The sequence below is a fragment of the Stenella coeruleoalba genome (genome assembly GCF_951394435.1).
Source record: "Stenella coeruleoalba genome assembly, chromosome: 13".
Classification (NCBI taxonomy): Eukaryota; Metazoa; Chordata; class Mammalia; order Artiodactyla; family Delphinidae; genus Stenella; species Stenella coeruleoalba.
In genome coordinates this window covers 13,562,992-13,707,170 of record NC_137159.1, presented here as the reverse complement: position 1 = coordinate 13,707,170, position 144,179 = coordinate 13,562,992, and the positions used below count along the sequence as shown (strand labels likewise).

The 144,179-nt window shown below is 44.6% G+C and overlaps 3 protein-coding genes across 4 annotated transcripts; 1 reads left to right on the top strand and 2 right to left on the bottom strand.

Annotated features, from left to right (window-relative positions):
* Positions 1-24,966: 24,966 nt before the first annotated feature.
* CD8B (CD8 subunit beta) lies at positions 24,967-40,699 on the bottom strand. Its single transcript, XM_079941320.1, has 6 exons — positions 40,365-40,699; positions 36,629-36,988; positions 33,469-33,558; positions 28,886-28,975; positions 27,315-27,351; positions 24,967-25,690 (listed from the first exon to the last, which is right to left on the bottom strand). The coding sequence occupies exons 1-6, from the start codon at positions 40,405-40,407 to the stop codon at positions 25,678-25,680; spliced, it is 633 nt and encodes a 210-aa protein (XP_079797446.1). The 5' UTR covers positions 40,408-40,699; the 3' UTR covers positions 24,967-25,677.
* Positions 40,700-66,063: 25,364 nt separating this feature from the next.
* On the bottom strand, positions 66,064-86,312 carry KRCC1 (lysine rich coiled-coil 1). Of its 2 annotated transcripts, XM_079940476.1 has the most exons (4): positions 86,151-86,307; positions 76,745-76,851; positions 76,209-76,381; positions 66,067-68,213 (listed from the first exon to the last, which is right to left on the bottom strand). In XM_079940476.1, the coding sequence occupies exon 4, from the start codon at positions 68,192-68,194 to the stop codon at positions 67,421-67,423; it is 774 nt and encodes a 257-aa protein (XP_079796602.1). In that variant the 5' UTR covers positions 68,195-68,213; positions 76,209-76,381; positions 76,745-76,851; positions 86,151-86,307; the 3' UTR covers positions 66,067-67,420. The 2 variants fall into 2 exon arrangements, with proteins under 2 accessions (XP_079796601.1, XP_079796602.1); XM_079940475.1 differs by lacking the exon at positions 76,209-76,381 and having other exon boundaries at positions 66,064-68,213; positions 86,151-86,312.
* Positions 86,313-86,566: 254 nt separating this feature from the next.
* On the top strand, positions 86,567-131,888 carry SMYD1 (SET and MYND domain containing 1). Its single transcript, XM_079940743.1, has 11 exons — positions 86,567-87,069; positions 94,335-94,489; positions 95,385-95,595; positions 109,393-109,569; positions 112,062-112,275; positions 114,881-115,011; positions 120,088-120,277; positions 126,894-126,986; positions 129,031-129,194; positions 130,326-130,494; positions 131,725-131,888. The coding sequence occupies exons 3-11, from the start codon at positions 95,459-95,461 to the stop codon at positions 131,881-131,883; spliced, it is 1,434 nt and encodes a 477-aa protein (XP_079796869.1). The 5' UTR covers positions 86,567-87,069; positions 94,335-94,489; positions 95,385-95,458; the 3' UTR covers positions 131,884-131,888.
* The last annotated feature ends 12,291 nt before the right edge of the window (positions 131,889-144,179 follow it).

Sequence of the window (144,179 nt, the reverse complement as noted above, 5' to 3'; positions counted from 1 at the left end):
GTGAGCCATTTACTAGAGTAACTCAGGAGGCCAGAACGGAGCCGGGACCAAGTGCCACGGGACGCTCCTTCCCGCTCCCGAGCGCTGCCTGCCTTGAATAAAATCTAATGCCCCGCTCAGTCCAGCAAGGGGCGATGTTGCTCTAGTTTGGGCCTGGTTGGGCGCGGGGCGGGGCGGGAGGAATCGTGAATTCAGTCCGCGCGTGCCCCCAAGCAAAACTGAAGCCGGTTTACGCTCCCTCCCAGCCCGCCGGTGCCCAGCCCTCTTTAACGACCCCACCTAGCAGTTCCCGGGCTGTGGCTTTGGCCTCGCTCTTCTCAGGATCTCCACCCCGACTCCCAAGAGTCCTATTACAGGCCCCTAGAGTTCTACTTTTCTTCGGCAACCGAGGGTACATTGGGGGACGGAATGGCGTGGGGTGGAGGGCAGGAATTGCATTTGACTGGGGATCAAAAGACTGGTTGAAGACGGAATTTCTGGCCCAAGATAGGGCGGGGAGATATCTCGGGTAGACTCCTAACCTCCCCCAATCCCTCAGTATCTACCAATGAATGCTAAACCATCTGTGCGATGCATCGTCCGTAGAAATAAAATGTCAAGGCTTTAATGGTGGAGAGGAGTCCCCAATTTGAGAACCTCTCTTCTTTGTGCCAGGCTGTGAGTTCTCCCAACTCTCCTTCCCTCCGTTGTCAAAAATGAAAAGGGACCGGACTGGAGATCCTGGGCCGTCGCAAGTTCCGGGAGCCCCGTCCGGGGCTGACCCAGCAGCTGTCTGCTGGTCCCTGGCGCGAACGGCGGGACCCAGGCGCGGAGGGGAGGCGGACAGTTTCCTTCAGCTTGCTCATCCAGACCAGCAGCCCCGAGGGAGGGCAGGAGGGGTGCACCAGGCAGGAAGCGGACGGGGTCGGGGGGCTTGGGATGCCCTGGGGTCAGATGGAGCGGCTAGCCCCTGGTTTCTCTCGAGCAGGGCGCGGTGGTCACTGTGCAGGGTAAGGTCCAGGCGGCGGGTCGGGTCTCGCCCGCACTGGGAGCGGGCGGATCTGGGAGAAGGGAAAGCCTAGGAGCACTAGGTGAGAGGTTACAGGGGCCAGGGCCTCTCTGAGGTTCCTTGGCCTATTCACCGATTTTGTTCCGCTCTTGGTTTTAGTTTATGTGGAAGGCTCAGCCCCGCACTGGCCCAGGAGGTGCTAGGAACCAGAGCCCCTTGGTCAAAAATTTTGAAAAATAGAAAAGAAAAAATAATCGCTCATAGTGCCAGTATGGAACTATAATCTCTCAACATTTTGGTGTGTTTATTTTGTTTTTGTTTGTTTGTTGTTTTTTTGGGGGGGTTAAGCCTTTTTTGTTCGAATCCTATACTTATATATTACAATTTTTTTTCCGTTATTGTCATCATATCTCCTCTTCAGGTTTCCAGGCTGCTTTTTACAATTCTTGTATCGTACACAGTTCTCTTAACATATTCTTCGTGAGTCTCACCTGATATCTGCGTAATATTCTGTTTGTATTTTGACCAATTAGTCCCCCAGTTAGTTGGACGTTTAGGTTGTGTACTTTTTCATTATGATACAGTGGTTTCTAAATAGTATGTAATTTCAATTTTTGTGTTTTAATTAACCTAAGCGTTCTTTAAAAATGTTACAATTTTTAAAGTGGATAGATTTTTCCCCCATTTGTTTTTAATTTTATTGTCCTGTGGTCTGAGAATGTGGCTTGTACGTACGCTTTTGGAATTTATTGAGCTTTTGATAGACGGTCAATTTTTAAAATAACTTTAGGCATAGTTTTGAATGAATGAATAAAAAATTCTATATTTTAGATCAAGCTTAGTAAATATATATTATCCATATTTGCTATGTTCTTTATTTTAGTCTACTTGATGGGTTAATTTTTGAAAGAACTGTAATTTTTCAAAATATGTTGGTGGATTTGCCATTTCCTTTTTATATTTCTAACAGATTCTGCTTTACATATTTATTTATTTAAAAAATTTTGTTCAAGTTTTATTGAGATATGATTGACGTGTAACATTGTATAAGTTTAAGGTGCACAACGTGATGGTTTGATACACGTATACATTTCAAAATTATCACAATAAAGTTAATTAACACATTTATCACTTCATATAGTTACATTTTTTTTCTGTGTGTGTGAGTTGAGACCATTTAAGATCTACAGTCTTAGCCACTTTCAAAAATGCAATACAGTATTGTTAGCTATAGTCACCATGCTGTACATTACTTCCCCAGAACTTATTCATCTTACAGCTGGAAATTTGTACCCTTTGATGGTTTTATTTCTATATTTTAAAGTAACATTATAAGGTGTAAAAACCACGTGGCTGTCGAGATGATAAACAAATACACTCATTGGCATATATATCTTTTTATGCATTTTTGAATTATTTTCTTGACCTGGATTTTCAGAAGAAAATGGCCTTGAAAGCCAAATTGGCCTCTTAAGGATGTGACAAATGCACATTGTTGGCTGCCGCATGGTCAGCAAAAGGTATAAAAAGAACACAAACAAACAAGACGGTGAGAAATGGGGATACTTTAAAACTTTGATTATTATTGAGGTTGACCTTTTTTTTTTCTGTAGGTCTAATCAGTTGAATTTTCTTTTTTGTGTGTGTGGATAGTCTGTTAGTCTGTCCTCATCTTTCTGTGCTTCTGTTTTCTAACTTTTAATTTGTGGAGATTAATCTCTTCCAGCTCTTATATTCTAGGAATTATGTTGTTGTTTATTCTACCACAAAACACCTTATTGAAAAAGAAAAAATCCATCCGTTCAAACCAGACACCTTGAATTCACCCTGACTGCCTCTCTCCCTGCTACCTGAGCAGATCTTTCAATGTAGCACACAAAGCAGATAGGGGTCCTGTGGGACCTAAAGATTATACAGTTGGGGGGAGGGGCTTCTTTAGCTCTTTTTTTTTTTTTTTTTTTTTTTTTTGCGGTACGCGGGCCTCTCACTGTTGTGGCCTCTCCCGTTGCAGAGCACAGGCTCCGGACGCGCAGGCTCAGCGGCCATGGCTCACAGGCCCAGCCGCTCCGCGGCATGTGGGATCTTCCCAAACCGGGGCACGAACCCGTGTCCCCTGCATCGGCAGGCAGACTCTCAACCACTGAGCCACCAGGGAAGCCTCCAGCTCTTTTTTTTTATAGTGGTGAGATTTTTAGGGTAACTGGGCTGAAATATGGGGAAAAGTGACGTCTAATGAGATTACATGATTTTCCCGGGATCGAAAGTTTCCTGTTCCAGTGTCCCTCAGATAAAGGGGGTGTGGTAAGAGGGAGGGTAGGGTAAGGTGTGGGGAACTGGAGTCCTTTGCTTTTTTTTTCAGCATGAGCTTGTCATACACAAGGAGCTCTATCCATTTACAGTATTCCTTCAGTATATCTTCAATGTCCACACTATCAGTAGATATGACCCTACTTTCATTTCTCTATTAGTAATTTGTGTTTGCTTTCTTTTTTTCTTGGTTGGCCTGGCTAGAGATTTGTCAATTTTATTGATCTTTTCTTAGAACCAACTTTTAGTTTCATTGATTTTTCTCTATTGTTTCCCTGTTTCCAATTTCACTGATTTCTGCTCTAATTTTTATTTCTTTTCTTCTACTTGCTTTAGGCTTAAATTGTTCTTCTTTCTATCATTTCCCAAGGCGAAAGCTTAGGTTATTCATTTTAGACCTTCCTTACTTTTTAATATGTGCATTTAATGTTATAAATTTATGTGCAGTGCCTCTAAGCACTGCCTTTGTTGTATCCCACAAATTTTTTTTTGCAGTACGCGGGCCTCTCACTGTTGTGGCCTCTCGCGTTGCGGAGCACAGGCTCAGCAGCCATGGCTCACGGGCCCAGCCGCTCCGCGGCATGTGGGATCCTCCCGGACCGGGGCACGAACCCGTGTCCCCTGCACCAGCAGGCGGACTCTCAACCACTGCGCCACCAGGGAAGCCCCCATCCCACAAATTTTGATAAGTTGTGTTTTCATTTTCATTTGGTTCAAAATATTCTTAAATTTCTACTGAGACTTATTCTGTGGCCCATGTGTTTTTAGAAGTATGCTGTTTAATCTCCAAATATTTGGGGATTGTCCAGATATCTTTCTGTTGTCTGATTGCTAGTTTAATTTCACTGTGTTCTTAGAACATACTTTGTATGGTTTTTATTTTTTAAATATTGTTAAGATGTGAGTTATGGCCCAGAATCTGGTCTATTTTGGTGAATGTCCCATGTGAGCTTGGGCAGGATGTATATTTTGCTGTAGTTTGACGGAGTATTCTGTAAATGTCAATTAAATCAAGTTATTCGATAGTGTTGTTCAGGTCAATTAACTCACTACTATTTTCTGCCTGCTGGCTCTATCGATTACTTATAGAAGGGCATTGAAATATCCAACTGTAACAGTGGATTTGTCTATTTCTCCTTGTAGCCTCAGTTTTTGTTTCATATATTTTGATGCTCTCTTTTTAGGTGCATCCACTTTAAGGATTGTTAAGTCTTGGAGAATTGATCCCTTTAACATTACGTAATGCCCCTTTTCAACCCTGGTAATTTTCTTTGTTCTGAAGTCTGTTCTGTCTGATTATTCCAGCTTTCTTTTGATTAGTGTTAGCATGATATAGCTTTCTCCATCCCTTTACAACTTACCTGAGTCTTTACATTTAAAGTAGGTTTCTTATAGACAGCATAGGGTTGGGTCCTGGATTTTTATACTCTGACAATCTCTGGGCAGTAGCGGAGGAAGGAATGAGGGTGAAGTAAGTATGAACATTTATTTCTTGAAATAAAAAACTGAAGCAAACTGGAAAAATGTTAAAGTTTCTAAATCGGACAAGGGTCTCTGGGCATTTATGATATGAATTTCAGTGCTTTTATTTGACATATTATGCAATTTATTTATTTTTTAATTTTTTTACATCTTTATTGGAGTATAATTGCTTTACAATGGTGTGTTAGTTTCTGCTTTATAACAAAGTGAATCAGTTATACATATACATATGTTCCCATATCTCTTCCCTCTTGCATCTCCCTCCCTCCCACCCTCCCTATCCCACCCCTCTAGGTGGTCACAAACCACCGAGCTGATCTCCCTGTGCTATGCGGCTGCTTCCCACTAGCTATCTATTTTACGTTTGGTAGTGTATATATGTCCATGCCACTCTCTCACTTTGTCACAGCTTACCCTTCCCCCTCCCCATATCCTCAAGTCCATTCTCTAGTAGGTCTGTGTCTTTATTCCCGTCTTACCCCTAGGTTCTTCATGATATTTTTTTTCTTAGATTCCATATATATGTGTTAGCATACAGTATTTGTTTTTCTCTTTCTGACTTATACCCTGAGCAAACCATAATTCAAAAAGAGTCATGTACCAATATGTTCATTGCAGCTCTATTTCCAATAGCCAGGACATGGAAGCAACCTACGTGTCCATCAACAGATGAATGGATAAAGGAGATGTGGCACATGTATACAATGGAATACTACTCAGCCATAAAAAGTAACGAAATTGAGTCATTTGTAGTGAGGTGGATGGACCTAGAGTCTGTCATACAGAGTGAAGTAAGTCAGAAAGAGAAAGACAAATACCATATGCTAACACATATATATGGAATCTAAGACATATTATGCAATTTAAAGCAAAAATTCAAAGACTCTGTCCTCTTTTGAAGTTTTTTATAGAATAATTACATATAACAAGTACCTGCTGTGTCCCAGGCACAGTCTGAAGTACTGGAATTTGCAAGGTTAATGAAACATCTGTTTCCTGGCCTTAAGTCGGGGTGGGATTTAGGCCGTTCAAAAATAGCCAGGGAAATCATGTATCTGAGAAGGGGTTAATATCCAAAATATATAAACAACTCATACAACTCAATAGCAAAAAATCGAACAATCCTATTAAAAAATAGGCTGAGGAACTGAACAGACACTTTTTCAAAGAAGACATACAAATGGCCAATTGGTACCTGAAAAGGTGCTCAGCATTACTATTCATCAGGGAAATGCACATCAAAACCACGATGAGGTACCACCTCACACCTGTTAGAATGGCTATTACCTAAAAGACAGGAGATGACAAATGTTGTGGAGGGTGTCTGGAGAAAAAGGAACCCTTGTGCACTGTTGGTGGGAATGTAAAGAATTAAAAATAGAATTAAAAATAGAGCTACCATATGATATGGCAATTCCACTTCTGAGTATTGCTCCAAAGGAAATGAAATCACTGTCTTGAAGAGAGATCGGCATCCCCATGTTCACTGCAGCAGTATCGACAATAGTCGGGATATGGAAACAAGTTAAATGTCCATAGATGAATGGATGGATAAAGAAAATGTGGTGAATATAAACAATGGAATATTGTTCAGCCACAGAGAACAAGGAAATCCTGCCATTTGCAACAGCATGGATGGACCTTGAGGGCATTAACTGAGTGCAATGAGTCAGACGGACAAAGATAAATGCTGTATGATCTCCTTTATATGTGGAATCTAAAAAAACTGAACACAGAGAAACAGAGAAAAGATGGGGGGGCGGGGTTGGGTGATGGGGATCAAAAGGTATAAACGTCCAGTTATAAATGAGTTCCAGGTGTGTAATGTACAGCATGGTGACTGTAGTTGGCAACACTGTATTGTATATTTGAAAGTTGTTAAGAAAGTAGGTCTTAAAAGTCCTTATAATGCGAAAAAAAATTGTAACTATGTGAAATGAGGGACATTGACTAGTCTTAGTGTGGTAGACATTTCACAATATGTATATTCAAATCATTATATTGTACACTGTAAACTAATAAGGTATTTTGTCAATTATCTCTCAATAAAACTGGGGGGAAAATAACCAGGATCACTTGCCCAGGGTCACACAGCAGCCCAAGTCTGCCAGACGCCAGCCTCTGTCCCAACCACTGAGACATTCTGTCTGCCCCGAGAGCTCCGACCACCCCTCCTCCAGCCTCACCTCTTTTCCTGAACCACGCTGTATAGCTGGAGTTAGTTGATTTGAAAAGACCAACTTTATTCTCAAATAATCCAATAACTCAGACTTTTATCAGGTTACACAGGCTTCTCGCAAGTTTTTCTCCAAACTCACCTGCTTGCTGTCCCTGAAAGTCTTATGGAGCGGCTGGGCTATTTCTGGGATAAGTGGAGAGTGGGTAAGGCGTTGGAGCTAGGTGTTCCATCGTACTGCTCCAATTCATTAAATGCTGTGTGATTTCGATCATGCTGGGGAACCTCTCTGAGCCTCAGTCTCCTCACTAATACCTACTTTAAATAAGGCTGTTAGGAAAGTAAAGAAGAAAAGGAACGCACAGATCCCAGCATCGTGCTGGCGCCTGGGAGGCACTCAGCAGATGGGAGCTTTATTACTCTTCTTCATCTTGTGGTGAGGAAGCAGCTGGGGTCTAGTCCTTGCGCACTTGAGCTGAGCCACACTGGGGGTCCTTCATGCCCCGGCCCACGCTGAGATGCAGGGTGAGTTGGGGTCACTCCCGCAGGGCTTGGTAAACGAAAGCTGGAGGATTGTTTTTAAGCCAGTGTGGACCCCCAAGTGGAACATCTTCCTTCCCAGGGCAAACCCCTTCAGAACCCTTGGAAAATCCCAGTTTCACTTTTAGCAAGACCCTGCCGCAGCGGGGGAAAGCCCCACTGTAACCAACCTTCTCCAAAGGCAGAGTCCCCTTGTGGGGGGATGCGCTCATTCTATGCCCCTTGCTTCCTGCACCCTGCTCTTCCCACTGCTAATGCCTGAGCTCCATCCCATCTTGCCTTCTTTATCTTTTTGCCTTTTCCAGCTCTGCTTCTCTCTCATTTTGGACAGCTACTGCACTGCTTTCAGGTTCTGGATTGTCTATACGCCTCAATGAGGGGTCTCTGCCCAAGGACCTCAGTGAAGCCTCTCTTGCTGTCTCAACTCAACAACTTGTTGTTACACTCAACAACTCAGTGTAACCCTGTACTTACGTTACCGCTTCCAAATAATCCTGCCCTAACTTGCCTCCAGGCACAGGGTGGAGTAAACCAGGTACCCTCCCTAGGGCTTTGAGTTCCTGCAGTGTTTCTAGCGTAAGCCCTATGCTTTAGGTCCATAAACACAGCAGGAAGGTCTGTGTACTACAAGGGAAGCTGTTGCACTTGGGAAACACAGAGTTTTAAAATGTTGCATTTTTCTAGGTCACGATAAGATGGACTTCGTTAAAGTTAAAAACTTCAGCTCTGCTAAGACAATGTCAAGAGAGTGATAAGACAAGCCACAGACCGGAAGAACTATTTGCAAAAGATGCATCTGATAAAGGACTGTTATCCAAATTATACAAAGTACTTTTAAAACTCAACAATAAGAAAACAAACAACCTGATTAAAATAAGGGCCACGAGCTTAACAGACACCTCATCCAAGGGTATAGGAAAATGGCAATCTAGCATAAGAGAAGATGCGCCACATCATACGTTATTAGGGCAACGCGAATTAAAACAACGAGTTACCACCACACACCTATTCGAATGACCAAAATCCAAAACACTGGCAACATCACATGCTGGCGAGGACGCGCAGCAGCAGGAACTCTCACTCGTTGCTGGTGGGAACGCAAAACGGCGCAGCCACTTTGGAAAACAGTTTCCCAGTTTCTTTCAAAACTAAACATACTCTTATCGTATGATCCAGCAGTCATACTGCTGGTATTTACCCAAAGGAGTTGAAGACTCACGTCCACACAAAAAACTGCACAGAGATGTTTATAGCAGCTTTATTCACAATTGCCAAATTGGAAGCACTAAGATGTCCGCCGGTAGGTGAATGGATAAATAAAGTGTGGTACATGCAGACAAGGGAATCTATTGAGTGCTAAAAAGAAATGAGCTATCAAGCCATGGAAAGACACGGAGGAGACGTAAATGCATATTACTAAGTGAAAGAAGCCAGTGTGAGAAGATTCCATCTATATGACATCTGGAAAAGGCAGAGCTATAGACACAGCAGAAAGACTAGTGGTTGGCAGGGGTTAAGGGGAGGGAGAGATGGACAGGTGGAGCACAGAGGATTTTTAGGGCAGTGAAACTACTCTGCATGATGTTATAATGATGGATACGTGCCATTACATTTGTCCAAACCTATAGAATGTACAACACCAAGAGTGAACCTTGATGTAAACTATGGACTTTGGGTGATAATGATGTGTTCATCAATTGTAACAAATGTACCACTGATGGGGGATGTGGATAAGGGGAGAGGATATACATATCTGGGGGCAGGGAGTATATGGGAAGTCCCTGTACGCTTTCAATTTTGCCGTGAGCCTAAAATTGCTCTAAAAATACAAAGTCTTTGAAAAAATGTGGCAATCTCCTAATACAGAATCATACCAACACTGAAAAAGTATTTCCCACCTATAACCCAGCAGGGTGATAAAAAAGTGATACCTTTTTTATTGTGGGTGAAAGTGGTGTAGAACTGGTACTTGCTGATGGCCTGGAAAGCAATTTGAAACCAAGTGTTAAAAGCTACAAAAATATTTGTACCCGTATGTTCTGGAAAATTTCTCCAGTGGATGTAATCTTAGACTTGTCACAGTAGGGTATGAACAGAGATGTTAATGGTTGAAAGCAATTGAAATGTTCAGAAATAAAGGGTCATTTAAGTAAACTATGATAATCCACTCAATACAATGTTAAACATTAAAATCATGAATTGATGGGACCTCCCTGGTGGCACAGTGGATAAGAGTCTACGCTCCCAATGCAGCGGGCCCGGGTTCGATCCATGGTCAGGGAACTAGATCCCACATGCATGCCGCATGCCGTGCAACTAAGGAGCCCACCTGCCGTGTGAGAGCCGGTTCAACCAAATAAATCTTTTAAAAAAATTATGAATTGTTGTAATTATGAAAACTGTGTAAGAACAAGAAAAATGCTTATAGTATACTTAATAAAAATATACACTCAGCATGATTACAACTAAAAATGTTTAAAAACATTAGGTGAAAATACATCAAGATGCTTTTTCCTCACTCTTTTTTCTAGTTTCTAAGTTTCTGCGATGTGTATTACCACGATTCTATTACTTTTACAAATGGAAGACTTAAAAATAACTCACTTCCCTTGCCGGGGAGCAGTGCTCACTGCAGAGCCACACTCTGCCCGGAAACAGCCTTCAGAACTCGGCTTCTGTCTTTCTGGGGCTGAATCAAGTAGTGTGTGTGTGTGTGTGTGTGTGTGTGTGTGTGTGTGTGTGTGTGTTGCTTTCTGTTCCATATTGTTTGTGTTGTGTATTCCTATGTCGTCTCATAATTTTCCAGTTTAGTATGTTTATGTCTTTCCCACAACTATTAAAATTTTCAAAAACTGTGGCAAAATGTATATAACATAGAATTTGCCATTTGAATCAGTGTACAGTTCAGTGGCATCAGGTACATTCACATTGCAATATCAGTGGCATCCAACTCCAGAACTTTCTCACATTCCCATCAAAAACTAACTTTCTCACATTCCCATCAAAAACTAACTCTCCCCCCACCAACATTCTACGTTCTGTCTCCATGCATGTGACTACTCTAGGAACCTCTTCTATGTGGAATCATATAATATTTATCTTTTCCACCATCATTTTTAAAGCTCTCTAACGATAAGGACCAAGCCCCCGATTTATTTTCATTTTAAACGTAATGTGTATTTGCTCATTTATGCCAATATTACAGTGCTAGGCAGAGGGTTCAGCAACGCTCAAGAAACGCACGTGGTCAGTCTCCGGGGCAGTGACGCAGAGAGAACAAGGGAAAACAGAGAAAGAAGGACACAGCCTCAGAAGTACGCTGAGTGTGGTGACGGAGAACCGCAGGGGGCTTTCTGGAAAACCTAAGTGTTGTCGGATGAGTGGAGGAGGGGTCCTGGAGGGAGTCGAGGAGGAGCCCTGGGGGGTCCAGGCAGAGGGAGGGGAACACAGAGTATGAGGAGGAAGGGGTCTTTGCGCAGGGTGAGTGTGTGTGTGTGTGTGTGTGTGTGTGTGAGTGAGCGCGCGTGCAGGAGTCCTGAGGGAGATGGCAGGCCCGGGGGCTGAGGAGTGTATTTTAGGTGTGGCGGAAGGTGTGGAAGACCTGCTTCTCTCGCCCGGTTGAGAGGAAGAAGTGCCCGGGGCTTGGCCAAGTGCACAGCCAAGAGCAGGAACAAACGCCAGTATCTCGTGCGGGCTGCTGACTCTACCACACTCTGTACCCGCACGACCTCCCGGGCCAGGTGCCAGGGAGCCCTGTTTCCCAGACACCAAGGCCGAGGCACAGGTCAGTGCAGCCTCTCACCCAGCACTGCCCAAGCCCGGAACTGCCACTTTGCTCTGCATCTTGGTTTACGGCTGGGCGGCTGTGGGTACAGTGGCAGGCGATTGTTATCTCTAAATTTGTAGGAGTGAAAACAGGCATAGGGACCAGAAGCTGCCGCCCAAGGTCAAAGAGCAAGTGAGTGAAGACTGAATAAGTGATTGCATGAAAGAGCGAATGAAAAGAGAAAAAAAAAGAGTCCTATGCCCCCGCATCCTCTCCCTCATTCCCTCCCAGGGTCCTGGGGGAGGGAGGTTTCATCACTCCACTGGGCCTGGGGAAGACAGAGGGAGGCCTGTGGGGGGAGGAGGGGAGAGGAAGGGGGAGCAGGGCCCACCACAGAAGATGAAAAGAAGATTCTAGACTCTTCAGAGCACACTTAGGTGTGCTTTCTTCTGCTTCTTTCCTAAAGCCTCGTCTAGACCTTACTTACTGTAAATGCAACGTTATGTCCTGTTTTTCCATTTCTTATTTGCATAAACATTCTCTGAGCCTCTTACAAGATATTTGTCATTGTTGAGCGTTGAATAATTGTCTGCCAAGTAAATGGACCACAATTTATGAAAATTTCCTCTTACTGTCAATCATTTACATTGTTTCGATAATTTCTGAAGTCCACAAACAATGCTGTTAAACAATTCGAATAACACCAAGAGTAACCTTTCCTGAGACTGATCTCCAGACTGGGTTTCAAAGGTCTGAGCAGTTTCTTTGGGCCCTGTCGGTTTTGACCTCCCAAGGTACCTAAGGTGTCTGTGGGCCTTCCACAGAGGTCAGAACCGAGACACTGCATCTGTGCTTGTAAGGGAAATTGTTCCTCAGCCCAAACAGCTGCTGGAGGGGGGCCGCCCTATATAACGTCCCCACATAAAAGGGGCAGGTGTGCGGGTGGGATCCAGGGTGGCAGCAGCTCTGCCTGACTCCCCTTGCTCATGGGTGTCAATTGCCTGCCTCAGGTGTCCCCCCAACCCCTCCTTGGGCCATTCCCTTCAACTTCCCTTGGGAAAGAGTCCAGAGTACAGGAATTCTTGCACGTTTTAATCTGACCTCATCTGAAGGGCAGCCTCAGAGTCCCCAGCTGTTGCAGCAGACCCCAGGCACGCAAAGACAGAGGCCTGTGGCTGGCTTGCGGTTGCTGTGATCACGCTGAAGTCCGAACGGCAGCCCTGGCAGATACCACTCGGCACTTCTGCTAGTGGATGGTGCCCTGAGGCCCTGGGGGAGACCCTGCCCTGGGAGCCTGGGCTCCCGCCAGCTCAGCCTCCGACTGGCTGATGCCCATGGGCCAGACACCTCTGGCAAGAAACCAACAGAACATACAAGGGAGAAGAAAACTGCTGAGACCCGTTCTTGGTACCACCTCCAAGTCTGAGTACTCAACAGACCGTCACCAAGGCGTGGGAGCTTTCCAGAAAGGACCACCTCCTTCCTGGTCGGCTTATCTCCTGCCCATCCACGGTCACCCTTTACCGCCCTTACCTGACTGTATCAGGCCCAGTGACTCAGCAGGTGTCTGTCAGCCACCCCCAGAGATGCACCGAGGAGAGCAGCCGTGACCCTGTTCTCAGGGACGGGACACCATTTGGTCATGAAGGGGAGCACGTACCCGAATGTGTGGACATCGCCGGCTGGAGCTCTTGGAGGAGAACATCCAAGACAGTGCCCCCAAACTCTGATAGATCTGTAGACCCAGCAGACTGAGGCACCCGTGTTTTTAGGTGGTTTTTTAGAAAGTCTCATTTTTCTTGTATTGATATGCCCTTGAAACCCTGGGAGGAAGTGCGGTCTTGTGGGGAGCATTTGCTCTCGGAGGAGTCCATCTGGGCCAGGGGAGTGAAGGTCACACTGTCCCCTGCTTAACCAGCGACACCACCTGGCGGGGTGGCAGGGTGAGGGAGGTATAAAGCCAGTGCGCTCCTCCCAATAAACAAAACAAACAGCAACCCTAAAGTGGTGACTTTCTCGCAAACAATGGAATAGTCAGAGAATCTGTGATGTGTGGGTTTGTAAATGAAGAGGAAACAGGAACCACTGCTCAATTCATAGTGATACCATTGAAAGTTGCAGTGGTTCTGGGCAAGGGGAACACCAACAGATGTGCTGGGAAAGCGGATGAACCCAGGAAGGGTGGCGGTACATCTGGGGGCATCGCCTGAGCCCTGTCACATGGAAGGAACCCCAACTCACCCTCTTAACCTTCTCTGTATGGGTACCTTACTGTGTCACTGCTGGGTGTGAAGAGTGGCAATTAAAAATACCCACTTCCTGAAAACCAGGAGAGCTGGTTCAAGATTATTCCTGATATATAGTGTCAGCCATACATATACATGTATCCATTCTCCCCCAAACTCCCCTCCCTGTGAATTTTATGGCAGCAAAAAGGTCAACTTGGTGCATTCGTGATTCAGAACTGCCGTCAAGTATCAGTCATTGAGTAGACTTGCTTTTGAGCGGTTCTTGGAAGTTTGCAGGGACTTCCTTTGAGAAAAACATTTTCGAGTGGAATTAGTTAACTGCAAACTGGGTTGCCCAGAGAATGTGAGTTCCATGTCACAGGAGGTATTTAAATGCGGGGATGAGGGCCGAGCTCTTGGCAAGGTTGTAGTAAAGGGTGTTGAAGTCTTATTTTGGAAGCTGAATCAGATAGGCTTTAAGTTCCTTTCCCAACATAGAGCTCTATAACTCTAAAAGATAGGATTTTACCAATTGCAAAGGTTTTCGAATTTTAGTTGCAGTTTGCTCCAGCCACAGGAAGAGTAGGGAAAGAGCCCACGGGATGTGTTATATGCAGGGATCATGAACTGTGGGGTTTTGTATGGTGAGAAGACCAGGTAAGCTTGTGCAGGACCCAAGATTCAACTGGTCTTGCTCCAGTCCTCACGGGTTGGGGTGTGAAGAGGACATCTCACCAGGTATCACTGGGTGGTGGTATTCCTGTCTCTGCCTTTTGCTTTCCAACCCCGGGGACTTGTTGGAGCTTGGGCTTAGCATCCTGCTTATAAAATAGCAAGAATGCATATGTGCATGAGGGGTTAGTTGAGACAGTGCAGGTAAAACAGGACGGTACCAAGCCCATAATAAGTGCCTAATAAGTGGAGATGGTGGCTGGCCATTGAGGTTGAATCGAATGTCAGTAAACAGTGCGTGAAAGTGTGGGTCATCTGGTTACTTTAAACTTCTAGTGAGATTGGAGGCAGGCCACCCTTCTCTGAAAACAAGTAGAAATGTGTGTGCGTGTGTGGTCAGACCCATGGACAACTTTAAAAAATAGATGTATAAATTTGAGATTTCTTTTTATTGTTTGTTATGTGATGATGATTTTTTTCCTCTCGAGGAGATCTTGCAGCTGCAGGGAATGCTGTTGTGGAGCTCAGTTTGGAGGGTAAGATGCCTTTCTGACAGTCATGGACTCAGAGATGTGAAATCCTCAGGGTGGCTAGAGAGGGTGGATCTGTGATGTTCAGAGCCAACGTGTGAGTGTGAAGTTCTGTATGTTTAAAATAGTTATGTTTTAAATAGTTACAGCCTGAAAAACATTATTTTCAAAGTCATGTGTCTTTTTAGAGAAAATTTAGGATATAGCAAAGCAAAGAGAAGAGGCAAAGAAAACATTCATACAATTCTACCCCACAGATATAACTGGCAGCCTCTGTTAGGTCACCTTCCAGATTCTCTCTTTTAAAAGTGGAGCCGGGATTTCCCTGGTGGTTCAGTGGTTAAGAATCCACCTGCCAATGCAGGGGACACGGGTTTAAGCCCTGGTCCGGGAAGATCCCACATGCTGCGGAGCAGCTAAGCCCGTGCGCCACAACTACTGAGGCTGCACGCCACTACTACTGAAGCCCGTGCGCCTAGAGACCGTGCTCCGCGACAAGAGAAGCCACCGCAATGAGAAGCCCGCGCACCGAAACGAAGAGTAGACCCCACTCGCCGCAGCTAGAGAAAGCCCGCGCACAGCAACAAAGACTCAGCACAGCCAAAAATAAAATAAATAAGTTAAAAAAATACGCTGTGGGATGTTATGTGGCAGCCTGGATGGGAGGGGAGTTTGGGGGAGAATGCATACATGTATATGTATGGCTGAGTCCCCTTGCTGTGCACCTGAAACTATTACGACATTGTTAATCGGCTATACTCCAATATAAAATAAAGAGTTAAAAAAATAAATAAATAAAACTACATTGTGGGGACTTCCCTGGCGGTCCAGTGGTTAAGACTTCGCCTTCCAATGCAGGGGGTACAGGTTTGATCCCTGGTCGGGGAGCTAAGATCCCACATGCCTCACGGCCAAAAAACCAAAACATAAAACAGAAGCGATATTGTAACAAATTTAATAAAGACTTTAAAAATGGTCCACATCAAAAAAAAAATCTTAAAAAAAATACATTGTGTACATAGAAAACAAATTCATGGTTACCGAAGGGAAAAGGGGAGAGAGGGCTAAATTTGGAATTTGGGATTCACAGATACAGACTACTACGTATAAAATAGATAACAAGGACCTACTACTGTATAGCACAGGGAACTATATGCAATGTCTTATAATAACCTATAATGGCAAAGAATCTGAAAAATAATATATATATGTATAACTGAATCACTTTGCTGTACACCTGAAACATTGTAAATCAACTATACTTCAATAAAAAATAAAAATCAAAAAACAACAAATATATTGTGAATATCTTTCCAGTTACTAAGCATTCTTGCACAGCATCATTTTAGGGGCTCTCTTTACATTGTATTGTTGTATTTTTTTATTTCACTGGTGGATATTTAGGTTTTTAGCATGTTTTCAGTACGCTCGCATGTCTTTGCTGTTAATAATCCCTATGTGTAACCATAAGGATCTTTTCATGATAAATTCCCAGAAGTGGAATTGCTGGGTCAAAAAATATACACAACTTTATGGCTCTTGGTACATGTTACCAAATTGCCCTTCACGGTAGTGGCACCAGTCTGTACTCCGAGCCATGGAATACTCATGGGCTCATTTTTCAGCACTCTTATCTACCTGGAGTATTATTTTCTGGTGTAATCTGGTAAAATGCATTTTAAAAATGGATTCCTCTTTTGTTTATTTTTTGTTTGAACAACTCCAATCTGTATTAGAAACAAGTTTGTCTTTCATTTTTATTACAGTTTATTATTCATTAAAATACTGATCTTCTGGTTTCGGTCCTTCAGTATATATTTTTAAAACATTCACTTATTGAAACCACTTGGAATTTCTTTTGCTGCAAGATGTGAAAGGCTAAAACTTGCTTTTTCCCTAATAGTTACTAATTGTCCCAGCACCCTTTATTATAGAATCCAGGCTCTCCCCGTGTATGTGAATGCCGCTTGTAGCATATAATCTATATATTCTACGGGGTCTGTTCTTGAATCACTGTATTTTAATTACTGGGATCAGTAATTGTAAACTGACCAGTATGTGTCTAGTAGCTGCTAATCCCTTTGGGAGGGAGAGACTCTTACCTCTGAGAAAGAAAACTTTTCTGATTCTCAAAAGATGACTTAGTCACACATTCTTCCATCTCTGCAATTTTTTCCTCTGTTGGGACGTAAGGATGGGAAAAACAGGCCTTCATGGTGAGGAAGAAGGAATCCAGAATTCAGAATGTGGCCGACCAGTAACAAAAGCTCGTGTGAAAACTTAAGATCCCCCAGTCTCAGCGGGTAGGGGTGGTCACAGAAGAGGCTGAAGACCAGCCTCAGGGATTCTGACACTTTGAGAAGTCAGCCTGACTCTGAGACCCTGATAAGAAATTAAAAACTAAGAGTTTGGGGAGATGGGAGGAGTTTTGTTCTCAAGCTTTTAGAAAAAAATAAAGTTTTTAAAGGATCAAAGAACAACCTCTCAGTCAGTCAATAACTTCCTTGTACCTATATGCTCAAGATACATCTTTTTAAATGCAGGAACTATAATATGTTCAGCTACTGCAATAACAAATTCTACTTCTGTGGAAAAAAGTACAGATGAGTGGAAATTGTGCTCTCTCATCTCACCATGCTTCTGAGCGACCTGAGTGTTCATACCACGATCCCACAGCTGGAGCAGTACAGACTTTGGGGGGAGGTGAATTGTAATTTTAGATAAATTTAGAGGAGAAAATAAATTATCTGGAGTGATTGGAAAACTAAAAATGGAAAGTAAGAGGTGATATCATATCAGGTTGAAGGATATAGAAACATCAAGTTTTACGTGCACCAGATTAGCCAGCTTAGAGATGCTGAAGGCCGGTGGGTGTTGGGTCGCTGTGATGCCGCCTCGGCTCCGTCCCATTGCTGGTTTGTCCTTACTGCTCCCTTTGTGCATATAGCTTTGTCAGCTGCCCCAAATCCTTTCTGGAATTGGACAGTGCCAGAATAAATAAAAATATCTATTCTTAAGTGCTTTCTGATGTGTTGTGAAATTGAATTTTAACTAACAGTCAAGTTAATAAATATAAAAGGATTACTTTTGTTTTAATCTCTCATTACTTAAAAGACACTAGTTCCGTTTTCAGTGCTTTTTAGCACAGTGCCTCATGTTGGTAGTCAGTTAGGTGTCCTTCTACAGCGGCATATATTGATACCTCCTCATGCAGTCATATACGCTCAGTTATATATATATATATATATATATATATATATATATATATATATGTAGAGGGTTTTCTGCAGATGATTATTTGCTTTGCAGAATAGGATCATATTTTAAATACATTCTGTCTTTGTTCTCTGAGGGTCCCTGGCAATCTTGCCAAATCATTTTTTTAAGTCATTCCTTTGATGGCTGTATGATATTTTAAGGTGTGGATAGATCACAGTTTATTTAGTGATTCCCTACTCATTAACTTGGGGTTGTTGCCAGTGTTTATTTTACCCAAGTAAAGGAAATTGAAATAATCATCAGTTATTTGTATATTTATTTGTTGTATATTTATTTATATAAATAAATATATAATATTATTTATATTATATATTTGTATATTTATTCTTAGGTAGCGGTATATTTATTTTGTATATTTATTCTTAGGTAGCGGTGCTTTTCCTTTATAGGGGACATATTCCCAGGAGTGCTGAGTTAGAGGATGTGATTTATATTAGACGCTACTAGATACTGCCAAACTGTTTTCGAGGCGTTTGCAGTGTCTCACGATACCGTCGACAACCCCCATGAGGCTGTCCACATTCTCTCCAGCAGCGAGTGGTATCCTGCTTTTACATTTGCACCCAGTGACCATTTGTAGGCAAACGACGGGTTTCCATTTTCTGGAAAATGTCTTCTTAACCTTGACGAGTCGCAACTCATTCTATGAAGATGAAATTTTTCTGTAGAGGTTATGACGGGAGATTGAGAACATGTGAATATCTTCTTCTCATAAACACACAGATACACACAGAGGTCTTAATTTAGTTTGGATACTAAAAGCAGGGCAGGGAAGCCGTTGGGGAGATTTTGTTCTGTTCAGCAGAGTCTGAACAGGCTCAAGTATGGGACAGCTGTCCATTGAAAGGCCTCGTCTATCAAATCAGGCCTAGTTCACAAGGCAAACATCCTCTACGCCCCTCACACACAGCAGCACACTCACTCGGATATTACCTAGATAAAACCTCAGTAGCATCATTCCCTCTTCCACGGATCAGCTCCTTATGCACTGGCAGGGCTGGCAGAGTCCTGATAGAGGAAGATGCAAAAGCCCTTGGAGGTGCAAAGCCCTTGGAGGAAAGACTGGGTGCAGTCTGAGCCCCAGAGTGCTTTTCTTTGCGCCTCCACACGGCTGGGTGGGCCACCATAGATGGGGTTCTGGGTTTCTGGGGAGGTGGGCTTTGAGCGGGGTCCAGAGAAGGTCTTCCACAAAGGCCTGCTCCTCTTGTAGAAGTCAGCTTTCTTCCCACCCCCAAATCTCTCTGGGTCCCCCAAGCTTGGTTGAGGCCCGGAGTGTGGAGAAGGGGGAGAGACAGGAGTCACATCCTCCCTTTGGCCCCGCCTGGCCCTCCCCGGCCAGCAGGTCTAGCCAAGCCGCCAGCTTTCGGCCCACAGGATGCTGAGGGAATGCAGGGGGTGAAGGAGGGTCTTCCGCTTCCCGCCAACACTTCAAATCTTCCCCTCTTCACGTTGCCCGCACCCAACCACAGAGACCTCCACAAATCTGCTGTGAGAGGCTGCAAACCCTTCTGTCAGTGGGAACACAGCTTTTCTGTGAGGAAGCAATTCATGCCTTTGCCTGTGTTCCCATCAGCTGGGTATTTACCTGGTGGCTTGTTTGCCAACTGTTCAGGCCTGGTTCGAGGGTGGGGCGAGTGAGGTCTCCCAAGGGCACTCACTCTGGGCGTCACCCAGGTGCCAGCCCTGTGTCCATGTCCCCAAAGATGATGTAAGCCCAGGATTTGTGCCAGGGATACATTAGGTGCTCAATTAGCGTCTAATACATTGAGCTTCTGTTCTCCAGGGGGTTTGTCGACTGTACTTGGCAGAGTAAACATTCAGAAAGTGGAGAAGTTGAGTCCTCACCGCCTTGGGATGCCCAGCAAAGTTAGATGGGGTATCCAGGAGGAGAGGTGCTGACGGGCCGGAGAGGGAGGGCGGTGCTCCCGGCCCACTGCCATTGGAGCAACCTGCCTGTGGGCACACGAGGCCTCCTAGGCGAGCCTTCTCTCTTGTTTGTTTGTTTGTTTTTTAACATCTTTATTGGAGTATAATTGCTTTACAATGGTGTGTTAGTTTCTGCTTTATAACAAAGTGAATCAGTTATACATATACATATGTTCCCACATCTCTTCCCTCTTGCGTCTCCCTCCCTCCCACCCTCCCTATCCCACCCCTCTAGGTGGTCACAAACCACCGAGCTGATCTCCCGTGTTATGCGGCTGCTTACCACTAGCTATCTATTTTACATTTGGTAGTGTATATAGGTCCATGCCACTCTCACTTCGTCTCAGCTTACCCTTCCCCCTCCCTGTGTTCTCAAGTCCATTCTCTAGTAGGTCTGTGTCTTTATTCCCGTCTTACCCCTAGGTTCTTCACGACATTTTTCTTTTCTTAGATTCCATATATATGTGTTAGCATACGGTATTTGTTTTTCTCTTTCTGACTTATACCCTGAGCAAACCATAACTCAAAAAGAATCATGTACCAATATGTTCATTGCAGCTCTATTTACAATAGCCAGGACATGGAAGCCACCTACGTGTCCATCAACAGATGAATGGATAAAGAAGATGTGGCACATATATACAATGGAATATTACTCAGCCATAAAAAGAAACGAAATTGAGTCATTTGTAGTGAGGTGGATGGACCTAGAGTCTGTCATACAGAGTGAAGGAAGTCGCTTGTTTGTTTATTCACATAGACTCTGGCCTCAGGGCTTGGGAATGCTGACCACTTGTGCAGGTGGCAGGATGGGGCCAGAGGGTTCCCACAGGTCTTGGTCCTCTCACTCCAGGAAATGAGGGAATGGCTAGAAAGAAGGGAACTGCAGCCTAGAAGCCTCTTTGGTGGCAGATGTGAGTCTGGAGGGCTGTGCTCTGTCGTCCTGTCCACCTTCATCCCAGCACAGGGTGGGCTGGGCACACAGATGTTGCCCAAGTTAATATATTTGAAGTGGCAGCAAACAGCCTAAGGAAGAGGGTCACTAACTGCAGGGAGAGGGACAGGTAATTAGTTCACAGAAATGAGGGGCAGGATGGGAGATGGCCTGCCATCAATAATATATGAACCTAGAGACCGTCATACAGAGCGAAGTAAGTCAGAAAGAGAAAAACGAATAGCGTATATGAACGCATATATGTGGAATCTAGAAAAATGGTACAGATGAACTTATTTGCAAAGCAGAAATAGAGACACAGATATAGAGAATAAACATACGGATACCAAGGGGTAAGGGGGGTGGTGGGATGAACTGGGAGATTGGGATTGATTTATATACACTATTGATACGATGTATAAAGTAGCCAACTAATCAGAACCTACTGTAGAGCACAGGGAACTCTACTCAGTGCTCTGTGGTGATCTAAATGGGAAGGAAATCCAAAAAAGAGGGAATATATGTATACGTATAGCTGATTCACTTTGCTGTACAGCAGAAACTAACACAATGTTGTAAAGCAACTCTACGCCAATAAAAATTAATCAAAAATAATATATGAACAGAGAGGTAGGCAGTTTCCATTCAAACTTAGAAGCAGAAGTTAAGCTCTAACGATGAGGACGCGCATGTAAAATGCCGTCAATTAATGGAAAAAAACACGACCCCGGAGAACCAGTGATACTGTGCAGGAACAGGCGTGCCTTTTTCAGCACTTCTGCTTTCGGCTTGATTAGAATCACACGTGTCTGGCTTCCCTGATGGCGCAGTGGCTGAGAGTCCGCCTGCCGATGCAGGGGACACGGGTTCGTGCCCCGGTCCGGGAAGATCCCACATGCCGCGGAGCGGCTGGGACCGTGAGCCATGGCCGCTGAGCTTGCGCGTCCGGAGCCTGTGCTCCGCAACGGGAGAGGCCACAACAGTGAGAGGCCCGCGTACCGCTAAAAAAAAAAAAAAAAAAAAAAGAATCACACGTGTCTCGCATATTTCTGTGACTCTCAAACTGATCCAGTGCTGGGGACTATGGTTCCCTTCTGTTGGAGTTGATGCGCTGAGCTTTGCAGCAGGAGGACACCAGGAGCCAGTGACTCACAGCCACTGAGGAGTGTCAGTGACGCATCTGAGGAGGTTTCCCAAGAAGTGACAGAGAAAATCTCTTTTGTCCTCCACGCCTGGAAAGGCCTCTGAAGACAGGGCTCTTTCTCTCTTTCCCTTTGACTGGGTGGTAGATTCGATCAGCTTTGTAGCCCACACGGGGCCGGGGATGACTTTCTGAAAACAAGTTGCTCACTTCCCACAGGTAGAGAGTGAGCGGCTGGGGTGAGGGGGTGGGGCTGAGTAAGGATGAAAAGGAGGGGGATGTGGGAGCCCCCTTCTTCCTTTGAACTTGGCCCCGCTGGGGCTGGGCGGGCGCCACACCTGCAAGCTGGGGCCCAGAACCCTCCACCCTTGCTTCCCACTAAGAGGAAGGGAGGGGAGGAAACAAGCACTGCCCCAGACCCTCCTATCTGTGGTCATTCAAGGCCAACAGCAAGACCAAGGAGGAGATACTGCTGGAGCGCCCATTTCAAAGGAAAGAACAGGCTCACAGAAGTCAAGTAGCTCCCCCAATGTTGTACAGCTGGTAGAGTTAGGTCCTGTTGTCCAGCCGTATCAGCGTGCGTCACAGTGATTTCTGTTGTACAGATTTTTAAAAATCATGATTTATGAACAAATCCCTCACTGATGGATATTTAAACTGATTCCAATTTTTTAAGATTACAATCACCAGAGCCTCTTTTAAAAGAAGTTGTTTCTTTTTTCCAAACCTCCGTTTTTTCCCCAGTTATAAAAATAATAGATGATTATTGTAAAAATTCACAGACCACGGAAATGTACCATGCAGAAATGGAAATTCCCCAGAGGAAATGCCATCAACAGTTTGGAGCATATCCTTCCAGACCTTTTTCTATTCATATTGGAACAAATATGTCCAGCGGTCTTGATTAGAGAAAAAAAAAATCAAGCAATAAGATTCAATATTCTATGTTATATATCGTATATTATATTTTATAAGATTTCAATTTTCTGTTTAAAAAGTACATGCAGGAAAAATCTGGAAGAACAAGAAACTTTCAAATACCAATTTTACACATTTCTGAAATGTTCTGTACTTGGATTTTTAAAATATCTCTTTATAGAAGTCTAATGTATATCTATTTCCATAGCTATATATGAAAGTTGACATCTCATGACTGTACTGCTCTATTGACTTTTCACAAATTGAACACACCCCTATGACCAGCTCCCACATGGAGAAACAGGACATGCCCACCCCAAACCTCCTACTCCCTTCTCATGACCATCCCTGCACCAAGGGTACCCATATCCTGACTTCTAACTTATATATATTTGCCTGTTTTTATCTGTGCTTGAATTTTAACAGTGACAACGTATTACATGTAAAATGAGAATCATCAATACAGATGTTATAATAGATGCAGATGTAGCGGTCATCATTTGATGCCAGCGTATAGGCTTCTAGCTCATTCCTTCACAGCTGCGTGGAGTCCCTTGCGTCACAATTGATCTAACTGGTTCCTTTTGGGGGACATTTGGATTGGTTCCAATTTTTGGCTAATAAGCAACACTGCAAGGAACAAGTTGAGGCATATTTCTTTGCGCACATCACTTTGAGATGTGTTTCTTTAAGATACGTGCCGAAGAGTGAAATTGCTAGTCAAAAGACAGCTAAATGAAGAAAAAAATTTTTGATATTTTGCCATAATGGCCCTCCAGAAAGTAGCAAATGCTCAGTTCCTTCTTCAAAACAAAAGTCAGGTGCTGAGTGCAGACCTCCTCACCGCAGCCCCTGCCGCTGGCAGCCAAACCAGTGCCAGCTCCCCGGGCAGACGGAGCCCAGGCTGCCCCAGCAGGTGCCTGTTGCACAGAAAACAGAAAGGCACCCCCCCATCCTGAACCCCAAACCTCACCCCATGCAAACGCACAAACAACTAATCACAAAGACAGTAGCGGGGAGATGCAGCGAAATAGCAGAGCCCGTAGTGGGCTGGGGGGCCTTGAGATCTGTTCTTACTTCCTCTGCGGACAGGGTGTGAGCCTTCAGGGAGGGTAGGCTGCATGTCTGGGCCTTAGTCTATTATTAAACAGGGCATCTCGGAGCAAAGTGAACCCCGGAAGAGTCTGGTAAGCCTTGGGAGGCAGCCCGTTCTGTTGTCCTTACAGCTGATGGGCAGTAAGAGTCAGTTTCTCTTGAGCACCTCCTGCATCTACGCCCTTCTAACTCCCACCCACCACTGCTAGAGTCCTGCTGCGCCCCTGACTCCACAGAGAGCCTCTCAGATGCTGGGAGACGGTCTCATTGGCCCTTCGTCACATTCTGCGGCTGCCAGAGGCCTCTGAAGATGGCCTGGTTTGCCATTGCCCTGCTTAAATCCCACCTCCCAGCCCTGGGCTGGCCAGGAAAAGCAGGTGGGACTCTCTCCTCCTTTGACCTGGGCCATGTGCTTCTGTTAATGCAGCCAAAGTTTGGATTCTTCTTTGGCTCAATAGCTCTTAAGTTGCTCAAGCCCAGGCTGGGGAACTAAGATAAGCTCCAGGGGCTTTTATAACTCCTTCATCCCAGCTCAGCATTTTCTCCTTGCATCTTTCTTCGACTATTGAAGCTGAGAGACAGTAAAATATTAATGAACATGTGACAGAGACCCTGATGTGTCTCACCTTCTCTTTGGTGCAAGGTCGCCGGCCTCGTGGCCAGGAGTCCCTGGGGTCCCATGCTCGGTAGGAGTGAACAGGTGCTAGTGAAGGCAACTTGGGGGTGGGCTGGAGGGGTGGTGGCCCCTGGGGCACCTGCTACCTGGCTCTGGGTGCTGGGTGCTTCCAACCTGGCCAGGCTTTCTCTCTGCACCTACACTGTGGAGTACAGCATGTTTGGGGGCAAATGAAGAGCTTGACGCAAAATGAAGACATAGTCATTTTAACCTTCTCATCTCTTTTTAACTGAGCACCGACATCTTTGCCGCGTAGATGAGCTTTTGTGTGTTTACATCACAGGAGCCATGTGCATCATTGACTCAAGACTTTATTTTTACAACCAAGATATTATCATAACAAGAACAGAGAGTAAGAGAAGAAACATACAAGACATGGGAGGGCAGAGGTGAAAGCTGAATGACTTCCTGGTGGGAGATCAAGTGGCCTCATGTCCCCCAATCCACAAGTTCCAAGCCCCAAAGGAGGTCCTCAGAACCTGAAGTGACTGTGGGAGCCAGGTCAGTCCCTCTTGGGAGCCTCATTTCCAGTCTGGGTCTGCTCTCTGGGGCCTTCTGTGAGGAGGGTCAGCCCCAGCCTGGGAAGACCAAAGGGACCCATCCCAGCGCCACCCCACGAGAGACTCGGGTCTCAATGTCACTGCCTTACCTGGACAAAGCAAGGTGGTGGCTGGATGGCCGACACTGAAATTCCCAGCCCAACCCAGGATGAGTACAGAAGCCGGAAGTGGTGCGCTGGAGCTATTTTGTACTCAATCCTCCTTGCAAGTTGCCTTGCAAGTTTCAGAAAGTGCCCTGGGGTTCTGAAGCCTTCTCTCTAAGATCCCGATGACCGTGTAACAAGTTGCTCCCATGCACGAGGCCCACAGAAAGAACTTGCAGTAGTTAAAAGCAGGCAGCTTCAGCAGGTCAGTGACACTTCCATGGTTGAGGGTGTCCTTTCTCTCTCAGTTTTCCAGATCTCGCTCATCACCGACCAATGTATTTTGGTAGCAGGACACCAAAAACGTATCCTCCGCTCACTTATAAAACCTGAAAACAACAGCAAGCTGTGAAACCACTTATCAGGCAAATGCTACTGTATTTCCTGTAAGAGAGATAAATGGCACGTCAGGATGCAAGGCTCCACTCCAAGTAAGTAGCCTAGGGCCAAGAGTCTTGTGTTGGTATGTTTTTAGGGCCCAACTCAGTCATTAAGAAAAATTGAAATGCTCAAAAAAAGCAGCCCTAAGAACTCTAGCTTTGAATAGTGTTACTTCCTGCGGTACCTTCTAAGGTAAGGGATTCACCCATGCACACTAGGGGACCAGAGGAACGTGGCCTGCCGCTAGATGATTTTCTAAGGCCAGTTAGAGGCTGGGGAATGTCTGCCCCAAATTGCGACCTGAATTAGTAACAGCTGATCTTTGAGGCCCAGGGACTATTTCATCCACACCTGGATCATGATAGCAAAACCAGAGGTGGTTTTCAGACTTCTTTTTAGCCACAAACGCTTTTGTTCAACGACATCTTACAGGTAAGTGTAATTACAGGCAACGGATGAAAGCAGAGCTGTTCGGAATGAAAAGGGTGAGGGGGGCTAGGGTCCCACCCGGGGCCACCCCCAGCCCCTTCCTCGCCTGAGCTGATCCTCGGAACCCCTGGGGTTTGCCATAGCATGAGGTCCTGCAGCCGACTCCTCCCAAACTGGCATCAAATCACTGGGAAACAAGTTAAAACGAAGGGGGGAGGGGGAGGCACAACACAGGCAGCTCCTTGAGGGGGAGTCGTTCTCCACAACAGGTCACCACACGGAAGATTCTGAACAGAACATTCTGGAGGTCTAGAGTTCGACAAATACACTTAAGTTACTGTCTCTTAAGTACGGGGTCGTTTCTAAATCCAGCACGTAAAGTGAAAATTGCACACCATCGAAAATTGCCCATGAAATGCAGCAGGCATGTTTAAGCAACTATACAACACAATGTATACAAACACAATGTACTTTGCCAACTCCTGGGACCCAGGTGGGGTCAAGTCCAACACACACCACCAGGAGGGAAGGAATTTCACTGGTGGAGATGCTGGCCTTGGGGTGAACCGACTTGTCTTCGAGTTCGAGGCTGCTCTCTACTGTTCCAAGTGCTTTGAGCAAGTTTTCATCTGTAAAAGTAACCCTCCCGTGTCACGCAGGACCAAGTTGAATGAAATAACGGGTGGCAAAGAGTTTGGGATATCCTACTGGTTCTACCCATGCAGTAGTTGATTGTTTATTCAGTATCTTGTAATAACGTAAAACGGAAAAGAATCTGAAAAAGAATATATATAACTAACTCACTTTGCTGTACACCTGATGCTAACACAACATTGTAAATCAACTATACTTCAATAAAAATTAAAAAAAAAGAGTTCACTATTATTCTCAGGAGAGCTAAGAGCTAAATCTTACCATACTTGACATATACTTAGACGACTCATCGGTATTCTGTTTGCTTAGGTTCTCTCTTTGCCTGAACTCCATGAGCCCATCTATTGACACAGTGTGTGATTTTTTTGAAGGTGGTGTGTGTCTGGGGCTCTCGCAGTTGGAGGCTATGGGCAGCAGCAGGGGCTGAGGAAGCCGGGGCCACACCCAGGGCTGCGGCCCAGGCAATTTTCCAAGGCCCCAACCACTTACTGTTTCAGGAGGCGAAGCCGAGCTCTCCTCTGCAGGCCTGGAAGGAGAAAACAAGACCGCTGGTTGGCATGGGCTGTGAGCCACTGACACCGAGCCCCAGAGAGGGAGGAGGGCGATGAAGGGGCAGCTGACACCTCGGACCACTTCCTTGGTGCCAGGCTCTGCTCCGGACACCTCATGGGTTTTAACTCCCTTACTGGTTACGGCAAACCTAAGGGTTGGTACTCTTACTATCTCCGTTTTGCATATGGGGAAGCTGACATAGAGAGTGAGTGTGTTACTGAATGACTTGCCCAAAGTCATGTAGCTAGTAAGTGGCAGTCTGTGTGCCCTTAAATGCGCCACCTTGCCCTTCACAGCAGGTCAGGAAGCAGAGGTTGTACAGACAGGTGGTCTTAAATCAGAGCATGTGTATTCTGGGGAAGTGCAAGGTTTCCCCCCGGACGAAGGAAGGAAAGATGAGCATGTCTATTTACATGTTTATCTCATCCTTTTTATTTTTGAAGCACATTTAATAACATGCATAGACTATTAAATAAACACAGCTAGCATAAATATTAATCATTTAAGAATATAAATATAGTTATAATTATATATTGAATATATACATACATAATATATTAAATAAATAAATACAGCTAATTGAAGTTAGGGTTTATAACTAGAAGATTTTTTAACTGATGAGGTCCTTGATCAAAAAAGTCTGCAGACCACTGATCTCTAACGGTTCTTAGAATGGAATAAATGGATCCCTTTTTTGGGGGCGGCAATTGTATGCGAAAATATGCACATGGTGCATTTCTCTGCTGAGAGGGTCCATATTGCCATCATACGTTCAAAGGGGTCTGTGACCTATGAAAGAGCCACTGATCTAGTCCACGTCCTTGTGGGCCACCCCGTCCCATTTTACAGAAGCCCAGAGAGGGTAAGTGACTTGCACAAGGTGGCACAGGTGAGCAGAAGAGTCAGGGCTAGAGTCTGGAGCTCTGGGCTCTTGGCCAGCTGTGTGGGCCTCCCCTGAAGCTCCCAGGGGGAGCTTCACCTCTGAAGTGACGGGGTGCAGCAGCCATCTCTGAGTTTCCCCACAGCCTCACAGAGGGGAGGATTTCTAGCTTCTGGGAACATAACCCAAACCCTACCACAATCTCTGTGCACTGCTTCCGTCCCAACTGCTCACGGGTGTTCCTGATTACTGAGCACGTGCCCCGAGCCGGGCACTTGGGCGGGACTTTACAAAAGCAGCCCTGGGAAGTAGGTAACATGGTTACCCGGGGTGAGGCAGCTGAGGCTCAAGGAGGCCGGGGCATATGCCCAAGGTCACTAGATCAGGAATCAGCAGAGTCGGATTCAAATCCAAGTTCGCCTGACTCCAGAGACAGGGTGTTCTCTGATCCCTGAAGCTTGGCCTCAGGCCAAGAATCACTTCTTGGAACTAACATGGGTTCAGGGTTGGAGGGGCAAACTTCCAACAGGCTGCCATGTGCCCTGCTTCCCTAGAGAAGGAAGGACCCTCAGGGACACCTCCAACAGCAAAAGGGGTCGCCATGACGGCCCAGGAGGGCACAACTTACAGTGTAGGTGAATGGCCACGCCCAAGAACACCAGCAGAACAAGGACGACAGCCACCAGTGGGCCGACAATGAGGGGGGCACAGGATGGGCCTGGAAAACACACACATATTAAATATTTGAGATGTGCAGATGAACACAGAGAGGGAAAAATCAACTGGAAGCCCCACCTCCCAGAGAATACTGCTGTTTACGTAGTTCCTTCCAGTCTTTTTTCTGGGCTCTTTAAACACATTGAGATCATTTCATATATAAAATTTCATGTCCCATGTGCAAATTTTTAAAATTAATAAACTCAGGAGCTATTTATGTTCAAATGAGATAGACAATTTGCATGCCTGGTAATGGGATTTTTCTTATTTATTTTTAAAACTTTTAATTTCAGAAGAAATACCTGAATATATTTTCACTGTAAAAGATTTAAGTATATGGTTAGAATGCCCCTTGGCAACGCAGCTCCTTCACAGAAGTAACTGTCATTGTTAATTTGCATGTACACATACATAATTTACATAGATACATCCCATAGAGCTTTTAAAAATACAGAGGCTTATATAGTACAAATTGTTCTGCAACCAGGTTTTTTTTTTTTCTTCACTTAAACATGCCAGCACATTCTTTTTTTTTTTTAACGGACATTTTGTTTGTTTCCTGTGTTTTGCAAATACCTCTGCAGAAAACATCCAGGTACATTTCTTTCCTTATGCAGGAGCCTGCCGGAGGCAGATACTGTAAACGAGAACTACTAACCATAGACTATATCCATCTTCAATTATAACAGATACTGTGAAATGCCTTCCAAAAAGGCTGCAGTGAATTCCATTCCTAATCACCCGTTGTGCACCCTGCCGACCCCTGGCATTATCAAAGTTTTTAGTTTTTGCCAGTCCAGTGGGTGAAAAATGATATTTCACTTCAATTCACCATTTGTCCATTTCAGCCTATTTTCATAGATTGGCCACGTATGATTTTTCTTCTATCAGTTGCCTATTTGTTCCTTTGCCCATTTTGTATGCTATGTAAACAGCAGAGTTTATATCATCGATGCCCCAAATCCTTCTCTGGCACCCTTTGTGTCCCTGTCGCTGGTCCCTATGAGTAGCTGAGGGAGCAGAATGAGGACCCATGGGTGAAAAGGGAAAGGCTGCAGATTTGAGCTCAAGGTTAAAAAAATTAGAAAGAGTTTTCGATGTCAGGGAAGGGGGAGAAGGTTTACTGAAGACCTGTTATGTGCCAAGTATAGTACTAACTACAAACGTCCATGTTGTGAGGAAGGAAGGTATTACTGTCATTCTTATCTCTCATTTTACAGTTCAGCAAAAACCAAGATTCAAAGAAGTTCAATTACATGCCCTAGGTCACCTGGATACTAAAAGGCAGGGCCAGGATTTGGACCCAGATGCCCCGAGTTCTACAGCCCCTGCCAGTCCCATCGTGACAGCTTAAGGGCAGGAGAGGTGGCAGAAGGGATGCAGTGGGCTGCTCCGTGAGAGGGAGCCTGCCATCACCAAGGCTGCATGGTGCCACGTGGAGAAGAAGGTTGGGTGAGAGGCCCTTGGAAGTCCTTCCCACCTCTGATGCGTGAGGGTTTCTGTCTGCCTCCCTCTCATCTCCCCCATGGTTCTCCCGACCTGGGGGAACCTCAGAAACATGGTGTGAAGTGCAAGAAACCAGGCATGAAAGACCACATATTCTATGACACCATTTGTATGAAATGTTCAGAAGAGGCAAATCTATAGCAACAGAATGTAGATTAGCGGTTGCCAGGGGCTGGGGTGGGAACAGAGATTAGCTATAAACAGGCACAAGGGATCTGACAGTTTGATGGAAATGTTCTAAAACTAGATTGTGGTGATGGTTGTATAACTCGGTAAATTTACTAAAAATCATTGAGACATGCACTTGAAATGGGTGAATTTTATGACATGCAAATTATGCCTGGATAAAGTTTTAAGTAAGGGAGGTGGACACAGGCTGCAGGGATCGGGGAGAGGGGTCAGGGGAGGCCTCCTGAGCTACGACCTGAACTAGAGGCCGAGAGACAGCTACCCGTCCTCGGGTCCTCGGTGAAACGCGATCACCTACCAGGAAAACTGCCGCTTCTAGTAAAGGTGGCGAAAAGCCTGCTTGGGCAGGGAGCCAGTGGCCAGAGACACACCAGCGACACTCAGCCCCACCTTCTTTGCCTCGCTCGAGTCTTGGGGTCTCCTGAGATCTGTATCTCACCACACTGTTCCTGTGACAGCAGTTTAGAAATTGTCCCCCAGCACCTCCCCGGCTTGTCTCAAGGGGAGCAGGCCCCTCCCCATGGCGGCCTGTGGGTTTCTTTCATGATAACAAGCTTTGAGCTCTGTCTAGGTGCCCCGCCAAGCTGAGCGCCTTGTGTATAGTATCGCATTTTATCCTGCCTTGCCTGCAGCCAGGTGAGCATTCCCACTTGCCAGGTGAAAGAAACTGAGGTTCAGAGAGGCTGAATCACTTGCCCAAGGTCGCACAGTATAAGCAGCGGTAGACAGGGATGCAGACCTAGGCCTGGCTAACTTACCACTAGGCTACACTTCCCCATGGTCCTCACCCCCAATACAACCTCCACCTACTCCCCTTGACGCCCCTCCCCCCAACCTGGCCACCTTCACACACATCCTGGTTATTCTTAATAACCTACTAATGTTGGAATTGCATTCTACCCTGGGATTTTACTGAGGGTTGGTATCAGAAATGCAAAAAATCTGAAGACCATTTTTCCATCATTTATAAAGTGTTACTGAATTCACTATCACTCAGCGGTCCTTACATAAGAATGAACAGAGCAGATTTTTTTCTAGAATTTAGCGCCAGGATGAAGGCTTTGATGCCCGGGTTGTTTCTTTATATCATTGTGGTGGGAGGAGGGGTGTTAGTGATGCCACGTGACTTGGGGTCTGCTCTTCGCTTCGCTGGGTTTTTTGGTTCTTCCAGAGCCAGGGCACAGACCCAGGTTTTACATCCTCATCTTAGTGCCTCTACTGTCTTGGCCTTTTGTGTCCTCTTTTTGGTTATACCCTGCCTGAAATCCTTTAGGCAAAGTTGGGGGGCATACTTTATAAAATGAGCTCGTTCTGTCTCCGCCTTTATGTTCCCTAAGGCTCTGTCCTTCTGTACGTGGGTTCTGATTTGCTTTTGACTGTGAACTCACGTGGCAGCTTCCCTCTCCCATGCCCTGGATCCAGCTAGATGCCTCCCCCCAGACTCTTTCTGATACTTTATATAAATATTTAAGATAAAGCAACACCAGTAGCATGAGGCGGCCCTGGTGCAGCTGCTTGTGGTTTGTCCTATGGGTGGGAGCAGGTGACACTTTCTTTTCGTCACCAGTAACTTTGGGGGGGACAGAGGTCAGTGTTTTTCCAGAAACACATTTGGCTGATGGGTTCGAGGCAAGTGTGTGTGTGCGTGTGCGTGTGTGTACTCAGCTACGGCGTCTGGTGCTTGTAGCACAGAGCAGTGAGCTGGTTTACTCACTAGTAAACATATATAAAGCACACACTGTGTGCTAGGTCCTCTATTAGGCATCAAAACTGGGGAAGGTTAAAGTACTGGTCGTTTGTCTTTTTTTATTACTTTTTATCGGAGTCTAGTTGATATACAATGTTGTGTTAGTTTCTGCTGTACAGTAAAGTGTATCAGTTATAATAGGCATATATCTACTATTTTTTAGATTCTTTTCCCATATAGGTCATCCCAGAGTATTGAGAAGAGTTCCCTATGTTACACAGTAGGTCCTTATTAGTTATCTATTTTATATATAGTAGTGTGTATATGTCAGTCCCAAAGCATTGGTCCTTTGGGTTGAGTTTTTTGTTTGTTAACAGCTCTATTAAGAGATAATTTATATATTGGAAAGTTCACCCGTTTAAAGTGTATAATCTAATGGTTTTTGTTATAGTCACAGAGTTGTGCAACTATCACCACAATCTAATTTCGAACATTTTAATCCCCGTCAAAAGAAATCCTGTGCCCATTCGCTGTCTTCCCCCCATTCCTTCCCCAAACCCCCAGCCTTAGGCAACCACTAATCTATTTTCTGTCTTCAAGGAGTGTCATATTCTAGACATTTCATATCAAGGGGGTCATATAAGATATGGTCTTTTGTGACTGGCTTCTTCCGCTGTAAAATATTTTCAAGATTCATCCATGTGGTAGCAAATCATTACTTCACTCTTGATTACGGCTAAATAACACTCCATTGTATAGAGAGTTCATATTTTGTCAATCCATTCATCAGGTGGTAGACATTCGAGTGGTTTCTACTTTTTAATCCTGCTAGGAACATTTGTATGCAAGTTTTGGGTGGATGTATCCTTCATTGAGTTTTGTCCTGCGATGATTTGGGAGTGTGTCTCCCACTAGAGTGTGAGCTGCTGGATGATAGCACTGCTGTCACACTCAGCTCCCTTTCAGACCCCAGCTCAGGGCTAGAGAAACAGGCTGGAGTCCACACTTGGGAAGGGCTTGCGGAAGGAAGGAAGGAATGACGGCAGGGAGGGACGGAGGGAGGGAGAGTGTCTGCTGCCCTTCTGAGAATCCAGGGGTGTGGGAGAACTCACCCTTCCGGGTCACTAGGTTTGGGAACCGTAACACTTTCTTCTTGGGAGTGGTCTTCTTGGTGGGCTGCGGAGTGGTGGGAAGGACATCAACTACAAAAGCAAGACACATGTTTTGGCCAGGTAAACAGCAGGTGGATTCAGAGATAAATCTTACAACTGCACATTTCATATCCAGGGACTAAAGTCTTTCTCAGTGTTCCCTAGGCTGCTATAGGGCTTGAAGGTCACAGATCACTGGGATTTTTGATCTACTTCCCCGACTCTCAGATGAACCTGAAGGCCTAGGGATGGGTGTCTGTTTGGTGTCCTGGAGAGAGGGGCTCTGGAACCACCCAGATGTGAAAAGAGCCCCAGAACCCCTGATTAACCACTGCGTGACTTGGGGCAAGTCCTATCACTTTTCTGTGCCTCAGTTTCCCCCATGTTAATCCAGTGTCACGTGCTGAAGTGTTGGGACAGGGCAGAGAGACAAGCCCACGGGGCAAAGGGAGGCACTTGGGGCTCGGAGATGCTAAGGGAGGGGTGACACCGGGCGCCGCTGAATCCAACCCCTGCCTCTGAGGGTTGGGGAAAGACATTTCACTGAAATGATTTTCTGCAAAATGGTAGGAGAGGGAATCGGGTGACATCATGAACCTGAACTCTAGAATCAAGGGCAAAGGAAGGGGCAGCCAATGTTTGGTCGTTTGGGCCCGGTAGCTTCCATATAAAATGTGGACACTTCAGACGCTCACTGCCCTGAGCCATGATCAGTAGAGAAAACGTGCCCCACTCTGCCTGCTCCACGAGGTTTCCAGAAGAGCCAACTAACCAGAATTAACCCTTCCCAAGCTCCCACCTCGGGCTACTGCCCATGCCAAGAGCGTCAGCTGAAGCTTATTGAACCCAACAACTCTGGGGACTGGCACTGTTTTCCCCATCTGATCTCCGAAGAAGCCTAGGCTCAAAAGGTTGAAATAAATCACTTGCTCAGAGTTCAACAGCCACGAAACGCCAGGGCCGGCATCTGGGCCAAAAGATGCGCGTCTTAGGCTCTCACCCCGCACGCCGCCTCAAGAGCAAATGCGTTTCACAAGAAGTTCAGCGCATCAGATCGTCAGAGCGCTGAGGGAACCTCCTGGAAAAGGGGAAAACAGCCCCAGTCTCTTGCCCTGAAAGCCTGGGAGGAGCTCGGCCCTCTGCTGCGGCGTTTTGACCTTCCATTACCCACTTTAGTCCTCACTGCCTTGGAAGTATTCATTCCCCTACCTCCTACCCGTGGAGGCACAGAGGCTCCCAGCGCGGCAGTGGTGAGCCTCGAGGGGGCAGCTCTACAGGACTTCGTGCCCTGCCTGGGCACAGTGGCCTGGGGACGGGTGGGGGGCTTTGTGGGGGAGACTTGTTCTATTTCAATGTCTTCTTGCCCAGAGGCAGGTCCCCTTGATTCTTCCTGATACCACTCCGCCACCCCCAGTTGTCCCTACTTCTCTCCTCTTGGAAAGGGGCAGGAGTTTTGAGCCCATGGTGTCTTGAGGGGCCTGAAAAGGGCCCATCTTCCCCCAAATACGTTCTCTACCATCCAGGCTTCCTCCTTTAAAATGTACTGACCTTCTGGCAGGAGGGCAGGCTCTGACTCTGAATACCCGTACCCTGCGGAGATGATACGGTTGCCAGCACGTGTTGTGGGGAGGGACTGCCATTCCCGGGGAACCAGGCAGTGAGAGGGGTTTGGGAAGATCAAAGCCAGGAGTGAGCGGGCGGTGGTACACGTGGCGGGAATCTTCTGAAAACCAGTTTCGCTTATTTCACCATCCACCTTTCCTAGACCCTGAAATCTCATGAGTGGGCAGTGTGGGGCTTATAGAGACAGAAACAATAAATCAAACCAAAACCCCAAACTCACAAAAGCCCAATTTTTAATGCAAGCATCAGTTGACACCCACCCCTCCAGGGATGCCTCGGCTTCCTGTCGGGAGGGCTCTCCCTACCTTCCCTACCTCCTGATTTAAGACCCGAGGTTGGTGACCTGGGACGAGGGCATCACTCTGGTTTGTGTCTTCCTGATCATGTCGCTATGCCTGCACCTCCCATGCTGAGTGGTCTAATTCCTGGGGGTCCCCTTGTCACTCTCAATGCCCCCAGCCTGAAAAGATCCCAGGGGAGTGGGAAGCAAGACCGTGGGAGGCCCACTGGGCGTTGGCCTTGGGCTAACCTGGGGAGGGGGCTTTGAGGATTCCTTCACACCCTTGACAGTTTAACCCTCACCATCCAATACGGCAGCCACCTGCCACGTGCGCTACAGAGCACTTGAAACGCGGCCGTCTGACCCGAGATGTGCTGTACACATAAATATCGAGCACTTAGCATGAAAAGCGAATGTAAAATATGTCAGTAATCATTTGTATACTGATTACACATTGGAATAATAATATCACTGATACACTGGGTTAAATAAAATCTATTATTTAAATTAATTTTACTTGTTTCTTTCGATTTTTTTGAACGTGGCTATTAGAAAATCTTAAAACATATTTCTACTGGACATGATGACTTAACCCCTGAGGAACTGCAGTTTCTAAGGGCAGGAGGGAGTCATGGAGGCCCTTAGCAGCCCCACAATACAGATGGGAAAACTGAGGCCCAGGGAGGGGAGCGACCTGCCCACAGGCACTGGGTAAATTTGCAGCAGAATTTGCAGCCGGGTCTGGGATCCAGCCTCCTCACTCCTTGCAACTCTGTGCGTGGGTTCAAGCTCTGGGTCCCCATGCTCGTTCTTTCCCTGCGTGCACACTGGGAGGGGATTTCTGAAACCACTAGCAGGTCTGGGGACTCGGCCCAATCCAGCCACAGCCTCAGGTGAACGTAGAATGGCTGAAGGACAGGGTGCCCTGTCTCCAGAAGAAGCAGCGATGCTTTTAAGCATCCCATCTACAACGGGATCAAACAGCACCTGCCTCCCAGGGTGCTTGACAGCATTAAGTGAAATGACTACGTACGACACTTGTACCTGCTTGGCCCTGGGTTACTTTTTGTTTCTATTAGCGGTAGTGCAGTTGCTTCTGGAGGTCCTTCCCTCCTGCAGGGCGGGGCTCACTGAGAGTGGGATGTCCCAGGGCCTGGCACGCACCCGGCCCCCAGCAGGTGCTCGGTGCTCATCTACAGCACTGAGCCAGATTCTTACCCACACTCAGCTGAGTTCCCTTCCCAAAGGTCAGGTCGGGGTTCCCAACCGTCATGCAGAAGTAGACGCCGCTGTCGGAAGGCTTCACACTCTGGAGGCTGAGAGTGTACCGGGAAGAATCTCGAAGCACAGTTAGCCTCTCCTGCCCCACCTCCTCGCCGTACACAGTCCCTCTGGTGAGATCCCAGAAGGCCAGGAACTCGAAGTGACTGTTAGCGCTCGGGGCCAGGCGCTGCCTGAGCCAGTAGATGCGAGAGTTAGTGGGGGAGGTTTTGGCTTCACAGGACAGCGTCACCGTCTGATTGGTCTGAGCCGTCGTGGACGCAGGGGTCTGCAGAAGTACTGAGCTGCCTCGCAGAGCTGCGAGAAGCAGAAAGGGCAGAGACCATCAGCACCTTTTCTTGGCCAGGCTCGTGGGGCCTCACAGTCACCCGTAGTCAAGTATGAGAGAAGTTATGAGACAGCCTGCCCAGTTGCAGGGCCTGGGGAAATGCTGTGTGGCCCCAGGACTCGGAGCTCGAGCACCCCATCCCCCATGCGATCGTCCGCCAGGCAGGTGTTCATGATGCCAGCCTGACAAAGGCGACAGGGGAGAGAGCACCGTTTGTTGATTGCATGCTTATGCCTCGTTCTTTGCATAAACGACCTCAATCATGCCTCAGACTTACTTTGGGATTTTTATTCCCATTTCACAGATGAGGAACTGAGGCATGATATGACTTATTCAAAGTCCTGCTTACAGCTAGTAAGTGCCCGGGGGTCAAACTCAAGGATTCAGTCTGAAGTCAAAGCCGGTTGCCTTTCACCTTGTCCTGCTGCCGCTCTAGGTAGACCTTCAAAAGGCTCCAAGCAGCTGAAGGAGACCCAGGGCAAGCTCAGAGAGGAGCTCAGAATCACCGGCAGAGCACGTGGCCGGTCTGGCCAACCTAAGAGAGGGCCAGCCACCATTTCTGGACAGTGACAACCAGCAAGAGGAACTCACTCTCCCCTGGTAGGCACAGTTCTAGCCCATTACTCCCCAAGCCCGTAATCAATTGGTCTCTGGATCCCCATTCCCGAGCGGAAGGACAGACACCCCAGACGTGGCGCTGGGAGTTCATTTCAGTCTCAGATGGGAAGCCCCTGCAGGTAGGGGATTGTTCAGGAAAGCTAGAGCAGAACACACAGACCTGGCCTTGAACCCCGTCTGTGCCCCATGGCGTTGTGGGACCTCAGGCGAGTCGTGGAGCCTATCTCCTCCTATAAAAGGAGGGCGGCTTACTGCAGTCCTGCCTGCTTCTGAGGCTTAGAATGTCCGAAAAGCACTGCCAGGTGGAAAGTGCTGTATGTGGGTAAACCACTGTCTGTGTGTCTCACATCTCAGGGGCTGTTACTGGTAGCAAATGAAATCGTAAGGAGAGGATTAGAACGGGTCCTTCATGGCCAAGTCCAACAAACTGAATCTGACCAGGCAAAGCTTTCATTTTAGCTGCGGGGCAGAGGAGACTGCAGACCAGGGCAGAGACCCAGGAGCATCAAGGTCCAGAGAGGACACAGACCTGGATGGGCAGAGGAGGCCCAGTCTGTGTGTGTGTGTGTGTGTGTGTGTGTGTGTGTGTACCCAAGGCTTTCTGAGGTCGTGGCCCACATTCATAATCCTGCCTGTACTTGGAGCTCAGGCTCCCTGGCCCCAGAGTGACCTTCTCTAACACTGAAGAAATGAACTTAAACTTTTGGACTCCGCTCACACTCAGATGGCTCTGAGCTTCTGTTCGCACTGAGAATGAAAGGGTCCCTGGGGCCCCTGCTGGGCCTTCTCTCTTCTCCCCAAAAGCCATACTGTCTTTTTAGCAGAGTAGAGATTCTTCATTGTGTGGGGTCATTGACCTCCTGGGGGAGATAGTAAGAATCGACAGGGAATTCCCTGGCGGTCCAGTGGGTAGGGCTCCTCTCTTCCACTGCTGGGGACACAGGTTCGATCCCTGATCAGGGAACTAAGATCTTGCATGCTGCGCGGCTTGGTCAAAAATAAAATAAAATAAAATAAAATAAAAAAGAATCACTGTGCTGAGTACGGTACGTGCATTATTTTGTTTAATCCTCACCAAATCTTTTGGGAGGAAACATATCATTTTACACATGAGGAAACAGAGGCTCAGGAAGGTTAACACATCTGCTTAACCTTATAACAGAGGCAGCTTAAGGTCACACAGCCTCTTTGTGGTGGATCCAGATTCAAACTCAGGTCTGGGAACCTAGAACCTGAGCTTTGAGCCACTCCTTGAATTGAGGAAACCCGGATCCACAGCATGGGCTCATGTGCACGTAGTGGGGCTGCAAATAAGATTCCAGAAGCTCTACCAAGAAAGCCCAGAGCGGACAGGGGTCGAGGGGCCCTGGGCTCTCTGTGTACGATCCTCGCCTGCGTCCTGACTTGAAGACCTCCTGGCTGAGACACACCCTGGTCTCTCTCGTGCCCACTTGCTTTGCAGCCCCTGGAGGCTGAACCCCCGGCTGTGGCTGAGTCCAGTCTGTGCTCCGGACCCAGAGCCAGGCCTTACCACACTCGTGGTCTCATTTGATTCATTTGATGGTCTCAGTCCCTCCATGACTCCACTCTCAGAGGGACCTGCTGTTTCTAAAATGACCCACAGTAACACTAGTAGCTTCGAATGGCCTAGACTAGCTTCTACTTGAGATGTCATTGAGTTCATTAGGTCAGAGCCCAGGCGGGCAGGCCTTGTCACCCTGGCAGGAGGGTCAGCTTTGGACCTCTTGAACAAGAGAGGAAATCAACCACAGGTTAGGGGGCAGTTTGGGGTGTGGAGGGGTTTCTTCTAAAAAACAGATTGACTGGGCTTCCCTGATGGCGCAGTGGTTGAGAGTCCGCCTGCCGATGCAGGGGACACGGGTTCGTGCCCCGGTCGGGGAAGATCCCACATGCCGCGGAGCGGCTGGGCCCGTGAGCCATGGCCGCTGAGCCTGCACGTCCGGAGCCTGTGCTCCGCAACGGGAGAGGTCACGACAGTGAGAGGCCCGTGTACGGCAAAAAAACAAAAACGAAAACAGACTGGGCTTGGCCAGAGGGACAGACTCTCCGCTATATTCTAACCACAACATTCGAACTCCATCGCTGCTTGTTCGGGGAGCCACACTGCCTACGACACCCACCCCCAGGGAGTATTCGGGAAACTGGGGACCCTGAGGGGGTGCCCTGACACACCTGCCTGAGAACTGGCAACAGCCTGGTATCTGGTGGATTGTGTTACAGATACTTCCCCGGAAGTAATAAGAATATGTCTACAGAACCCTGGGCCAAGCGCCGGTGCACCAAAGCCAGAACCAGGCCCCTGGCCCCTTCCTGGGGCACATCTCTGCCAGACCTGGACAAGGGCATTTTCCCTTCCTCTCTGGACCTCCTTTTTCTCTTTTCTGCCTTCCCATCTCCTTCAACCCTCCCTCCTCCTTCCTCTCTCCCTCCTCTCTTCCTGTCTCCCCTTCTAGGTTCAGGCTTTGGGGCAGAGGTGGCCTCAGTCCTGAGGCTCCCGGGAGCCCTGGGGTAATGAGCTCCCTGGGAGGTTTTCCACCCCCAGGGACTGTGCCTGCCGGTCGCCTCCCGGGCGCCACCGCAGCTCCGGGCTCAGGGCTGGGCATCTCACGGGGACAGTTTTCCCAAACTCCACGGCTCAGGCTCTTCCCGGGTCCAGCGAAGCCTACCCGCTCCGGCCCCGCGCGCCCCAGGGTCTCCCCGCCTTACCTGCCAGTTGCGCGGCGACAAGAAGCCAGAGCCGCGGCTGCATCTCGGCGCGCCCGGGACACCTGGTCCTGGCGGGGCTCGGCTAAGATGGTCTGGGCTGGGACCCGGCGGGGCAGCTGGGGGAGGGCGGAGCGGGTAGCAGGGAGGGAGGGGCCCGGCGGGGGAGAGGGGCGGGAGTCTGGTGAGAGGATAGCAAGGTCTCTGCCCTCATCCTCCCCGCATTTCAAAGGTCTTGGCTGCGTCTCCAAGCGATCGCACGTGTGTGATCGCCTCCTGCCCTGAGAGGTCAGAACAGGATCTTCACTCCATGTGACTCCAGATGAGGCAGCTGAGGCTCAGAGAACTCAGGATGCTCAGGAGGGTCCCACGGGAGTGGTGGTGGCTCAGGACCCCAACTCCGGTCACTTCCTTCCTTTCTGAGTGGTTATTGGCAGCAGCCTCCTGTGTACTCCAGGGCCAGCTGGACCTGAAGTCGCCAAGACCCAGGCCCTTCCCTCAAGGGCACACACTTGTGCGGGTGAAGGAAAGTTAACTGACAGTGACATAGTCTGATGCTGAGGAAGGTGAGCTGGGGCGCCAGCCTGGACCGGAGGCAAAGCCAGACCTTTACCTTCAGAGTCTGGAAGAGCTGAGAAGATTAGGGTGCTCTCTCTACCCCCCCACCCCCCAATGTATAATTTCTGTTAAAATAACACTGAAATGGGGAGTTAGCAGGAGATCAACAAAGATGCCCGCCCACTTTGAAGCTGTGTGTGTGTGTGTGTGTGTGTGTGTGTGTGTGTGTGAGTGTGTGTGCCCCCTCACCCTGCTCTCCCCTCCTGCTGTGCAGTGCCCTGCAGCTCTGTCTGCCGGTGATGCAGTCAAGGTCTGGGCAGGGACACTTGTCAGGGTGATCTTGCTGTTCAAATGCAGGTTAACAGAGGAAGCGGGGAGTGGGAAGGTGGGGGAGGAGAGCTGGGTATGTGAGGGCCTTCGGGGCAGAGGGAACCTGGGGAGGGCGGTGGGAGAAGGTCACAATATCAACAAGGACCTAGACCCGCAGGCAGGCCATGTGGGTCACCAAAGAGGGGATGGAGTGTCCTTGGAGGTCTAAAGCAGGCCATGGGGCAGGGATACTTTCAGCATCCAAAGCCAGTCTCCTTTCCAACCTATTCCTGCCTCAGCTCCCTTATCCATCGCTGGGGACCGGCACTGCTGAGCTGGGTTCAGAGTTCAAGGGGCTGCTCCTACAGCCCAGCCAGAGGCCAGAGTCTCCCTCCATATTTCCTAACCAGGAGCAACCGCTGAGGCCTGAGCGTACACAGGGCAGACCTGGGGAGACCACACATTAGTGTGAACTTTTTTCTTTTTGAAGTGAAATTCACAAAACACAAAGTTACCATTTAAAAATGGATATAATCCAGTGGTATTTAGTACATTCGTGATGTTGTCCAGCCACCGCCTCTATTTAATTCCAAATCATTTTCATCTCCCCACAGGAAATCTCTGTCCCAATTAAGCAGTCTCTCCTTATTGCTCCCTTCCCCCCCCAACCCCTGGTAACCACGAATCTTCATTTTCCCTCTATTGATTTACATATTCCGAATATTTCGCATAAACAGAATCGTACAATATGTGGATTTTTGTGTTTGGCTTCCTTCACTTGCAGTAATGATTCTGAGGTTCACCCATTTTGTAGCATGTATCAGTACTTCATTCCTTTTCTATGGCTGAGTAATAGTCTGTTATACATATTTACAACATTACGTTTATCCCCTCATCTATTAATGGACATTTGGGTTGTTTCTATTTAGTTGGCTACTGTCAATAATGCTGCTATAAACTTTCTTGTGTAAGTATGTATTGAGTACTTCTTTTCAGCCCTTTTGGGTCTATACCTAGGACGATAATTGCTAGGTTATACGGTAATTCTGTGTTTAACTTTTTGAGGAGCTGCCAAACTGTTTCTATAGCAGCTGTGCCTTTTACATTTCCACCAACAGTGCATGAGGTTCCAGTTTCCCCACATCCTCACCGACACCTGTTACTTTCTGTTCTTTTTTATTTATTTATTTTTAATATATCCATCCCAGTGGCTGTGAGGTAGTATCTTTGTGATTTATTTTTATTTTTATTTATTTATTTTTTTGCAATATGCGGGCCTCTCACTGTTGTGGCCTCTCTCGCTGCGGAGCACAGGCTCCGGACGCGCAGGCCCAGCGGCCATGGCTCACGGGCCCAGCCGCTCCACGGCATGTGGGATCTTCCCCGACCGGGGCACGAACCCGTGTCCCCTGCATCGGCAGGCGGACTCTCAACCACTGCGCCACCAGGGAAGCCCCCTTATTGTGGTTTTGATTTGCATTTTCTTAATGGTTAATGATGTTAAACATCTTTTCATATGCTTCTTGGCTATTTGTATTTCTTATTTGTGTGTCTATTGAAATCCTTTGCGCATTAAAAAGATTAGGTTGTCTTTTTGTTGTTGAATTATAAGAACTCTTTATATATTCTGGATACCAGACCCTTCTCTGATATATGATTTGCAACTATTTTCTCCCATACAGCTGCTTGTCTTTTCACTTTGTTAATAATGTCCTTTAAGGCACATAACTTTCTAATTTTGATGAAGTCCAATATTTCTATTTTTCTCTTGCTGCTCATGCTTTTGGTGTCATATTTCAAAATCAATTGCTAAATCTAGGGTCATGAAGATCTACCCTGATGTTTTCTTCTAAGAGTTTTATAGTTTTAGCTCTTATAATTCAGTTATTGATCCACTTTGAGTTTACGTTTATACATGGTGTGAGGTAGGGGTCCAACTTCATTCTTTTGCATGTGGATATCAAGTTGTCCTGGCATCATTTGTTGAAGAGACTATTCTACCCCCATTGAATAGTTTTAGTATGCTTGTTGAAAGTCAGTTGACCACAGAGGTATGGGCTTATTTCTAGACTCTCAATTCTATTTCATTGATGTATATGTCTGTCCTTATGCCAGCAACACATCATTTTGATTACTGTAGTGTGATAGTCAAGTTTATGTTAACTTGACTAGGCCACGGATGCCCAGATATCTGTTTAAACATCACTCTGGGTGTGTCTGTGAGATTGTTTCTAGAAGAGAGTAGCATTTGAATTAGTGGACTGCTTAAAGCAGATGGTCCAACCTAGTGTGGGTGAGTAACATCCACTGTGTTGAGGGCCTGAATAGAACAAAAAGGTGAAGGAAAGTTAGATTTGCCCTCCTTCTGCCTGTCTGCCTGAGATGGGACATTGATCCTCTCTTGCTCTTAGTACTCCTGGTTCTCAGGTCTTTGAACTAGAACTGGAATCTACACCTTTGGCTCTCAGGCCTTTGAACAACAAAACCCAGGCTTTTGTGGGTCTCCAGCTTACAGACAGAAGTTCATGGGACTTCTCAGCCATCATGCTTGAGACAGCCAATACCTTTAATAAATCATATATATCTATCTATATCTATATCTATACCTCTTATTGGTTCTCTTTCTCTGAAGAGCCCTGATTAATACATGTAATTTTGTAGTAAGTTTTAAAATGGAGAAGTGTGAGTTGTCTAACTCTGTTCTTTTAAAATATTGTTTTAACTATCTGGGGCCCCTTATATTTCCATGTGAATTTAAGAGTCAGCTTTTCCATTTCTGCAAAAAAAGCTGTTGAAACGTTAATAGGAATTGCATTGAATTTGTAGATTGCTTTGGGTAGTATTGCCATCTTAACAATATTATGTTTTCCAACCCATGAACATAGAATTTCTTTCCATTTATTTAGGTCTTCTCTAATTTCCTTCAGCAATTTTTTTTTTTTTCTTTTCTTGGTTTCCATGTACAAGTCTTTCACCTTTTTGGTTAAACTTATTCTTTGGTATTTTATTCTTTTGGATGCTATTGTAAATTGAATTGTTTTCTTAATTTCCTTTTTAGATTGCTCACTGCTGGTGTATAGAAACACAACTGATTTTTGTGTATTGATCTTGTACCGTGCAACTTTGCTTAATGTTTATTAGCTCTAGTAGTTTTTCTGTGTGTGTGGATTCTTTGAGATTTTCTTCTTATAGGATCATGCCATCTCAGAATAGAGATAGTTCTACTTCTTCCTTTCCAATTTGGATGCCCTTATTTCTTTTTCTTATCTAATTGCTTTGGTAAAACTACCAGTATAATGTGGAGTAGCAATGGTGAAAGCAAATAACTTTGTTTCATTTTTGATCTTAGGGGAAAAGCTTTCAGTCTTTCACCATTGAGTGTAATGTTGACTATGGTTTTGCTGTACACATAAGTGTATGCTATCGTGTTGAAGAAGTTCCCATCTATTCCTAATTTTCTGAGTGTTTTTTAAGATGAAACGTTATTGGATTTTCTCAAATGCTTTTTCTGCTTCAAGTGAGATGATTCTGTGGGTTTTTTCCCCCTTTGTTCTGTTAATGTGGTGTATTACATTGATTAATTTTCTTATGTTGAATGGTTCCAGCATTCCTAGAACAAATCCCACTTGGTCACAATGTGTCATCTTTTTAATATGCAGTTGGGTTTGGTTTGCTAGTATTTTGTTGAGGATTTTTGTATCTATATTCTTAAGGGATATTGGTCTCTAGTGTGACCTTTGTACAGGATCGACCACTGAGCTGCTTTGGCCTGTGAATGCTTTCAGAGCTGTAGCCATTCCTGTGCTGTAGTCAATGCAGCAGAGGCATTAATGACTGTAAATCATCTAAGCTGAGCCACGTTTCCAGTTTTACTCTCCAGCCTCTGCAGGCTCTGCTGATCTAGAAGAGCTTTCTTGCCCTCATGCCATTCATTCAACAAACACATAGAGGGAGCCATCTAACCCCGTGCTCAGCCCAGGGAAATCAAGGTGTATGAGAGCCAGTTCCTGCCCTTCAGGAGCTGCGTCTCCTGCCTGACACAGACGTGTTGCCAGACAATTACAATCGCAGTCAATTCAAGCTCCACATCACCCATGAACTCCCATGCTAAAATCCACGGTCCTGATACTTACCTGCCCTGAGTCCTCTGTCCCTGATCCTTCTGTACCCATCATTCTCAGCGGGTGGTTGCAGGGAAGGGAGGCAAGTGTGGTGTTGGGAAAGCAGGGGCCCCTTCTAGCCCTGCCACTCACCATCTGGGTAACTTGGGTACATTTACTCAACTCTTTGAGCCCCAGTTTTCTCAACTGTATACTGGAAAAAATGATCCTAACGTTGCGGGGGACAGTGATGCAGACACGTGAACTTTCTAGTAAAGAACTTTCAAGTTAAGGGACTCAGATGATGTGAAGTGCATCTGAAACAGCCTGAAACAGGTTATTGCTTCCTGATGAAACACAACTAGCCCAGACCCTCCTAGAAAGCCCAAGCCACTCAGCCTAAAAACTTTCCCAACCTCTAGGCACAGCTTTAGATATACTAACTATTCATAACCAGATTGCACCCTCCCCAAATTATTCCTTATTTGAATCTTTACCTTATACCTCAACATGTCAGCCTGTATTTGAAACATATAAGGCGTGGTTTAGGCTGGTGTTTCCCTCCCTGTCGTTATTCACCCCTCACCTTTATTTTTCCAGATTTATGTATTCCAGGATGGCATTTTCTCTAAATTGACCTAAAAAGAAAAGCTCAAGTAAATTAATTTTTTTTAAAAGTCTAATGAAAAGTACCATAAATGGAAAGTAACTGTTACATACGATGCAAACAAAAGCTGACGTCAGCAGGGGAGGTTAACAGCCCTAGAGAGGGGTGTAAAGACACATTAGCACTGAATGGAGCCTCTCTCCTTGCACAAGGAGTGGAGGAGAACAGTGAACTGCCTTCTCCCTGTGTCATTCAATGTTGTTTGATGCTGTGTTTGTGCATTGCCTAAAGTAGTATTTGGAAACAAAGGTGGGAAGAGCACTGGGTCAGGTCTCAGAGGATCTGGGTTGGAATTGTTGCTTGGTTCTTCCAGCCCCTGAGGTCTTGAGTTCCTCCTTTGATAAATGGAGGTAAGATACCAGCCTTGTTTGTCTCCCTGGGTTGTCTTCAGGGACAAAGGAAATCAGGGACTCGATTTCTAAATTTTTGTTCAGTTGAACTTGAAGGCTAAGCCGGGCATTCTCAGAGGGAGAAGAAACCTCTGGGAAGGGGGCACCTTTCGTAGACTTATGGGAGCCTATGTTGATCGTCTGTGTTTGGGGTAGGGAGAGGGAACTACCGGCATTTTGTGGTTGGGGACTAAGGATGCCAGATGTTCTACAAATGTGGGATGATACCAAACAGCAAACAATGGACACTCCAACAACCTGCAAGCCTCTCAAAGTCTATCCGGACCCACATCCAGTGGGGTTACCTGCTCATCATGACCCAATTCCAGAAATGAGCTCTATTATATATACATCCACAAAGCCTTCCTTCCTACTTTCCTTCTTTGTATCTCACTTGTATTTCATTCTCTGCTTTATCTCAGTGCCTAGAACAATGACAGGAATTCAGTATTTGTTAACTACATGAATAGATAAATGCCTATTTTCCTATTAGGTTGTTCATATTCTCTTATTAAATGGTAGAAGCTATTTGTCTATTAGGGTTATATCATTCAGGGCCAGATCAAGAGACAAACCATACCAGTAATTTAAACAGAGAAAATTAGATATAAAGAGTTTTTAACTAATAAAAAGTGGTTAACAACTAAAAGGGGTATAAAAAAACTACAGCAGGCAGACTTTCCTGGTGGTCCAGTGGTTAAGACTCTGCACTTCTACTGCAGGGGGCACGGGTTCGACCCCTGGTGGGGGAACTAAGGTCTCACATGGTACCGCCAAAAAATAAGAAAAAAAAAAAAGACTGAGGTAGGGATTGGCGAGCTTTTCGTGTAAAGGGCCAGGTGGTGAATAGTTTAGGTTTTGTGGAATAAGAGGCATAATCAAGGATATTATGTAAGTACTTATATGACAACACAGAAAACAAATTTCCACAATCTTTGTATTGATGAAATTAAAACTATAATAATAATTGAGTACAAGCTTTGTAACAAAGTTCTTTAATGAGAAGAATGGGATCCACTGTTTTGGGATAACATTTTGCTTCTTTGGGGTTCCAGTGTGAAAACAGTTCTTTGATGAAGGGCTGTACACGAAACAGGCAGAGGGCTGGATCTGGCCTGCAGGCTGAAGGTTGCCCACCCTTGACGGTTAAGGGAGGGTGAACAGCGGAGAGAAACTTGGAAGAGGGCCTCCCATGACTGAGGGTCAGAGCTCTGCAGAGAGAACATAGATCTCTCAGGTCACACAGCCCCCCAGTGACAAAGAAATATGTCAGAGGGCTTGGGCTGCCACCAGATCAAACACACACAAAGGCAAGAGTTGCTGCCCCGGAAAACTGGCAAACCCGGGAAAAGGAAGAAAGTCCCTCCAGCTCCCAGTTTATGGTGTCCCTCTAGCGCCCTCTACTGGCAGAGACTAACTAGCCGGCTGGCAAAGGAGACACGTTTACAGGGTCCAGTTTCACAAAGCGGAGCAAAGAAGCTGCTAGGAGCTAAGAGGCAATCATTTGATCACGGGCACAAGAGATATTAGTAGAGAGTGTTGCAAATATTTCTTCCCAATCTGTTTCTTACCTTTAAAATATTTATTTATTGGAAAGGTAGTAGTCTCATATAATACAAAATTCAAAATAGAAATGTACACTTTGAAAAGTTAGTCTACCAGCTACCTCCAACTACCCGCTTCCCCCAGCTCAGTTCTTGCCCCCAGAGCCCAGTTACCAGTGTTTCGTGTATCTTTCTGGAGCTGCTCAATGCATATGCACAATGCATATCTTTTCATTTCTGTTTTAAAGAAAATGTACCACAAAATCTTCTGTTATATGCAGAGTTTAAGTGTTTTTGCAAATACCCGGGGTTTTTTTCTCCTTTTTTTTTTTTTTTTTTTTTGCGGTACGCGGGCCTCTCACTGCTGTGGCCTCTCCTGTTGCAGAGCACAGGCTCCTGACGCGCAGGCTCAGCGGCCATGGCTCACGGGCCCAGCCGCTCTGCGGCATGTGGGATCCTCCCGGACCGGGGGGTGAACCTGTGTCCCCTGCATCGGCAGGCAGACTCTCAACTACTGCGCCACCAGGGAAGCCCTATTTTTTTTTTTCTTTTATGGCCCCTGGCTAACGTGTCTTGTTCAGGAAAGCCATTCATATTCCAAGATTAAGAACAATTTTCCTCTGTTTTCTTCTAATACTTTTCTATTTTGGTTTTAAATTGACATCTTTAAACCAACTGGGTTTTTATATTTGAACAGAGTCTGAGGTGGGGATCTAATTTTATTTTCTTTGAAGTATGGCTATTGAATTGCTTCAATACCATTTAACCCAACCTTTCCAATGGATCCAAGTCATTTAATATCCAGGTCCCAGATCTCCAGCATCAGTAACAACCACCGAGGACAGCTTCATCCCACAAGTCCCACTCGTGGGTGCTACGTTTGCCAGGATGCTTCTTCTCTCTACTGGACCTTCTTCCCTCCTTCATGGGGTCCCAATCATGGGTGCTCTTCTTTCTGTACTTGGACTTCTCTGTGCTTCCTGGCGCCACTCTGGCCTTCCTCCTGTCCTCCTTGTGGGTCTCCTCTTCATCCCTGTGGTGCTTCCTCTTCCACGATACCTGTTCCTCATTGCCATGTCCTCCTCCCTTCTCCCTGGACCTTCCCGTCCAGCCTCCGTCTTGATCTCCTGCCTGATGGACGCCGGTGTGGTCCTCTGAGAAGCAGCTGGCCTCTTCTCTGTGTTGTGCTGTGTGTGGGCCAGTGGTCATTCCTCGCACAGGTAGGCTTGGAAACCACCGGATATTGAAGAAATGGTCGTGTTTTTTCTGACAGTGATTTACAGGTTCCAGTCTTTGCCGGAAGTGATGACTATTGGACAGGGTGGGTAAGCGGCGTTCCACTGTTTTCGGCCTTTTGTAGGAACGGGCTTGTGGGGCCTCCTGAAGGGGACTCTCTGCTCCAGCATTGGAGGTTTGGGTGCAGTGTGGTCCTTTTCTCTGGACACAGAGTCTTCTGTCCCCTTTCTAAAGCAAACCTCTGGTTGTAATCCTCTGGCTCTTTGCTTTCTAATATAATCCTGAAGTTCATGTTGAAAAGAGTCATAAGTCTTAGAATTTTCCATTATATTGACTATGGATGAAACTCTCCCAAGGAAGATGAAGAAGAAACTTTCTGTTAATTGTTTTGCTATAAATATATGCTTTTTTCTTGAAAAGATCAGGTTCTCCAATTTCTAGTGGAGATTATATTATAATCATGTGCTGTAAATACCATGTAGCCATTGATTTTAAAAATATATGGTTTTGAAGCAAACAACCCAATCGAAAAATGGGCAGAAGACCTTAACAAACATTTCTCCAAAGAAGACATACAGATGGCCAGTAGGCACATGAAAAGATGCTCGACATCACTAATTATTAGAGAAATGCAAATCGAAACTACAATGAGGTACCACCTCACACTGGTCAGAATGGCCATCATCAAAAAATCTACAAACAACAAATGCTAGACAGGGTGTGGAGAAAAGGGAGCCCTCCTACACTGTTAGTGGGGGAATGTAAGTTGGTGCAGCCACTATGGAAAACAGTATGGAGGTTCCTCAAAAAACTAAATATAGAGTTACCATATGATCCAGCAATCTGAGTCCTGGGCAGATACCCGGACAAAACTGTAACTCAAAAAGATACATGCACCCCCTATGTTCATAGCAGCACTATTCACAATAGCCAAAACATGGAAACAAACTAAATGTCCATCGACAGATGAGTGGATAAAGAAGATGTGGTACATATATACAATGGAATACTACTCAGTCATAAAAAAGAACAAAATAATGCCATTTGCAGCAACATGGGTGCAACTAGAAATTATTCCACTAAGAGAAGTAGGTCAGAAAGAGAAAGACAAATACCACAAGCTATCACTTATATGTGGAATCTGAAATATGGCACAAATGAACATATCTACAAAACGGAAACAGACTCACAGACATAGAGATCAGACTTGTGGTTGCCAAGGGGGGAAAGGAGAGGGATGGACTGGGAATTTGGGGTTGGTAGATACACACGATTACATTTAGAATGCATAAACAATAAGGTCCTACTGTATAGCACAGGGAACTATATCCAATCTCTTGGGATATACCAAGACTATTAAAGAATATTAAAAAAGGAATGTATATATGTATAAAACTGAGTCACTTTGCTGTACAGCAAAGATTGGCACAATACTGTAAATGAACTATACTTCAGTAAGAAAATATATGATTTTGATATAGACTGAGAATCATAAAATATAATGGACTAAGAAAATGAGTCTTTAAACACTGTGTAAATTTGAGGATCTGGAAATATATCTTTTTTTTTTTTTTTTTTTTTATTTATGGCAGTGTTGGGTCTTCGTTTCTGTGCGAGGGCTTTCTCCAGTTGCGGCGAGCGGGGGCCACTCTTCATCGCGGTGCGCGGGCCTCTCACTATCGCGGCCTCTCTTGTTGCAGAGCACAGGCTCCAGACGCGCAGGCTCAGTAGTTGTGGCACACGGGCCTAGTCGCTCCGCGGCATGCGGGATCCTCCCAGACCAGGGCTCGAACCCGTGTCCCCCCCATTGGCAGGCAGATTCTCAACCACTGCGCCACCAGGGAAGCCCTGGAAATATATCATTAATATCTAAAATTTATCAGTGGTTATTGCTAGGTTTGGTGATTATAGATGGTTTTAGTCTTTCTACTTAATTGTAGTTTGTGGGGTTTTTGCCATAAATAATATAACGTGTAATAAAAATAAGAAAATCAAGTCATTTTAAGAAAACAGAGAGAACATCAGGCAAATAAATGAAACTAGAATTATTTGTAAATTCTGCAGAAACAGAACTGGCTAGTCCCTGTGCTTATGTGCCAAGAAAGAAATAATAGGGATCGTCATACATTTTCTCTCTCTCTCTCTTTCACACACACACACACACACACACACACACACACAATGTGTACGTATGTATATATACACACACAGGTATACTTTAATCTCATAGCTGGGGTAAAAGAACAGAGGAAGATGCCACTTATTGTGATTAAAATCTGGACCTATTATTACTCCTATTTTACAGATGAGGAAACCGAGTTAGAGTTTAAATAACTTACTTAAGATCACACAGCCAGAAGGTGGAAGAGCCAAGATTTGAACCCAGGCAGAGGGTCCACAGCCTGCTCACTTAACTAGTCCAATATTGGTACCAACCTTCTAGGTGTTATGAGGACTCAAAGAGTGATGGGTACAGAGCAACTGGGCAGTGCCTGTCAGTTATGAATATTCTCATTAGGATGCTGGAATGACAGGCAGCAGCATTGAATGTGTTACTGGTGGTCTATTCTGAGAAGTTTTCTGTTATACTTTAGTGTTTTTATCTCTCCAGTTAATTAAAATAAATACCTGTTTGTGCTAAATGTAGAAAGTCACAGCAGCAATATACACTATAAAATTAAACTCCGCTGATTTCACTCTCCGGAGATAACTACTGGACATATTCCTGTGTTACTGCAGACTAGAACTCTGTTCAACCAGGCGTGAGGTCAGATCGTACATTCTGGTGCGCAACTTAGCTTTTCTTCCCGAACAATATATTCAGACCCATTTGCTGTTTCAGTGCACAAAGGCTCTACCTTACCTTTAAGAGAGCTGCTTGGTGTGACAGAACAGGTGCGGACCATGATTCACCCCCCGCGCCGTGCTGCTGCGAGGCTTGCGGGCATCTTATGTCCCCAACCAGGGATCGATCCTGGGCCCTCTGCTGTGAAAGTGCTGAGTCCTAAACACTGGACCACCAGGGAATTCCCACCCCACTTTCCCCTCCCCTTTTCTCCCCATGATTCTTTTAAAAAACATCGTATCTCTGCAAATTTAGGTGCTCCTAGTTTTTAGCTAGGGCCAACAAAGCAGCTGTGTTTTGCAGACACCCAGAGACCTGGTCGGTAGGGCACAGTAGGGTGCTGGCCCAGAGGGGGGGCTGCGGGCTAGGGCCCTCGTCCTTGGGAAGGATCTGCTCCTGAAACACTACTGGCCAGGAGGGAAACCCCCTCCTCTAAATAGACTCTGAAGTGAGAACGAAGTTAACAGCAGAGAGGTTCCGTTTTCTGTGAAGGGTTCAGATTGATACCGGATTCTGGCGAAGTGAAATGTAATTTCAGAGAGGCCTCCGGTCACTCCCTCAGCATGGAAGAATGAGGAAGAGTGAAAATGTAGACAGTGACGATCTGTTAGTTCAGGGTGGTGGGTGAGAGCCCTGGGCATCCAGCCTTCGGGAGGAGGGTGGAATGCAAAGTCCCTGGGAGGACTTGCCTCCCAGGCACGGTGCGGTGCGGGGCTGGGTTCCCGCGCCCTCCGCTTCCGGTCTGGGTGCCTTCGGACAGGTTACAACTGTGGGCAGACGCGGATCTGGAGCCAGGCTGGCCACTTGTGCTGTTGACTTACATTCCTGCCGTATTCTCTCAGGGTCTCAGTTTCCTGTGTGCAGCGAACCCTGTGATGTGAGATGCAAATTGGTGTGATGTTGTATGTTCTCACCTGCTCATGACGCGTGTTCAGGGAGCACATACCCCGAGCCAGGTGATCTGCTCGGCCCTGGACATATAAGTGAACTAAAGAGACATGTTCTCTGCCCTGAGGAAGCTTACAGTGTAGTGTGATGGCCAGAAAATACCATCCCCTCTGCAACCCCACCCCCACCCCCCCACCCCCCCGCCCCGTGTCCAAATAGCAAAACAGCCATGACAAGTGCCCGTAAGGAGACAGAGGAGAGGTCCAGGCCTGTCCACTGGGAGGTGGATGGGAGCGGACAGAGGCAGGGGGAATCAGGCCCTGCCTACATGGGGCTCGGATATACGCAGAAAATGTAGGCACCATGAGATCCACCAAGCCCGGCCTCTGTTACCTACTACGCATCTCTGGAATCTACCCACTGCCCTCCCTCCAAGCTGCCGCCTCCCCAGTCCAAGCCCCGTCTCCTCACCGGCGCCACAGATCAGCCTCCATCCCCTTTCACCCACCCTTGAGCTCTTCTCCAGGAAGCAGCCAGCGAAACCTTCGAAATCTTTTTAAAGTCGATCTGATTACAGCCAGCGCGTTTTCACAGCCGCAGATACCGAGGCCAGACTCCGTATTCATTGTCCTGCGCTATTTCGTACAGGGACTTGAGCACGGGGGTGGGGCTATCCTGGGACCAATTCCCATGGATGCCGAGGGACGACTGGATGTCTCCTGCAGCCAAGCCCCTCTGTTTCTTATTGCTCTAAATAGTCCTCAGTAAGTCCCCAGGCCATCCACGTCCGACCTCTACCTATTCCTCAGTCTCCAAGTACCAGCTGCAACGGCCACCTCCCTTTTTTTTTTCCAGCCTTTATAGAATCCATGCTCCCTCTGGTCTCTACCCGCAACCTCCATCAACTTCTACCTTTCTTCACAGTCTGCTGGGTTATCGCTTTCCGGCCTACTTCTCAGCCTCATCTCTGTCCCTCTGGCTTTGTTTTTAGTTGGAATGCTCTATATGAAGACAAACTTGGCCACACTATAGGGTAGGAAGCAAAATTTGCCCCCCCAAAATCCAAAAAACAAAAAATCTCATATCCAGTTGAAACCAAACTCTCTAAGGCATTTCCTTCTGCTCAGAGCTGCCATCCCCCCACGGAGATTCCACTCCACTCTCCTCCGAGGGGACTTGTGGGGAGTTTGGGGGGCTCGCACTGCCTGCAGGCTCTGTCTCCCTCAACTCCCGTCCCTTCTTCTTTGACTCTGACCAGAACCCCAGGAGACACTCGCCGCTCCCCTGCTTCCCTCACACCGCATGGGCAGTGCCATCAGCAGCAGGTCCAGGCTGCTCTGCTTTCAAAATGCATTCAGGCCACTGTGACCGGTGTGAGATGATATCTCATTGTAGTTTTGCAACCTAAGTGTCCATCATTGGATGAATGGGTAAAGAAGATGTGGCACATATATACAATGGAATATTACTCAGCCATAAAAAGAAACAAAATTGAGTTATTTGTAGTGAGGTGGATGGACCTAGAGTCTGTCATACAGAGTGAAGTAAGTCAGAAAGAGAAAAACAAATACCGTATGCTAACACATATATATGGAATTTAAGGGGAAAAAAATGTCATGAAGAACCTAGGGGTAAGACGGGAATAAAGACTAGAGAATGGACTTGAGAACACGGGGAGGGGGAAGGGTAAACTGTGACAAAGTGAGAGAGTGGCGTGGACATATATACTCTAACAAACATAAGGTAGATAGCTAGTGGGCAGCAGCCGCATAGCACAGGGATATCAGCTCGGTGCTTTGTGACCGCCTGGAGGGGTGGGATAGGGAGGGTGGGAGGGAGGGAGACGCAAGAGGGAAGAGATATGGGAACATATGTATATGTATAGTTGATTCACTTTGTTATAAAGCAGAAACTAACACACCATTGTAAGGCAATTATACTCCAATAAAGATGTTAAAAAAAGAACTGCATCCAGGATTGGACCACGTCCACACAAGCAGCTCCTGCCGGGGCCGGACCACATCTCTGCTGAATCACGGCTGTCAGCTCTTAACTGGCCTTCTAGCGCCTGCTTGCTGAGTCTGTTTCTAAACCAGCAGCCAGAATAATCTTTTTTTTTTGCGGTTCGCGGGCCTCTCACTGTTGTGGCCTCTCCTGTTGCGGAGCACAGGCTCCGGACGCGCAGGCTCAGCGGCCTATGGCTCACGGGCCCAGCCGCTCCGTGGCATGTGGGATCTTTCCGGACCGGGGCTCGAACCCGTGTCCCCTGCATCGGCAGGCGGACTCTCAACCACTGCGCCACCAGGGAAGCCCCAGAATAATTCTTTGAATGTAATGTAATCCTGGCTAATATCACTCCTCTGCTCAAAATCCCTCAGGTCTGCTCCTTCCCCCAGAAGGAAGCCCAAATCCCCAAGGGTGCCTACAAAGCCCAGCCACTATTGGTTGTCTCACTGTCCTGCGGTGTCTGGTTTCTCTCTGGTGACACTGCCCTTGCTCCTCCTTTGCAGCCACAGTTCTCCCAAGGGACGCGCAGGCATACTCTAGCCTCAGGGTCTTTGTACTTCTTCTCTGAGCCAGCAAAGCTCTTTACCTATGTATCCCACGGGAGGACTCTGCTTTCCCATGCCTTAGTTGGAATGTCACCTTCTCAGTTTTGACTGCCCTTCCCCCAACCCCCCGGGACACCCTGGGCCACTTCCCTGATTTATTTTTCTCCATGGCACTCACCATCACCGAACACAGTGCTTCCAGATATTGTTAAAATGCTCATTCTGATTCAGTGGGTCTGGGGTGAGGCCTGAGATTCTGCATTTCTACTGAAGTCCCAGGTGATGCTGAATGCTGCATCTGGCATACAATTTAATTGAAAAATGTGGTCTATTTTCCATCTTACCACCCTCGAATAGAAAACCCTCGCCAAAGGACTTCCCTGGCGGTGAAGACTCTGCTTTTCCACTGCAGGGGGCGCTGTGTTCGATCCCTGCTTGGGGAACAAAGATCCCGCATGTCTTGCGGTGCTCCAAAAAATTAAAAACTTTTTAAAAAATTAAAAAAAAAAAGAAATCCCTCACCAAGCAGATTCCTTATTCACTGCTGTCTCCTCATCATGTCAAATGGTGCTTGACCTAAAGCAGATGCCTAATAAACACTTGCTGAATGAATACAGGAGTGAAGAAGGGCCCTGACCTCTCTCCACACTTCACTTCCACGTATCCAGGTCCCCTGGGAAGCCCAGATCCAAGGAGTTCTAACTGCCTCGGCGGTACTTCTCACCCAGCCTCCTCCTGTTTGCACCTCAAGCCACCATCCCTCCCAACTAGTGCACCCAAGGCCACCAAACAAGAGAGCAAAAGAGCAACACGTTTGGTTCACCTCTTACGTGGAGTCACCACCATGCACTAGTTTACTGAGAGAAATTTCCACAAACAGATGGAACCTCACTTCCTCTAGCCTACAAGTCTTTGGGGTTGTGTAAGTAGAAGATCTGTGGGCCCACCGAGAGCAGAGTTTTGCCTGCCAAGAACCTCAAAAGGAAAGAAGGAAGGAAGGAAAGAAGGAAGGAAAGAAAGAAGGAAGGAGCCCTAGCTAGGGGTAGGTTTTACTCAGCTCCAGGAGAAGAATCCCAACTTCTTTGCAGCTCAAACTTCTCTGCCAGGTCCCCTGCGAGCAGGGAAGCTGGGAAGCAGGAAGCCATGCCTCTTTGTCTCAGGCTTTTGAGTTTTAGAACCTCATCATCTCACAGCTCCAGGCTCTCAGGAGAAACAAATCCAATCACAGTTCTCAAGGTGATTGAGGAACACTTAAGCTCATCACCTTGGGATACAGTCTATAACCTAAACACTATTATTCTATCCTGTTTGAAGAGTTTAGTTTGAAACATTTTAAAAATAAAACATGCCATTCTCAAATTGTAAAATATAGCACACATGCAGAAATGTACATGAAACAAATTTACAGCACGATGATTTATCACAAAGGAAATGTCTATAAACCACTGTTCAGGCTGGTAAATAAAACACTGCCTCATCCCAGAAGCCCGGCTCCTTTCCTTCTTAGTCTGCACTTGTCCTTCACTAGGATGATTTTTATGGTAATCTCATCCTTCCGCTTTACAGTTTATCACTTAAATATAAATCTCAAAATATGCTAGCTTTGCCTGGTTAATTTTGTTTGAACTTTATATAAATGGAATTATATACTTCTTTTGTTCTGAATTTCACCACAGTGCATTCATTTTCATGGCTGTATGGTATTCCCTTCTATGAGAAAAAATACATACATACATGATCACAGATCATTTATCCATTCATGGGCATCGTGAGCGTTTCCAGTCCAGGGCCATTTTAAACAACACTGTCATGAATATTCTTACATACATCTCCTGACATACATAAGCCTGCGTTCCTATAGACTGTAGGCCCAGGAAAGGAATGTCCACTTTACACGTTACACAGCATGACACATTCAGTTTTATCAGACAGAGTAACACCAAATGTTTTTCAAGTGGCTCTATCAATTTAAATCCTCCCCCAGAAGCTTTTGAGTGCTTCACATTCTTTCTAACACTTGGAATGATCTGAACTTAAATTCTGTATCTAATTACAACAATTAAAATCCAATATTTCCATGTTTACAATGATTCTGAGTACCTTTCCTAATATCTGTTGGCCATTTGGAATTTTTCTTTGTCAAGTGCTGGTCGAGGTCTCTGGAGCATTCTTCTGTTGCCTTGTTTGCATTTTTCCTTACCTGTATTCTGCAGATGAGCCCTTTGCTGGCTCTATCTGTATGAGATCGCTTACCCTGTGCCTTGCATTTTCGTTCTCTTGGCAGTATCTTTTGATGAACGGACGTTCTTCATTATAATGTTGTCAAACTTAGCAATTAAACTATTAGAGTTAGAACTTTTTTTGTGTCATATTTAAGATGTAATTTCCTAACCCTAGACCAGAGTTTCTCCACTTCAGCACTGCTGGCATTTTGGGTTAGGTAACTTTTAGTTGTAGAGGTTGTCCTGTGCATTGTAGGGTGTATGGCAGTATCCCTAGTCTCTACCGGTTAGATGCCAGTAGCAACCATCTACTCCCAGTTTTAACAACCAAAAATGTCTCCAGGGATTGTCAAATGTCCCCTGGGGGGGCAATATTGTCCCTGACTGAGAACCATTGCCATAGATCGTAAAGATATATTCTCATAGGATGTCTTGTAAAAGTGTCATGGATGTATGATTCAGCTGGAATTGATTTTTGTCCAAGCTGTGAGGTAGGCATCCTACTTCATTTGTTTTCGCATCCAGAGACCGTATTTCCTCAACACAGTTTATTGAGAAGTCTGTCTTCCTCGCTGCTCTGAAGTGCTGCTTTCGCTACATTAAAAAAACAAAATTCAACTGAGTAAATTTGAAGATCTAATTGGCTTTATTCAATAATCTGGCAGCTTCCCTTCTAGAAAACAGAAAGGGGCTCTGAGGAGTTGAACAAAATGGAAGGTTTTCATAGGCAGAAGGAGGGTGGGACAAGGAAGTTAAGAGTGGACCATTTCAGGCAAGGTCACTGTCCCTTAGAGGAAGGCAGGGGGGTTTAGGCAGGTTACCCCACTGGAGCTGACCAGGTAATTCCAGATGGACTGGTTTAAAATTCCACTCCTGGGAGAGGCTGAAACTGTGATCACGTTAGGTATTAAGTCTCTGTGGGGCTTAGCACAGGTGATTCCATCTTCGGCTTGTTTCTTTGAACAATTATTGACCAAATGTCCATCTGTTCATGGCTCTGCTTCTGGGTTCTGTTGTATCTTTGCACTAATACCACTCTGTCTTAATTACTATAGTTCATAATAAGTCTTACATAGCTTCCAGAGCAAGTCCTCTCCCTAGCTTTTCCTTATCTGAGTATGTTTGGATTATTCTTGTCATTTTGATTTCCTTAAATCTGAAATTTGGCTCATTAATTTCCAAAAAACACTTGCGATTTTGCTTGGGAGTCACTGAACCTTTAGATCAGTTTGAGAACTGACATCTTTCCAATATTACATCTCTCAACATATGGATGTAGTTTGTGTCTCTATTTATTTGGCTATTCTTTATTATTCTGTATTCCTGTGGACAGACTTTGTCCTCTAAACCTCTCCTGGTCACAGAATCACGAAAGGCCAGAACTTTTTTTTTTTAATTAATTAATTAATCTTATTTTTGGCTGCATTGGGTCTTCATTGCTGCACGTGGGCTTTCTCTAGTTGTGGTGAGTGGGGGTTACTCTTCGTTGTGGTACATGGGTTTCTCACTGCAGTGGCTTCTCTTGTTGCAGAGCATGGGCTCTCGGTGCACTGGCTTCAGTAGTTGTGGCTTGTGGGCTCTAGAGCGCAGGCTCAGTACTTGTGGCACACGGGCTTAGTTGCTCCTTGGCATGTGGGATCTTCCCGGACCAGGGATAGAACCCGTGTACCCTGGGTTGGCAGGCGGATTCTTAACTACTGCGAAAGGCCAGAACTTTTAAGCCCTGGGCTCAATGCCACCTGTGATACTTGTGGAATCTGTGGGCTTGTGTACTAATTTATGTCAGGCTTCATTTCAAGTAGCTTTGAGGCAGTTCACAAAAATAAGAACTTTATTTGAAGAATGTTTGCAATGGGAGAAATGGGAGAAAGGAAGTTAAGGTGGGTCGGATTCTGACACCAATTCCACCAAGCAATTCACTCCATTCTGACTTTATCTTCTGGGAGATAGCATCAGATCCCACAGGCTAAAGGCTCAGTCCAAAAGACTCCCTGGTGATCTCCGCCCCCTTCAGAGGCCAATCACAAGTTCAAGTTGTCACCTATGCAGTTACAGATCATATGATTCAACAGCTGCCTCCCGGGGTTTTGTTAATTTGCTAGAGCAGCTCAAAGAATTCAGAGAAACATTCTACCTACTAGATTGCCAGTTTATAATAAAAACACATAACACAGGAACAGCCAGTTAGAAAAGATGGATACCTCATGTCCTTCAATGCAGTCGAAAATGCACACAAGCTGATCTCAGTCCATTTCTTAACTTCAAAACTCCACTTAATGTTATGTTATACAAAGCAAAGAGCATGTCAAATATTACGCTGAAAAAAACAGATTAACATCTGAGTCCTCAGACCCCGCCCCTCTCTAGGTCCTCCCTTCTTTCATGCAACCTTAGTTCACCTCATCCTCGGTCTTTTTTTTTTTTTTTTAATTTTTGGCGTCGCCGAGTGGCCTGCGGCATCTTAGTTCCCCCACCAGGGATGGAACCCATGCCTCCTGCAGTGGATGCGCGAAGTCTTAACCACTGGACCTCCACGGAAGTCCTCTCACCTCCTTTCTTATGTGAATACTATACCGAAAACATTAGCCTCTTTCGCAGACATCTTTGTTGGCTTCTTGATTGATCAGTGACTTCTCGCGTCCTTTCTTGCGCGCGTCTCCCCTGGGTTGAAGCGCCAGTTAATTTGCGTGTCCTGCCCACTATCCGCCCCTGCGGGGCGTGGCCACCACAGCTATAGCCTCAGCGATCGCCGCCTTCTTAGGGGAAAGTCGTTTGAGACGCTCTGGGGCGATCCTAGTGCGGGGTGAGACACAAGTTCTGTCCGGAACTGAGGGGAATCTGGGGTTGGGTGACGGTAAGAGAAGGAAACGAAGCTGCTTCGTGCAGAGCTGTCAGCACTCACCAGAAGACAGTGTGCGCACGGATGTCGCTGACATGAGTTAGTGATGGAGGAGGACCAGGTGGCCTCGCAGCGCCCTGGGTACGCGAGCGAAGGCAGCAGCGCGACGAAACCAAGGCTGCGGGGCTGCACCGAAGGGCGCCGCTTGGGGCCGTTTCTCACTCGCCAGAGACCTTGGGCGGGGAGTGAAATGGAGGGGAGACCTGGGAGGGGAGAGAAGCCAGGCTTGCGGGGGAGCTCACAGTTGCTAGGTTCAGGCTGCTGCAGATGCGGAAATGAGGTCCCCTTGAGGCGGAGCCTGCTGCTTGGACGGGAACCTTCTAGCCCATCCAGTCCAACGCCCTTCTTTTCTGCCTAGAAACCGCCCGTTACTCCCTTTCCTATTAGACCAAGGTTACACCTCACTTTCCAAGCCCCTCCAGGACTCTGCCCACCGTCCTCTGCATATTCTCTCATACACCGTGGGGCCAGCGACTCCTTCCTTCCCTTCAAAGTCTTTGGTAAACCCAGTTCCTCACCCTTGGCCCCTTGGGGAAGGCAGCACCTATCTGCCAGGTACCCCGACCCAGCACAGCTCCTCCTGGACTCCAGCTCCCTAAATGGGGGGTGAGGATTGAGGGGAGGTGTTTCAAACCTCAGACCTGGAAGGAGATGAGCCTGGGCTCCAGAGTAACCCTGGACAAATTAATCTCTCTGAGCCTCAGCTTTCTTCCATGTAAAATGGTGGGAGTAATGGCAGTTCCCTTTGTGGTGGCCGTGGGCATGAGGTACACAAGGATGTACAACATCTGCCAGGACCCAGGGCCCAGTCGGTGTCCACTGTTATCAGGGACTCTGGTCTTCAGGCAACCTGTGATACATTTCTTTGATTTGGACATCCATCCTGCCTGGGAGGGTTGTCCTTTTCTTTGGCTTCTTTCTTTTTTTAAAAAAAAAAACTTATTTAATTAATAATTAATTAATTATTTTTGGCTGCTTTGGGTCTTCGTTGCTGCACGCGGCCTTTCTCTAGTTGCGGTGAGCAGGTGCTACTCTTCCTTGCAGTGTGCAGGCTTCTCTTGTTGCAGCGCATGGGCTCTAGGCACACAGGTTCAGTAGTTGTGGCACGTGGGCTTCAGTAGTTGTGGCTCGCGAGCTCTAGAGCGCAGGCTCAGTAGTTGTGGCGCACGGGCTTAGTTGCTCCGTGGCATGTGGGATCTTCCCGGACCAGGGATCAAACCCGTGTACCCTGGGTTGGCAGGCGGATTCTTAACCACTGCTCCACCAGGGAAGCCCTTTGGCTTGTTTCTTGTCCGCAGAGGTCCATACTTTACGTTCCCAGAGGAGCCAGCTAAGTCACTGAGTGCCCCTGCATACATCGCTGTGGGGGGGGGGGCGCTGGAATGGGGTGGCAGGTGATGATAGTGGCAGGGAATAGCCTAGAGTGCACTCCCCCCCCAACCCCAATGACTAGTGCTGTGGCCTGGGGCATGCACCTGGTAGCTTGGCCTCTGCTGCCCCAGGCTCCCTCTGGCATTCTAGATTTGAGGACTGCTTACAAAGGACTACAACTGTGTACCCCAGCCTGAGGACGGCCACCATTCCAGCCTGCAGAGGTTGGTTCTTTTTATTATTGAGTATTTATGCTGTGCCAGGAACTTCACATATATTTCCTCATTTAATCCTCAAAAGAGCCCTCCATGGGTAATTGTTTTAGCTCTGCATCACAGGTGAAAAAGCTGACTCAGATTAAGAAACTCACCTAAAGTCATGCAGTATATAGTTTTTGCTGCATTATAAACTGCCATAAAACTTATGATTTAAAACAGCAAACATTTATTTCTCACAGTTTTGTGAGTTGTTTGGGCTGGCTCAGTGCGGGCTGGGTGGCCAAGGTGCCTTGTATCTGGTGAAGAGGAAAAGAGTTCAGTGGCACCTGGGTGGTGCAGACGTAGCCACACGTCTCTCGTTATTCAGTACGGCTTGTACGAGGTGGCTGAGCTCCGAAAGCAGCATGAGGGCAAGCACAGGCACTTTCTAAATCCAGCTCCCATCTTATTTGCTGTTCTCCCATTGGCCAAAGCAGGTCACATGGCCAAGCCCAGCCTTATTGGATGGGAAACAAGGGGTGGCTACAGGGAGGGGAAATTATCGCTGTCATTTTCCCCGACAACGAATCTACCACGCACAGCTTGTAAGTGCCCAACTGAAATTCAAAGCCAAAGTTGTCAGAGTTGAAAGCTCAACTGTCTTGGGGTCTGAGAATTCAGAACACTCCATGCGTTGCCCAAAGTCAACAGTCAACTGTTTTGCAAAAGTGTATACATATTGTTGTCATTAATAAAAAAATAGAGAGTTTTAAATGTTTGTGCTGCTTCATCGATTCTTCTTCTTTAGAGACTCCAGTATATTTGGATCTCCTTTGCTCATCTCTTATCTTTATCGCCTTCTTGCAAGGTGTAAATTTACTTTTGTTGGATTATCTTCATTACTCTCTTTCTTACCGTTTATTTCCCTGTTCTTTCTATGGTGTCTATACTCTCTTGTATTCCTTTTATTTCTGAAATGATTTTTTTTTCTTTTACTAATTTTTTCCTGTGTCTGTCAAGGTCATTGTTTAGTAACCATGTCTGGCTCAAATTTGATGCTCAATGAATATTTTTGACTAAAAAAATACAATTACTTTTTCTTTACTGCATTATATTTTATTTTTCTTGGAATTAATTGTTGTCTTTTTCAGTTGCATAGTTGTCTGGCCATTTTATTTCAGAGTTCTTTTTCCACTTTATGTGCTTTTCTTAAAGCTTTAATTGCTTTCTTGATGTCTTGCAGCCTTGTTTGAAGGGTCAGATTAGAGTTTTCATCTGCTTTGTGTTTGCATTTTTCTGGTGTCTTGTCAAAGTATTTTAGTCCAATTTTCTTTTGTAACACTTTGTGTGGCTAGATCATATTCTCCTCCTCCTTTCCGAAGTTTAAATGAAATGTGGTGACCTGGACTACTGTGAACACATTTTTGTGGAGAGGGAATGGCCTAGGGTACCTTTCCCAGCATCATGGCTTGAGGGCTCCCTCTTGTTTCAGTGAAGGGCTCAAAATATGGCTACTTCTCTGCCTTTCAGAGCTAAGTTTGCTTCAGAAAAGTTTTTCTGCTCTGTTTCCTACAGGCCTACGGATCTTGCTTGGCAAGGTGGTATTCTCACCTCAGATGTATTTTGCTGTCGCAGAATTTTCTGGGTTCTTCATCTGGGACCTTCTCCCTACTATTGGTACCTTCTCTTTCCCTTACCTCTGGTGTTACTTCCCTGATCTATTAGGTTTCTTAGCCTAGCAGTTTTCTTTTCAGGTAAGGCTTTGTCTTTCTGGAAGGAAATATTTGCTGGATAGTTTTGAAATCCTCAGTGCTAGATGACCATGATACTATTTGGTCTCTCAGTACTCCTGTTGCTGGTTTTGCGCTCACCAGCTCAGAGCCTCTGATGACTTCTCCCAGTTTTCAGCTTCTCTCAGACCTATTAGTCCTGTTTGGTACAAATAAAACCAAAATAATACCAGAGATAAATGATGGTTTGGGTCAGGGTGGTGGCAATGAAGATGGGGAGAATTGGACAATAGGAGAGATAATTTGGTGATATAACCAGGAGGAATCACTGATGGCTCTGATGTAGGAGAGAGTCAAGTGTGCTTTTAGTGATTTTTGGCTTGAACAATCAAGATGGTGCTGTTATTTGCAGAGATGAGGAAGACTGAGGGAAGAATGACTGGTGACGAGGGATGTAAGTGCCCTTTTGGTGTTCTAGGTGGAAATAACAACAAATGCAGTTGGTTATGAGTCTAGAACTCAGGGGGAAAATCTAGTCTAGAAATAGAAATTTAGAGGTCATCAACTGTCTTAGTTTGGGCTGCTGTAACACGTTACCATAGACTGGGTGGCTCAGCTAGCTCTCTGACCTCTTCTTATCAGGGCACTAAGCCCATTCGTGAGGGCTCCACCCTCATGACCTAATTACTTCCCAAAGGTAGGGAGGTACCTGCTCCATATACCATTACATTGGGGATTAGATGTCAACATATGAATTTGGGGGATGACACAAACATTCAGTCCACAAATCAACATACAGGTGAATTTAAAGCCATGAGCCTGGATGAGATCACTTAGGATGTGCAATTAGAAAGAGTGGTGGTCTGGGATTGGCTCCTGATGCAATATACATGATGCATTTAGAGGTGGGTGGAAGAGGAACCAGTAAATGAGCCCATAAGGAGCAGCAGCTATGGAGGTAGGAAAAAATCAGGAGAATGTGGTGCTATGCAAGCTGAGAGAGGAATGTTTCAAGGAAGAGGGACTGATTGACCAAATGGAAGCTGCTGAGAGAGGCTGAATTGAATACAAATAAAAAATATCCATTGGATTTGAGAACATGGAAGTCATTGGAGACTTTGATAAGAGCAGCCTCGGAGGAATGGTAGGAACAGAAACTAGAATAGGTGGAGGTGAGAATGAGAGGTGTCAGTATAGACAGCTGTTGTAGACAAGTTTGATGCAAAAGAGAAAGGAGATAGCTGAAAGAGGATGTAGGGTGTCAAGGGAGTTTTGTTTTTGTTTGTTTGCTTTGTTTTTTGAAGAGGGGAAACAGAAGCTTGTTTGCATATAAAGGAATAATCCAGTAGAGGAGAGATTCAAGGTGCAGGAGAGAGATGAAGTCCTTGAAAAGGTAAAAGGGTGTAGGATTCAGTGCATGAGGGGAGGGATTTGTCTTTATTAAGAGCAGGGACACTATTATTGTAGAGAAGACAGAGAACAGAATACTTGAGGGAAGTTTATAGATCCAGTGGTAGGACAATGAATAAGTCCCCCCCTGAAGGCTTTTGTTTTTTTTATTGGAGTGTGAGGTGAGGTCATCAGCTGAGAGAAAGGGGGCCCTGTATGGCAGGTACCAGGGAGGGGAAGGTTTGAGGAGAGAGGGGAAAATATAAGACATCTCTGAGGATGGGAAATTTACTAGGGAAACCTGATGGGTTGGAGGTTTGTGGTCATTAGTGTAAAATAAAATGGGTCACCTACCCTCTCTCCCTCCTCCCCTTCCTTCTTTTTTTTTTAAATGTATTTTATTTATTTATTTTTATTTATTTATTGGCTGCGTTGGGTCTTTGTTGCCGCGTGCGGGCTTTCTCTAGTTGTGGTGAGCAGGGGCTACTCTTCGTTGCAGTGCGCGGGCTTCTCATTGTGGTGGCTTCTCTTGTTGCAGAGCACGGGCTCTAGGCGCGCAGGCTTCAGTAGTTGTGGCACGCAGTCTCAGTAGTTGTGGCATGCGGGCTCAGTAGTTGTGGCTCATGGGCTCTAGAGTGCAGGCTCAGTAGTTGCGGCGCACGGGCTTAGTTGCTCTGTGGCATGTGGGATCTTCCTGGACCAGGGCTTGAACCCATGTCCCCTGCATTTGCAGGCGGATTCTTAACCACTGCGCCACCGGGGGAGCCCTCCTTCCTTTCTTCTTTGCTATTTGGGACCCACTGAGGTAGGAAGCTAGGCAAGGTGGGGACCCAGAGAGGTGTCAGAGCTGAGTAAGGCAGCAGCCTAGCAAGGGTGGTGAGACTGGTTACATGCAGAGAGTTGAGTAGGGGAAGGGAATATATATGATTAAAAATAATTTAAGCAAAGTAATTTTAAAGTTAATATTACAATAAACATGTAAGCACAACATTGTAGAATGCAAAGAGAGTTTTCATATCACAGCATCTTGTTGTTATCCAAAGCATTTTAGAGGCCAGTCCTTCTAGGTATATTTGATAATGAGGAAAATAAAGTGAATTCCCCAAAGTCACATAACAACTTGATGGCATAGTTGAGTCTAGAATCCTGGGATTCAGATTCCCAGGTCACCACTCTTTCTACAACAAAATAGCAGTGCTCAAAGACTTGATCTGCTTATCGTAAAAAAGTGGATTATCAGAATGAAAACACTGGTCAGGAAAGAATATTCCAATGGCTTTTTTTTTTTTTTTTTTTTTTGCCACATCACACACCATGGGGGATCTTAGTTCCCTGACTAGGGTTGGAACCTGTCCCCCTGCAGTGGAAGCTCGGATTCTTAACCACGGGACTGCCAGGGAAGTCCCTCTAATGGCATTTTCTTATAAATTCCCCAATTTCAACTATTTGGAAAAATTGTGGTCGTTCAGGTTTCTGCCCTAAAAAGTGGGTTTATATATGCTCAGTTATTGCTCTTCCAGAAGAACATCTTTGTTGAATAGGAACACATCACTGTGTGCTCAAAAATGCAGAAATCAGAAAACAAAAAAAATTGTAGAAATTAGAACTTTATTATATTATAAACATTTCCAGAATATAAACTGATTTTGTATCAAGACTTCTTGAAACGTTTAAAACTGTATGTAACTTAAGCTTATTATAATGTATGTCATTTTCCACTTTCCAATCTAGAAAATATACTGCAAGTTAGATCTAGCGAAGGGAAAAAAAAATCAATCTAAACTGCTTCACAGATATATAAAAACACCCACCCCAAACTAAAAGCCAATCAAGAAATAGATTCTGTAAAGCCTATTAATCCTCCAATTTAAAATAAATGACCTCCCAAGGGAAAAATACTTCCACCGTCATAGCAATTTGATGAATAAAAGCAGAGCCACCCTCATTAAGGGAAATTACATTACGCATAAGAAAAATGTAGTAATGATTTTAGAAGAGAAGAAAAGTAATTTCCATGTTGGAGAGCAAGTACATTAAATGTTCTCTGTTCACTTAGGCTCTGTACCTGTTCACATGAAAAGAGCGATATGAACGTGGACAACGTAAAACCAAGCTCCTCAACTATTTTTTCAGTTTAACCTCAGGAGAACCAATGCAAGAGCTTCAAAATCCAAGGATAGACTGGTCCCAAAGCATCTCCTCTTCTGTCCTTTCTTTCCCTTGTTCCTTTTTCTCTTTTCTACGCTTACGTTTCTCTTTCTTAGAGGCTACATCTCGGCTTTTTTTCTCCTTTTGGTTCTTAGGCTTTTCTGTACTGACTCTGACTGTTTCCGCCTCTGTTTTGTTTCTTTGGACGCTCTTGTGTTTGTCTAAATCTATTTCCTCATAAGCTTTCTTCCTCTTATGCTTGGGCCGCTCCTCTTCTGGCTTTTCCTGGCCTTCCTCTGGGTGCCTTTTTCTCTTCTGATGTATCTGTTTATAACTAGCTTGATGGGCACTGGTACTGTTTTCTAAGGAGAGGTGCCTGTAAACTCCAGATTCTACACTGTATGAGCTACAGTTATACTCTTGTTGACTAAAGTTCAGGGCTACTGGTTTTCCTGAGAAACAGTCCCTGGTGAATTGACAGTTGCTCAGGGAGTCTAGTCTCAGCCTGCTGTCATGAGCTGGTAGCCACAGAGGTAACTGCTTCTCCACTGCTTGTGAGATATTGCATGGTCTTCGGTAGGTCTGGATGGGTTCATAAGGGAGTCTTTGATCAAACATTCTACCCCTGGGTCTAGAATCAACCTCTTCTTTGTATCCACAGGTTTCCAAATAATCCTCTCTCATCTTTCTGAAACAAGTCTTTGGCTCTAAGCCTCTGGCTTTCTGCACTTTGATATAATCTTCAAGTTCATCTTGAAAAGAGTCAGATGTCTTCTTTGAACGATTCATTAGGTTGACAAGGGATTCTCTGTAGAGAAGATGGGAGAAAATTCTTCTTACTATATTATTTTATGCTGAATATTTCCTTTACTCTTGAAAAGAGTCTCAAAAAACAAAATAAAGAAGCCCAAACAAATTAAAACTACTTTGGCATGAAAGTTAAACATCATGACATTAAATGCCAAAAAGGAGCATCAGAAAGGTCAAATACTGCCTAGGCCACTCACAAATAATTTTATCTTTCTCAGAAGTGGGATGAAGAGGGTAGAAAGGAGCTGACATATAGAATTCTTTTGTAGGGCTAAAAACGTAAGGAATTAGGGATACAACAACTTACACATCCATGGTGACTGTCCTGATCTGAATGTTCAAACAATTTCTAAAGTTCAGAATAGTCAATTTTTTGTATACTGTTGTCTAAGAAAAGAAATAAACCATAGAGAAGTAATTTGATCTTTAAAAATCTTCTGTTTACTCACACAAAATAAAATGAACACATATACTCACCTGACTAGAGTATTTTAAGACTTAATAATAAAAGGATGTTTGTAAAATGGTTTGGGAATGCTGGAAATTAGAAATTCAGCTATGAGACAAAACTAATCGTAGGTACAGGGCATGAGGAAAGACGAGGGACAAGAGTTCCGTATCTTCCAAACAGGGTCTTGGATTTCATTCCATTACTTCTGATTGGTGAAAAAAGCATTCTAGAATGCCTTCTGGTTTGTTCTCTATTAAAGCACTGGTGGGAGGGGTAAGGAAGGAAATGGAGGTGACAGCTGAGAGGGGCTAGGATTTATATGTAGAGAAAAGTTTCAAAAGAAATTTAAATCAGATAATGCTAGTCTTTGTTTGCTTGTTTAAATTTCTTTTGGCAGGTGGGGGCAGTACAACTACTATTTCTCTTTCTCTCCACCCACCTCAAATCCTGCGTTACAAATCTAGCAGAAAAGGTACTCACTATGAGATGATAATGCGCTAGATATTTTTGTGTTGTACTTTATTTCCAAAAATTAGGAGGCAGCATAACCCATGTAGAATCACACATTTCTGTCCATTAACAGAACAAGTCTGAGAGCAAAATCTAGAGTCACTAGTGATCAGCTAGCTTTACTGGCAATTTGAGATTAAAAAGAAAATCTAAATGAAGCCTAATTTGGTGAGCCAGAAAATTCAGCCCTTATTCTACTCAAACAGTATAAAAATTCTGACTAGAGCAAAATAATGTAACAAATAATTGATTAAATATGGGTAAAAAAATTTGAACAGACACTTCAGAAAAGAATATATACAAATGGACAATAAACAAATGAAAGATGCTCAGTGTCATTCGTCATCAAGTAAATGTCAATTAAAAGCACAAAAAGGTACTACTTCACACTCACTAGAAAGACTGAAATTAAAGAGACTGGTGAGGATGTGCAACAACTGGAATTCTCATACATTGCTGGTAGGGATGTAAAATGATACAACTACTTGGAAGACAGTCTGGTAGTTTCTGAGGAAGTTAAACATACACCTCACATACGATCCAGTTATTCCACTCCTAGATATTTATCCAAAAGAAAAGGAAGTATATGTCCACATAAAGACTTATACATGAATGTTCATAGCAGTGTTATTTGTAATAGCCCTGGAAAGGAAAAAAAAAAAAAAACCCAAATATTGATCAACAGGTGAATGCATAAATCAAATAGTGGTATCTCTATAGAATGGAATCAATGATAAAAAGGAATAGGTTATTGATACACTTGAAATAGATGAATCTCAAAATCATCATGCTGAATGAAAGAAGCCTGACAAAAGAGTACATACTATATTATTCCATATATATAAAGCTCTTGAAAATGGAAACTAACCTGTAGTAACACAGTGGTTGCTTGGGGATGAGGCAGGAAAAAGTAGGAGGGAGTGATTGTAAATGGCACTTTTGTGGGTATGGATATGTTTACTATCTTAATTGTGGTGATCATCTCATAGGTATATACACCTCTCAAGACCTATCAAATTGTATACCTGGAATACATACAGTTTACTGTATGTCAACTATACCTCAATAAAACTGTTAAAAGTCACTAATAAGATTAAAAAGATGTTGATACTTGTTAAAACTGGATGGTGGGTGCATGAGCGTTCATAATACTGCTTTCTCTCCTTATATGTTTAAATATGTTTTATAATAAAAAGATTTCACCTCATAGCCGCTAGGCTGGCTATAATCAAAAAGACAGAGAGGTGCCACTTGTTGAGACACAGATCAAGGAAGAGCCCCTGTAGCAATGATCTATCCTATAAGCTTATAGCCTCATCCACCAGAGGGCAGACAGCAGAAGCAAGAAAAACTATGATTCTGCAGCCTGCGGAAGGAAAATCACATTCACAGAAAGATAGACAAAATGAAAAGACAGAGGACATTGTACCAGATGAAGGAACAAGGTAAAACCCCAGAAAAACAACTAAATGAAGTGGAGATAGGCAACCTTCCAGAAAAAGAATTCAGAATAATGATAGTGAAGATGATCCAGGATCTTGGAAAAAGAATGGAGGCAAAGATTGAGAAGATGCAAGAAATGTTTAACAAAGACCTAGAAGAATTAAAGAACAAACACCTAGAAGAATTAAAGAACAAACAAACAGAGATGAACAATACAATAACTGAAATGAAAAATACACTAGAAGGAATCAATAGCAGAATAACTGAGGCAGAAGAACGGATAAGTGACCTACCTGGAAGACAGAATGGTGGAATTCACTGCCACGGAATAGAATAAAGAAAAAAGAATGCAAAGAAATGAAGACAGCCTAAGGGACCTCTGGGACAACATTAAACTCACCAACATTCGCATTATAGGGGTCCCAGAAGGAGAAGAGAGAGAGAAAGGACCCAAGAAAATATTTGAAGAGATTATAGTCAAAAACTTCCCTAACATGGGAAAGGAAACAGCCACCCAAGTCCAGGAAGCACAGAGAGTCCCAGGCAGGATAAACCCAAGGAGAAACACGTTGAGACACATAGTAATCAAATTGACAAAAATTAAAGACAAAGAAAAATTATTGAAAGCAACAAGGGAAAAATGACAAATAACATACAAGGGAACTCCCATAAGGTTAACAGCTGATTTCTCAGCAGAAACTCTACAAGCCAGAAGGAAGTGGCAAGATATACTTAAAGTGATGAAAGGGAAGAACCTACAACCAAGATTACTCTACCTGGCAAGGATCTCACTCAGATTTGATGGAGAAATCAAAAGCTTTACAGACAAGCAAAAGCTAAGAGAATTCAGCACCACCAAACCAGCTTACAACAAATGCTAAAGGAACTTCTCTAAGTGGGAAACACAAGAGAAGAAAATGACCTACAAAAACAAACCCAAAACAATTAAGAAAACGGTAATAGGAACATACATATCAATAATTACCTTAAATGTGAATGGATTAAATACACCAACGAAAAGACACAGACTGGCTGAATGGATACAAAAACAAGACCCATATATATGCTGTCTACAAGAGACCCACTTCAGACCTAGGGACACATACAGACTGAAAGTGAGGGGATGGAAAAAGATATTCCATGCAAATGGAAATCAAAAGAAAGCTGGAGTAGCAATACTCATGTCATATAAAAGAGACTTTAAAATAAAGAATGTTACAAGACACAAGGAAGGACACTACATAATGATCAAGGCATCATCCAAGAAGAAGATATAACAATTATAAATATATATAGACCCAACATAGGAGCACCTCAATACATAAGGCAACCACTAACAGCTATAAAAGAGGAAATTGACAGTAACACAATAATAATGGGGGACTTTAACCCCTCACTTACATCAATGGACAGATCATCCAAACAGAAAATTCATAAGGAAACACAAGCTTTAAATAACACAATAGACCAGATAGATTTAACTGATATTTATAGGACATTCCATCCAAAAACAGCAGATTACACTTTCTTCTCAAGTGCTCATAGATCATTCTCTAGGATAGATCACATCTTGGGTCACAAATCAAGCCTCAGTAAATTTAAGAAAATTGAAATCATATCAAGCATCTTTTCTGACCACAACGCTATGAGATTAGAAATCAATTACAGGGGAAAAAATGTAAAAAAACAAACACATGGAGGCTAAACAATACGTTACTAAATAACCAAGAGATCACTGAAGAAATCAAAGAGGAAATCAAAAAATACCTAGAGACAAATGACAATGAAAACATGACGATCCAAAACCTATGGGATGCAGCAAAAGCAGTTCTAAGAGGGAAGTTTATAGCAATATAAGCTTACCTCAAGAAACAATAAAAATCTCAAACAAACAATCTAAACTTACACCTAAAGGAACTAGAGAAAGAAGAACAAACAAAAACCGAAGTTAGTAGAAGGAAAGAAATCATAAAGATCAGAGCAGAAATAAATGAAATAGAAACAAAGAAAACAATAGCAAAGATCAATAAAACTAAAAGGTGGTTCTTTGAGAAGATAAACAAAATGATAAACCATTAGCCAGACTCATCAAGAAAAAGAGGGAGAGGACTCAAATCAATGAAATTAGAAATGAAAAAGGAGAAGTTACAACAAACACTGCAGAAATACAAAGCATCCTAAGAGACTACTACAAGCAACTCTATGCCAATAAAATGGACAACCTGGAAGAAATAGACACATCCTTGGAAAGGTATAGACACATAGGTATAACCTTCTAAAACTGACCAGGAAGAAATAGAAAATATGAACAGACCAATCACAAGTAATGAAATTGAACCTGTGATTAAAAATCTTCCAACAAACAAAAGTCCAGGACCAGATGGCTTCACAGGTGAAACTGTAGAGGAAGGAAAACTCCCAAATTCATTCTATAAGGCTACCATCACCCTGATACCAAAACCAGACAAAGATACTACAAAAAAAGAAAATTACAGACTAATATCACTGATGAATATAGATGCAAAAATCCTCAACAAAATACTAGCAAATGGAATCCAACAACACATTAAAAGGATCATACACCGTGATCAAGTGGGATTTATCCCAGGGATGCAAGGATTCTTCAATATATGCAAATCAATCCGTGTGATACACCATATTAACAAATTGAAGAAGAAAAACCATACGATCATCTCAATAGATCAGAAAAAGCTTTTGACAAAATTCAACACCCATTTATGATAAAAACTCTCCAGAGAGTGGGCATAGAGGGAACCTACCTCAACATAATACAGGCCATATATGACAAACCCACAGCAACATCATTCTCAATGGTGAAAAACTAAAAGCATTTCCTCTAAGATCAGAAACAAGACAAGGATGTCCACTCTCGCCACTATTATTCAATATAGCTTTGCAGGTCCTAGCCATGGCAATCAGAGAAGAAAAAGAAATAAAAGGAATACAAATTGCAAAAGAAGAAGTAAAACTGTCACTGCCTGCAGATGACATGACACTACACATAGAGCATCCTAAAGATGCCACCAGAAAACTACTAGAGCTAATCAATGAATTTGGTAAAGTTGCAGGATACAAAATTAATGCACAGAAATCTCTTGCATTCCTATACACTAACAACAAAAGATCAGAAAGAGAAATTAAGGAAACACTCCCATTTACCACTGCAACAAAAAGAATAAAATACCTAGGAATAAACCTTCCTAGGTAGACAAAAGGCCTGTATGCAGAAAAGTATAAGACACTGATGAAAGAAATTAAAGACGATACCAACAGATGGAGAGATATACCATGTTCTTGGATGGGAAGAATCAATATTGTGAAAATGACTATACTCCCAAAGCAATCTACAGGTTCAATGCAATCCCTATCAAATTACCAAAGGCACTTTTTACATAACTAGAACAAAAAATCTTAAAATTTGTATGGAGACACAAAAGATCCTGAATAGCTAAAGCAGTCTTGAGGGAAAAAAATGGAGCTGGAAGAATCAGACTCCCTGACTTCAGACTATACTACAAAGCTACAGTAATCAAGACAATATGGTACTGTCACAAAAACAGAAATATAGATCAATGGAACAAGATAGAAAGCCCAGAGATAAACCCACGCACCTATGGTCAACTAATCTATGACAAAGGAGGCAAGGATATACAATGGAGAAAAGACAGTCTCTTCAATAAGTGATGCTGGGAAAACTGGACAGCTAGTTACATGTAAAAGAATGAGATTAGAACACTCCCTAACACCATAAATAAAAATAAACTAAAAATGGATTAGAGACCTAAATGTAAGACCAGACACTATAAAACTCTTAGAGGAAAACATAGGAAGAACACTCTTTGACATAAATCACAGCAGGATCTTTTTTGATCCACCTCCTAGAGTAATGGAAATAAAAACAAAAATAAACAAATGGGACCTAATGAAACTTAAAAGCTTTTGCAAAGCAAAGGAAACTACAAACAAGATGAAAAGACAACCCTCGGAATGGGAGAAAATATTTGCCAACGAATCAACGGACAAAGGATTAATCTCCAAAATATATAAACAGCTCAAAAAAAACAAACAAACAACCCAATCCAAAAATGGGCAGAAGACCTAAATAGACATTTCTCCAAAGAAGACATACAGATGGCCAACAAACACATGAAAGGATGCTCAACATCACTAATTATTAGAGAAATGCAAATCAAAACCACAATGAGGTATCACCTCACACCAGTTAGAATGGGCATCATAAGAACATCTACAAACAACAAATGCTGGAGAGGGTGTGGAGAAAAGGGAACCCTCTTGCACTATTGGTGGGAATGCAAATTGATACAGCCACTATGGAGAACAGTATGGAGGTTCCTTAAAAAACTAAAAATAGGGCTTCCCTGGTGGCGCAGTGGTTGAGAGTCCACCTGCCGATGCAGGGGATACAGGTTCGTGCCCTGGTCTGGGAAGATCCCACATGCTGTGGAGCGGCTAGGCCCGTGAGCCATGGACGCTGAGCCTGTGCATACGGAGCCTGTTGCTCCGCAATGGGAGAGGCCACAATAGTGAGAGGTCCGCGTACCGCAAAAAAAAAAACAAACTAAAAATAGAATTACCATATGACCCAACAATCCCACTACTGGGCATATACCCACAGAAAACTGTAATTCAAAAAGACACATGCACCCCAATGTTCACTGCAGCACTATTTACAATAGCCACGTCATGGAAGCAACCTAAATGCCCATCGACAGACGAATGGATAAAGAAAATGTGGTATATATATACAATGGAGTACTACTCAGCCATAAAAAGGAACTAAATTGGGTCATTTGCAGAGACATGGATGGATCTAGAGACTGTCATACAGAGTGAAGTAAGTCAGAAAGAGAAAAACAAATATCACATATTAACGCATATATGTGGAACCTAGAAAAATGGTACAGATGAACCTGTTTTCAGGGCAGAAATAGAAACACAGATGTAGAGAACAAAGGTATGGACACCAAGGGGGGGAAAGTGGTGGTGGGGTGGTGGTGTGATGAACTGGGAGATTGGGATTGACATATATACACTAATATGTATAAAATGGATAACTCATAAGAACCTGCTGTATAAAAAAAGACAAAAAAAGACATAATAATAAGTGTTGACAAAAAGGAGGAAAAACTGGAAACTTCATTCATTCTTGGTGCGAATATAAAATGTGCAGCTACTTTGGAAAACAGTTTGGCAGTTCCTCAAAGTGTCAAACATAGAGTTACCACGTAACCCCAGCAATTTCACTCTTAGGTTTCAACGCAAGAGGACTGAAAATCTATGTCCACACAAAAAGTTGTACAAAAATGTACACAGCAGCACTATTCCTAACAGCTAAAGGCAGAAATGACTCAGTGATCATCAACTGATGAATGGATAAATAAAATGTGGCAATTCACACAATGGAATATTATTCAGCAATAAAAAGGAATGAAATACTAATAAATAGTACAACGTGGATGAACCTTGAAGACATGCAGAGTGAAAGAATCCAATCCCAAAAGATCACAGATGGTGCAGAGATCAATGAAGAGGTGAATGGAACCTTACCCTTATCAGGTTGAGAACTTGGTGGAGAAATTTGATCATATTCACCCATTAATTGCTTCAGTTTCTTAGCATGAACTTTCCCCAAATAGTGACACGGTGCAACAACTGAGCTAAAAACCATGATGCAGAGATTTAAAAATCTATTTTTTGTCCAATACTCCACTCCCATTTACCTGAAACCAAACACAATCTTGTTATAACAATTAAATAATTCAAAGTTTAGAATTACATCAACATAGATCAATCATCTGAAAACGCATAAAATGCATCTTCAATTTCTTATTTTGCTCCCTGTAAATCTGAAAGTAAAGCTAACTTTTTGAGTATGTATTTTACCCTTGAAAAATAAATAATATTGTTTATTTTAGAGAAAGTGATCCAAAGTTTACACCTCTGAATTTGAAGATAGCACTCATGAGTTTTAATATATCTGATCTGAATTAACAGTTTTAAGAGTTTTGCTTGCTTTCAAGTCAAAGTACCAGCTTCAGTATAAAAAATACTAACAATTTGGAAGCCCTTTATTTTCAACCTACCTCATAATGTGAAATCCACTGCAATTCAAATTATGGCACTATTCCTTACAAGCCTTTTACAAAAGGTATCTGTAAAAAGTTCAGTCTTTGCTCATTCAACGTGGTATCTATGAATAAAATAAAGGGAGGTAAGACATTTAGGGTAATATTTTCAATCTTCAACTGAATATCATTTCATATACCATCTCAAACCTTAATTTCCTAAGTGCTTACAAGGCTAACGTACTGGCTTTTTGCTTATTAGAATGACAATTTTAGTATAAAAACATCTAGTAAGCCTCTGATATTTACTATGGTAATATATTTTTTAGTCCAGAAAATACCATTCTGAAGGAGAAGTTATTAGGGCACCAGTAGAACTCTGGACTTTATGGAAATGATCTGGGGCATCCAGCCTTAGTACTTCGTGTCTTACAGCAGACTTGTTACTGACTTCTACTGACCTCTGTAATCGCTAAAATCCCAGAGGTAGCATCTCTCTCCCCACATTGGCTGTCTTCTCCCATCTGGTACTTAATGTAATTGACTAATTTCTCTAAATGCAGGACTTTACACTTCATCTTGTAATGGGTTTAGGCCACCTAAACCTCTGACAATCTTTAAAATTCAAATTGTTTTAATCTTGACATTTGCTACTTTTGCCACACATAGTTTTTATATGCATTCAGTCTATGTGTTCATCCATGTTACTGGCGAAAACTTTAAGTAGGAAGACAGTAAGATAACACCTATGGCATGCTACAAAGCATTCACCTCTTTCCTTCATCTAGGATTGCTCTATTCATTCCCAATAAGAAAGACATTAAGAATTTCATAGAATCTGAGTTTATTCCAAAATTAAATTCAGCATCTTTATGTGAACACTCTATGCTTCTCCACGGCGCTCCCCACCATCTTCCTTCTTATGAGTCTGATTATTCAAATCTATTTGTACTATATAAATGTCTTATTTTTCCATTTTATTAATATTTGAAAAATACATGACATGTCTTCCTAAATTGTAACTATTCTTTCTACAGCAATCGTTCTCAATCTCAACCATTTTGACCAAAGCATTCTATACAGTCAGACAAGTGAACTCTTATTGCCTGGAGGTCTAGGGAGTATACAGCCTAGAGATCAATCACAGAAAGATGTATTTCAAGTTTCATGATTAACCTTAAAACCTCATGAACTTCTTGAATTCTAGTCTTAAAACATCCAGTTTATGTAAAAGTTTTAACTTAATCTTTAAATAAAATGTGCCATTTAAACTTCAAGTACCTCCTGGCACACTGCTGGATACCCCAAAATCTCACGGAAAACTGAGTGTCCTCACTGAAGAATATGATCCCACAACATTCCTCTGATCTACCAGATGGTTCACAAAAGAAAATAAGGCATGGCATCACTTGTACTTTTAGTAAACCTGAAACTGCCTTTTATGGTCACTTCAAAGTATTACATTTACAAGTCACCTATTAATAATTTGTTCTGTAACACTTACCCAGCATTGCCCTTACCATGTACCAGGTACTATTTCAGCACTTAAGAATAGTAACTAATTTTATCCTCCTAAGAAGCCTATGGGCTAAGTACTGTTATGATTCATAGTTAATAGATGAGGAAACTGAGGCATAGAAAAGTTGAGGAACATGTCTGTGATTGCAGTTAATAAATGACAGGAGCAGTCTGGCTCCAGAATCTGTTATTAACTGATATGCTTGGCTGCCTTTCCAACTGATGTAAAACTTCTCCACGTCTGGAATCCACTTCTCCGCTTTTACAAAACCTGAAATATTTTCTGATCTCCAGGGCTTTACACAGCTCTCCATTTAAAAAAATGAAAAGTTAGCCACAAAATGGTGGAACGCATTCTTATTTCATACATCAGACAAAGGACTTATATCTAGAATAAATAAAGAACTCTATGACTCAATAATAAGACAAACTCAGTTAAAATGGGCAAACAATTTGAACAGACATTTCAGAAAAAATAAAGAAACAGCCAAGTAAATGCGAATTAAAACCAGAAGATAATACTACACCATCATCAGAAGGACTAAATTAAAAGGACTGAAAATACCAAGTGTTGGTAAGGACGCTGAACAACTGGAACTCCCATACACTACTAGTTAGAATTTAAAATGGTACAACTTTACAATCTGACAATTTCTTTGAAAGTTAAATACCTACTATATGATCCGGTCATTTCACTCATATGTATTTGCCCAAGAGAACTGAAAACATATGTCCATGCAAAGACCTGTACATGAATATTCACAGCAGCTTTATTTGTAATAGCCCAAAACTGAAACAACCCTAATGTCTATCAACAAGGGAATGGGTAAACAAAATGTGGTATATCCATACAACAGAATTATTCAGCTGTAAAAATGAACGAAATAGCAAGACATACAACATGGATGAATCACAAAATCATCATGTTGAGTAAGACACAAAAGAGTACCTACTATGAGTCTACTTATAAAAAGTTCTAGAAATGCAAACTAATCTATAGTGATAGAAAGCAGATTAGTGGTTGCCAGGGACAGGGGCGGAGGGAGGGATGGACTGTAAAGGGGCAGGAGGAAGCTGCTGGGGTTGGTGGAAACATTCGGCATTTTGTTTATGAAGGTGGTTTCATGGGAGTATACACCTGTCAAAAACTCATTGAACTGTACACTTTAAATAAGTGTCGTTTATTGTAAGTATACCTCAGTAAAGTGTACGAGAGGACCTTAAAGATCTATAATGAATGTTTTGAAAAAAAAATTCTACCTTAATTTGTTAAACTGGAGTTTTAAGTGTTGGCTTTGTTTCTAGAAAGATCACCCACCTAACAAAGCTCGAGTCACCTATGCAGAACTACTGGTTGTCATACTATGTTAATTATCTCACTGCTTCTAGGAGCCAGACATAGGGACTCTAGAGTCAGTTCTGGCATTTGTTAGTTATATGACCTTGGTCAAGTTTCTCAACCTCTAACACAGGATATAACATACACCTCAGAGTTGCTGTGTGTCTTAAGGAAATCAGTAAATGTAAAGTGCTTAGAAGAGTGCATGGCACATAGTGAGTGCTGTACAGCTGAGCTGTTTTTATTGCTATTCAGGATTTCATCTACTTAACTGATAGAACGAAATGTTTTTCCAACCAATTATTCTAGTAACTACAGAAAGTAGAAAAGGTTATGGGTAAACAGGTCAGGAGTGCCTGACAGGAATACCTATCTATTCTTTGTATTTCAAGCTAACTCATGTTTCAGAGGGACTTTGTTTTTTTGGTGTTTTTTTTTTTAATGAAAGCTGAAAGTTCAACTTGATCCTTATTATCTTTTCTGATTGCTCTGATTTTAAACCAACTCTTTATAAAGATTTCAGTTTACGTCCTGTGTTAATGTCTGCTACATACAATGTCTAAAAGAATATGGAGTGTCAAGCAGAAACACGCAGGCTATTTACAAGCTGGTATTAGGTCTCAAGCAAGAAATAGTTTGTCTCTTCTGAAACTAACCTGGAGTATTTTTTCAGTTGTACCTTCTAAAATTTTTGGAAAAAATCTAGCAAAATTCTGAAAACTTGACATTCCTATTTGTACACCACAAGCCTAGTTATAGACCAACACTCACAATGCCATTTACTTCCAGGAAAGATATCATAGCGGAAAGAGAAAGAAAATGGAATCTTTTATTTTGGAGAAATGAAACTATGCACGTTGTTATTCAATTGCTGTACAAGGTTTGGTCTTTTTTATTTCAATATTAGTAGCTAAAGCCATTGCAAAAGCTAAAGTAATAAAAACACTGCACGTGAACTACTGAGTTAAATATGAAACACACGAAGAGTATGAATTACTCGTAATTCAAAACTGTCTAAAAAATGCTTCATATCTTAATAAAATACTAAGAACCACTCCACTTTTCCTAATTCTAGACCTGTCAGAGAGAATTTGTTACATTCCAACCACCCTTTTAGAAATAGCAAAACCTGAATTTAACTTTTGCATTGTATGAAATGTTTTTAATATGCCTCAATAGGTTTAATAGGTTGAACGAGCAAATCAACTCAATTTGAGTGAAAAATTTACTAAAATTTTTCACGCCCACAGCACATTATTTGATTTGTGTTGTGACATGGTATTAAAACATAGTACAGCATAAAGGTTTTAAAAATATTTATTAAATATCTTTAATCACTTAAGAAAAAAATGTTTGAGCAAAATTAGGAATGTTAATTTGCTGAGTTTTAGGTGTAATTAGGTTCCCTTTAATAAATTCTTCCTCTTTAATAAATATACCAAATTAATGGCATGGTCCTATACTTTTAAACTTAGTTCACTAAGAAGCATTAAAAGACAATTTTCCCCACTATTTGCATCTTCTTTCTCTCAGCAATGTTATGTAGCATTCACTGTACTTTGTTAAAGTTATCCAAAAGTATTTTGGTTTTTGATGCAATAGTAAATAGTATTTTTTAAAAAATCTCAATGTCTAATTGCTTGTTGCTAACATTTAGAAATACTATTGGATTTGTATATTGACCTTGTATTTCGTGTCCTTTATGATAAACTCACTTCTTATTCTAGTAGCATTTCCCAAAATTCCTTGGGGTTTTCTACATAGATGATCATAGCATCTGCAAATAAAGACAGTGTGATTTCTTCCTCTCCTATCTGTAAACGTTTTTCTTTTTCTTGTCTGACTATACTGGTTAGGGCCGCTAGTACAATACTGAAAAGAAGTGGTAAGGATGGATATCCTTGCCTTGTTCCTGGCTCTTGAGATTTGCAATCTTTTAATACCATTATAATCTTAGGAAAGACTAAGTAGAACACAGCACTAAGTTTTAGGAGACTAGGTAACTGATTCTGTTATCTTAACCAAAGTATGCTGGGACTTCCCTGGTGGTCCAGTGGTTAGGACTCTGCGCTTCCACTGCAGGGGGCACAGGTTCGATCCCTGGTTGGGGAACTAATAAGATTCTGCATGTCGAGTGGTGCGGCCAAAAACAAAAAAAACCCCAAAGGAACCATTAACCAAAGTATGCTGTTTTATTTCTTTTTGTTTTGACTTTGAGGGTCAAATCCCATTTAAGAAGTTTTGAGAGATGCAGGGTGTACCTGTTAGCATCATGAATATTCTTAACTGTGTTAGTTATTAACCTTGCCTTTTCAGGAAATGAGATTAGTATGTGACCTACGAGTTTGCCAAGCTCTAGCTATTTTACACTAATACTACAACCATAAAAGTAACTGAGGATTTACTATGGCATATTTCCAATGACAAAATACAAAGAAATTAACAAAATCATTAATTACAGGCACTAGTTACATGCTTAACATAAAATATGTCTTAACTTAAACTAAACCTTTGAACATCAATAATTATATGTAATCTATGGCTAGCTAGCTCAAGGCTCTTGCTTGTGAAATTAGTTTTACTTGGACCCATGGCAGACATCCTATGTCAGAATGCCACCAAATACATGCCAGTCCTCCTAAAAGATCAGTAAACGTGAATGGGTCTGTGAATGCTCTTGTCCTAACACACAGTACCTGGTCCATAGTAGGAGCTCTAACTGTTTTCTGAATAACTGTAAGAAGGGCTGTTAGCTAGATTTTCTGTCAGTTGACTCGAATCTCTGCTTACTGTCAAGAAAACAAAGGAACATTTTTGGCAATTGCTATGTAAATGGATTTATGATTCAATAAGAATTCAGAAATGTTCTTCATTCTTAAAATGAGTCTAATTTTTTTTCCTAAAAAGCAGATAAGCAAGAACTGTTTGCTGTGGTTTTGTTTTTACTGATTTCTTAGGAATATTATTACTCAGTAGAACATTTTTTTTTTTTTTTTTGTGGTACGCGGGCCCCTCACTGTTGTGGCCTCTCTCGCTGCGGAGCACAGGCTCCGGACGCGCAGGCCCAGCGGCCATGGCTCACGGGCCCAGCCGCTCCGCGGCATGTGGGATCCTCCGGGACGGGGGCACGAAGCCGTGTCCCCTGCATCGGCAGGTGGACTCTCAACCACTGCGCCACCAGGGAAGCCCCTCAGTAACATTTTTAACTATCAAAAATATCTGAGAAACTTGACTGAATGAATTACAAAGTGTCCTGGAAAATCTTTCCCTTGACCATAAATGCAATGCATATTTCTTTTCATATAAGTCTGGTCATGTGGTATTTCTTTGGGTTTTTGTGATTGAGTTTAATTTCTCAATTTCCTATTTATAATCTTACACCGTCTATATATTCCCTGATTGCTAATTTTTAATCCTTACTGAGCTTTGTTTATTATCAAGCCCAATACAGAGGAGCTCCTTATAAGAGTGTTACAGCTATAGGTGAAAATGGATCTGCAGTTTTAATAGTATCAGGATCTTGAAAGTGAGAGTGGAATTTTAATAACTGGAAGCATGCCAATTCTTTGATACCTTTTGGAGGAATCTCCTAATATAGTCTTTTAAGAAAAAAGAAGATACTGGCCAAGTACTAAGCAAATTTTTTTTTCTCTTCTTGTTCATGTACTATTATATTGGCAATTACGTTAGGCTTTTATAAATATCTAAACTAAAAATACCTTGGGTCCTACTCCTACTAGTGTTTTAAACAGCATATCAAATATTTACGTGTTAAGTAGCAGTTAACTGAAAAGTTAATAGGATATTTACTCAAAGCGACAAGAGGTAATTTTTAGATAACAAGTTGTATTTTGTTTTTCAAATCCTAGTGGTCTCAAGCATAACTCAACAGACTTCATTAGTCTTTGAATGTCATTTGATGGCCATTAGAGGTCAAAGTTTCACGTTTTATGAATTGCTGTTCTAGTACACAGCCAGGCCATGGAAAGAATACCAGTATGGAGCAGCAAAATCAGTTCACAGTTTTAGAGCTGTCAAGGAGCTCAGTTTAGTTAGTGCAGACTTCCTCAACCTCGACACTACTGACGTTTTCAGTAGGATAATCTTTTGTTGTTTGTGTTGCTGGCCTGTGCATTTTAGGTTGTTTGCGGCATCTCTGGCCTATACCAAGTAGATGCCAGTAGCACCTGTAATCACCAAGCCCTTTCTTGTCCAGTGGCAAAAACCAAGGGGAAAAAAAAAAGGCTCCAAACACTGTTAAATGTCCTCTGAGGAGGGGGTGGGGCAAAAGCACCCCTGATTTGAGAACCACTCAGTTGGGCTAGTCCAACTCCCCTCCCCACAGATGACAAAACTCAAGTCCAGGAAGTTTGGGACTTAGGGTCATACAGCTAGTTAAGAAATTAGCATTAGAACTTAACAGTCAAGACTCCTATTCCAGTATTCTCATACCACCTTGAAGCAGTATAGAAAAGTAACTGCTAGCGTCGTGTGAACTGATTTAAAGTGTTTAGTAATTGCACATATTCAAAGTCATTGCAAAAAACCAAGTCTGGCAGAAAGCTGTATTTTTTTTTTTTTTTTCGTAAGAAACTGTTTCCAAATCTTCCTGTGATGTGGCCATGGGAGCTAAGATGAATTGTAGTCTTGACACATATAAACTGCTCAGGCTTACTTGTTAGTGAAAGGCAGGAAATCTGGTACGAAAGCAGAAAATTCAAGAGATTTTATTTTTTAATATCCTAACAATCATACTAACCCAGGCTGATTGAAGACACTAAATCTAGTCTTCCAAAGGTTGTCTTCACTAAGGGACTTAATGGAACATCATTTGGTTGCAATGAAATTCTAACTTCCATTTTTAGTGAATGGAATTTATATAAAGTTCTTACAAAATGTTTTAAGAAATTTATAATACTTTACTGTTTGCCATTCCTCCAAGTGAAAGGTATAAAAGATTACTGAATACCACACAAAAATAGAGTATATTGTGGAAGAGGATGAAAATAAAAATTATTTTAATGAAGTTACTATATTTACTGTTGTCCCTCAGGAAAAAAGAAATTAAATTATCCAACAATGTTCTGGCTTCCACCATCTTTCTCTCTGGAGACAAAAAGCAACATAAGGCAACACTGCAAATACTAGAAATTAATTATGAAGATGGCGTAACGTTTTACTAGATCTTCTGCAGTGGGATCAAGCTCCACCGTCTAAAATCCTTTCCAAAACTTCCTTAAAGCCTAAACTCAGGGTTTGGAACCAGCAGTTTGTTTGCAGGTATACAATAATTGTAGAAACTCAAACATCTCTTAGATTGAGATGATCAAGAAATAGCTTTATGTGTTAGGGAAAATGTGCTGGTGAAAACTCTAGGCAGATATACTCCTTCCAAACTTCTGCACAAAGGCTTGACCAAACTTTAACTTGGCCTCCAGCAGCCTGTGGCTACGGCCCTCGGATGAACCAGCCCCATTTTGAGCTCAGATCTGGAAAAAGTTGGGGCTGTCAAAAGACATTTACTGTTTGTTCTAGCCAACACCTGATGACAGGTCCCTGGCCGCTCTTCAGTACTTAACTAAAAAGGGATTACGATTGTGAACCCTTGCTCTGTCCCTCTGAGATGTATGTGTGTACCTCCTACAACTTAGGAGTGTCTTTCTCAAGGATCTGGAAGCCATTCCTTTGCAGTGTAATCATCAGGAAGGACAGGGCCTCTGTCTCCCAGTCCCTGTGGGAAAACAGAATCCTCACTTCCGTAACTGCCAGCGAACTGACACAGCTCGCCTGATGCAAGGACACTACCCAACCCTTTGTAATTCTGCACGTCCCTGCCTCTACTTGAGCTCCACCTTGCCCCATTCCTACATTTTCTCTTTAAACCCCCCCGGACACCTCTGCGCAAATCGGAATGGAGCTCAGCTCTTTTCCTACTGTCAGTAGTTGCTGAATAAAAGCTGTTTTCGCCGCCCCGATGTCCTGCTTTATTAGCTTTGACGCGGGCAGGTACATATTAAAACTCAGACCACTGTCAAGATAGGGCTGTAAATCTTAGAGGCTTGTTTTACACGGCGTAATCCTCAAAAACCCGGGCAAACTCTACAAAGTGATCCCTCAAAAGCCTCACCCCCTTCTCTCCTCTAGGGCCCGGCACCTTCAAGCTCGCGTGTTTACTTCCTACTCTCCCCGAACTCCGAACTCCACTTCTCCCCACGTGTGAGTGAGGTCGCTACTTTCCAGGATGTTGATTTCACCCTGCGCAGGTCTACGCCCTTCCACGTCTGGAGCCTTTTCTCTCCTCGTCTCTGTCCCCTCGATCTCTGAGTGTCCTCATCACCCCCTTCCCTCTCCCTGACGCTTCAGATCCACGGCCTCGGCCTGGTCGCCTCTCTCCCGCTCCAACCTCAGCTTCCCCGGCAGCGATCCGTGTGGGGGCCCCGGCGCCCGTTTCCGGGCGTGGCGGGTGGAGAGGGGAGCGTACTCTCCGGGCCCGCCCGGCCTCTCCCGGGCCGTGGGGTCGAGGGGCTGAACGCCTGGGCCGCCCCCGCTGCCGGGGCGGGAACTCACCTTCTCTGAGGCAGGGGCGGCCGTCTACAACTACTGTCCCCCTCCCCGCCAACACCGCCGGCCGGTGGGTAGGCCGAGGAGGAGTAGGCGGAGAGGCAGGGACAACCGCTGCCTCCGCAGCCGAGCTAGCGGGGTGGGGGCAAGAGGCGGAGACCTGACTTCCGGAGGGGAAGTCGCCGCCACCACCAGCGGCTAACTGGACGGCACCGCCCCCATGGCGGCGAGGCGCGCTACTGCGCTTGCCCAGCAGCCCCGCTCCCAGAAAGCCCCGTTTAGCCCCGCCTTCCTGTTTACCCCGCCCCCTTCGTCCGCTACTTCCGGGGCTCGGTTCTAACCTGGCTCGCGCCTGCTGTTCTTCGGCTGCTCCGGGTCTCTCCGTTGGAAGGAAGGAAACGCTCGTGGGGCCGCTGACCTTGGGAGAGTGAATTTCAAACCACTAAGAAAAACAGTCAGGAAATCTACGGATTCTACCTCCAAAATATCTGAAAAATATATGCTTTCCTGTTTTATCTGTTTTTCTTTTCTTTGTTAGAACCTTTAATACACAGAGTAGACTGAGCAAAATCCTTGGTTATAATACGTTGTCATCATTGCTCCATAAGTGACGTTTTTCTCTCTCCTTCTGGCTCCCTCAGTATATGCGTATATATATACACACACACACATTCATCCTTTCGTTCCCTGTCTCCCAAAGAAATCATTACCATGGTTTGTAGTCATCATTTCCTTTCATATGTATATACGTATCTTTAAAATATACATATTTATTTATTTTGGCTGCGCAGGGTCTTAGTTGCAGCACGCGAGATCTTTTCGTTGGGGCATGCATGCGGATCTAGTTCCTCCACCAGAAATCGAACCCGGGTCCCCTGCCTTGGGAGCATGGAGTCTTACCCACTGGACGACCAGGGGAATCCCCGTATGTATATACCTTTATCATATATATGTGTGATGAAAAAAAGTTTAGATTGTTTCTGAATCTCATAAGATTTATGTCTTTCTCTAGAAGTATTCGGGAACTTGTTTCACTGGACACTTTGAGGTTCATCCAGGCTGCTGCATATAGGTGTTATTTATTCATCTAATTGCTGTACCAAATTCCACCCATTTTCCTGTTGATGGGCGTGTCCCTGGGTGCACTGTGCAAAAGTTTCTCTTGGGTATGCTCTCCTTTCCTGTCACACTACTGTTGACCAATTTCAGGTTCTTATCATCTTTTGTTAGTGCCATGGCAACAGCTGCCTAACTTATCCTTCCTCTCATTTCCCCCCTCCAATCTACTCTCCATACTGCCGAAGGGTTCCATCTGGACGTCATCCTGGCTCCCCGTATTCTGGTGGAGAAAGTCAAACATGACTGCTATTCCTGGACCTCTGTGCGCCTGCCTGATATCATTATCTTCCTACTGCTCTCACCTCCCCACCCTGCATTCACTTGACGATTCAGCAACATTAAACCTTTATTGATTCCCCTAAATGCCAAGCTACTGCATAACTCAGTTTATTGTATCTTCTACTTCTTCCTGAAACACCCTCTCCCTACTTCCTAAAGAACTCTTCCTCCCCTTAGGAGTAAATACTATCATGAATTCAGTACTTCTCATTCTCATGCCTTTTAAAAAAATTTTATTTATTTTTATTTATTTATTATTTTTGGCTGTGTTGGGTCTTCGCTGCTGTGCGCAGGCTTTCTCTAGTTGTGGCGAGCGGGGCTACTCTTCATCGCGGTGCGCGGGCTTCTCTTGCTGCGGAGCACAGGCTCTAGAGCGCTTGGGCTTCAGTAGATGTGGCATGTGGGCTCAGTAGTTGTGGCTCATGGACTCTAGAGCGCAGGCTCAGTAGTTGTGCCGCACGGGCTTAGTTGCTCTGCGGCATGTGGGATCTTCCCTGAGCAGGGCTTGAACCCGTGTCCCCTGCATTGGCAGGTGGATTCTTAACCACTGTGCCACCAGGGAAGCCCATGCCTTTCTTTATATGTGTATTTTTACTACATACGTATTTATCCCTAACTAACATGAAGTATTGCTTTACATGATTTAAAACTTTATATAAATGTTATTATGCCTGCTGTTTATTCCCCTACAGTTTGCTTTTTTCACTCACCATTGTTTTTTGTTTTTTGTTTTTGTGTTTTTTTGCGGTACGCGGGCCTCTCACTGTGTGGCCTCTCCCGTTGCGGAGCACAGGCTCCGGACGCGCAGGCTCAGCGGCCATGGCTCACGGGCCTAGCCGCTCAGTGGCATGTGGGTTCTTCCCGGACCGGGGCACGAACCCATGTCCCCTGCATCGGCAGGTGGACTCTCAACCACCAGGGAAGCCCCTCACCATTGTTTTTTGATGTTAACCTCTGCTGAGATGTGAGGTTCTAATTCATTCCCTTTCACATCTCTATAACATCCCTTGAATGAATGCACATGAGCTATCCGTTCTCCTTTCATAAGACTATGAGCTTATTTCCCATTTTTGCTTTTACAGACAGTGCTGCTTTAACCTTCTTGGGCAGTCTCCTTGTGTACACACCTGAGAGTTTCTCTGGCGTTTATACTTAGGAGATGCTGCTGCTTTTTAACTAGGAGGGCTCAATAATACCCACCTCAAAGGGTGCTGTGAAAACCTATGAGGTGGTGCAAATAAAGCACAATTTCAAGCATTCAAACATGAATTCTTGCTGTTAGACTATCTCTCAAATGTATATGAAAAGCTGGGACATAAAGGGTGATAGTCTGGTGCCAGAATGATAAAGAAGTGTAATACATGTGCTTCTGTAGCTCCCAGAATACCTAGCTGATTGTAATTTTCTGCCCATGTCATGCTGTTTCTTCACCTCCACATCTCTGCTCCTGCTGCTGTGTCCTTGGGCTTGAAATGGTCTCCTCCAGTTCTGGTTCTCCCCCTCCGCACTTATCCCTGTCTGCTACTTCTCTGAAGCCTTCCCTGATTCCTCAGGCTGCCTTAAGTACCCTTTCCCCTTTGCCTCCTACATCTCTCTCACCATCTTTATATGCTTTTCCATAATCCTCTCTAAATGGTCAATGTCTTAGATACAGGGCCTATGTTTTAATCATCTTTGTATCGGGGCACTGAGTATAGTACCTGGTACATGGGCTGATAAATGCATGTGGAATGAGTGAATTTAGGAATTCTTGGGAGGAAAGCAGTTAGGAGCTAAGGATTTCTAAGAGCAAAGGAAGAACGATGGAAGCAACTGTGCTGCTTGAGTAAGAACACAGGGACCAGAGAGACTGTAAAGTTTTGTCAATGATGTAATTATACAGGATATAATGGACTATTCAGGAGGGAGCCTGCTCCTGTCATTCTGGAATGTGAGTGCTAGGTGTGCACAAGAACTTCTTTGATCCTGTGATTATGCAATGAATGACTAAATCAACCAGTGAATACACTTGAAAGCAATGAGCAACCCCTGGCTTATTTAACACTGCTAGGTCTAAAGCAGGATTGGCAAACATCTTCTGTAAAAGGCCAGACAGTAAATATTTTTGACTTTGTGGGCCTTATGGTCTTTGTTGCAGATATTCAACTCTGCTGTTGTAGCGTGAAAGCAGCCATAGAAAATATGTAAACAAGTGAGTATGGCTGTTTTCTTATAGGATTTAATTTGCCATCATTGAAATTTGAACTTCATGTAATTTTCATGTGTCACAAAATATTCTTTTGACTTTTCCCCCCAACCATTAAAGAAGGTACAAACCGTTCTTAGTTCACAGGCCCAAAGGAAACTTGTTGACCCCTGGCCTAAATGAATCTTAGCTCTGGGTACGAAGGAAGGTCGAATCCAATGATAAAGGGCTGTTCTTCTACTGAAAAAGGCCTTAGAAAAAGATTTAAAATCTTGCAGCTCCCTTGATTTGCCACCAGATGGTGGTCCCTGCAGATGTGTGACTCAGACAGTGAGCCTTTCAACAGAAGGATGATTGGAGTTTTTCCAGGTTGCGGTAGATCAACCAGTGCGGTATTAACACAGGCACACAGACTGTCTCAATGATTCAAAACGGTTACTCGAGGTTTCATTTCTCCACCTTCACACTTATTTGCACATATTCCCTGAACTGCAGCATATCCAACTGACGGGAACACAATCATTCTCTTAAGACCTCTGAGATTGTTTGCTTGAAGATCCAGGACAATACAAATACAGAATATGGTTAAAGAGTTGAGGGCTGCAATGTGAAATCCGGGAACAGATTCTACCCAAGATGAAAGTTAACCAGTGGAGCTTATAGTAAGGGCTACTTGAAACCCATGTCTAGTCTTGCGATGTTACGCTACTAACTCTCTCCAAAACGGCCCTCAGTCCTGTCCTCTTCACAGCACCTCTTTCTACCCTTTTTTTTGGCAGCACAGCGCAGCCTGTGGGATCTTAGTTCCCTGACCAGGGATCGAACCCGTACCCCTACAGTGGAAGCACGGATTCTTAACCACTGGACTGCCAGGGAAGTCTAACCTTCTGCCCTTAAGGTGCACGACTGGGGATCCAGCATTACCCTTGCTGCCAACAGTTGCTGCCAACAGTTGCCCCACACCCCCTTTAGGGTATGGGAGTACTCAGTAGCCATAGTAATGTCCTTGGCATGTGTGTGTGTGGCCTGAGTCGGGAGGGAAGTTCAGCTAAAATAGAGGTAAATGGGACCGTAATGGTCATTCTTGTCACCCCTTGTCTGGAATCTCCCAGCTCAGACCACTCTCCTGGACCAGGGGTCCTTTGACTTGAACAGTCTCATTTTTCTTCTTTTCTCACCACCCTTCTTTATCCAGACATGCCAAAGAAAGAGACCGGATGGTTATTAAAATCATTAACAATGGAACAATTTTCCATCTTTTTGGAGCAGAAAAGGGCTCAACAGAAACATGATTGTGGGGGTCTGTGAATCTCAAGTTTACGATCTTAACAGCTAAACCACATTGCCATATGGTTATGTCCACTCTGCCCTCCTAATTTGCTCTCTCAGGAAATGCAGAATGAATCTACTGCTTCTTCCTTACTGTGATGAATGACGTTGAAGAAAGGTTTCATGTCCTTCCTGAATCTTTTCTTCTCTGGCTAAACAGCCCCAGTAGAGCAATAAGAAAACCTTTCAAAACTCTAGATGTGCTTTTCCTGAGGACGAAGACCAGCAATTCTCAATGGAGGCAGTTCCACTAGTTAGGGGGCATCTTAGAAACGTGGGGGTAACTTCTGGTTGTCACGATGACTGAGGGCTGCTACTCACGTATTGTGGGCAGGGCTAGGACCAGCAAGAAAGGTTTGGATCCCAGTGGGGAAAAGAAAAGAACTGGAGGGGGGCAGATGAGCAAAATACATTTACATAGGATTTGTGTTAATATGTAATATAGCAGGGCCCTGTGCTCCCTTCCCTCTCACCAGCCTGATAACTAGAGCCGATATCCCCTGTCTCACTGGTCCTGGCCAGAGAGGCTGGATGTCCTGGGAAGCAAGGGACAGCCCTGTACGTTAAAGTTTCTCTGCCCATCCTATACAACTTCAAATACCCAGATGTGTATTTCACTTATGTAAAACTGTTACCAAACTCAGGTTCGACTGCTCGCCGCTCAAAAGCTAATAATTTGAGAGGCAAGTGTCAGTAGAAAGGAAGGATACTTTAATCAGAAAAGATGGCAATCTGGGGAAAAGTTGGACTCACGTCCAGAGACCAACTTTGAAGATTCTGCTCAGCCGTGACAGTTTTTAAAGGGGAAAAAGGGGAAGAATCTCAGTGAATCATCGAGGCAGGAGGTTGGGTTCTGCATCATTCTCGGTTAGGTAGACTGGCTGACTCTTTCTTCAGATGTGATCTTGCCTGCATGATCTACCTGCAGGATTGCTTAAGGGGGCTGTTGGGGGTAGAGAGCTAGTCATTTGTTAGCTGTTTAATTCTTCATTTTTACCTCTTGTTATCTAGGGAAAATATCAACAGATTAGGCAAAGCATGGTGTATATTCAGGAGAACGTAAGTCAGGAGTTAGGTTAAATTGCCTGGTGATCTCATTCCTATAATTAGGTTCTTTCAAGGTTAGAGGGGAACAGAAATGGACAAACAGGAAAGGGGCAAAAGAGCTGCTTTCAAAATCTTGTTTATATTTATCTGAGTCTAGAACTCTTTTATGTAATCTTAGAGCAGTTTTTATAAAGTTTTAATGCATGGTAAATTTTCCAGGAAGGCAACTTCTTGTTAACTGAAGAAAGATTATACTTTCTTTCATTCAGAGCTTACTAGGAGTCACTCACCATTTCAGAAAATCGTGTCACAGACAACAATGCCTTGTGTGGTATTTGTGTTCCCCAAATCAATCGACATCTTTAGCTCTCACCATCGTAGTGATTCTACTTAGAGGTGCAAACATCTGACTACTTTATCATGTTTTCTAGTGTAGTTGTACTCAAGCATGTGTCTTGTGAGCACATTGACATATTTAATTTACAATGAATATATATACTTTTATTATAATTTAACTTTCATTTTTATTTCTCCCTTATTATGTTAGACCAGTGTCTTAGTCCATTTGAGCTGCAATAACAAAATAGCAAAGACTGGGTAGATTGTAAACGACAGAAATTTATTTCTCACATTCCTGGAAGCTTGAAGTCTTAGATCAGGGAGCCAGCACGTTTGGCTGGAGGTTCCCTTCCAGGTCACAGGATTCTCCTTGTGTCCTCACATGGCAGAAGAGAAGGGCCTAGGGCATCTCTCTGGAGGCTCTTCTATAAGGCGCTATGTAATCTCATTCATGAGGGTTCCACCTTCATGATTTAAGTACCCCCCAAATGTTCCACCTATTAATACCATCACCTTTGGGGGTAAGGATTTCTACATATGAATTTGGTGGGGATCTTCCCGGACTGGGGCATGAACCCCTGACCCCTGAATCAGCAGGCGGACTCTCAACCACTGGCCCACCAGGGAAGCCCAGCGAAAGGGATTTTATATAATACTTACTATAATGAGAAACTAAGTATAATACTTTATGTGTTAGTTTCCTATTGCTGCTGTAACAAATTACTTAGTGGCATAAAATAACAAATTTACTATCTTAAAGTTTGCCGGTTAGAAGCCAGAAATGGGATTCACTGGGCTCAAATCAAGGTGTCGTCAGGGCCATGCTTCCTTTGAGGGCTCTTCGGGGAGCAGCTGTACCCCTGCCTTTTCTAGTTTCTAGAGGGTGCCAGCATTTCTCTGCCCATAGCCCCTTCCTCCAATTTCAAAGCCAACAGTATAGCATCTTCAACTGTCTCTCTGACTCTGACCCTCTTGCTTCCACTGTTACATCTCCACCTGACTCTGACTCCCCTAACCTCCTCGTATAAGGATTCTTGTGATTCCATTGGGCCCTCTTGGACAATCCAATCCAGGGATAATCTCCCTCTCTCAAGATACTTAATTTAATCACATTTGCAAAGTCCCTTTTGCTATGTAAAGTAACATATTCACAGGTCTGGGGAGTAGGACCTGGACATCTTTGGGGAACCATTATTCTGTCTACCACACTTTAATAATATAATTCTTGTTGTTCTGATAAGGTTGAGACTCAGTTGAAGCTAAAGCACTGGGTTTGATGCTCCCTCTCTCCTTCTGACTTGTGGCAGGTAGAGTTCCTCCTTGACCCTGGCTTGGGCTGAACCTGTTCCAGGGGTATAAGTGTCTAGAGAAGAACGACACCATCCCTGCCAGGCTGAGCTGCTAGCTCCCAAGGGTGGACTCTGGCTGTTGCCAGGCAATGTGGATGCAGCCATTCTTTTGAAACTAACTAAAAGAACTCCTTTTTAATCATTTTTTTCCCCTGAGAGCATGTGATGTTTACTTTTGGGGGGCACCCAGTTTTAAAGGTCTTAACGTGTTTTGGTCTTTCGGATACATCAGAAGTCACTGAGTTATCCTCTGGTTTCAGGGGCTATGCGTTATGACCTAAAAATTGGGATATGTGGTCTGACAGAGGATTCTGCATCTGCTTCCAAGAGTCAAAGAAGTCTCAGGAGATGCAATTTGGTTAAAGACACATCAGAATTTCTAGCATATCTTGATGGTTTGGGGAAGATAACGTGACAGAATAAATAAAATAAATTTGCTATCATTTAATAAGTTCTGTACTAAGTACCAAGTGCTGTGCTATGTCCTTTGTATATATTATCTCATTTACCAGTGAGGTAGAAATTATCACTCTTGTTTTACAGGTACTATCTCAAAGTTGTTCTAGTAGGCTCAAAAGTCAAACACAGATCTATCTGACTCAGAAGCCAGTGCTTGTAGACTACTACACTCACAGAAACCCGGAGCACAGAAATCTGTACACAGATGCATCCCTGAAACTAAAAATATTACCTTGAAGGTAAGCCATAACTCCAGATCTGCAAATGTCTTTCTTTTCAACATCAGTGAGAGCTGCCTGGAGATCGAGATGAGTAGCATTTAGTTCAATAGAGATTTTAGAATAATCCTTCCAATGTCCTCATTCCTGGGAAAGAACAAGGTATTGGTATTTTTCTGGCAGCGGACACCCATTTAAGGGAGATTTGATAGAATGATAGACATGAGGGTTTTCATTTTCAAGGCCTACCTCCTCTCATAATACAGCCTGAGTAATACATCATCAGGGAACGCTCAGACCTCCATGCCCCAGGTGGGGATGTTGTGGGAGCCCCAGGTAATACTGGAGAAGAGGGATGTCCCTTGGAGCCTAAATAGTACTGTTATATACACTGCAAAGGGGTCAATTTAGCATCTGCTGCTCTCTGCCAACAATCTACCCGTGGGGGAGGGAGTAGGGAAACAAGGGGCCCATCTGACTTGAGAAAGTCCAAGCCTGACAGCTGAAGGGTCCCAGAGCAGCAAGCATCACCTCGCCTCTTCTCTTGGACCATGTCAGCTGTCTGCTTTGGATTGACAGAGGCATCTGGCTTCTAAAAATACCCTACTGACCAAGGGCTGCCTATTCCAACTACAGCTGGGCATGACTGCAATCCAGGACTTCACGACTCCTTGCAAAGGAACTTTTCCAAAGTTTTCAGGCCCAATTTGAGAAGCACACCAGCCCATGGTCATTTTCGACTTTGTCAGTTTTGCTGGGCGGTGAATGGGACCCTTCCCAGGTCACTGTCCTCTGGCCTGGCCCATCCCCGTCTCCAGGAAAAGAGGCAGAGGGGGGGTGAGGGCCCGGTGGCTGAGAGGGGGTAGGGAAGGGGAGGTGCCTGTCCATTTATAGTCTTGCTGTTGGGATGTTGAAGGTGCTGAAATAGCAGCGAGGACAAGGGACTTGGCTCAGTGTTAAATATCTGCCGAGCTGCCCGAAGCTTCTGAGATGACAATAGGGGGAATGGAGAACGTGGAGGTCTTCACTTCTGAGGGCAAAGGCAGAGGTCTGAAGGCCACTAAGGAGTTCTGGGCTGCTGACGTCATCTTTGCTGAGCGGGCTTATTCCGCAGTGGTCTTTGACAGGTACGGAATGTGGGTTGTCTTCTTTTCTCCCATTGGTTTGGCCGGTGCCGCATTCTCGAATACTTTGCTCTCAAAATCAGCAGGGAAAGGGATACAATTCATGTGACCATTGATAACGCAGGGCACTCGGACAGCTAAGTGTTTGCTGGCATGACTGTTTCTGCAAACAGTCATGGCCAATGGGGTTCGCTCTGGTGCCCGGGAGGGTTGCAAAGGTGAGCAAAAGCTTTGGGGCACGCTCTCAGAACACCAGTGAACTTGGCCGAGTGGGAGTGCTGTGTGTGGAGAGGGTGGAGGGACAGGGAGTGGAGAGCTGGGTGTGTTGCCCTAGGTAATGTTCTCGTATGGAAGCCTCCATGTTTTTAGTTTCTGAGGTGTAATAAATATATTAGAGGATTAAGTCATTGCTAAGACTTTAAAAAAGTAATTGTAAATACACAAGTAATCTGGAATCCACTTACCTTTAAAAATTAGAATATCTCCAATGAACTGGAATCCCCTTTCACCTTTCCCACCCCATGTCCCAGTCCCCTCTGTCTTTCCTCAGAGGTAACCCCTGTTATGATTTTAATGTGTTTCCTTCTAGAATGTTCTTGTACTATTACATGTATCTCTGTCTATCTATCTATCTATGTATCTATGTATCTATCTATCTATCTATGTACCTGCCTGCCTGTGTATATCCGTACTTATCAAGAAGTATGGCTGTCGTTTGTCTGTTTTTTCTTTTTAACAGAAATGGTGTCATACTTCTTTTTTCTTCTGGCTGCGCCATATAGCTTGGGGGACCTCAGGTCCCCGACCTGGGCTTGAACCCGGGCCGTGGCAGTGAAAGCCTGGAATGCTAACCACTAGGCCATCAGAGAACTCCCAATGGTATCATACTTTGGATGTCATTCTGGAAATTGCTGTTTTCACTCAACGACATGTTTTGATATATATCCTTATGGGAATTATAAGTCTATAGCCACTTCTTTTAAATCCTCGAAGATCTGTGTTTTTCCTGCCACACGCAGATCTATCCATGTTGATGCATGTGCTGTATGGACTGCTGTGGATTTTAACTGCTGTGGACTGTCTACCCTATAAATACATGAACTTTTGAAAATCTGTTCCCCTATTGAGAGACATTTGGTGGTTTCCAATTTTTCATAAAAACAAACATTTCTGTGATCAAAATCCTTGACCGTGTCCACTTGTATTCATGTGTGATTATTCTCTAGGATAAATGGCTAGAAGAGGAATCACTGTGCCATAGGGTGTGCTGTTTTCCATTTTAATAGGATCTCCAAAGTGGCTCTATTAAATTACATCCCCATTTCCCCACAATCCTGTCCATACTTGACCACCAAACTTTTAAAGTAGTACTAAATCTTTCTTTATTAACAAAACAAAACAAAACCCTGCACTGTGATCAAATCATGACAGTATCCTCTGAGCCCCAGAACTGGGGTGACCTGCCTGGCGTTGAAGTGGTCTGAATTAAGGTGGCCTCTGATAATCTAGGCTTTGTGGTTGGCTCACTGTATGACCGTCCTGAGAATAGGCACGGCTTTTCAGAGATAATTTGAGTAGCATTCAAATTCTCATTTCTTCCAGTTTACCAAGACCTTCAGGGAAAAGGCAGTGAACAGAGTATACGGCTAGCTACAGCTGAAGAATTTAGGGGGGCTGAGATGACAGTAATACCACTTCAAGGGGAGCGTGTCTTTATTTACTTGTGTGTGTGTGTTGGGGGCAGTTGAGGAGTCAGTTGGATTCAGAATTAAGACATAAAAAGCTAGAAACACAGGACCTCTGAACAATGATCTTGTTACTATTGCTGAGTTGCCACCTTGCCTTTTATGGAACACCTCTGTGGGTGTCTCCAATTCCCTAAAAGCCAATATAGCCAATCACGTTTCGTTTTCAAGAGCGTTTGGAATTGAGCAGGTTTTCTTTCCATTACAAGAGTAAAACTTAGGAAGAAAAAAAATGTATCTTCACGCGAAGCTAACATTAACACTGTTGTCTATTTCCTTCCAGCTTATTTTAAAACATAGGTTTCATTTGTACTATTAGCTGGGATCTTATAAACTATCGTGGCTTTTCATTTAATGATTTAAGTACCTTCTGCGTTACTATACTCTCTTCATAAACATAGTATTTAACGGCTGCGTGCTTTTTGACCACTCCTTTAATACTGGACATTTAGGTTGTTTACCTGTTTTTCTTACTATAAAGAATTCATCATTCATTTGAAGTAATAACTCTAAAAAACTTTAGTGTATGTTGTGGATAAGATTCTAATAAAATCTTATATTATTGTTACAACACTAATAAAAATTAGGATGATTGGAGTAAACAATCTTTAAAATGATTAAAAACAATCTAAAAGACTATTTTAAAAAGTGATTTACCCAGCACACCTGAAATTAACACAACATTGTTCATCGACTATATTTCAATAAAAAAGAAAGATAGATATTCAAATTACTGTTTCACAATTTTAAAAAAAGTGATATACTCAAACTCATCACTGCACAGATGAGGGAACTGCTTGGGCGCACCTGAGACAGCCCAGAGAGGCGTCAGAGGAAAGCTTTGCTCATCCTGTCTTCACTCCAATTTTAGGCTCCTGTGGAGACTCAGACACTGTAGAGGAGAAAACTGACTGGAGAGGTAGGACCAGGTGACCCACAAAAGTCACTCTATAAAAGAGGCACCTTCTAATCCATGTTATTGCAAGCCATGTTATTTCTGCCTTACCCTCCAAACACAAACGTGAAGAAAGATTTTATCTTTAGTTGAGTACTGCATTAAATGAAAATCTCTTCTTGCAAACGATACATGACATGTACATGTACGTATATATGCATGTTATGAAACATTACAACAAAGGAACCCCTGTGAACCACCATCCTACTTAACTAGAACATTCTAATACATGCATCTTCCCTATCTTTCCCTATCCTGTCTCATACTTGTTGCAAAGGTAACTACAGCAGTATCCTGAATTTTGTGTTATTTATTCCCCTGCCTTTTGAATACTAGTTTTATCACATATGTACATAGTCCTAAACAATATACACTTTAGTTTTTATAGTTTATTTTTCATCTTTTCTATATAGCTTTTTTTTTAAGATTTAATTTTATTGATTTTTGGCTCTTTGGGTCTTCGTTGCTGCGTGCAGTCTTTCTCTAGTTGTGGCGAGCGGGGGCTATTCTTCGTTGCAGTGCGCGGGCTTCTCCTTGCAGTGGCTTCTCTTGTTGCGGAGCACGGGATCTAGGCACGCAGGCTTCCGTAGTTAGCATGCGGGCTCAGTAGTTGTGCCTTGCTGGCTCTAGAGCACAGGCTCAGTAGTCATAGCGCACGGGCTTAGTTGCTCCACGGCATGTGGGATCTTCCCTGACCAGGGACTGAACCCGTGTCCCCTGCATTGGCAGGCAGATTCCTATCCACTGTGCCACCAGGGAAGTCCCTATTTATCATCTTTTAAACCATGGTATAATGTTATATGTGGTTTTATGCCTCTTTCACTCAAATGTAGTTCTATTATTCATCCATATGGTTTTGTGTTACTAATAAAACGAATAAGCTCTGTGTGTGTAGGTACCACCTTGATCATAAAATGCTTCCCTAAATTCAAGATATTAAAATATTTGGGGGAGGTTATTTTACAATGAAAGGAATGTGACACAATATAGTATTTTATCAATTCTAGAATACACGTTTCATTTTAACACCTCTGAAATCATGATGTATCCTAAAATCTATGGCTCATTATGATTTAATTGGGAGCATTTTGATGCTGTTGTTTCTTAATGGTAAAAAAAAAGTAGTGCATTTAATAATTGATGATATCTTAGATTCAATGTAATTAACATATACATTTTTTCTTTACACGAAAGTGGAAGTATTGTGCAACTTGTCTTCTTTACTTCACGATATATTGTGAGCAACTTTCCAAACCTTGATTATCCTTTCAAAGCATTTTTAATGACTGTATAAGATTCCTTTTGTTGACTGTTGTCCATCAATTTGACAAGTGTTACATTTTGGATATCAAGGTTCTTTCCTACTTTTCCTAGTAGATCTCTCCTTATGTCTCTGATTATTTATTAAAAATGAACTAGAAATGTATATATTTTGGATTCAAAAGACATTTTTAAGCCTCCTGTTATATATCTCCAAATCACCCCACCAGAGGGGATCAAACCAGTTTTCTCCATGAGTAGTAGAGCATTTGCCTCTCCTTCCCAACTCTGGCCAGCATGGAAAGTTATCTTTTACTTTTGTATTTTCCACCTTAACCTTTAAAACTTATTTTAGCATTATTTTGTTTTGAAATTTTTTATTATTATTAGGGAGATGAAAGGTCCTTAAAAATATGTTTATTGGGGAATTCCCTGGACGTCCAGTGGTTAGGACTCCGAGTTTCCACTCCTGGGGGCTCAGGTACAGTCCCTGGTTGGGGAACTAAGATCCTGCAAGCTGCACAGTGTGGCAAAAAAAAAAAAAAAAAAAAGTTTATTGGTCGTTACATTTCTTCTTTTGTTATTTGTCTATTTTATATTGATGCCCTCATTTTAAAATTATGTGTAGCTCATTTGTTTATTACTTCTTAATGTTCAAGACTTCTAAATTTTCTGAATTCTTTTGCATCATTTTGGTTTCTTAGCTCATTAGATTTCTTTTCTTTTTTAATATTTATTTATGTGTTTGGCAGCACTGGGTCTTAGTAGTGGCAGGCGGTGTCTTTAGTTGTGGCATTCAAACTCTTAGTTGTGTCATGTGGGATCTAGTTCCCTGACCAGGGGTTGATGCCAGGCCCCCTGCATTGGGAGTGTGCAGTCTTAGCCACTGCACCACTAGGGAAGTCCCCAGCTCATTGGATTTCAATTCTTTTATAGTCCTCAATTAGTTTTGACTTTCTTTAATTTTTCATGTCTTTTATATTTAAAACTATCCATTTTTCTCATTTTACATGTATCTTTTAAAATGATGTCTAAGCTTTAAGTTTCTTTTTTTTCTTTTAGTTTACTTTTATTCCAGTTACTTATTGTCATTGCATCTTTCATTTTCCTTTTTTAGCTTATTTAGTTCATTTTACATCAAATGGAATGAGAAGATAAATGGTTTTAGTCTTAAGTGTGACTCAGGCCTCAGCAAGGAGATTGGATCCTTGTCTTTTCTGTGCTTGGTCTTGGAAGGACCCTTCCAGCCCTCTGAAGTACAACCTCCATCTTTTCCAAACTGTAAAATCAATCAGTTGGTTAACCCAGTTGACCCACAGACTAAGGTCCATGGGGCACAATTGATTACAATATGAATAAAGTCACATCATCACCATCACCTTCAAACAATACCCACAACCAAAAGATACATGCTCAGCCTGGAACAGATTCCAAAGAATTCACCAGGGGCATGAATTTGAAGCATGTTTTACAGTAACATTGAAAAACTTCTCCTAATAGCCATCTACCGATACCAAACTGTTATTTGCAAGAAAGAGGGTTCTGAACTTTTTCTTTTTTAATTGACAGAAGAGTAAGAAATGGGCACCTCGAGCAGAAGATACAGAGTCATATTTCAGGTCAAAATGGGAGAGATAAAAAGTCCTAGCCAGAGCTCAAGCCATTTAAGAAGGTCTTAGATATCCTTACCTTTAGAGACACCAACTCACAACATGTCAGAGTGTAGTTTTGCTTACCACTTCTGAATGGACTTTCATAACGCTGCTTTTGAAATTGTTATTAAATTCCAGTTTGCATTTTTGTTTTTGTTTTAAAAAAATTGGAACTATTAAAAGGTGTTATCAGTCCCAATCCTTTTCCTGGGGCACCTGCAAGCTGTTAGGCCTTTGACACTGAGCTTCTATTGCCTGATAGGTAGAACAGGGCTGTAGGCACAGTCCGGAGATGGAAAGTGCTATTTTCAAGGTTGTATATTTCCTGGTGACAACCTGGCAGAGATGATGTACACGAAGAGTCGGGCCATAGAGGGGAATTGAGTCATATGACCCTGAGGATCTCTTCCAGCCTGAGATTTCTGCGTTGCACCATTTCTTCAGTACATGCAAAGGACTCCAGTTCAGGAAGAGAAGGGTGCTAAGCTAATATAGGAATAAAGCTTGTTCTGATTATTATTTTATTTTAGCATCAAATACAAGATATGGCATAGGAAATGTGCTTGTGGGCATCTCTAGAAGCCAAAAATACGATTTGATTATTCTTTTTTTAACAGTTCCAGATGTCTTGAATTTAGAGTATATCTAGCCTACTGGTTCGTAACCTGAGTCCACGGATCCTTAGCTAAGGAAACACCTATAATTGGAGGATCAAAGTTTATGTGGATGTGCATGCATGCTTTTTATTTCTGGGGAGAAAGTTATCTCTTTCAAAACGATCCTCAACCCAGAAGAAGGTCAAGACCTATTGAATTCATACAATCGTCTCTTACAGATGAGGAAACTGAGGCTTTCGCCAGGTCACAGGCGTGAGTCATAGGGCAGGTATGAATCTCCCAGGATCTCGTCTGTCATCATTTCTCACTGCCTCCCATGCCCTGACACACAAGTGGGCCCAGCATTGCCTACTTAATTTTCTTCTGTTCTTGTCAGTCCAATGAATATTATTTAGCCTTAATAAAAGAAAGAATACACACCCATCAATTTCAGAAGAATAAACATCTGGTTCTGGGGCTTGAGAATGGTTAGATCCAAAAACTCATAGGTAAGAAATAGAACTATACATGTGATTATACAGGGAAAAAAAGTGTTTATAATAACAAACCAATGTATTAGTTTCCTACTGTTGGTGTAAAAATTACTACAAATTTAGTGGCTTAAACAACACAAATTTATTATTGTACAATTCTGGAGGTCAGAGATCTGAAATGGGTCCACAGGACTACGTTTCCTAGACTTTTCTAGCTTCTACAGAATGCCTGCACCCCTGGGTTTTATCTTCAAAGCAGCTACGTAGCATCTTCTCCTCCTCCGACCTCCTGCCTCCTTCTCATTAGGACGCTTGTGATTACGTTAGGCCACCCAGATGATTCAGGATTACCTCCGCATCTCAAGGTCCTTAATCTTAATTATATCTGCAAAGTCCCTTTTGCCATGTAAGGTAATTCGCAGTTTCCAGGATTAGGACATTGACATTTTTGGGGGGCTATTTTACAGCGTATCACAACCAATCATATGAATTTCCTATTAATCCAATTTATCACAAAAGATGTTAAGAAGTGGCAAGGATAGTGGATTTTTTTTTTAAGTTCTTGACTAGGTCCTAAATGATTCTGTTTAAAGAGTTGAAAGTGCCCAAGAGAATATGAGAATATCTATCTATCTATCTATCTGAGTAGGGAAAAATAAAGATGAGAACATGAGAAAAAGAAAGGTATTTTAAAAGAAATTACTGTCAGCCGGGCTTGTTTGAAAATCAAACCGACTATGAGCTTCTTCAGGTCCCGTGGAGAGAGTTGGGCTTTCAGCCCATGTAATTCTATGTGGGCCCATGGGAACACCAGAATTAACCATGGCATATGCACAAACACAAGTGTAGCCTTTAATCTGGTAACAGCTGGTGGGTAGGTGGTGGGGGATAAATGATGCTATAAATGGAAATAATTTAATAAAGGGATTAGAGAAATTCCTGAACAGATAGTTCAGAAAATGAGTAACTGTGAAAGTATTCAGGTTACAGCCTTAAACATTGGCACTTGATTTTAAGGGTAACCACAGTAGATTTAGAAATATGCTTTTAATTTGGTGCTTTAATTTAGCTGTGGAGGTCAGACGTGTTGAAATGTCATATGACCCGTTGTGAGCTGTGTTGCTAAATTTTGTTAACTAATCCTTAAATGCAGAAGTTTGGGGATAATAGCCTTTTAAACATAGATTAGGTCAAATGCCATGTTGTCCCCATAACAATGTCACCTTCACTCATTTGCCTCTAAAGATGTGTTCTGAGCCTGGGAAGAGGGGTTTGGTCTCAGGTAGAATGTGGGAGATGCGTCCAGGTCTGAGTGGGGCGTGTGAACCTTGTCCTGGGAGTCGCGGCAGAGAAAATTTGAGAAGTGCTATTTTAATGAAAGAGATGTTAAAAATAAATAGGTAATCCCTAGGTCTGACCTAGGGATGCAGTACCACCTAACTTCTTCTGCTAAGGTAACTAATCATGCAGATGTGAACCCAGTGATACCCCTTAAGTGTTGACGTGGGCCGTTTAAAAAGGACATTAGGTAGATGCCATAGGGAAAAGAAAGTGAGTGTACCAACTCGGGCCGTGTTTCTCCTTTTTGCAGAAGCCTCCAGTGGCTTCCTTCTGCTGCAGAATAAGGACTTGCTACTGAGAGTTGCATTCCAGGTCCCCCACGGTCCAGTCATTTTTCCAACATCTTTTCCCCATACGGTGCATCCTATGATCTGGTCAAATATCTCCTCCTCTCTCCTATATGTGCCTGCCCCGACTCCTCCCCCTATGGAAGCCTTTGATTCGTGCCAGTGCCTCTCCATGGTGGAAGAATTTGACCTTCTGAGTACAGCTCAACTCATCTTTACAGGGTCAGAACAGTGCGTCGCCCCCTCCTCGGTGATCACCTTACCAGATTCCTCCCTCCCTCACCTTGAACCCTGCAGCAGGTTCCCAGCACTCCTGGATGGCATGCCTCACCTTGCTTATATATGTTTATGCCCCAGCCCAGCCTTGGGACTGCTTGAAGGCAAAGTTTGTATCTTCTTTGTCTTTAAGGCCCTCTGTCACCTAGCTCAATGCACAGCACATAATAGAAGCTCAAGAAATATTTTTTAATAAACTTAAAGATTTTTAATTTACTTTTTAAAATTGAAGTATAGTTAAAAAAGAATATAAATAAAAACAAAAAATTTAAAAAATTGAAGTATAGTTGATTTACTATATTAGTTTCAGGTGTACAACATATTGATTCAATATTTTTATAGATTATACTCCATTTAAAGTTATTACAAAATAATCTATATTTCCCTGTGTTGTACCCTTATGGCTTATTTCTTTCTTTCTTTTTTTTTTTTTTTTTGTGGTACACGGGCCTCTCACTGTTGTGGCCTCTCCCATTGCAGAGCACAGGCTCCCGACGCGCAGGCTCAGCAGCCATGGCTCACGGGCCCAGCCGCTCCGGGGCATGTGGGATCTTCCCGGACCGGGGCATGAACCCGTGTCCCCTGCATCGGCAGGCAGACTCTCAACCACTGCGCCACCAGGGAAGCCCAGTTTATTTCTTTATAGCATATTTATTTTATACATAGTAGTGTGTACCTCTTAATCCCATACCCCTATCCTGCCCCTCCTACTTTCCCTCTCCCCACTGGTAACCACTAGCTTGTTCTCTATATCTATGAATTTGTTTCTGTATTGTTATACTCATCCATCTATTTTATTTTTTAGATTCCACATATAAGTGATAACAAACAGTATTTGTCTTTCTCTCTCTGACTTACTTCACTAAGCATAATACCCTCTAGGTCTATCCACATTGTTGCAAATGATGCCCAATAAATACTTGTAAAAGAAGAAAGAGGGGAAGGAACAAGGAAGAAAGACAGAATTGAAAATATTGTAAAGTTCTCTGGGTACTTGAGGGATGTGATGTTCTTTAAGACATGTGCCCTCCCCCTCGATTTTTGAGGGGAGACCACTTTGCAGGATGAGAGTTTTTAAGCAGCCCAGGAAGCCAGCACTGCTGGTCCAGTTCTCTCTGGTTGTGCTCTTGGAGGACTCATCCACCTTGCAGACACCTTCTATTTGCATTTATCTGTCCAGTAACTGGTTCTTTCCATACAAGGAGCTGAGCAACAGCTGCCTTTCCATCCCACTTGACTCTGACAGATGACATAGCCCAGGGCTGCAGAGCAAAAAGTGAGCGGGGACCACTGGCTGGGGCAGGGCACACTCAGGGCTGCAGGCAAAGCAGGTAGGCTCGGTGGCTTCCTCTGCCTTCTGTGCTGGGAGCAGTGTCAGCCCTCAGGGACCCCTATGAGAATACTGTCCCTGTGAGGATAGCAATGACCTGTACTCTAAAGGGTTGTTGTGAAGGTTTAACACAAGAGAACTGCTAAAAACCATCTCTTTCAATTGCAAAGCATTGTGTGAATGGGACTCTTGTGGGGACTGGGAAAATGAGACTAAGGAGGAGAAATGAGGCTTGGTGAAGGTCACTAGCTAAGCTGGCTGGAAGAAGCACTCTTTCTCCTGTAATCTAAAAAGTGGTTTTAAGTGGGAGAGAGGATAAATTGGGAATTTAGGATTAACAGACACACACTACTATATATAAAAGAGATGAACAACAAGGACCTACTATATAGCACAGGGAACTATATTCAATATCTTGTAATAACCTATAATGGTAAGGAATCTGAAAAAGAATATATATTATATATATGTATGTATAACTGAATCACTTTGCTCTATACCTGAAACGTTGTAAATCAACTATACTTCAATAAAATAAATAAATTAAAAAGTGGTCTTAGAACTTTAATTGAGGTATAGTTGATGCATGATATTATATGTTACAGGTGTACGATATAATGAGTCACAATTTTCTAAGGTTATACTCCATTTTTAGTTATGATAAAATATTGGCTATATTCCCTGGGTTGTACAATATATCCTTGTAGCTTATTTTATACCTAATAGTTTGTATCTCTTACTCCCCTACCCTTATATTGCCCCTTCCCCCTTCCCTCTCCACACTGGTAACCACTAGTTTGTCCTCTATATCTGTGATCTGCTTCTTTTTTGTTATATTCACTAGTTGGTTGTGTTTTTTATTTATTTATTTATTTATTTATTTATTTATTTATTTATTGCGGTACGTGGGCCTCTCACTGTTGTGGCCTCTCCCGTTGCGGAGCACAGGCTCCGGACGCGCAGGCTCAGCGGCCATGGCTCACGGGCCCAGCCGCTCCGCGGCACGTGGGATCCTCCCGGATCGGGGCACGAACCCGCATCCCCCATGTCGGCAGACGGACTCTCAACCACTGCGCCACCAGGGAAGCCCAGTTGTGTTTTTTTAGATTCCACACATAAGTGATATCATATAGTATTTGCCTTTCTCTGTCTTATTTCACTTATCACTTCCCTCTAAGACATCACGTCTTTTAGATGCTCTCATGGTGGGGAAGTAAAGAAGGGGTGGTATTTCTATCATGGAAGTACCCTTGGCCCCCTACCTATAGGTTCTCTTCCAGTTGGGAAGTCGTCCTCTGTGGCGGCTGCCTGGGAATTAGTGGGTGCTGGAGGAGAGCAGGTGCTCAGAGATCACCTGGCCCAAACTCTGACACCTACTGAGGACTTGTTCTGTGCCAGGCTCTTAGCTGCTACTTTACACGTTGTTTCATTTAATCCTCGAATCACTCTGAGAGTGGGAGAAGTTTGGAACTTCTTTGTAATTTTCTTCTTGCTTGAGTTTTTTAAGATACCAAGTATGTTTCATTAAAAAATAATAGTTGGACTTCCCTGGTGGTGCAGTGGTTAAGAGTCGACCTGCCAGTGCAGGGGATGTGGGTTCGATCCCCGGTCCGGGAAGATCCCACATGCGGCAGAGCAACTAAGCCCGTGCGCCACAACTACTGAGCCTGTGCTCTAGAGCCCGTGAGCTCACGTGCTTAGAGCCCATGCTCCACAACAAGAGAAGCCACCGCAGCGAGAAGCCCACACACCGCAACAGAGTAGCCCCCGCTCGCCGCAACAAGAGAAAGCCTGGGTGCAGCAATGAAGATCCAACGCAGCCAAAAATAAATAAATAATTTAAAAAATTTTAAAAAGGTAATAGTCATTTGTCTAAATGATATCAAGATCTAAGTGTTGCTATTCTCATTTTCACATAAGAAAACGAAGGCTCAGAGAGGTTAGGGTACTTGCTTGAGGTCACACAGTCAGTAGATACTGGAATCAGGGTCTGAACTCAACTCTGTCCTACTCCAGGTCTGACTTTCTGCAATACCCATCCCACCACCAACAAAAAGAGATGGAGACCAGAAAGACAAGCTTTTTTTTTTTTTTTTAAACTTCCCCTTCCTGCCTACCTGATACTTCCATACATACTGCCCCCCTCCCGCCCCCCACGAAAGGGAGGAATTTAAGTTATCTCTCATATCTACATTCATGCTACTTAAAGCTGCAGCATCAGTATCACCTGGGAGCTTGTTAGAAATGCAGAATCTCAGGCCCCACCCCAGACCTGCTGAATTAGAACCACATGATCTCTGAAGATGTGCACACACACTAAAGTTTGAGGAACCCCCCTCTGCATCAGACCCACCCTCTTCCTTCTTCCTAGTTCCAGCCTCGTGGCCAAGCCTTAATGGTAGGTGGGGTGATGGAGAGAAAGGTCAGCCTCATCTCAAGGAGGTCTAAATTAGGAGATAGCTCATAATACTTCCTGGATTTCACCAGCTTTTAAAAATTGACTCTAAGTCCTAAAAAAATTGTGGAATGAGATTTAAACAGGTGTGTGAGCCTGTAGAAAATAATTTGGTGGTTAACCTTTGGAACCCACTGTGTGTTCACTAGGAGAAAAATCATTTCAGATTGATCACGTTTTCTTTTCATGAAAAGTAATTAAACGTTTATTACAGCAAAGTGATTGTAAAGACTCTCATGAGACAATATGAAGGTGAGATATTATTGAACTGATAGTTGCATTGAGTCAAGCCTCATAAGGGATTATATGCATGACTGTAAAGGTCTCTCCATCGCCCAGACTGGGGTGAAATCTATACTGCAGCATCTTGGGGCTCTGTCCCCAGCCTTCTCCTGGTCAAAGCAGCAGTAGCGGCATAATTATGATGCGCTGCGGATTCTGTGCAACTGTAAGTATGTCAGGGTAATTCTACTCTTCCTCTCTCGTTGGGAAAGCTTAAGGGAATGCAAGGGAGAGAGGAAGACATTATTATGGGAATAACCTTGCATCTACTGTAAGTTATAAATAAGCACTAACCTTTTATGCCCTTGAGTACTTCATGACTAGTAACAAATTACTAGCATCACACCTCACAGCAGATGGGGACACAGCAGTTTGTGGAGTTGGCCACCCATCACTTCCACTCTCTCTCTGAGCCAGGAGAATACATCAGATAACATCTGTGACATCAGTAACCTTGTCCATCTTTACTCCTGCAAAACACGCAGAACTATGACATACATCATAACGTGTAGACTTCATTTTGTGTAAAACATGCCATGTTTCATGTCCCATCATATCGTAAGTAGTTACAATATCTTTATTCTTTGGGGAAAGGGACATTCCATTTCAACAATGAGAAGGATATGTCGCACAGTATGCCCTCTCCCGGGCCACGGTGCCAATGACAAGTGACTTTTGGCAAGAGGATTGGGAGGAATTTCCAGCCACTCCCTTGACTTAGAGGAGACTTCCTTGGTTCCTCCGTTGTGATCCAGGAATACCCTGTGGCCCCCCTATTTTAGTGGGTGCTCATGCTGCATGGTGATCTCAAGTTCAAGTGTTCATCCAGCAACTTGTGGTATTCCCGGTGGCTAACGCATAAAGGTTGTAACTCTACGACCTCTTGCTGAATTAAATTGAAGGGCTTATATGAAGAGCACAGTAGAGTTCCCTACATCGGTTTCACTGGAAAATATCTGCCAGAAGCGTAGCTACAGCTAGAGGGGATCTTTGGAAACCCAAGCCCCTTATTTTGAAAAATGAGAATCTGAAGCTTAGAAAGACAAGGACAGCCAGCACCCGAACCCCAGTCCCCCAAAAGCCAGTGTGGTGTCCCCCAATCACAGGTTTTCTCCCTCCATTTCCAGCCTTGTGAACGTTGTGTGCCACACTTGCTTCAAGAGGCAGGAGAAGCTCCACCGCTGCGGGCAGTGCAAGTTTGCCCATTACTGTGACCGCACCTGCCAGAAGGATGCTTGGCAGAACCACAAGAACGAGTGTTCGGCCATCAAGAGATACGGGAAGGTGCCCAATGAGAACATCAGGTCAGAGCTGGGCCCCGGGGTGGAGACTGGGATTCCCAAATGTCAGGCGGGGGATGGCGGCAGGGACAGCATGCCCAGGTCCAAGCAAGCTGGGATGAGTGCAAATCAGGAAAGAGTCCCAAAGAGACAGGATATGGTCCCTTCTTCCGTGCTCTCCCTTGGTCTGGGAAGCCCATCTATGAGGGGATCTCCACTGGTGGAGCTGGTTGCAGACTTGTTCCGTGCGGCTCCCCAGTGTTTAATTTTTTTAAAAAATTTTATTTTATTTGTTTATTTAGTTTTGGCCGTGTTGGATCTTCGTTGCTGTGTGTGGGCTTTCTCTAGTCGCGGCGAGCGGGGGCTACTCTTGGCTGCGGTGCACGGGCTTCTCATTGCAGTGGCTTCTCTCATTGCGGAGAACAGGCTCTAGGCTCACGGGCTTCAGTAGTTGTGGCTCGTGGGCTTAGCAGTTGTGGCTCGTGGACTCTAGAGCGCAGGCTCAGTAGTTGTGGCGCACGGGCTTAGTTGCTCCTCAGCATGTGGGATCTTCCCGGACCAGGGTTCGAACCCGTGTCCCCTGCATTGGCAGGCAGATTCTCAACCACTGCACTACCAGGGAAGCCCCCCAATGTTTACTTTTTAAAAATTGATCTGCCTGTGTCAAAAAATTAATGAGTGGCAGAGAGTCACCAAAGTGTCCCTTGGTCACAGGCTTTATCTTGTGGGCATGGGCTGCCTGATGGTTAACAAGTGGGCCTTCTCTGCCCTCAGAGTGAAGTAAGGCCTTCTGTCTCATACTCAAAGTTCTGTACTTTCTATGCTGTATAGCACGGGGAGATCAGCTTTGTGACGACCTAAAGGGGTGGAATGGGGAGGGTGGGAGGGAAGCCCAAGAGGGAGGGGATATAGGTATACATAGAGCTGGTTCACTTTGTTGTACAGCAGAAACTAACACAACATTGTAAAGCAATTATAATCTAACAAAGATGTAAAAAAAAAAAAAAACTCCCCCCAAAACAAAGTTCTGTGCTTTCTAGGGCCCTCCCTCTTGTCCCACGTTAACCACCCCCCTTCTCCTCCAGAGCCCTTTGCTCCTTCCAGACGAGGCCTTTCTTGCCCCTGCTCCCTGCACATGCACATTTGGGGCTGCCTCAGGGCCTTTGCTTATACTGTTTCCCCTCTCAGATTGTCTTCTCTGCCTTCTCTCTATCTAATCATTAAGAATGTGAATAAGTTCACACATGATGTCGACATCCACTACCTCACTTTGTCTCCTAAACACCTCTGTGTTGGAGGAGGGCATTGAGAGGAGGACACGACCTGCAAGCTGGACCCAGGTCTTTATCCCCTCCCCTGTCCTTGGAGTGTGCTCGCTTGCCTTCCCCGCCTCCCAGAAGCTGCCCAAGAATGTGGCATTGAGATAGCAAAACCCAGTGAAGGCCTCTTTATAAACTCTAAAATTTGGCTGGCAGGGGCCAAGATCTTTTGTGTGTGTGTGTGTGTGTGTGTGTGTTACACGGGCCTCTCACTGTTGTGGCCTCTCCCGTTGCGGAGCACAGGCTCCGGACGTGCAGGCTCAGCGGCCATGGCTCACGGGCCCAGCCGCTCCGTGGCATGTGGGATCTTCCCGGACCGGGGCATGAACCCATGTCCCCTGCATCGTCAGGCGGACTCTCAACCACTGCGCCACCAGGGAAGCCCCCAAGATCTTTTTATCTGTGGCCGCCCAAGACAAGCCTCCTAAGTAAGTCCCCTGCTGATTCAAACTGACACCCACCAATCTGGAGTGGTCTGCCTCTCTTCCTGCCCTCTGTGGATGGGGGCCAGTTTGTGAACCAACACTCTGCAGGTTAGCACGGCAGGGGCTACATATTATCCTCACTTTACTTGCCACTGGAGAGGTTCAGGGAGGTCAAGTGATTTGCCCAGGGTCACACAGTAAGAAGTGGAGTCGTCAGACTCCTTCTCCAGTGCTCATCTTAGCCGCACAGTCAGGAGAGACCCAGGCTGCCGCACCTCCCTGTGTCCCCAGGCCCCTTCCATGATTACCCAGACCCACGTGACCTGGCTTCTGCCCACCTCTCCACCTTTATGTGATTTCCTCTCCTTGCTCCCTAGCTCCAGCACCTTGCTGTTTCTAATCGTGCCAAGCTCTTTCCCTGTTCCTTTGTACTCGCCCCATCTGCACAGGGCGGGCTCTTGTTCACTCCGCTGGCAGCCAGGGGGTGCCTTGTCGAGCCTCCCCCCATCTCCTTGGTTTCCCCTTCCCCAACCGCTCCCTATCAGGTCACCCTGTTTGATTTGGGGCATAGCACTTAACAGTACTTTAGATTATCTTTTCAACTTAGGTCTCCCCCACTCTGAGAAGCTTCATGCTACAAGAAATTCCATCCGTCTAGTTCAAAACGGTGTCTTGGGCCCGACCCTGTGCCGGGCGTGTACTAGACTCTCAGCAAGCGTTTGTCGAATGAATGAGCGCAGCGAGGCCTCTCTAACCCCGCCCCTCTGCGCAGGCTGGCGGCGCGCGTCATGTGGCGGGTGGAGAGAGAGGGCGGCGGGCTTACGGAGGGCTGCCTGGTCCCCGTGGACGACCTGCAGAGCCACGTGGAACACTTCGAGGAGGAGGCGCTGAAAGAGCTGCGGGGGGACGTGGACACTTTCCTGCAGTACTGGCCGCCCCAGAGCCAGCAGTTCAGCATGCAGTACATCTCGCGGATCTTCGGCGTGGTAAGATTTCTCCCAAAGTGGCCTTGGGGCTGGGCTGGCGCCCGGGATTGTCCGACGAAGGACCTTCCAGATGCTGCCAGGTCCGTGTGGAAGGGCGGGCCAAGAGAAGTGCTGGACGGGGGAAAGAGACCTCACATGACGAAGTTTCACCCAGTTCTCTTTCCGGTCTTCGTTTACTCTGAGGTCATGCCTGCGTGGCTGAAGTCAGCACCCCAAGCGTAAACTACTCATTAGCTCTGAGCGGTAGATTTTGATGGTGATTTACCTTCTCGTTCCTCTGCACTTCCTATATTTTCTCTTCTCCGCATTGAAAACGAAGACCCAGTCACTATCCCTTCTTGCCCACCAGTCACTTTGGAAGTAAGGCTCTTCCTTTTCCCACATCTGATGTGCTGATCGTGGGCAACCAGGGAGAGGAGAGTAGGGGCTTTCTGGAGGGCACTGCCTTGAGCAACCTATCCAGGCCTCTTGAAGCCATGAGGGTCCGGGAGGATGGGGTGGGAGCCCAGGGGGTCAGCAGTCTCAGGCCGTGGGCTATGGGGGCATGTCTCCCATCCGGCAGGCCCGGCCCCTTGTGGGGTGCTGGTGAGTGGGCTGAGGAAGGGGTTATTGTGATAACAGTAGCATGATCACACGCAGCATCTCTCACCATGTGCCAGTGCTTCTGTAATAGAGTTCTCCAGAGAAACAGAACCACAAGGATGTACTGTGTGTGTCCATGTATGTGCATATATATATATATATGGTATATTATACTCTATGCTTTATATTACGGATAGCATATATATATTATATATGGAGAGAGAGAGAGAGAGAGAGAGGGAAGGAGATTTATTTTAATGAACTGGCTCTTGTGATGGTGGGAGCTGCTGGTAGGCCATCAGGCTGAAGACCCAAAGAAGAATTGCGGTTCAAGTTCAAAGGCAGTCCACTGGCAGGACTCCTTCTTCCTCAGGGGCAGTCAGTCTCTGTTCTGTGAAGGCCTTCAACTGATTGTATGAGGCCCATCTCCGTTGTGCAGGGTAATCTGCTTTACTCAAAGTCTACCAATTCAAATGTTTATCTCATCCAAAAAACACCTTCACAGAAACATACAGAATAATGTTTAACCAAATATCTGGTCACCACAGCCCAGCCAAGTTGACAGAAAGATAACCATCATAGCCTTCCAGATATTATTTTGTGCAAAACAAGATGAAGTCCGTGGTTTTAACATTCCTATTTTATAGAACAGAAAGCCTAGGGCCAGAGAGGTTACAGGACTGCCAAAGGTCACACAGTGAGCTGGTGTCCAAGGAAGGTCTAGAAGCAGTCTGTCTGATGCCAGAGTTCCTATTCTCACATGTGGAGTTTCTGTGCTCCACAGCCTTGGTGTGAATGGGTGTCATAGACTATCTTGAGTATCTCTAAGGTGGTCTGGGGACTACAGCCAAGGATGCTGTAATCACCAAGGTGTACAGTGGAAAGGACCCATAAAGATCATCTAGTCTAACTTATTTAACCTACAGATGGGAAAATAAGAGCTCAGAGAAGAAAGAAATTTGCCCAAGGTAACACAGCTTATTAGTGGTACTGACGGGCTTAACTTCATGTACTTGCTGAATGACCAATGAGATTGATGGAGAAAGTGACTGTCCTCTAGTATCAATAACAAATAGCTATGTGCTATACAGATCAGTATATATCTATAAATGTATATTGTGTTATAAATATTATGGATAGCGTGTATTTATATATATGATTTTTACATTTGGCAGAAACTTGTGTGCAGATATTAATGTATCCTAGGTAATATTTATTCTTATACATTTTTTTATACCCTGAGAGCAGACATTTGGAATCTATTTCTATAAAAAAATAACTTTTTTTAAGGAAAAAGAAAGAAATCAGGTGCCGTATAAGCAGTAACCAATTTGATATGCCTGGCATTCAGAGATAAATGTTGCACTCATCAGATTTTAAAATCGTGGACAGGGAGTACAAGGTATCCACCAGACACAAAATCATCAAAAACAGATGTTAATTTTATTTTATGAATAGTTATGGGAGCTGAGAGTAGTCAGAGGTAGCAGAGGAGACACACACACACAAAGCAGAGAAGGGCACAGAGAGAGAAACCAAGATAGACGCTGGGGAAGACTCGTGAGACCCAGATACAGGAAAAAGGAGAAACTTCTCAGAACCAACATTTCCATCTTGGGCCTTTTTATTTTTATATTTTATTTTATTTTTTGACTGTGCCATACGGCTTGTGGGACCTTAATTGCCCGACCAGGGATTGAACCTGGGGCCCCGGCAGTGAGAGCACTGAGTCCTAACCACTGAACCACCAGGGAATTCCCATTTTGGGCCTTCTTAGAATACAGCTACCCAAAACTTTCAAGGTGGTGGTGCATTTTAGCAAATAGGAGACTCTCCCACGGTGCTAATCTTGAGGGTCATTTGGAGTCACACAGAGAACAGGAGACTGACTGTCTCGTTTCCAGACTCTCTAAGCATTTCCAGGATGAGACCAGGTTTTCTATTTTTTAAAAAACTTTCAACAGCTGGAGGGTGTTCTGCGCCAAGTCTATGTTAGCTGACTCTCCTCTTTTCCCCTGGGTAGATTAACTGCAATGGTTTCACGCTCAGTGACCAGAGAGGCCTGCAGGCAGTGGGTGTGGGCATCTTCCCCAACCTGGGCCTGGTGAACCATGACTGTTGGCCCAACTGCACGGTCATATTTAACAACGGCAAGTGAGTATGTCTTCAACTTGGGTTGGTATGTTGGGGATGGGGAGACCTTACGGTATTGTCTCTACCCTTGATTTAAACCAAAAGTAACCTGTTGAACCTGAGCTAGCATGGATTCCAAATGGACAGAAAATAGAAATTTTATTCTAGAATAATTGTGAATGGGAGAAACATAATGAGGAAGATGGCAAAGAATTCCACATGAGGAATTTTGGAGTCTCTGTATGTTTCTTGAGGTTGCCTAGATATGTTAGATAAACCTCTAACTGCTACATAATTTAGAACTTGAAGCCTGAGATTTTTCTATCTAGAGGTCATTGCAGAACCTCATCAACTGAGAAGGCGCTTGGCAGGAACAGTCAAGTTCCCAGCAGAAATCAGAAGGCACATGCAGGGGTTACCCTAAGAGAAGTTAGTAAGAGCACAATTGACGGAAGTGTGGGTAGAGTCGAAGAAATTGACAAAGAATGGTGAAATGTCCAGGGTCTAGTGACAGAATGAAACCATTACCACCTTTTGACCTGGAGGGGCAATGGAGGAAGTACGGTTCTTGCAGCTGGTGAGAGCTGTAGCCATGGGACGGGGCCCTTTCTCCCTGCCCACCCCCGCCACTCCAACAGCTTGGCTGTACCTGTAGAGAAACCAGCCACTGCTAGAACTGTGGTGTGGCAGAGGGAGAGCCAAGAGACTAAATACCCCAACCTCTTTCTCCTCCCATCTTCTGATCTCCTCCCATGGGCCAAACCCCAACCAGAAGCCAGAGGGCCAAGGAACCTGGGTGATGAAGCCCTCAGAGGTCAGCCCTGCCCCCCTGGAAGGCACAGGTCGGGACAGGAGGGCAGAGAATGGAATTTGGGGTGGGGCGCAAATGGAGAAGAGTCAGCAAACAGGATGAGCCCCTCGTTGTCCATGGCTTAGGCTGGGGGGCTTTGGGGGAATGAGGCCTAAACAATATTTCTTTTGTTCTTAGAGATGAGCTCTTATGACAGGTGCCAGTTGACTCTAAGCCATCAACAGTGAGCAGGCTTCCCCCCAAAGATAATGGTTTCTGGTTCTCAGCCAAGACTCAAGCTTAAGTTCCAATAGAGCGAGGGCTCTGATTTCCCTTTTCCTTCCTATTTCTGGAAACAAGGGCATGCATGACAGTAGCACTTGAGAAAGTCACTCAAGACAGGACAGTTCATTTTGCACCCAGATGATTATCTTTCCCCAGCATTTGTATTTCCCTTTGTAAGCCTCTTGGGGTCACTGGCCTGGACCTCATGGAATCCTCCCCAGAGGAGCTGGTGTCTGGAGTTACCCTGGTTGGCAGAGAAGATCAGATTCACATGTGGGGCTGGTCTTTCTGGACACCACTCCCCTAAGTGGTGGTGACCCAGAGCTCTTCTTGTCACCACATGTAGCAGCCACAAGAACCCGGGGGCCCTTTCTTCAGATCATCACCAGTGCCCGCTCTCGCTTCCACGCGTCCACTAATTTCGAGCAGCCACATTGTACCCGAGCTTCTTGGATGTTGTGCAAGAGGCGACTGCAGTCACTGTCTAGCTGCCTGCCATAGTGGAAAGAACACTGGACGCGGAGCTAGGAGCCCAATTCTAACCCCAGTAATTTCTGCATACTTCCTGTGTGATGGATCTCCAGACACAGTTCAAACTGTTCCCGAAATAGACATTCAAAGAGGCCACCCTTATTTGTCCAAGATGCTTGTTAATGGGACAATAATAGCCTCCCACGTGTTTTCTTAGCACTCTACTTTTATTTTATTCTTTTGGAAAAGAATGCCTGAAGGACGGTTTATTTTGAGCCAGGGTTTGAATCCAAAGATCGCTTGATGCTGTTTCTTGGCGGCCACACAGCTGGGGACTCTAAGTTGAAGCCCTTATTGGTGTACCACTCAGAAAACCCCAAGGCTCTGAAGGGGTACTCCAAGCCCAATTTGCCCACGATTCGGCGCTCAGACAGGACTGGGCAACCTGGAGCATCTTTCATGAATGGTTCCCATACTTTTTGTGCCCTGCCATTGAAAAATACTGTAGCACTCTGCTTTTCGATGCGTTGTCTCGTGACGGTCTCATGACCAGGTTACCGATGAGAATACCGAGGCCCAGGGAAGTGAAGCAACTTGTCCAGGGCCGAATCCCTTTGAACCCAGAACTTCTCATTCCAAATCCAGTGCACTTTCCACTATAGCAGGCTGCCTCTTGTCAAGGGAGCCCAGCTAGGAGCGGCTGGGATGGAGATGGTTGTGATGACCAAAGCTTTGATGGCATAACCTGGAGTGCTGTGCGCCCTTGCTAGCCATACGGGATAAGCCAATGGTAATGATTTCCATTTGGGTGTCTGTTTTGTTTTTCAGTCATGAGGCAGTGAAATCCATGTTTCACACCCAGATGAGGTGGGTCAGTCTTTGGAAACATCCCTGCTGCTCTGACCCATCTCCCTCACTTGCCTGGTTTGCTGGGGCTGCCCCTTCACGAGACCCCTTGGCTGTCTGTCCGTAATGTCCTTCTGCTCCCCAGAATCTTGTCTTTGCTGGATGCTACGTGTTTAATGCATTTATATTAATCATTTTGTTCCTCACCCACCCACTACCTGCTGTGCCTATGCTTCCCTCTCTTACTCCTCATTTCTCTCTCTCCTCCAACCTCAAAGCGTGAAGGTCCTTTCCAGTCCACATCATCTTAGCAAAAACCCACACTCTCCCTTTAAACCCTGCTTATCGTGAAATGAGCACTGTTGATATTACTGACCTACTAAAGGACTCTGTGTTTTTTTTTTTTTTTTTGCGGTACGCGGGCCTCTCACTGTGGTGGCCTCTCCCGTTGCGGAGCACAGGCTCCAGACGCGCAGGCTCAGCGGCCATGGCTCATGGGCCCAGCTGCTCCGCGGCATGTGGGATCTTCCCGGATCGGGACACGAACCCGTGTCCCCTGCATCGGCAGGCAGACTCTCAACCACTGCACCACCAGGGAAGCCCAAGGACTCTGTGTTTGTTTATAACCTCCAACTTCTCACTCAGACTGGTTCTGAAAATGGTACCCATAACTGTGATGTTTTTGATAAATATTTATTCATAGTATTCTCTTTATTGCTTCTGGTCAACTATGAATTAGTGGTTTAGGTTAGATTTTACTTGGGACTTTTCTTAATGACAACTCCACAGCCCCAGTGGGCCTTTTTCTCAAGGTGGGCTTGAAAGTACTTGAAATGATCTTCGGATTAACAACAAAATGCTGTGTGGAAGTTTGGGCCTTGGGAGGGCAGGGGTAGGAGTGGTCGGTGCACCTGAGTCTGTGTTGATGTGCGTTGCGAGGGACTTCGGACGATTCACATCATCTCCTGGGTGTTTGGTTCTACATTTGTAGGGCAAAGGTCAAGGTGAGAGCGTGTCTAGGGACCTTCCTAATTCTAAGTCTCTGTGGCCCTGGACTCTGCTCCTGACCTCTACAAGAAATACTTAAGTTGCCTACTTGTGGCTCAATTAGCTGAACTGTAGAACTGCAGAGCATTAGAGATGGAAGAGGTCTGGGATCCAAAACAGAATAGTGGTCACTATTCCTCCCCTGATTCCCAGTGCCAGGTTAGGTAGAGTGGGGCATATAAGTGTGCATTTCTTATACCTAAGTGACTTGACATTAATTTGGTTTTGAAAACTCTCTCATATCATTGAAATAATTTGAGATACTCTGAGACCTTGTGGGAATTGGATTAACCTTGGTGCGAAGCAAAGCTACTGGCCAACTCAACTGGTCACTGATTCACTGTTGAACGAGGACATGTCAATATAGTGAGCTGCCTCTGTGAAAGGGCTAGTGGGAGCAGAATTGCTTACTTATCCTGTATTATCACATATATTGGGCAAGGCAGTGTACCCCATTTTGAGAGAAGGTTCTTTAACCTTAAGTGGTCACCTCAGGGGCCTGGACATGCAAGTCACTGCTGTTCCTCGCTTGGCTGTCACCTCCGAGCACGTGGAAGGGGCTCCCTCTGACTGGGACCTTTCTCTGGTGCTGGAATCTTCTCCTGCCTTTCACGTGGCATCTGAATCAGCCTCTCTGGGAGGTAAAGGAAATGACCATGGACTTCTCTGTAGATGCTTTCCCAGCCCTCTGCATCCTGCCCCTCACTCTCTGGGTGATGGGTTCCCTCTGGGCAGGGAGGCCCCCTGATGTTGGGGGGATACAGGGGCATAGCTTAGGATCCAGCTTGCCGGGCTCACCACTCTTTCTGTAGTTTCTGGACTCCTGGGTGGAAGATGCATGGCTGAGAGGCCCACAGGCTGGTCTCAGCTAGTTTGGCCTCGCTGGGTGTCAGTTGTGCAGTGGGATTTTGTCTTCAGTACATTCTGTATCTATCACATGGTGAGGTGTGTAGTGCTGTAAGTAATTGGAGGGTCAGGTCTAGGCTGGAAGGGGGTTACAATGTCATCTTCTCTCACTAACCACCTTCAACCCCAAAGCCATGTCCCCCAGTAAACACAAAAGTGAACAATGCAGTGGGCTAATAAAGAGCTAGCCTTTATTTGCCTCAGAGATCTCTAGGCATAAGTCTCCTCACATAAATTAGGTCTGAACCATTGGACCAAAGGTTAAGGTAAGAGGGGGCTTATAATTAGACACAGAACGGGCCAAGCTTCTGGGTAACTGAATGTGCGTGTTTCTGAGAGAAGCAGTCTCCAAACTAACCAGAAATGACTGTCAAGGCTTCTCTTGTTTGGAGTTTTTGCCTTATTATTTCTCCATTCCTTTGTTACAGACAATCAGTAGCTAAATGCACTGGGAGACCTGCAGGCGTGGAAGCTTTGTATGCTTTTATGATGGAGCCCAGACCTCTACTGGGAGTCTATTTGAGCTGATTCCAGAGCAATTAGCTGAATGGAGCAGATTTGATTGTTATAATGAGTAGAGTAGAACTCTCCAGAAAACTGTCCTTTACACCACATCTCCCCCTTTGGGGGGGGAATGGAGTTTTCTCAGTGTTAGTGGAGGTCGTTGTCTTTGAGACTCAACTTCTTGAAACCTTGAAGAGCGTACATCCCACCCCGGATCTGATGGACTCTTCTCCTTTACCCTGCTCCAGAATTGAACTCCGGGCCCTGGGCAAGATCTCAGAAGGAGAGGAGCTGACCGTGTCCTATATCGACTTCCTTAACGTCAGTGAAGAACGCAAGAAGCAGCTGAAGAAGCAGTACTACTTTGACTGTACGTGTGAGCACTGCCAGAAAGGGCTGAAGGACGACCTCTTCCTGGGTGTGAAAGACGACCCGAAGGTACAGGCAGCCCCACCACTGGGGTGCTTCTGGGCATCTTCCCAGGAGCCAGGCGAGGGCAGATTCCACAGCTAACCAAGGCGCCTCTGCCCTGGTGGACAGAGCGGGTGGTGGACAGAGCACGCAGATGGGTCCCAGCTAGCGTCCTGGTACCACTGCTTGCCAGGTGTCTGACTTTGGGGAAGTTACTCTGTTTTCTCATTTGTAAGATAGGAATGATGGCACCTGCTACAGGGGTTGTTATGAGGATTAAGCAAGATGATATATGTAAAAGGAGAGGCATAGAGAGTAGACACTGAAGGAGAGGCATAGAGAGTAGACACTGAAGGAGTGGCATAGAGAGTAGACGCTAAAGGAGACGCATAGAGAGTAGACACTCAGTAAATTTAAGTTCCTCTTCTTGCCCCTTTGCAGGTTAAGTGATGCTGAGAATTCCATATAGAGAGACCAGATGGGCAAAGAGATTTGTTGTCGGGTTATCACAAAGATATTCCTAGTCCCATGGAAATGGGCAATGGGGAGATGGGGCAATGTTTGGATTGCTTAATATGCTTAATTCCTGAGTAACTGTTGCCTAATTGATGGTGAGACCACTCAGCACTGGAAGTCTTACCAAGGGAGATGTCCCCCAGCGCCCCCTTCACAATAAGCAGGCCTTCGTAGAGGCTCCTGAAGAAGACCTCAAGACCTCAGATAATCAACTATACTTCAATAAAAAAAAAAAAAAGAGAGAGAGAGAGACTTAGGAACGAAGGCACCTGGTCCAGGAATGCAAATATGCGAAGAGCATGACCTGCCGGGGGACCTGAGTCCTCGGCTGCATCTCCCTTCACAGACTGCGGTGCTCTGGCCCTGCACCAAATCCCCTGTGGGGAGGGCAGCTTTCCCCCCACCCGTGAGGCCTGCCAGGGAGAGCCTTTGGAATTGCCTATGGTCAGGTCTGAAAAATCACACATAGGTTTTTAACCGGGAGCCATTCTCCTCGGGGAGGCTAACCCAGCACTTCTATATAATTCACAGTTCACCAGAGCATTTAAGATACAAATATACTTCTGAATTAACGTATGCATCCTAAGTGTGGGCAGGAACTTGTCTCTGGTTAGAGCAAAGGCTACAAGCAAAACTGACTTCTAGGTTCAGATGGTGGGGCCTCTCTCAATGACTTCATTACCCAGTGGTGTCAGTGCTACTGTCCAGATAGCTCTGTTCCCCCACTTGATGCACCTCTCTTTCATTTTCTGGCTATTCGAGGCTTCTTTTGCCACTAACTTATTTTTACTCTCAATATATAATATTTTTTACCCTTTGGCCAAGCAGTTCTAAGAATTTACCCTGCAGATATACTTGAGTATGTGCACAGGGATATATGTGTAAAGAGATAGTACATTATGGCATTGTTAGGAACAGCAAAATATTGGAAAAAAGCTAAATAACCACCAATAGGGAAATATTTAAGTTAAGAAAATAAACTAATGAGGTAGATCTTTGTGTACAGACATGGAATGAGCTCTCTTTCTTTTTTTTTTATTTATTATTTTTAAAAATTGAAGTATAGCTGATTTACAGTGTTGTGTTAGTTTCTGGTGTACAGCAAAGTGACTCAGTTATACATACATACATATATTCTTCTTCATATTCTTTTCCATGATGATTTATTACAGGATTTTGAATATAGTTCCCTGTTCTATACAGTAGGACCTTGTTGTTTATCATTCTACGTGTAATAATTTGCATCTGCTAGTCTCAAACTCCCAATACTTCCCTCCCCCATCCCCCTCCCCCTTGGCAACCACAAGTCTCTATGTCTGTGAGTCTGTTTCTGTTTCATAGATAAGTTCATTTGTGTCACATTTTAGATTCCACATCTAAGTGGTATCATATGGTATTTGTTTTTCTCTTTCTGACTTACTTTGCTTAGTGTGATAATCTCTAGGTCCATCCATGTAGCTGCAAATCGCATTATTTCATTCTTTTTTATGGCCGAGTAATATTCCATTGTACCACATCTTCTTTATCCATTCATCTGTCGATGGACATTTAGGTTGTTTCCATGTCTTGGTAATTGTAAATAGTTGAGCTCTATTTCTTAAGGGAAAAGAGTTAAGGGGCTGGACATTGACGTATGAATTCGTTTCCTAGGGCTGCCATAACACAGTACCCCAAACTGGGTGGCTTACAATAGAAATGTATTGTTTCTCAGGTCTGGAGGCTAAAATCTGAAATCAAGGTCTTGGCAGGGCTGGTTCCTTTTGAGGGCTGTGAAAGAAGGGTCTGTTCTAGGCCTCTTTCTTTGGCTTGTAGCTGACCCTGAGCCTTTTCACATGGTCTTCTCCTCATGTGTCTCTTTCTCTTCACCTGACATTGTTTTTTTAAGAACACCAGTGCTGTTGGATTAAGGGCCCATCCTACTTGAGTATGACCTCATCTTAACAAATTACATCTGCAATGACCCCATTTCTAAATAAGGTCAGATTCTGAGGTACTGGGGGTTAAGACTGCAACATAGGAATTTAATTTGGGGGGGATGAAATTCAACCCATAACACTGTGTATGCTACCATTTCTGAAAATTAAATTTATTAAATTATTTCAATTAAAAGGGACACATGCCCTGACACAGATTCGCTCACCCCACCTGGGTGTGCAAGCAGAGTCAGTCTCCAAACAGACAGAAGTAGGAGGAGGAATCTGTAACCAGTGGATCAACGATGCCTAGTGTGGAGAAGTTGAGAGTCATCCCTCCCAGGCAGGATACAAAGCAGGAATGTGTTCCTTATAGGAACAACCCCATTTTCACAGAATCAAAGGTTCTGTTTTCCAGGAAATGTGTACTGACACTTATGTGTGGGGCACTGAACACAGTACCACAGGAGCTACAGAAAAGAATAAGCTACTGTGTCCACCCTCACCCTGACCTTCCAGAACCTGCAGGATAATATGTGTCTTATCAGCAAGCCAGCCAGCCTTCCCTCCTGGTGCCTGGCCCTGAGTATTTTTTTCATAACTTGCTTCCACCACTACCTAATTTTTCAAAGAGGCCAGACCCTCTTTTCTCCCTTCAGAAATTAAGTGAAACAACTGTGTAGTCATTTCTCTAAATTTTTCAATATTTACCTGGCAACTCCAATAGTTAAATAGGTGATGTGTGGCTGTTAGCTCCTGTCCCTTCACTTTAGATACGCTCACCAGCTGGTGACTGTATGCCCACGTCTTTCAGTCTGAATTAGCAGAGCTGACATCTCTCTTGATATAAAAACATCGATGATTTCTGCTTGAACCGACCTTGATTCAAAGCGAAAACTGTCTATTATTTTTATATCACATTGGGTTTCTCTGTTAAAATAAAGAAATAACTCAAAATTAAAATGACTCAACCAAAACAAGTAAGCAGAAAAAAAAATTGAGTATAACTTTTTAAAGGCAAGTGCATCTGAAGGCATATAAAAAGCCATTATATTGCAGTGGAAAGAATACTGGAGAATTAGGAGGCCTGTGTTCTAGTTCTGGCTGTGACCCTGAATGTCTGAGCTTGGGCACGTCTCTTCCTTGTGGGTCTCAGTTTCCTCATCTGTAAAGTGGAGCATTGGACTAACTTATTAACAGTTCCTTCAAGCTTTTCTATCTACGATGTCATCACAGTTGCTCTTCTTTCTTCATTTAAATAATGCTTTATCCCAGCCTGACAAGCTCCTTTCTATACACCAGCCTTTGTGACTCATCTTCAAACCTTAAATTGGCATCAAAATTGTTTCTGACTCCTATGTATATATTATAAATAAATAAATATAATAAAAACATACACATATAGACCTGCATAAAAATAAAAACCAAATTTTTTAAAAATGAGAACATAACACCAATTTCCCCCGATTGTAGCTTTGGACCCTCCTTGTTTAGGCTGTTTGGTTCTCTCTCTCTCTCTCTCTCTCTCTCTCTCTCTCCAGCCTTCAGCTATGGTTTTTACAATAGGAATGTTCCAGTTTCTCAAGGTTGGGGAGCTAATGTCCCTCTTTCCTTCCCCTCCTCTTTTGATTCCTCCTCTGGCTTCTACCCCTCTCCTCCGGTTCCTTTCTCTTCCTCCCTGTTTTCTATTAGTTGTGGTGTGCTCCTCGAGAGGGGAGCCTCTCTCTGTGGGCTTCCTTACATCCTATCTGCAGATCAGGTTTTCCTGCCTTTACTCCGAAAAGGGAGCCAAGTGGAACTGCCCATTTCCCTTCTCCGAATAGCTTTATCCCATGTTGCATGTGTCAGTTAACAACCTTTCAGCCAGGTTGTTTTGAGAACATTGGCAGTTGCCTCCTTGAAAAAATTTAATTCCCTTCCAGAGCTTAAAGTAACACTCTTCCTTACAACATCAAACTGAGCAAGGCTTTCATTAACACCTAACAGCTTGGTATTCCCTGAATTTACCCTGCAAGATATTGATTACCCCAGAAGATTCACTAAGTATTTTGAGTTTTAAAGACAATGGAACGTACAGTGGGTTGGAGACTAGTGTGATTTTATGAGCCAACACTTGGGCAACAAACTATAGGTGAAACTAAAGATGTACGTTTGATGGATGGGTGACACACCTCCGAACCACCAGTCACAGAACTCTACACAACCAGGCAAGATATGGACTCCTCTCACTAATGTGCTTGATTCCAATGGGCTAAGGAAAGCAGACGCACGCTGAAATGACTGGTCTTGGGACCAAGGCATGGTCTGCTAACTAGCAGAATGCTGAGTAGCGCTCGGGCGGGAAGCCAACATTCGGGTCGTCAGGCAGGAAGGCAGCCAGAAGCCAGGCATCTCAGCCAAATCAAAGGTCAAGGTGAAAGTTAAGTCAGGAGTGAGACCTGCCAGAAGAACTCAGAGCATTGATGGATGCATCAGATGCTGGAGTCAGGCTGTGAGACAAGTACAGAAACAAATACAGAAGAATTGCAGGGAGGCCCAGATAACAGAAGGATACGGAAATGAAGGTAGTCAGAATTTTAGGGATGATCAAGAACTCTGCAGAAGCCAAAGTAGGTGAAGTGGGGAGAAGCATAAATATAATCCCACTTCCTTAAGTGATCTCGACCCTGAGGCAAGCTGTCCTGGGTTCGGGTTCTCCTATTGCAAGATGGACACTGTGGAACTGGCTCAAGACAGCTGGGAGCCTGAGGGAAGACCCTTGATCTCCACGTATTAGGGGGCTGTATTTTTAAGGGAACAGATGCCCATTCTCCTGTAACTTTTTGGTAGTTTAGTGACGGTGACCTCACAAAATAATGTGAGCAGCAGATATAAACACAGCTGTTGATCCCGATTCTTTGTGGTGAAAAAATTGGACGACCAGAGAACTGATTAAATTGTTCTAGTTTCGTCCAGTGGAAAACTCTAGTTACTAAAAAGGCGATATAGGTATTTTTATATTTATATGCAAAAATATCCACAATCTACTGAGTGAAAAAAAAGCAGGCAATAGACAGAAATATGTTATTATTCGAGTTAGAAAAAGATTGATGCTATTGACATATACACCCTCATGCATGTGTGTACATGCAGGACTGCAATTCAGCCAGAACACACAGTCATACAGACATACTCTTTGTCGATGTGTCTGTGCCTTTGATAGGTCGGTGCCTTTCCTGTACCAGTTGTTACATAGTTTAAATATTTTTCCTCTGTATACTCATTGGAAATACTCCTCAACGTGCTGTGTCCATCTTCGTGTGGGTTCTGGGCATTTCTACTGTTTTCTCCGTACTTTTTCATAATGTTTTAATTTTTTACAGTTTGCATATGTTAATTTTACAGTCAGAATAAATAATAAAGGTATTTTTATTTTGGAAAAAAGTTATATTAGATTTGCCCAAGCAAAAAAAAAAAAATCTTTTTTTCAGAAAAAAACTTCTCTTTCTTTAGTATTTTTTTTTTTTTTTTTGCTGTTGAGTTTTTTGGGGTTTTTTTTTGCCACGTGGTACGCGGGATCTTAGTTCCCTGACCAGGGATCGAACCTGTGCCCCCTGCAGTGGAAACGAGGAGTCTTAACCACTGAACCGCCAGGGAAGTCCCCCCAGAAAAGAGCTTCTGACATGGATAAACATAGCAAGCAAACTTTTCCTTTGGTCTTTGAGAAATTTGGCACTTTTTCTTCAAAATTATCGTGCCTTCATGGGAACTGGCTTCTTAATTATGGTACCTCAAATATCAAAACCTCATTTTTTTTTTTTTAAAAGATCACTAGACTGCTTAGGCTAACATAGGGAGCCTGGTAGGTCTAGATTTCACGGCTGACAAGTTCTCTCATGGATATCCTTTTGGTCTAGACAAGGAAATAGGGACTGAATGCAGAGACACTTGGAAGGGTTGACAGCCCATAGCTACAGGGCCCTCTTTAATGAGCTCCAATGGCAAACTGGAGTATGATATTTTTTGGTCAAGTCCCCGGCCTCTGCCCTCAACCACTGGACCACCAGGGAAGTCCTGAGCTCTAGGGACCTTGAGTGGCATTTACAGAACTGAAGCATTCAATGAAGAAGGCATTCATCTTGTACTACAGTGAATGTCAAAGGTGGCAGCTGTTCAAAGATGCAGTGGGTTGCCTCACAAGGGGGTCTCCAACTGAATGTCCCTCCCCTTCCCAGCCCTCTCAGGAGGTGGTGAAGGAGATGACACAGTTCTCCAAGGACACGCTCGAAAACATTGACAAGGCTCGCTCCGAGGGTTTGTACCACGAGGTAAGAATTCATTTTTCTTTTTCTGCGGTACGCGGGCCTCTCACTGTTGTGGCCTCTCCCGTTACGGAGCACAGGCTCCGGATGGACAGGCTCAGCGGCCATGGCTCACGGGCCCAGCCGCTCCACGGCATGCGGGATCTTCCCGGTCCGGGGCACGAACCCGTGTCCCCTGCATCGGCAACTCACTGAAACTGGGTTTGAGGAGAGCACAGGCAGCCTGACAAACGTCCTGGGGCCGGGGGTGTCTGTGATATCGGGGATGGAGGAATGGAAATGGCAATGGGTGTCTTGCTTTCTCGCGTCCTGGCTACAGTGTCCAGATCTACTAACTGTGCATTCAACCCTGGTTCTAGAAACACCAGGCGTTCTCAACTGGCTGTACACAAGAATCATTGAAAAAATCCTGATGCTCAGGACAATTCCTCCAGCATCTCTAGGAGTGGGACCCAGACATCAAGATTTGTAAAGCTCCCGAGTGATTTCAACAGGCACCTAGAGTTGAGACCCACGGCCAACACTGACCTGCAGAGCACGTGCCTGCGCTGAATTCACAAAGGCAGCTTGTTGGAAGTACAGATTCCCGTGTCTCACCCCTAAGGTGTGATCCGTCTAGTCTGCAACAGAACACAGGGACCATGAAGCAGGATTTTTTCCCCCAAGCTCTTTAGACAATTTGGTAGCTAGGTTTGGATGGCACTAGGGCATGGCAAGGTGGGAGGTTAATTTCTGTTCGTTTCTATCTGCTTTTCTCTGATCTTCATTCGCCTCCTTTCCTCACTCATTCTTTGCCCACTTTTGAGCCCTTACTGGGGTGACCAACACACGACATGCTCCTTGCCTCCCGGGAGTTCTGTCAGGTTGCGAGGAGAGAGTCCCATGAACAAAGTGTTGCTGTACAGTCCGGAAAATCTATGGCAGAGGCTCGCGGTAGGAGCTGGAGCTCCGGATTCCATTCCTCTGTCGTCTTCTTCGTTTGTCCTCTTCTCTGCTCACGCTTGGTAGGGTCGGGTGCAGGGCTGGACGCTGCTCATGGGCTTACAAGGATTGTCTTCAGGATAGATTGTTTGCCAGCTCACAGTTTGCCACGCCCCTACCTGGCTGCCTCATGGGCCTCTGGGAGAGTCTCAGAGAAAACTGGTTTCCACGCATTTGAAATGGAAAGAATTGTGTGACATTTCTCCCGTGAGAGTGGCAAGGGAAGGAGGGGAGAACTGTGAACCACTAAAATCTAGAGACCATCTGACTGTGTAGGGTGTAACTGAAGATACGTCTACACATGAGTCAGTTGGAAAAGCCTGACTGTAAAGCCGCTTGTGGTCGGGCCCATCTTCTTCCTCACCAGGACCCATGTGGCCTCCTCCTGATGGGTCGCCTGGCCTCTCTCTCTGCCAATCCCTCCCGTACACTTTGAGCAGGGCATGACTGTCCAACCTCACTGTGCATAAGGGCCACCCAGGGGCAGATGTGAAGGATGCCAGGGTCCCTCCCCCGGGTATTCAGTTTCAATTGGTCTGGGGTAGGACTCAGACATCGGGATTTAAAAAAGCTCTCCAGATGACTCCAGAGCACAGCCAGGATGCAGAATCATGGGAATGATGGTTAAGATAAAGCTCCACTGCTTGATTTGAATACTTGCTCCATTGCTCACTTTCTGTGTAACTTTGGCAAAGCACTCGCCGCTCTGTGCTTCAGTTTCCTCGTCTGGGAGAATGGGAATATTAGTAGTGCCTATCTCATTGCATTGTTGTGAGAAGGAGTACATATATATGTAGGAACATGGCTTTCATAACTCCCTGCTGACTTCTGTGATAACTCCTCATTCTGCCGTGTCAGCTGTGTCTCCCACTGTTACCCTTGCCATCCCTACATCTTAGCCAAACAGGGCCATTTTGCTATTCAGATCACAAACTTGTGCTTTCCCTTCTCTGCCGGTGGTTTCCTCAAGCTTCGAAGAGTGAGTGTCCAATGCCAGCGTGATGCTCCCGTATGTGAGTCCAGCATGTGCTCTGGTGCAGGGGTAACAGACAGGGCCTGTGTCTCCTAGGTTGTGAAGTTATGCCGGGAGTGCCTGCAGAAGCAGGAGCCAGTGTTTGCCGACACCAACATCTACACGCTGCGGCTGTTGAGCACCGTCTCCGAGGTCCTCTCCTACCTGCAGGCCTTTGAGGAGGCCTCACACTACGCCAGGAGGATGGTGGATGGCTATATGTAGGTGACGATCCTGGGTCTCAGGTAGTCTCCTGGAAACGTGTCTATTCCAGGGATGGCAAAGAGATGGCATGCCTGTCGCTACCTCTCCCTCCTGCGCCCACAGCAGACATCAGTAATTGATACCTGTCCTCTTTATAACTGAGTCTTTGTATCGTGGAGTTCTGAGCAATAATGTCCAAATAATCAGATTTGCTACCTGAGATGAAATCTATTTGTCATCCCTGGTCTTTCCCAAATCCTCCAGCTTGTCTATCATTTGGGAGGCATCTTCTGCTTGTGATTTCCTTAAGGCTAAATCTGGCTTGACTTTAAGTGCTTAGAAAAGTTTCTCCCCCCTAACAATCAACAGAGGCAATCTTGTCAGCTTTAGATTTTATTTTTTTTTTAAAAAAAGAGGGACTTCCTTGGTGGTCCAGTGGTTGAGACTCCTCGCTTCCACTGCAGGGGGCATGGGTTCCATCCCTGGTTTGGGAACTAAGATCCCACGTGCTGCACAGCAAGGTGCAAAAAAAAGAGGTGTCAGCCATTCTTGCTTATCAATTGTAAAAGGCAAGTCCTTTGCCTTCCCTCTGCTAATGTCCTCTCTTGCCTTATGTGTCCACATGGGCATGTGAATTTGTATTTCTGGCCAAATGAATATGTTGGCATAAGAAAGTTGCATTTTTTTGAGTGGATGTTACTCATAAACAAAATCTGGGAAACCTGTACACCATGCGAAAGGAAGTCCTGTTAAGAGAGTGCCAAGGAGGTGAAGATACAACCCTGTCCCAAGAAGGACATTCGAATTATTTTTTTTCCCCTGAACTTCCTAGCCCTTTCAAAGGAGGGCTGAAGGCTCCCAGCTCCTTGTACTCAAGTTTCAAGTACAATCCTGACCCCGTTTCCCCATTAGGACTTGGCTCAGTAGCTAGGTCGGAGTCTCAGCTCTTGCAGCCTCGCCGCGTGGGGTGTTTGGCATCTCAGTGCATCTCTGTGTGCCCTAGTCTCCCCTGATGGTTGACGCCTCACAGCGCTGGTGGGAGAGTATATGGACTTCATCAGTGAGGTCACTTTATAAGTTGTCAAATGTTGTGCAGATAAAAGGTAGGTTGGGAATATGTGTCATCATTACTTGCTCTGCCCCTGCAGGAAGCTGTATCACCCCAACAATGCCCAGCTGGGCATGGCCATCATGCGGGCAGGGCTGACCAACTGGCACGCTGGCAACATTGAGGTGGGGCACGGCATGATCTGCAAAGCCTACGCCATTCTCCTGGTGACACACGGACCCTCCCACCCCATCACCAAGGACTTAGAGGCAAGTGGCTTCTTGGGGCGAGTCTGGGCTCTCTGAAGATGGAAGCTGAGGGCTAGACTCCGCTTTTGGAAAGACCCTAGATTGCCTGCTAGACCAGAAGGGAATTCAGAAATGCTTAGTCCGCTCCCCTTGTTTTACATCTGAGCAAACTGAGGCCCAGAGAAGGGGAGTAACCTGTCCTTGGTCACAAAGCGAGTGGACGGCAACATTGAGGCTTGAACCCTGGGATGCTCCAGGCCTGGACTGAGAAAACCTAATGGTGTGCATATGTGTGTGTAGCACGTACATTAGAAAACGTGCCACGTGGAGTAGCGTCAGGGAACACAGGCTCTGGGACCAGACTGCTGGGATCCAATTCCAGTTGGACCACTTTCCAGCTTTGTGGCTACAAATATTGAGTGTGTGGGCCTCAGTCTTCTCATCAGAAAAATGGAGAAAAAAGGGTACGATTGTGGCAAAGGTTCAATGAATTGATGTGTGAAAAGCACTCAACAGTGTCTGGTGAGTGGCATGCTCTTCATAGCTGCTGGCTGGCTTTGTGCTTCGAGGGCTGATTTATTTGAAAGTGACGGGGTTCAGAGGACTGTCCTCAGGCAGTAGTACAGGGAAAGAGGACAGACTTTGGTGTCATAGAATGTATGTCAGTACATTAAGCTTGTCAAATACAAGTGTTTGTCATTGTATTCACTGCTCTAACCTCAGCCCCTCAACGAAGCCTGGCCCTTGATAAATATTTCTTGAATTAACATATGGGAGAATGAGGGTTTTTCTGTGTGTCACATAGAAATAGTAATCTTCCCGGCCGTTGTAAAGTACGAGGGAATCTCACCCATTTCGTGTATGAGGAAACTGAGGGCTGAAGGGATTAAGTCCCTTGCCTGATGTCCCACAGTGTTGATGGGACTTAAGTTCAGGAACCAGGGTTCAAATCCAGGTCCCCACCTAGCAGTTCCTAAGAACAAACATTCTCCGCTGAGAGCATTCCCTCAAGCTACTCTCTCAGGTGTCTGACTCCCTCTTCCTAACAAATGGAGTCCACGGCCAGGACATTAGACTCGCAGTGTATGAGTGTGTGTGTGTGTGTGTCCTCTGGGGAGGTACAGTTGAATCTCAGTGGCTGGGAGCCACTTACCCCATAGTCTGTCATTTCCAAAAGGGCCAAGGTAGGTCAGAAACCAACACATCCTGGGGGTTTGTCCTCACTGTTTTCGGTGTATCCGCGTCCCACAGGCCATGCGGATGCAGACGGAGATGGAGCTGCGCATGTTCCGACAGAACGAGTTCATGTACCACAAGATGCGTGAGGCCGCCCTGAACAACCAGCCCATGCAGGTCATGGCTGAACCCAGCAATGAGCCGGCGCCGGCTTTGTTCCACAAGAAGCAATGAGGACCTGCCTGGTGGGAGAGGGGCGCCGTGGCTGGGGAACTGGGGAGACATTCTGGAGGTGGTGGGTTTCTGGGGAGACCCTTGATGAGGAAATCAGCGTAACACTCAGCCTTGTTGCCGCGGGAATGTCCTACTCTTTTTTCCCAGTGTCATTTCGGTTCATTTCAACTCAGTTCGATTCAATTTAACCCTATCCCAGACCAGTCCAACTCCTCCTACAAATATTTATTGGGATAAATATTTATAGGGATAAAGAAGCTCCAAAGGTAGCTGGAGAGGCAAAATGTAAACAATTAAAGCACAGTGTGATGATAAATGCAATGGTAAACTCTATGGAGAGAGGGGTACAGTGGAGGGCATGTGTCTGGTGTGTGTGTGTGTGTGTGTGTGTGTGTGTGTGTAGTGGTGAGGGTGTCATGGAGGAGATGACATCTGAGCTAAGGGTGGCAGATACCTGGAGTCTCAGGTGGCCGCTCACCTATCTGTGCAGGTGTCTCTGGAATATTCGGGATTTGCTGACTGGGATGGGTGATGTTCAGTTTCCTCAGGCGAGTGTGGAGTTATGAAGAAGAGACTGTCTTTGGGCCTTTCAGGTCGTACTCAGAGAACTGAAACTTCTTCAGAAGGGCACGTATGCAGAAGGAGGGCTTTGCCCAAACCACTTGGGGCCTCAGTTTAAAGTCTGGGTTCCCAGCATTATTCTGAAACTACTTCTAGAACACAGAGAGGGAGTGTTTCCTTTCCACACCCTCCCTGCCAAGCCCTGTGATTCCCGGGACGTGGGGCTACTTGGATAATAGCTGAGATTTTTCTGACCATTGGCCTCCTAGGACTGGAGAAGTCTCTTCAGGGTGAAGTTGAGGGAGAAACTTGGAAACCCACATACCTGATGATCATGGGTCCAGCGGAATTGGCCTTTGCATCTTTTATTTTGTCATGTGTGCCTGGGTGGCCTTTACCAGCTTAGAGTTCATCACTGGCCCCCAGTAAATCTCTATTTTTTAGTAACGAATAATTATGACTTCCCTTGCTTGATTTCTTTCATTGTCCATTCCCTGGGTCCTCTGCTTTCCTTACCAGAAGGAATGTCTAGTCTGGACTCTGCACACTTAGGTGAGGACCTCTCTGGGAGTGTGACCAACTTGCCCTCATCTCCTGGGAGGCTGCTCTGGTTTCCACCCAAGAGTGTGGGTCTTGGGAATCAACCAACCTAGTTGTCCCATTGGCCTGTTATCTTCTGGGATCCCAAACTTCTCACGAATGTTTTGGGGGATCCTGGACAAAAGCCCTCCCATTTGAGAGTGTCACCAAGTCTTCTCTACTCTCTGGGGCCACCCTTGACCCCAGAGCTCTAGCTAACCTCTTGAGGTCAGGTGATCCCATCAGGCTCCATATTTGTCATCTGTGCCTAAAGTGTCAGTTCCTCCATCCCCACCCTTTCGTCCTCAGAATGATCCACTGCCTCCCTTGTAACCTGACCAACAGCTCTGCCAATGTGCCAAAAACTTTGTCCAAAAACTCTGCAAAGGTGCCGCCTCTGGGCGGAATACTGGCACCTGGCACCTGGCTCTTCATTGAGGACACCTGCTGCTTCAGAACTTTCACAGGGAGACTGACAGTTCTTCTAAGCTCACGTAAGGATGGCACCAGCCCTCTGCCAGGGACCTAACTGTGCCAGTTCAAATGGTCTGTCTTCTATCCTCATATGAAACCTTCCCCCAAACCTCTTCCCTTCCTTGTCACTGTCACCTGCCACACCGCTGGCCATTCCCCCACATTCAAGGTCTTCTTTTCCGTCCCCTCTTCCTCAGATTCGGTGTCTTCGAAGTCCACTTTCACAGACCATCGAAACCACTTGTTTTACAGATTCTTCATTTACTCAATTCCAGGTGTCTTTCCACTTCCCCCATTAAAAACCCTCTCTTAGTTACACCCTGGACACTATCATCCCCCATAATTCCTCCATTTTTTGGCCGCCCTCTGTGGCATGCGGGATCCTAGCTCCCCGACCGGGGATCGAACCTGTGCCCCCGTGCAGTGGAAGGGCGGAGTCTTAACCGCTGGACTGCCAGGGAATTCCCAATTTCTTCATTTTTGATGTCTGACTCTCTGGTCATTGCTTCCCATCTGTTCACTTCTCTTTTTCCTCCACCCCTGATTGCTAGATGGCATCGTATTTTCTCCAGTGTGTCCCCCTCCTCCTGTCTTCACATCCTTCCAGATAACCAGGGCGTCAGCCTCTTTTTCTTTTTGCCCATCCCCCCTTCCTACTCGGCAGAGTCCAGACCTGGATGAATTCAGCTGTCTTGTTGTTCCTCTGTTGCACCTGGAGGTCTGAGCACAGCCAGGAAAATGGTACCTCTCAGCTCTGGCGCATCCACGGCCTCTTCTCCAACCTCCGCTGGCCTTGGGGTGCAGCCCAGGCGTGCTCCCTGTGCTTCTCCCTTTGCCCAGTGGTTATTTCAGGTCCTCACTCCTGTCCTCGAGCGAGTCCTCTGCTTTCAGCAGAACCTCATCTCCTGCTTCACCCAGAGGCCAGGAGATGGGGTTCCTCAATTTCCTCTTCCCGCGTTCACACATGTTGTGTCTGTGCTCATCCTTCCCGCTTCCGTCTCACACCAGTGGACTGAGAGCCCCTCTCCTCCAAAGCCAAACGCTCCACCTGTGCTTTGGACCCCATCCCCTCCTAGGTCCTTGGGGCCTTGCTTCCCGTTTATTCCTTCTCACCCTGGATTCTTCACATTTCTCTGTCTACTGGCTTCTTCAAAGCAGTTAATAGATGTGCTGGGGAAACTCTGATCATAATCTTCAAGGCTGAGTTGTTTTTTTTGGTTTTTTTTGCGGTACGCGGGTGTCTCACTGTTGTGGCCTCTCCTGTGGAGGAGCACAGGCTCCGGACGCGCAGGCTCAGCGGCCATGGCCCACGGGCCCAGCCGCTCCGCGGCATGTGGGATCTTCCCGGACCGGGGCACGAACCCGTGTCCCCTGCATCAGCAGGCGGACTCCCAACCACTGCGCCACCAGGGAAGCCCAAGGCTGAGTATTTTTACAAAAGGCTTTGTCTCTCACAGTTATTATCTGCCTTCCTTTACTTTCCATTTCTTCCTGAACCCACTGAGCCTGGCTCTCTGAGTCCATGAATGTGGCCCTTCCCACGGTTCACTCTTGGGGGGACTTTTCAGCCCTCGTGTGATTTGGCTTCTCTGCCTCAGTTGGCATGACAGCCCATGATTTCTGGGCACCACATCCTTTGCGATGATCCTCTAATGAGGTTTCTCCCCTGGCCCCGTTTCTCTCCTGCCCCTGGCATTTCCTGGAGCTGGTTTTGTTCATTCGGGTCACTCTCAGTTTGTCCTCATCTCTCTCTGCACACCCTCCCCCATGAGCTCGGCCAGGCCCTTCGTTTAATCACTGCCGTGAGGCTGATGTCCTTAAACCTGTATCCCTTGACCTTGGTCTGCATACCCTCAGCCCCGCATACCCTCTTGAACATTCTGCAGGCCCATCAAACTTGGCGTGTCCAAAAGGAAGCTCTTTCTCTTTCCCTTCTCTCCACCCCGACACCTGTTCCTGCTCAACGCTGCCCTCCTTCCACCCCTGAGGAGAACATTGACTTCTAGTCACTTCCTGAGTATCTATCGCATCTGAGACGTTAGTCAGGTCCCTTCAGTCACGGGTCCCCAGGTGGCCCATGTTCTTCTGTGCCTCTCTGAGTTTTGAAACATTCTCTCTAAAATACCCGAAACCTGCCAACTCGTATTCATCGTTCAACACCCACTTTGGAAATCACCCCTTCTGTGAAGTCTTCCCTGAAAGCCTCAGAGTCAGCTGGCTGCCTGTCGGAGTCTGTCCTATTATCCTTGAGTCTCCCATCATCACACTCCCCTCATGGCCCTATAATTGCCTTTTCACTTGTCTGCCTCCAGCGTCAGATCGTGAGGCTCCGGAGGGCGGGAGCTTTGTTCTTTTATTCATCTTTCTATCCCCAGAACCTAGCACAGGTCCTGGGACCTAGTAGGTGGTCAGTTAATGTGTATTGAATGAATGAATGAATAAGTGAATGAATTCGCTTAGATCAGAGCAGAAGAGACATGAAACTGTGTATCTCGAGTTTTTATGTTATTGCAGTCCACAGAGGCCATTAAATTTTCTGTATTTCCAAGCAAATGAGTGTGGCTTCTTTCCTTCTGACAGTCTATTCATAGAACCCTCTGTCATGATGGAAATGTGTTCTATCTGTGGCCAATACAGTAGCCACTAGCATCATGTGACAATGGAGAACTTGAAATGTTTCTAATATGAATGAAAAACTGAAATTTTAATTATTTCATTTCAATTATAATAGCTAATGTGGTTAGTGGTTACTGTATTAGACAGTGCAGTTTTAGAGAATACTTCAGTGTAGTTCTCAAGATGATGGACACTGACACAAATTAAGTTCAGATCAGCTCTCCTGATATTAGCTAGATGACCTTGGACTGGTTATCTCATCTATGCCTCAGTTTTCTTATTTCTGCTTATCACATAGTGTTGCTATAAGAATTACATTTTTGGGCTTCCCTGGTGTTACAGTGGTTAAGAATCCACCTGCCAGTTCAGGCAACACGGGTTTAAGCCCTTGTCCAGGAAGATCCCACATGCCGCGGAGCAACTAAGCCTGTGTGCCACAGCTACTGATCCTGTGCTCTAGAGCCCGTGAGCCACAACTACTGAGCTCACGTGCCACAACTACTGAAGCCTGCGTGCCTAGAGCCTGTGCTCTGCAACAAGAGAAGCCACTGCAGTGAGAAGCCCACGCACCACAATGAAGAGTAGCCCCTGCTCACCGCAACTAGAGAAAGCCCACACGCAGCAACAAAAACCCAACGCAGCCAACAATAAAAAATTAATTAATTAATTTTTAATAAAGAATTACGTTTTTAAAATGTAAGGCTCTTAGAACAGTGCCTGGCCCATTGTAATTGGTCCATGAGCATTCCAACCATGCTTCTATCAGGGTGTCCCTTCTCCTACTAAGAAAGTGGAGGTGAAGGGTAGAGACAAGCAGTGGTATGCTGGACCAGCTCGAGACAGCCAACCGCATACACTTCTTCCCACCTCTGCATCTATCAGCATCATGTTGATAGCCCGCCATTAGCCACAGTGGGAATATTTACATCATGGTAATCAGTTTAACTCTAGAAGAACACATTAATTTGTAGTGTTGTCAATCTATAAATATGGGGTTTGCTACATAACTGTAGCAGAACAGATACTTAGAAAGACCATTAAAGAAATCTTTACTTCAGCTGGGGTGAGCTCTGCATTCTGAAACCTCTATCCCGCAGGGCCTCACAAACAAGTCTAAGACTCTGATTACTACCCCTCAGACTAATCCACTTGTTCACTGCCTCACCAGTGTATGGACAGACACGTGTCTTAAAGGCCAGATATAACCACTGCTTGGGAAGATTGCTCAGGGCTTACTTCTCAAGGATGCAGAAGGGAATCTGTATGGAGGCCCTTGGGGAAGAATCTGTTTCTTGTCTTTTCCAGATTCTAAAAGCTTCTTCTAGAATGCCCACACTCCTTGGTTTGTGGCCTCCAGTCAACAACACACCACTCCTTCTCTGACCCTCCTGCCTTCCTATTTACTGACAAGAATACTTGTGATTCCATTGGGTCCACTGGGATAATCCAGGATAATCTTCCCTTTTCAAGGTCTTCGCCTTAATCGCATCCGCAAAATCCCTTTTGCCACGTGTCACTGGTCTGGGGGGTAGCATGGGGACATCTCTGGAGGCCATCATTCTGCCTAGCACAGCAGTCTTGTCATCAAGCCCTCAGACCAGTCATGCAGACACAGCAGCAAGTCTCTGAGCAGAAGGCTTGGGACTCGCATCCTGATCTCCAGGCACCAGGAGAATGAACCTTCCTTCCCATCCATCACATTGACAGCCATGTCCAACTTACCTTCTTTCCCTTCCTCATTCACCCAGCTTGAACCTATGATGGTGCAGCATTTCCCGACCCACAATGGTTTGCTGGTAAACATTCAGCAACTAAGTTAAGAAGAACCCGATTGGTAACGTTTGCTGATTTTTCTCAGTGTAACTATTCTCACCATGGCCAGTGCCAAGCTCCCAAGCTGTATGTTGAGTCAGGAGCTGGTCCTAGCTGCCTCCAGTACCCCATGCGACCCATGCCAGGCAGTCGGCCCCTTGCTGGGGCCCTTCTGAACTGGAGAAGGAGTCCCTGCCCTTCTCTGGGAATAAAAGCTCTCGGTCTGTGACCCTAGAGATGCTGGTAGTCAGACTCACTGCTGCCTGGAAAGTTCTGGGAGAACACAGCTGGCATCGAGGGAGAAAAATGAGTTGACAAGGAGAGAGAGAAGTATTGATGACGTTCTTGTAAGGCTTTGGATCCACTCCTGCTTGACAGTTACATGAGTCAGTGAACTACCCCGTCCCACCTTTAATTTTGGCCTAAGCCAGTTTATGTGGGTTTCTTTTTCTTTTTTAAATTTTAATTAATTTATTTATTGGCTGCGTTGGGTCTTCACTGCTGCGCGCAGGCTTTCTCTACTTGCGGTGAGAGGGAGGTCTTCGTTGCGGTGCGCGGGCTTCTCATTGCGGTGGCTTCTCTTGTTGTGGAGCTCGGCCTCTAGGTGCGCGGGCTTCAGTAGTTGTGGCACGTGGGCTCAGTAGTTGTGGCTCACAGGCTTTAGAGCGCAGGCTTACTAGTTGTGGCTCACGGGCTTAGTTGCTCCACGGCATGTGGGATCTTCCCGGACCAGGGCTTGAACCTGTGTCCTCTGCTTTGGCAGGCGGATTCTTAACCACTGCGCCACCAGGGAAGTCCTAAGTGGGCTCTTTTGATTCGCAGCTAAAGGAATTCCCATTGTGCTAGTTTGTCTCCATCTTCCCTTCCCTACGTTCCTTCTCCACCCTTCTCTGCCCGGCTCTGCGCCCAGGAGGGCTGACTTCTGCTTTCTTGTTCAGGCACTGGGAGGAGATGGGATGGTAGAAGGAGAGAGAGGTGGGTGTTATTCCCCACCATGTTCCCTCTTCCCTGGCCCCTCCCTGCCTAACCAGCGCCTGTTGGGTGGTTCTCGAAGGGTCCCAGCTCTCACTGAGCTCCAGTAATGCTGTCCTCCAGGTTGCCACTTCAGGCCCATGGGTGGTAATGGTTTTCTGTGGTTGCGGGTCCCTGGGTGCCTCACCTACCCCGTAAGCTCCCCTTATTCAAACCACACCTTTGTATCTGGTGCTTTCATTAAATTCTCATCAAGAAAACCCTTTTGCGTGAGGCTTATTTCCTGCTGATACATCCCTGACATGTATCTTTCTTTTTAAAAAAATTCAAGTATAGTCGATGTACAATATTACATAAGTACAGGTGTACAATATAGGGATTCACTAGATAGGGAGTAAGTTTTAAAAGTTATACTCCATTTATAGTAATTGCAAAATTCTGACTGTATTCTCCATGTTGTGCAGTATATCCTAGTAGCCTATTTTATACATAATAGTTTGTACCTTTGACTTCCCCATTTCTATATTGTCCCTCCCCTCTGCCTCGTCCCCACTGGTAATCACGAGTTTCTTCTCTCTGTGAGTCTGCTTCTTTTCTGTTATACTCACTAGCTTGTTGTGTTTTGTAGATTCCACACAGAAGTGATGTCATACAGTATTTCCCTGACATATATCTTTCCAATTTACTTCTCACACCTAGTCACTAGATCCCATTGACTCTAATTCCTAAATGTTCGTGAACCTTTCCACCCTGCTCCATCCTCGCAGGCACTGCCTTGGTTCAGGTCCCCAACCTCTCTGGCCTGGACCATCGCCGCTGTGTCTTCATGGTCTGTCTGTATTCAGCCGTGACCCTCTCTTTGATCCTCGACACCGTGGCCAGAATGATTTTTCTACAGTGCCTTTAGTATCATGTTCCTCTTGCAGCTGAAAACCCTTCAATGATTCCCTACGGTCTCCAGGGTCAAGTCTAAACTCCTTACGAGAATATTCATGACAGAGACTCTGTGTCCTTCTCAGCCTCATCTCTTGCCAAGCCGCCATTTATACCACACCTCCCTGCCAAGCAAACACACTCAGATGCTTTGAGAGTCGGCTGAAACGTCACTTCCGCTGAGACGTTTTCTGAGGCAGACAGGCTCTGGTGGTTGTACACGTCAGCATCACGGCACGGATCATACTGTCGCCGTGTGGATTATGGGTTGGTCTCCCTGCTAGACATCACGTCTCCCAGGAATTACTGTCTCCTCAGAGCTTAGCATTGGCCAGCCCTGATCTGGCTGAATGAGTCTAGGTTGTGGAAAAGATACATGTAATTCCACATCTCTGTGTTTTACTGGTAAGAAATACTAGAAAATCATAGGATGGTCAAGATGCCTCTAGTATATATAGAAAAAATGGTCTGAAGATTGAGTATGAGCTGTTATATTCAACCCCCCAACCCCCCCCCCACAAAAAAATCACTTTCTTTATTCTAATGACAATCAGTTGAAACAACAACAACAGAAATGTCTACTTTTGTGTGGATATAGACACCAAAACTGACTCTTTACAAATCAATCCGCTGTCACAGGGGAAGAGCCGTCTCTGGTAGTGGGATGCCCACAGGACAGGCGGAGGGAAGAGGGAGGGGTCAGAAGAGACTAGGGGTCCAATTAAAAATAGCTGATACCATCAACAGCCGTTTATTCAATTTATTTAAAGCAGGCTTCGGGCCCAGATTTCTCTAGGCACCTGTACGAAATCCAAATTCAGCATTTAAAATGAATTCTCCTTTTCAGGCAAAAACATACAAACAACACCCTCCTAAATCCAGAGCTGTTCCCAGTTAGGAGGAGATTTTGGGAAGTTTGTCAGATCCCTAGAGGCTTTGCTGAGGAGAAGACCTCATTTCTACTACTTTCTGCCTCCTGTGTATTAAGAGTCAAAGAACGTCAGATGCACCATTTCTCAGCTGGGTGGTCCTAAGCAAACCTTGTTTCTTCTCTGTGCTTCATCTGCTCACAGAGGTTAATTTCTCTGGGCAGTAACAGAGCTTCTGCTACTAAAAGTCTAAATGTCAAACCCAACCGCAGTTCCCTAGGAATCCAAGTGGCAATGATGACATGTTTTATTTGCATGGTACTGGCAGCATTTCATGGGATCCTTACAAAAGCTATGAGAGAAGGTGTTGTATTGCCCATTTTACAGATGAGAAAACTGAGGTCCAAAATCATGGATTAGTTAACTAGAACCGTGCCTTCAAACCCACTATTTTTACTTGAAATCATCTGCTTTTTAAAAAGTCATTTTAAAAAAGTAGTTCCACAAAATTAGTTCCTTGTAAGAGATTCAAACAATAATGCAAAAAGCTCTCTTGACCTCCCACCCAATTCCTGTTCCTGCCACAGAAGTCATGGCTATTATCTGGTGTTCCAGCCATCCATGGTCATAGACATATCTGTATATCTATATAAATAGATATAAATAATTTTATAAATAATTTTATTATATATAAATAATTTTATATAAATATTTTATAAAAATTTTATATAAATAAATAAATATAAATAATTTTGTTTCATATTTTAATAAAATTTACATGATATTGTACTGTTGATATTGTTCTGAAACTTACTTTTTTTTTTTTTTTTAATGCTCGGTCTTAGAGATAGTCCTATAACAGTACATATAGATCTACTCGTCCATTTAATCTACCAAAGGTTATCTCAGAGTGTGGCCATAGCGCAGTTTATCTAGTCCTTTTTTTACTGATGGACATTTGTTTCCAGTTTGGGGCTGCTGCATTTTTTATATGCTTCTTTGTGCCTGTGTTTAAACACAACTCTAGGGCGATGTACAACAGTGGCATTGCTAGGTGCTAGGAAATTCGCATTGAAAATATTAACGGATACTGCTAAGTGGTGCTCCAAATGGGCTGTACCAGTTTACGTCTCCACCAACTGATGGGAGAGCCATTCATCACATCCTTGCAAACACTGGATGTGGTCAATCTTTTTACGTTTTACTAGTTTGATTTGTAAAATGATATCTCATCTTACATCCCCCCTCTGTGATTAACAGTGAGACTAAGGATATTTCATATTGTGAATTCCCTGTATATGTCCTCAACCCACTTTTCCATTGACTTGTTGGTCTTATTGATTTGGGGGAGGTTTTTATATTCTGTCTATTAACCTCTGTTATGTAAGCCACAAATATATTCTCCCACATTATTGCTTCTTTTTGGAAACTGTGTTTACAGTGTCTTTCTTTCATATCAAATTTAAAATTTGTAAGGTGGTAAAATGAATTAATCTTTCCCTTCATGGATGTTGTACCTCGTTTAAGATGGTCTTCTATACTTCAAGTTATTTGTCTATCATCATATCTATTTCTAATATTTCATATTTATTCATTTAGCTCTTTAGTTCATCTGGAATTTATTTTGTGAATGGCATATTGTAGTCTCCTATTAGTTGTATTTCCCCCTGTATCTTCCAACTCTGAGTTCTTACTGAAACTCTGAAGCACTTTCCTTAAGTCTGCCCTAGTTCCTGAAATAATTGTCTCCCATTTTTTCCCCCAAGATCCTGCTCCATATGGAAGAAGGAGGGCTAACATATGAGGAAAACTATAGAGCAAGGAAGGAAGAACTTCATCCAATAGACTGGTGCAGATAAAAAGCCAGAGAGGGAAAGAGTACTTTCAGCTGTGCAGTTTAGGAAGCCTTCTTGGAGGAGGTGGCACTTAAATTATGAGAGGAATGAGAGGTTGTTTAACTCGATTGCAGTGTATATTATAGGAAGGGTGTAAAGCTAGATAAGGTGGGACAGGACATAATGGAGCAAAGTTCGGCAACCTATGGTCCATGAGTCAGATCCAGCTGCCACAGCGTGCAGGAATCTTAGTTCCCTGACCAGGGATTGAACCCACGCCCCTGCAGTGAAAGCGCGGAGTCTTAACCACTGGACCTCCAGGGAAGTCCCCACCTGTTTCTATATGGTGTGGGAGCTAAGAATGGTTTTCCATGTTTAAATGGTTGAAAAAAATCAAAAGAAGAACAATATTTTATGACATAGGCAAATGATGTGAAATTTAAATTTCAGTGTTCATAAATAAAGTTTCATGGGAACACAGCCATGCCCACCTGTTTGGGTATTGTTCTGTGGCTGCTTCAGTGCTACAACAGCAGAATTAGGGAGCTGTGGCAGAGCCTGGGTGGTCCACAAAACTGAAAATATTTTCTTTCTGGCTTTTTACAGAAGAAGTTTACTGATCCCTGTTACGGAGCCTTGAATGCAGGTTGAGGAGTTTGACTCTTATGTGTAGGGCAATGCATTATGATCAGTGCTGTTTTTAGGGAAGATGACAATTTGTGGGGTGGAGATTCGCAGGTGAGAGAGAGGCAGGGAGATGCCATAGTGGCCTGTGAAACAATGCAAGTAACGAGTAACGGGGTTTCAACCCCAAAAGAGGGAAGGTGGGAAAGGTGACAGATTCATTCATTCATTAAAGCATCTTTGTTGAGAGCTTTCTGTGGTCTGGGCACCGTTCTGAGAGCTGAAAGATATAAGGTAGAGATGCTCGAGCTTGGTAGCTCTTTGGGTATGGGAAATGAGCTCTGTGTTCATTTGCTAAGGATGCTGTAACCAAGTACTACCGACTGGGCGGCTCAAACAACAGACATTTATTATCTCAGAGTTTTGGAGGCCAGAAGTGTAAGATCAAGGTGACCAAAGCTACGCTCCTTCTGCAAGAAGTAGGGAAGGATCTGGTCCAGGTCTCTCTCCTAGCTTCTGCTAGTTCCTCGGCTTGTGGTTGCCTAACTCGTCTCCACATGGCAGACTCCCTGTGGGTGTATGTGTTCAAAAATTTCTCCTTTTTATAAGGACACCAGCCATATTGGATTAGGGACCCACCTTACTCCAGTATGAGCTCATTTTAACTTAACTGATGACATCTGCAACGACCATGTCTGAATAAGGTCACAGTCTGAGGTAGTGAGGGCTAGGACTTCGACATGTGAGTTTTGGAGAGATGCAACTCAACCCATCACAGCTACCAGAGCCTGGTACAAGGTGCCGTTTGGAGAAATCCCTCTTCTCCCATATTCTGCTTCTGCCCGCAGCATGGAGGGAATTTCTACCTGAGATTCCTCTGTCTGCTTCTGGAAGCTTCTCACTCAGCCCTCCTCTAGGAAGGAGAATTGTCCCTAGGTGGGCCAGTGCCCGATCTTTTTGTTCATGTCCCCTGGTGGGTGGGGCTGCTGTGAGCATAGCCTCCCTTCGCCTGCCCAGTGTT

Excerpts from the sequence above, each read along its gene's own strand:
- CD8B (XM_079941320.1), bottom strand. The coding sequence starts at position 40,407 with ATGCAGCCGCGGCTCTGGCTTCTTGTCGCCGCGCAACTGGCAG. Across the intron at positions 33,559-36,628 it reads GGGAACTCAGCTGAGTGTGG|TTGATGTCCTTCCCACCACT; the intron begins GTAAGAATCTGG and ends TTGCTTTTGTAG. Across the intron at positions 27,352-28,885 it reads CGTGGCCATTCACCTACACT|GCCTGCAGAGGAGAGCTCGG; the intron begins GTAAGTTGTGCC and ends TTCTCCTTCCAG.
- SMYD1 (XM_079940743.1), top strand. The coding sequence starts at position 95,459 with ATGACAATAGGGGGAATGGAGAACGTGGAGGTCTTCACTTCTGAGGGC. Across the intron at positions 109,570-112,061 it reads GTGCCCAATGAGAACATCAG|GCTGGCGGCGCGCGTCATGT; the intron begins GTCAGAGCTGGG and ends CCCTCTGCGCAG. Across the intron at positions 129,195-130,325 it reads AGGATGGTGGATGGCTATAT|GAAGCTGTATCACCCCAACA; the intron begins GTAGGTGACGAT and ends CTGCCCCTGCAG.